The following is a 144,179-nucleotide window of genomic DNA, read 5'->3' as shown; positions in this document are numbered from 1 at the left end:
TATTCTTATATATATATATTTTAGAGGAATTTTAAAATTGTGTTGTGACATCCAACAAAAAGGGTGTTATTGTCACTATAGTAGTTCAAATGTTACTCAAGAACATATTTATTAATTAATATTTGCAGGTACTCACAAATTTTTAAGTACCCCCAGATGGAAGGATCGCAGCCGATACTGTATGTCCAATATCTGCCGTGACCTCTCCATCTCTGACCACTAATGCATCCCCCCCATAGGGCTGCTATGCAATGGGATTTACCAAGCTTTGTCTTTGTCCTGGCCACTAATGCAATCTGAAGACAGTGCTAGCATACTGTATAACAGCAAGTTCAGTATACAATTTGAGTGACATTTGCTTTTTTAAATTGAAGGACTATTATTGTCACATTTTATACACTTTTAAATCTGGACATGTTTAGCATCATGCGACAGTATCTAAAACTATGCATGTGAAAATACAATATTTAGTTCCAAAATATTAAATTGTAATCTATATATGTAAATCTAAATAATCAAATCCATATGATTTAAAATACTTTGAGTGGCTGAATATTCTGGAAATGACATAGTTCTCTCAAGGCATTCAGAACTATTAACCTGTACATACCTATATCAGTGCCAAGTTTTCTGGATATTGGCAAATGGGTGAACTACAAACTATCTGTGTGCCCCAGGAGGATCAGATTGATACTGAAAGATTGCTTTAGGGCATGCCTCAAAATCTAGGCAGCAAAACCACTTCTCTCTGCCTCTGTGAGCGGTCATCTGCTGTTTGCAGAAATATGCAATAATTTGGACAATTACCTTACTAATTGGAATGCATGGAGTATGAATGATGCATCTGCTGCATGAATAAAGTCTTGCTATGCAAGCAGATGATGGTTGTGCTGTACCATTTCATAACTGGTAGGACTTTAACCAGATACAGCTGTGATTTTAGTTGCGTTTATCATGAGTTACAGTATGATGTGGTATATATATATATATATATATATATATATATATATTTATTTTAAATGCTTGTTCCATTTCCAGGAGCACCGAGAGGGGGTGACGGGTACTGATTATCTGGGCCTGCTGGAGGAACCTGGGCAGACAAGATGGGCAGAGTGGTTATAATCTGCCATCAAATTCTATGTTTATATATTTCTATGGTGGGTTCCTGACTCAGCCGCTGAGAGGGACATATGTCTCCCTTTGCATCGCGTTGCACGCTATTTTTTGCAGCAGCGTGGAAATGCCGGCTACAGCACAGCAACTTGACCCCCTCGCTGCACAATCTCATGGATTTTTGTATACACCCATGTGTGACTGTGAACACAAATCAATTAGTCCAGAGGTACCGTAAGTACAGTGTATACTGGACAGGTTGGATATGTGATCCCGGCTGTTGGGATGCTGGTGGTCACATGACCGACACTGGCATCCCAACAATGACAATGCAGACAGGGGACGGGTTAATTATTTTACCCCTCCCCTGACCCCTAACCCTAGCCCGTCTGGGGTGGCAGCTATGGCTACGATCCGGAGGGGGCCGGAAAGACTCCGAGAGTGGGGGCTAAGGCTAAGACTCGGTGGTTGGTGGCTCTAGTGCCCAAGTCGAACACACACCCTACCCCCTCGACCCCCTAACAGTCCCCCCGCTACTTAGCTCCGGGATGTCGGCGGTCGTTCTTCCGGCCCCGGAATTTGGAGTGGTGTCAGGTTTCCACGTCGGTCACATGACCAGCGGCATCCCGACTGCCGGGATGAAAACGGCATCCCTACTGGACTTGTGGCTGAAATTGTAGTATTAACCCCTATAAGTTTTGCACAAAAAACCTTTTCACATATAAGTCTTTCACACACTGTTGCCTGTTGCTAAACAAGTACCGATTGAAAACATAATTAAAAAATTGATAATATTCCTTTAATTAAATAAAGTAGATGTGGTCCATAACTGGAACCATAATCTCTAGACTATATTTCTGCAAATAACACTCAGATTACATGTGCACCATAGAAGGTTGCCCTATAAAACAAGCAAGGTCTACACAATACGCAAAAATGAACATAAACAGACTAATTTCAAACCACAATATTAAGTTACAAACCAACCTTCAGCTTTGATTATTTTTAAATGATCAGTTCACAACATGCATCTACATTTCAGTTTTACTGTGTTTTTAATGAGCATAACACCTAGACACCACAAAATGTAGTTTTGTTACCACACGTTGCGAAATGTTCTAAAATAATTCTGAAGTAAGTACAGTAGGTACAAAAGCACTAAATATTTACAGTCCACTCAGTATTCATTCTCCATTTTTACATTATGTTCTTTTTTTTTTTATAATTCCCACTCTGGTCTTTTTGTATTTTCTCTTTTTATAGTTTTACTATTTGTGTATTCATGAATGTGTTATATGAAAATAAAAGTGTATATAAAAGTCAGCAGTCTGCCTTTATTACACAGTCAATGATAGAATCATGAACGCATCTCGTCATTGAAGAGCTGTAAAGGCACATTTCATTGAAAGGTTATTCCCATAGATATAAAATGAGAAAACTGTTCCTACAATGCACTGTATATTAACTTAACACCATAAGTGCTGGGATGCAGTATAATGAGCCGCGTGGCCTTTACTGAAGGGGACAAAAATCCAATATTAGTCAAATGTAACATTTTATATTTTTATTTTATGTGTGAAATATTAGATGGTCCTAGGCACAAGGGACGTATAAGGAGGTATGGCATTTGAAAAGTATTGCATTGGGAAAAGTAAGTATTAACACTAAACATATGGCTAGTTTAGAGTAAAGTAAAAAGACAATTAAAGTGGAATTAAAAACAAAAAGTATTAACTATCTTTATACAGTTACAGGGACAATCATTAAGGTTTTGAAATGTAGTCATTGGCTACACAAAGTGTATGTTGTCTGCTTAATAAATAATCATTATAATGTAGTCGTGTTGTGGGCTTCGCCTATAGGGACTAGTAACACAATAGTGGCAAAAGGAATTCTTATACATGGGGGTATATTTACTAAGGTCCCGATTTTGACCGAGATGCCGTTTTTTCTTCAAAGTGTCATCTCGGTCATTTACTAAACTCAAATCTCGGCAGTGATGAGGGCATTCGTATTTTTTTTGAAGTCCAACAAAAAAAATACGAATGAATACACCATCGGTCAAAACGCGGCTGTTTAAGTATGAATCTCGGTCATTTACTAAGAAGTGCAAAGCAAAAAAAAAAAAAACACTGCCGTGAAAAAATACAACTCGTAAAAAAGTGCTAAAAAAAAACAGACCTGCTTTTTTGAGCCGTGATTGGATAGGCATGCACGGATCCATGAGATCCGTGCATGTATATCAGTGGGAAGGGGTGGGAAAGTGTTAATTTTTAGAAAAAAAATTGCGTGGGGTCCCCCCTCCTAAGCATAACCAGCCTCGGGCTCTTTGAGCCGATCCTGGTTGCAGAAATATGGGAAAGAAAATGACAGGGGTTCCCCCATATTTAAGCAACCAGCATCGGGCTCTGCGCCTGGTCCTGGTTCCAAAAATACGGGGGACAAAAAGCGTAGGGGTCCCCCGTATTTTTAAAACCAGCACCGGGCTCCACTAGCTGGACAGATAATGCCACAGCCGGGGGTCACTTTTATACCGTGCCCTGCGGCCGTGGCATCAAATATCCAACTAGTCACCCCTGGCCGGGGTACCCTGGGGGAGTGGGAACCCCTTCAATCAAGGGGTCCCCCCCCCCAGCCACCCAAGGGCCAGGGGTGAAGCCCGAGGCTGTCCCCCCCCATCCAATGGGCTGCGGATGGGGGGCTGATAGCCTTTGTTGATAGTTATGAATATTGTTTTTAGTAGCAGTACTACAAGTCCCAGCAAGCCTCCCCCGCAAGCTGGTACTTGGAGAACCATAAGTACCAGCATGCGGCGGAAAAACTTGGCCGCTGGTACCTGTAGAACTACTACTAAAAAAATACCCCAAAAATGACAAGACACACACACCTTGAAAGTAAAGTTTTAATACATCCATCCACACAAACATACATACATACTTACCTTATGTTCACACGCAGGTCGGTCCTCTTGTCCAGTAGAATCCATGGGGTACCTGTTGAAAAAATTATACTCACAAAATCCAGTGTAGATCGGTCCTCTTCAAATCCATTTGTAATCCACGTACTTGAGAAAATAAAAAAACGGAGTCCAGACCACGAACTGAAAGGGGCCCCATGTTTTCACATGGGACCCCTTTCCCCGAATGCCAGAAACCCACTCTGACTTCTGTCTAAGTGGGTTTCTTCAGCCAATCAGGGAGCGCCACGTTGTAGCACCCTCCTGATCGGCTGTGTGCTCCTGCTGTACTGACTGACAGGCGGCACACGGCAGTGTTACAATGTAGCGCCTATGCGCTCCATTGTAACCAATGGTGGGAACTTTCTGCTCAGCGGTGAGGTCACTTTCGGTCAACCGCTGAGCAGAAAGTTCCCACCATTGGTTACAATGGAGCGCATAGGCGCTACATTGTAACACTGCCGTGTGCCGCCTGTCATACAGTACAGGAGCACACAGCCGATCAGGAGGGTGCTACAACGTGGCGCTCCCTGATTGGCTGAAGAAACCCACTTAGACAGAAGTCAGAGTGGGTTTCTGGCATTCGGGGAAAGGGGTCCCATGTGAAAACATGGGGCCCCTTTCAGTTCGTGGTCGGGACTCCGTTTTTTTATTTTCTCAAGTACGTGGATTACAAATGGATTTGAAGAGGACCGATCTACACTGGATTTTGTGAGTATAATTTTTTCAACAGGTACCCCATGGATTCTACTGGACAAGAGGACCGACCTGCGTGTGAACATAAGGTAAGTATGTATGTATGTATGTTTGTGTGGATGGATGTAATAAAACTTTACTTTCAAGGTGTGTGTGTATTGTCTTTTTTGGGGTATTTTTTTAGTAGTAGTACTACAGGTACCAGCGAGCCCGTTTTTCCGCCGCATGCTGGTACTTGTGGTTCTCCAAGTACCAGCATGTGGGGGAGGCTTGCTGGGCCTTGTAGTACTGCTACTAAAAACAATATCTTACACTTTTACAAAAAGGCTATCAGCCCCCCATCCGCAGCCCATTGGATGGGGGGGACAGCCTCGGGCTTCACCCCTGGCCCTTGGGTGGCTGGGGGGGGGACCCCTTGATTGAAGGGGTCCCCACTCCCCCAGGGTACCCCGGCCAGGGGTGACTAGTTGGATATTTGATGCCACGGCCGCAGGGCACTGTATAAAAGTGACCCCCGGCTGTGGCATTATCTGTCCAGCTAGTGGAGCCCGGTGCTGGTTTTAAAAATACGGGGGACCCCTACGCTTTTTGTCCCCCGTATTTTTGGAACCAGGACCAGGCGCAGAGCCCGATGCTGGTTGCTTAAATATGGGGGAACCCCTGTCATTTTTCCCCCCATATTTCTGCAACCAGGATCGGCTCAAAGAGCCCGAGGCTGGTTATGCTTAGGAGGGGGGACCCCACGCCATTTTTTTTTACAGTTTTACAGTGCTTATTTAAAAAAAAAAAGAACCCCAGCACGGATCACACAGACCCGGCCGAGATTCATTTAGAAAAAGTTGGCAGTGTTTTGCTAATCACTGCCGTAAAAAAACAAAAAAAAAAACACGAATGACATCGACATCGGAAAACCCGAAAATGCAGAATACGGCAGCTTAGTAAATTAGTCGTAATAAATTCAAAAAGTTGCAGTTTTACACTTTCGATGTCATTCGTAATTATTCTCCCACCAAATCGGGAGAATTACGAATATTAGTAAATATACCCCAAGGTTCAGCCAAAGCTCTGGCTGCCTCTAGTGTCTATGGGAAATCGCTACACTTTAAATAACATGAAGCTGATAGATATATTTTTCAGTGGAACATTGAGGGGTGTAAGGAATTGCAGTGGAAATAGATTATTACCACTCCTGTTTTGTAAAAGAAAAAAATGATAACAGCCAATAGATTACATATCACAACTTTCTAAGACTTTGTGGACTGTTTCTGGACATTTGGTAATGCTGTACAGAGACGTAACTAGACTTTTTGGTGCCTTGTGCCAGAAAGAGAATTTGCGCCCCCCGTCCTTTTTTACCAGCAGGGACATAAGGCACATGACCTCATGAGGAAGGGGCATGACAAAATTTGGACACAAATCCTCTTTTTTCGGGGGGGAAGTTTTATTGGTCGATTTACAGTAATACACAATGTCAGTGTGGTTCAATAGCATAAAAAAACAACATGATACAACAAGGAACATAACAAAGTAACAATATGAAAATCAAATGAGTAAATCTTTTTTTGTTTTTTTTAAGTGAGACGACAGAAATAGAACAAGAGAAGAAAGAGTCCTCTAGGTCTACGGTGTGGCCAACCAGCCTAGGGGAGTGGGAGAGCAGGGAGAACAAGGACAGGAGGAGACAAAATTGAGGGCAAAAGGGGAAATAGATAGAAGAGGAGGGGGGGTCCGAGTGGTGGGGTCCGGGCAACCAACACAAAAATAAGGGTGCGAAGCATATTTAGCTACAGAATGGGGAGGGGGCATTTTGAGAAATGAGCCAGGGTGCCCAGACCTTATCGAACGCCCTGGGGGAATGTCTAATGACACTGGTCATATATTCCATCTTATAAACGTACCAAATATAAGCGACAACGGATTGTAGGGATGGTGGGGAGGGCAACCTCCAGGCCTTTGCAATTTGACATGTCGTGGCAGTAGCCACATGACGTAATAACTTATTCTGATGTTTAGTTAAAGTCGGGAGGTCTAAAGGCAGTAGAAAGTATTTAGGGCCCAAGGGGATTGGGGCAGAGAATAGGAGCGAAAGAAGATGGACTACTTCCTTCCATAAAGGTATGAGTTTCGGGCAAGTCCACCAAATATGCATGTACGTCCCCTCAGAAGCGCAACCCCTCCAGCAGCCGTCTGTAACATCAGGGTACATCGCCTACAAACGAGAGGGTACGTAGTACCAACGATATAACAGTTTGTACACATTTTCCTTTATCCTAACACAGATAGAGCTAGAGGACGCATTACTCCATATTTCACCCCACTCCTCCTCATCCAAAGTGACACCCAGGTCCCTCTCCCAGGCCAATTCTCTGTGATCTCTGGGAGTAGCAGAGCCCTGCAGTAGCAAAGCATAGAGATCTGATATAAGACCTTTCGTAGAAGAGCGTCGCAAACATATATTTTCAAGAGTGGTGAGAGGCCTAGAGGAGAGAGTGGTATGAACCCCGGAGTGAAAGTGTCTAAGTTGGAGGTAGCGAAAAAATTCACTATGGGGGAGAGAGTATTGTGTCTGAATTTGGCTAAACGTAGGAAAGGGTGTACTAGAGGTAATGTCGTTAAGAAAGGCAACGTTTCCCTGTTTCCAGAGTGAGAAAGCAGAGTTAATCATTCCCGGAGGGAAGGCAGGGTTATGGAACAGGGGTATAAGGGGGGATGGGTTAGGGGCCAAATGATGTTTCCTCACAACAAGGTCCCAAATGTATAAGGAACGGGCCACCACTGGGTGAGATGAGGTGGCACGAGGGCGGGCAGCTCTCGGAAGCCACAAAAGAGAAGAAAGTGTGGAGAGTCCCAACTCGCCAGCTTCGATAGCTATCCATACCTTGTCCGCCCCCGAGCCACACCACTGAACACAGGATGCCATCTGAGCTGCATGATAATAGTATTTAAAATTGGGTATGCCTAAGCCTCCACCCCAGGAAGGCCGTTGTAACAGCAAAAGTTTAATTCTAGGGTGTTTATTGGCCCAGACAAAACGGGAAGTTTGATGCTGCAGGAATTTAAAGACATAGGGGGGGACATAGATCGGGAGCGTCTGGAAAAGATAAATAAGTCTCGGAAGAATATTTATCTTTACAGAGTTGGCACGTCCAATCCATGAAATGAAGTAGTAGGACCAAGTTTTGGAGAACCGAGCGGATCCGATCCAAAAGACGTGAAAAGTTCGCTTGAAAGAGTTGGTGGTGTCTGTGGGTTAAGTAAATACCAAGATATTTGAGTTTTCGGTTATGCCAGGAAATTGGGAATATTGATTCAAGTTGTGACCTAGACGCAGGAGTAATATAAAAGTCGAGTACTTCTGTTTTAGTGGCGTTAATCTTATATCCGAGTGTTGCGAGTAGAGGTCAATCTCAGAGAGGAGAGGGGAGAGTGACGATGTCGGGTTTGAAAGAGAAACTAATACATCGTCAGCATAAAGTGCAATTTTGTGTTCTGTGTGGTCGACTTGAATCCCTGTAATAGTTGAGTTAAGACGAACCCTGGCCGCTAAAGGCTTCATGACGAGAGCAAAAATCAAGGGCGAGAGCGGACACCCTTGTCTGGTACCATTAAGTATCTCAGAACATGAAGATGCAACCCCATTGACAAAGCCCCGCGCGAAGGAGTTGCGATACAATGCCGAGACACCATCATAAAACTTACCCGAAAAGCCCATGCGTTGGAGAACAGAGAAAGCGAAAGGCCACGAAATGCGATCAAACGCCTTCTCCGCATCCAGGGCTAGTAACAGGGAAGAGGACTTTTGTTGATGGATAGAATGGGTAATATCAATGGCCCTTCAGGTGTTATCGGAGGCCTGTTGGCCTGGGATAAATCCTACCTGGTCGGGATGTACGAGTTCAGAGAGGAGGGAGGCTAAAATTTTAGCATAAATTTTCAAATCGACGTTGAGCAATGAGATGGGCCTGTAATTGCCGCACTCGGTGGTGTCTCTGTCAGGCTTAGGGATCACCACAATATCAGCTTGAGTAGTTGCCGGAGCAAAGGATGCGCCCCCCAAAATCTGGTTAAAGAGGGAGGTAAGGTGAGGGGCTAATACTTTGGCAAAGTGTTTATAATAGTGTGCCGTGAAACCGTCAGGTCCGGGGGCGGCTGAGGACCGCATGGATTTCATGGCCGTTATCGTCTCCTCTACTGAGATATCCTGACTCACTGTGTCTAATTGAGCCGCGGAGATGCTTGGTAGGCGGGTCGAGGACAGGTAAGAACGTAACCTCTCCGGATCTGTCGGGGTCGGCAGGTTATAAAGAGAGCTATAGTAATCTCTAAATTCTTCAACCATTAATTTAGGGTCGTAAGTAAGTTCACCCAGAGTCTGGGAATATAGTTTGTCGATTGCGCCATTCGCCCGTTTATGTCGCAATTTATTCGCCAGCAGGGAATCTGATTTGTCTGCCTTGTCGTAGAATTTCTGATTTAACTTTTGCAAAATGAGAGCCGCACGACGGGACAAAAGTTGGCCTTGTAAATTAGTGATTTGCGCAAGTAAAGCGGGGCAGGAATTTAGTTTATGCTGGGTGGTTAGGGTAGCTATTTGAGATTCTAACGAGTGTATCTCCTGTGTCGCCTTCTTGCGGAGCGAAGAGGTCCGTGCCATAAGGAGACCCCTCAAGGTGGCCTTATGAGCCTCCCAAATTATACTAGCAGAGACATCAGGCGTGGTATTTTCAGTAAAATATTGTTCTATCGCCATTTGTATGTCTGTTGAGACTGACGGGTTAAGCAGCAGGGATTCATCGAATCGCCATTTGCGAACAGCGTGGGCGGAGTGGTATAGGTCCAAGAGAACATAAACGCTGGAATGGTCAGTCCAAGTGAAAGGGGTTATACCCGCATCAGTAATTCTAGAGGCAATGGAGGACGAAACGTGTAACATATCGATCCGGGTGTAGTGCCGGTGCGGAGCTGAGTAGTGGGTATAGTCTCTGGCTACAGAGTGGCGGAGACGCCACGAGTCTCGTAGATCATGAAACTTAAGGAAGGTTGCAAGCGTGTGTGCAGCTCTAGAGGCAAGAGGGGGACCAGTCCTATCTAAGATAGGGTCAAGAACAGTGTTAAAGTCCCCACCCAATACAATGTGGCCCTGTGCAACCTTGCCAATGTGACGGAAAAGGGAGTGGAAGAACTGAGGTTGATCCTGGTTAGGAGCATACACCGAAATAAGTGTCAGGACTTCAGAACGGAGGGTACCAACAACCATCAAGTACCGACCATCTGGATCCGCCACAGTTTTGCTATGTGTAAATGGAATGTGATGATTAATTAAAATTGCTACCCCCCCCCCCCCCCCGTTTTTTACAATCCGCCGAAGCAAAGAAAGTTTGTGTAAATTGCCTACCGCGGAGTTGCGTGTGGGAGCCCGTAAGGTGAGTTTCTTGAAGAAAAACTACGTCAGCTTTCTCACGTCTACAGGCGCCCAAGAACACTGTCCGTTTTTTGGGGGAGTTAAGGCCATTTACATTAACGGATAATATCTTTAGGGGCATCTTAACCTGGGTAACAACATCTCATTGAGAGCCAAAGAAAAGGTGGTACAAAAACAGAGGCCTCCCGGATCCCGACAACCCATAAAAAAATAAAGGCAAGTGGAGTGGATACCCAGAACCCACCACAAGGGGAGAAAAGGGAAAAGGAAAAGAAGGCCACAGAAGGAAAGTAAAGAACAAGAAGAGAGGAAAGAAAGCCCATTCGGGCAGAAACCCTGTAGCGATGGGGCCTGTAACAAGACCGCCAAACAAAAGAAAAATATAGTCGATAACTTAATCAAAACAGGGAGCATGGGGGTAGTGGCACGAACAACCATATCAGGCTGTGCGGCCTGACCGAGAACAGAGTGGCCTAGGCCAAATAAATCATACATCACAAAGATAAAACCTGTGTCAGGAAGGGAAGGACGGGGAGAGGGGGGGGGGGAAAGAGGGGGGGAGAATCGGGAAGGAAGGAGAGGGAAGGGGAACTTCAAAGGGAATAATATAGCAACAGCATATGGTCCATACAGTAGGTTAAGCATCATCGGACCAAACCGCAAAACGACCGGTCATCTTGCAACCATAGACATGAGGGCAGAATATACTATAGAGACATAACAAACGGAACATCTAAAGAACTAACATAGAAAGTGCGTGAAATAAACTAAGGGGGTCCGCGGAGCAGGGACCAGGTCAACCAGCACCGCGAGGGACCCGCAGTACCCAAAGAAACAGTTTAAATTGAGTACAGAACATTAAGGGCATAATATCAAATCAACATATATAAAGAGACAAAGGGGGTCCAGAGAACTAGGGACAGTCAGTCCAGTCAGGGGGGGACCTCCAGCAAACTGATGCAATGGCACAGTGAAACCTATAGAATAAAAGGGGGCAGGCAATCAGGGGGGAGCATCATCTTCACCCCTATTAAGAGACACTCTCGTCCAGTACGGCTGAGGTGGACGGGGCCGTTGAGACTTCGGCGAAGCAGACGGGTCGACAGATGAGGACGATAATTCCAGTAGAAGATCAAGCTTGCGAAGCAGTTCCTGCCCTTGTGCCAGGGTCTTGAATGCATGATTGGTGCCGTTAAAAGAAAGCTGCAACTGAAAGGAGAATCCCCAACGATATCGAATCTGGCGTTGGCGCAAAATTCTAGTAATCGGTTGGAGGTCCCGTCGTTTCTGAATGGTCGAGGGAGCCAGGTCTTGGTAGATCTGCAATTGCATGCCCTGGAAGGCTATATCAGAGGAATCCCGAAGGCAGCAATTATTTTTTCCTTCGAGCGATAATAATGGAGGCGGGCTATGATGTCCCGAGGGGGCTGTGATGTTGAGGGTTTGGCCCGTAGGGCCCTGTGTGCCCTATAGAAGAGGCAGTCATCATCAGACAAGTCTGGGACCAAATGCTGGAAAAGGTCTTTCAAGAAGGAGGGCAACGTAGAACTCTGGACTGATTCCGACACATTACGTATGCGCAGGTTATTGCGTCGGGATCGATTCTCTTGGTCCTCTTGGTGTTCCTTCAGGGTCTCAACTTCAGCATGGAGCCTCGAGAGCTCGTGGTCTAGACGCTGTTGCGAGCGACATAAGTCGTCCGTCTTCGTCTCCAAAGCATCTGTGCGATTTCCAAGCGAGGCGATCTCCATTTTGAAATCCGCAACAGCTTTGGACAGTTCTTGTTTAAAGGCTGTTTGCACGCCGTCCAAAAGGCCAGACATCACTGCCTGTATTTGAGGGTCAATACCCATCTCCGAAGAACGCGGTGATGATGGAGACTCCGGGGATTGCACCATGTTCTGGGGGCCCTTAGCCTTGCTGTTGAAGAAGTTTGCGTAGGCCTGGGGAGCTTTCTTGTTCCTTTGTGACATAACACCGGGAAGGGAGAGGTCTATCTTCTCCAGTAAAGTTGAAATACTGAGGGGGAAGGAGCGGTGGAGTAGAGAGCGGGAAATGACACAGGTGGGTTATGAGGCGGTCAGGCCGACCATGGGGTATTATTCATCCGGAGACCATCGCAGCCGCGAGGGGCCCCAGGGCCAGATTGTATAGGTAGCTAAGACGATGAAGGTGCAATGTCGATGCAGTGAGCTAGAAAAGCCACAGGAGGGAGCTCCAACATTAATTCCAGCCTAGAGGTTACCATTAACATCACCTATATGCCTTGCCATCCAGGTAATGCTGCTCCCGACGTTCCCAGAAGGCCCTCTGGTCTGGGAGGTAAATTAAGGTCCCGGTCTGGGGAGCACCCGCAAGCCGCAATCCGGAGGGGCTCCGAAAGGTGCACCCCGATTCTACGGCTATTGCTGGGGTACACTAGGGGAGTCAGGGGGGACCGGGGATCAGCACAAAATAAATAAATAAAGCAGTCGCACAGAGGGGTTATAATGTAAGGTTTTAAAGCTTCTAGTTGCAGGAGCTCACACAGCGTGTGTTTGCTCCCTTCAGTAGCTAGGCCAAGCCCCCTCACAACAATGCCCCTTAATCTTATAAAAGGGTAAAGCTTACTGTGGCTGAGAATAGGGGTGGATCAGCTGAGGGGAATAGCAGCCCTAGAGCCACTAGATAGGGGCTGATGTTGTCTGCTATTCAGTGTGCCCTTCTAGTGTTGCCTGCTATCTGCAGCCTGCAGTGCCCACAATAAAGATGGCCGCCACAGCGTCTGCTTCTGGGTCTCTGCAGCCTGCAGTGCCCACAATAAATATGGCCACCGCAGCGTCCTCTTCTTGGCCTCTCCACAGACCCCAAGTCACCCACTGGCTCCAGGTAGCTCCCACACACAGAGCGAGGGCCAGCGTGAACCGCCGCACCCAGGTAGAAGCCTCTGCGCTTCCCGGCTCTCTCTATCCCGGATCTCCACAGCAAACTGCGGAGACGTCAGACACCGCTCCGGCCGCTCCCGACACCACAGTCCCCGGCTCGACAGGGGAGGGCAGGCCGCAACCCGCAGGAGCCCGAAAACGGGCTCCCCGATTCCGCTGACCCGCCCAAACACCGCAGCGGTTCCTCCACAGGGTAGAGGGGTAGTGTAGGGGCGATAGGGAGGGCCTCCAGTAGGTATAAATCCTGGTGTAGGCATTGAAAGTACGGAGCTCTCACTGCGGGCACCCTCTCACTATGGCGTCCAGGCCATGCCCCCGGACACAAATCCTCTTTATACAATATTCATGCGCTTAACTTGAGAGTTTGGAGTTGTTCAGTTACAATAACCTTTATTAAATAACACATTTCAGTATACTGCTATACCCAGGATTCAAACCCATAACCTGTTGCATTCCAGTCAAAAATCCTACTCATTGAACTATTTGATCCTGCATAGAAACTATGATATTTCTAACTATATGAAACTATTGCAACTGAGCAGATCTATGTAGTATGCAGCCACACATACAATCCCTTGCAGCCACAAACTACATAGATCTGCTCAGCTGCAATGCTGATAATTTTTTTCACAAAGTACAAAGTGAGCTTCAAATAGTTGAAATTCTCTAGTTTTAGAATTCTCTAGCTTTCTATGTAAGGGCAGATCGCTCAATGAATAGAGTGTCTGACTGCAATGCCACAGGAAATGGGTTAAAATCCTGGTTATGTCCTGGTTATGTCAGTATCTTGAATGTAATAAAGGACAGTGTGACTGAAGAACAAAGAGCTCTCAAGTTAAGTTCATGAATGTTGTATAGATAGTTGCGACAGAAGGGGTAGGGGAAAGAGACAGGGGCAGTCAGGAGATTCTGGTCTTCAAAAAGGGGGGAAGTAATTGAGACAGATAATTGACATGTGCTGCCAACAGAGCCCCCTACCCTGCAGCGCTATATGCAGGAGCACACTCCACACATACCTAGTAACGGCCCTGATGCTGTAATGTCTATGTCACAGATTTACAGCAGCAGACAACTTATGTATGTGACATACAGCACATAAATACAATAACCATGGCCCTCATTCCGAGTTGTTCGCTCGCTAGCTGCTTTTAGCAGCATTGCACACGCTAGGCCGCCGCCTACTGGGAGTGTATCTTAGCTTAGCAGAATAGCGGACGAAAGATTAGCAGAATTGCTACTAAATAATTCCTTGCAGTTTCTGAGTAGCTCCAGACCTACTCCTACATTGCGATCAGCTCGTTCCGTTTAGTTCCTGCTTTGACGTCACAAACACGCCCTGCGTTCGGCCAGCCACTCCCCCATTTCTCCAGACACTCCTGCGTTTTTCCCTGACACGCCTGTGTTTTTTAGCACACTCCCGGAAAACGCTCAGTTACCACCCAGAAACGCCCCTTTCCTGTCAATCATTCACCGATCAGCAGTGCGACTGAAAATCGTCATTCGAACACCAGCAAAACTGCTAAGTTTTTAGTTAAATAACTAAGCGCATGCGCCCTGCATGCCTTGCGCATGCGCAATTAGCAACAAATCGCAGCATAGCGAAAATCGGCAACGAGCGAACAACTCGGAATTAACTATTATTAACATAAATGCAATAAACATGGTTGGCTGACAGAAAGACATTTAGACTGACGGGAGTGAAACCCTGAAGCATTTGGGAATGTGTATGAGTGAAATAGGGTACACTACTAAACTAAGTTGGCCAATAGGGTATCAAGGCGGGGAAGGGTTTTGAGTTAGGGATTCTATATTAAGGACTGTCCCACTGACTTCAGCCTCTTCTTCTAGACATCCTCTCCACCATTATTTTTGTTTATTGGTTGCAGGAGTGTGCGTCTGATGAGAAATAATGCCTTGCTGACAGCAGTATGCTCTGCTTCTCAGAAGGGCATTGGCTGGCTTAGACTATATACAGAGGTCAGAGATATCACTATACCAGATGGGTCATCCACTAAGCATGATAAGAGGGAGTAAGTGCAAACCAAATATTAGCAACATTTGGGCTGGAATGCTAGGTCTCACAGTGGTGGTCTGATCCGCTTGCATTGTACTTACCACCATATGAGTTATAATTATATTGTTAGCAATTAATTGGTGAGTAAATGTAATGCCAGTTCTTGTTGTCCATGTGATTATTTATTAGACTTTTCTTACAATGTCTAGTAGTCCATTGGGGCAGACTAGATGGGCCAAGTGGTTCTTATCTGCCGTCAAATTCTATGTTTCTATGTTTCTATGCCGCTAACAGATTCATAAATACAGTTAAGTATAATAAGACATACTTGATATAGTCATTATGAGCTAGCAATTACAGGTTATAGGGCTAGATGCATCATCCCTTGGAAAGTGATAAAATGGAGAATTAAAAAGTGCCAGCCAATCAGGTCGTAACTGCCATGTCACAGGCTGTGTTTAAAAAATGTCAGTTAGGACCTGATTGGCTGGTACTTTGTCACTCTCCATTTTATCACTTTCCAAGCGATGATGCATCTAGCCCAGCCTATATGTGTTAGCAGCATGAGGGAACAAGCTGCAATAGATGGTGTCAGGGTTATACAAGGTAGACACATATGAGACACAGGGTATACTATGTGAGGTACAGTAGTAAAATGTACATTAGGGGGAAAGAGACAGAAGTGCTAAAGTACACATGTGGATGTTGTGGACTAGGGAAGAAGAGGGAATGTATAGCAGTGATGGGGATCCTTTGGCACTCCATCTGTTGTTGAACTACACATCCCAGCATGCCCTGCTACAGATTTAGCAGGCCAAATAGCAAAACTGTAGCAGGGCATGCTGGGATGTGTAGTTCAGCAACAGTTGGAGTGCCAAAGGTTCCCCATCACTCCTATAGAGTCTAGGAGAAGGCAGGGTATGAAAGCATGAAGAGGTAGGCTTTGAAGTAACATCTGAAGTATTTAATGTTGTGGGAGAATCTACTGGGTCCAGCAAGGAGTCACATAGGTGGGGATCAGTGTGGGTGAGGGCAATAGCGAGTCAGTGATGACAATGTGTAAGTACCATGTGGATTAGATCATTCTTGCGGTTGAACTACAAGGAAAGAAGTAAAGATGTTTAACTCTTCACAGGGCTATCACCAACTTGTAGCCAATGAGGACAGACATTCTGTCTTATCTAATGGCTACAATAGTAACATCATGACAATGCATATGTGGATTGCTCTTTTATATAATATAAAGGTAATACGTCCAACTATTTCTACAGCACTTGAGACAGTGATGTGCAACAGATGGCCCAGGAGTTTCATGCAGTTCTGTCCTCAGTCTGGTCATGTGACGTCCTCACTTTGAGCAAGTCTCTACAGTGTTAGTGGTTCTGTCAGTGACCATAAAGGTTGCTGTGAGGACATGTTTTGATCATAATGTCAACCACAATTCACACAATCTCAGATTATGCTGTAGTACAGATTTAATTACCTGGTACTGGGGTGTGTGGTCACTGGTAGGGACGTAGCTCTTGCCCATCACAGACTCTTATGCTGGCCATACACTAGTTTGATATCATGTACGAATACACAAAATCGACCTATCATTCGACCCATCACATGCACTTCATGCATGTTAATGGGTGCGAATACAATGTGATGCGCGGGCACGCAGGTTCCATGTTGCATCAGCTGATCATATGTGCTGCACATATAATCAGCCAATCCCGGCCCCTGGCAATTGCAGAGGTACGATAGATTGTACGGTGCAAAAACACCGTACAATCTGTTGCATGCCCAGCGGCTGGCGGGGGAGGGGGGTCATTAGTATGGTTCGCATCTAGTGCAAGTCGTACTAATGTAGGCCAGTGTAAAGCTAAAAAGTGTACAATGCACAGAGGGGGCATGGTCATGGAATCATGGGGTCATGGTTATACATCCCCCGTACTCTCCAGCCAGGGTAACTAGTACCCCATCCTACCCTTGGTGCCTCTGGCTGTGCAAGCATGTGCTTTATATCCTATTGTATGGCAGAAATATTTATTGTTATCAATAGGAATTATTACATGGCAACTGTGCTTTCTAACACTGCATATTGGGGGGGGGGGGGGGGGGGAGAGAGCCCCGATGCTGTATCCTGCTTGATATAACAGCTATTTCCTGAATTATCCCCAATTTAAGCTCTCTTAAGATAGAAATAAACAGTCTCATAAATTATAGTAAATAAATAATTGTTTCTTCATTCCTTTACTAATTATCCAAGTTTGGAGGAATATATTTATTCCGAAGTGGCATTAGTTAGCGAGCTCATAGTGATTTTGCACTCACTTTCACCACTTTGATAAATATATTTACTAGTATTACAAATACCATGAGCTAATATTTCACCGGCACAGAGACTGAAAGATACAAATGAAAGTGGAGGGAGAACATTCACTTGGACTATCGCTTTAGCTTTTTGCACATGTGAACAAATTCCTGCACGTCCAGCTCAAGAGGCGATTAGCGACATGGAGCTATGAGGCATTCAGTCATTTACCATTCTGGCTCCAGTTTTCATTCATCACAAGCCTTGATTCACTGCCCGCCATCCACACGGCTGCCGGTTTAGGCCATGCAGTCATCAGTCTTTTTAAATGGAACGAGTAGCTTTATTTTGAAAAACTTTAGTTTACTGATGTTTTGTTTTATTTTACATTTACATTGGAGGTCCACATTCATCCATCAGTAGCATTCATCCGTCAGTAGGACGTCATCGGTGTCTCTGTAGTTTTGTCATGTTGAAAGGTGTAAGGGCTTTCTCTTCATTCAACCTTCCATGGTTGCGATGACTATGGCCCTCATTCCGAGTTGTTCGCTCGCAAGGCGAATGTAGCAGAGTTACACACGCTAAGCCGCCGCCTACTGGGAGTGAATCTTAGCTTCTTAAAATTGCGACCGACGTACGCGCAATATTGCGATTACAAACGAGTTAGCAGTTTCTGAGTAGCTTCAGACTTACTCTGCCTGTGCGATCAGTTCAGTGCTTTTCGTTCCTGGCTGACGTCATAAACACACCCAGCGTTCGCCCAGGCACTCCCACCGTTTCTCCGGCCACTCCTGCGTTTTTTCCGGAAACGGTAGCGTTTCCAGCCACACGCCCCTAAAACGCCGTGCATCCGCCCAGTAACACCCATTTCCTGTCAATCACAATGCGAACGTCGGAGCGATGAAAATGCCGTGAGTAAACTTACTTTCATCATAGTAAAGTTACTTGGCGCAGTCGCAGTGCGAACATTGCGCATGCGCACTAAGAGAATTCTCACTGCGATGCGATGAAAATCTCCGAGCGAACAACTCGGAATGAGGGCCTATATACGGGATGCGATTATGTGACCGGCGATCAGGAGACCGCCAGTCACATTACCGATCCCAAACACTGAATAGCCCGCCGGTCGGCATGCCGACCAACAGGGACTATTCCCACTCCTGGGTGTCCACGACACCCATTGAGTGGGAACAGAACCTGTGGCAAACACAGCGAGCCCGCAAGGAGCTTTGTTGCGCTCGCCCACCCCCCTCCCCGCCGGACATCTAAAAGCCGGTCACACGAACCCTATATACTCTTATAAGTACAGTAGATATTATAACATGTTACAAAGTTTGATTTTGTAACTTTTGATGAAGTTTATGCATAGTTTATCTTTTTCATTATTTGTTTTTGGATGAGGTCATGGAATATTTAAGGGCTTAACCCACTGAGAATCATAAACAGTGTAGGGCAATATTACTTAGCTACGCTGCTCACCAGCCACATACAAAATACTGTATATTGTCTGGACTTACTTTGGATTGGATTGTGTTTTAGGAAGATATATCTATCACTGATAGAACTGGAGTGGATGCAGCATCATTGTGTTCCGCCAGTTTTGTATATGCTGGAATTTATGGTGATACATGATGAAACAATACCGTACACTAAGTGGATAGTTACAAGCAGGGCCGCTATCAGGGGGCTGCTGGGGGCACAGCTGTCCTGGGCCCAGCCCCTCTGACAGAGAGAGGAGGGCCCGGGATGCTCATGCAGCCACCTGCCTGCCCGCCACCATCCCTGCCGTTCTGCGGTCGTCCCCGCTGTCCTGGCGCTGTTCTCCGACCCTCCAGCAGTTCGGTATTGAAAACTTCCCTCCCAAAATGGCCACCGCCACAGAGGAGACGGTTATTCAAGATACTAGGGGAGCCCTCTAGTATTTTGAATAACTGTCTCCTCTGAGGTGACAGCCATTTTGGGAGGGACGTTTTCAATACAGCTGCAGGAGGACAGAGGAGAGCAGCAGAACGGCGGGGATTGAGGTGGGCAGGCAGCAGCATCCCGGACCCTCCCGACAGCGGCACATGTATGCCTTTATGCATGCATGTGTAGTATATAATACACACACAGACACACACACACACGTTAACTGGTGCAATTCTAAAGCTGACACCTCCACAGTGGGGGGGGGGGGGGGGTGCCTGCCTATTTTGTCAGTCCCGGGCCCTGCAATTTCTGATGGCAGCCCTGGTTACAAGACTACAGCAAATACAGACACTGCATCTTTACACCACACAGCAGGTGCCTAAATGCAGCCAATGGCCAACATGCCCAGCTCGCAATGTCACATTATACCCATGTGCTATTAATCCCATATTGTTTACATTATGCTCACATAGGGTGGGTCTTGTATTGTGAAACCCGTTATCACTGAAATCTACCTATCCACCCCAGATTTGTCAAAATCGGTACTTGTCTGTGTCACTGAATGTTTTTCTGTCATTTCCTCTTGGATGTCTTCTTGCCACCTCAAACTTAATATTTCCACTGGCCAATAGTAGTTACCAGCCTTAAATCTCTATCACTGTTGATAACTTGACAATCAACCCTACCCCACAAGCTTGCTGTCTAGGTGTCATCTTTGACTCTGAACTGTCCTTTGCTCCCCACATTCAATTTGTCTCTAAATCATGTTACATATGTCTCAAAAACATATCCAAAATATGACCTTATCTTACACAAAACACTGCTAAAATTCTAGTCCATGTTCTCATTTTCACCTGGATTGATTATTGCAATAGTCTTCTTACTGGTCTTCCCCCCCAAAAAGAGAATATTTGGATAATCCCAAGGCACGGCAAGGTGAAGTGTTATATAGGTGTTTATTAAAAATAAGGTTCAAAATATTATTGGTGTATATATTGTAAATACCAAATTGCTTTCTAACAATTATTTAAAATGCCCACTCTAATATATATTGTAGATGCCTGCATATCTTATTACCATGTGCCATGAATGTGCGCAATACATCGCAAAACACTGCATCCCATAAGAGAAAACAATACACCCACACATTATCTGAGTTCCAAAGCTCATTGATGTATATATTTGTTATTAAAAGGATATCTATTCAGTATATCACAATATACAGTATACATATAGTTACATGGTTACAATTCATACAGTAAGCAGTTAATACATAGTTACAGGCCAGCGATACAATTACCATATCTTTCTCATATAAATTCGTCCTTCCATATCACTCTTTCCCTCTCTGTAAATAAATACAGGAACTGGGCAGGCAGTACCTCCATCATCGTCTGGGACAAAACAGCAACTCACTCCTGTGTGTCTCTGTAATGTGTTATCTAGTTTGGGGGAGGGAACTTTCTCATTCATGATGAGTCACTGGTCTGTTCGTATGCTAAACAGGTTCAGCCTTGAAGACATCAAAAGTGGCTGGCCTGAGTTTCCTGTCCACCACCTGTTTGGAAATGTCTATTGTCCTACTAAGAGTGATTTTTAGCTTTCATACATTTAATCATAAATACTTGTTGCAATGTCCTACAACTTAATAACAAGTATCAAATGAATCTACACATTAATCTGCTTGCTTTAATTCCAAATACTATGCTGGAGGAAGAGAGATGCAGATGTGGATCTGCATCTCTCTTCCTCCAGCATAGTATTAGAAGCCTCAGCATGATAGCACCTCTTGAAATCTTTAGTATTAGGGTGTGCAGTCCAGGCCCCCCTTTTTCCTCTATATTTGTGTATATATTGTACACTGGAAGGCAAGGCTTCCTTCCTCTGGTATTGGCACCCCTCCCATTTACCCTCAGGTGTTTTAATTAGCTAGGTTCCTGCATTTCAGATCACACATTGAAATGGCACTATTTAGAGGTAAGTCCTGTATAAATTTATATAATGTGATAGTATTAGGAATGTTAGGGACCCATGTTATGAAGTCACCTGGCCGCGGTACATGGGCCTGCATATTTGCGCAAATGTGTGCTAAGAACTTCAATTATACTCCATTTTAATTGTGAGAGTTTATTTAAATTATTTTTACTATCAGTGTTCTTAGTGCTAAAGGAGTGTGCATCTGCATCTCTCTTCCTCCAGCATAGTATTAGAAGCCTCAGCATGATAGCACCTCTTGAAATCTTTAGTATTAGGGTGTGCAGTCCATGCCCCCCCTTTTTCCTTAAATACCAAATACGACAGGTCTATCTTGCTTCGTTCAAATAATACACATACATGACATTACTCCATTATATAATTTTAAATCATTATGATGTCTGGCGCTTGATATTATTATAATTATGTGCTGTATGAAATAAGTGTCGAATCCATCTCTGTGGCATGTCCGTGTAAATGCGTGTGTTACCATATATTGCTGTGCTCGCTGCGCGTATTTGCAAGCATAGCGACTTATATGTGTGGAGTCTGTATGTTCTTTCTATGTAATATTTTTGACTTCAACAGTATATATATATATATATACAGTATATATATATATATATATATATATATAGGGATAGTTTAAGAATAAATGGATATCATATACAGTAATATAGGTGCCAGTGTGCTCCTGTGGCACCCTGGAAAGTGGTGTGTGTGTCCCTTTAAGAGCTTACTTACAGTGTCTGCAGCAGTGAAGGTGGTCTGAATGCTGATTGTGGATTGGACAAAAAAGTCTTGGAGCAGAGGATCCTTGTGGGAAGAAGAAGGAGGAGTCGAGGAGAAGTAGTTGGAGATGCTGGACACGCTGAGTGCGGAGCGGGATCTGAGTAACGGATGCAAACTACATGTTCACACTGGGTGGTGAGAGCAACACTGTAGAACAGAAGCAGCGGGATGCTACCGGGAAGCAAAGAGCCGGGTGAGCGAGTATAGGACGTCGCAGACAGAGTCTGGACACCGCCAGGCCTATTGAATGGTGCGGACGCAATGGCCATCTTGTGCAGTGAGGAACCGCTGAAACAGGTCCAGCCAGCGACCAACTCTAATACAGACGTTATGAGTGAGCAAACCAAGTACCAGGCCCAAGGATACAATTTGACACATGCTGCACAGTGTAAAGGGAGCAGGCAGTGTTACAGCCTTTACAGCGCAACATCCTACAGATCAAACCCTGTTGCAGTATAGCTACAGTAAGACAATTACTCCATGCTTAAGTACTGTTGGAAGATATATCAGTGATCGTGGAAGAGAAAAAGACTGAGGGGGTGATTCAGCTCTGATTGCTGCTGTGCGTTTTCACACAGCGGGCAATCAGGTCATAACTGCGCATGTATATGCACCGCAATGCTCACGCACGTCAGACAACAACAAAGGGCATCGCCAGTCAGCGACAGGATCGTGCGGAAAGACCGATCGCACGGCTGTTCGCAAGGTGATTGACAGGAGGAGGATGTTCATGGGTGGTAACTGACGGTTTATTGGGAGTGTCAGTCAGGGAAAATGAAGGTGTGCCCAAGTGTTTTCTGGGAGGGTGTGTGACGTCAGCTCCGGCCCTCATCAGCCTGTTCTCATTGCACTGTAGGAGTAAGTCCTGGGCTGCGCAGAGACTGCACACAGTGGATTTTTGCAGCTCGGAGTACACATTGGATCGCACACTTGCACAGTGAATTTACACTCCCCCTAGGGGCAGCAAGTATCTGAAAGCAGGATAGCAAAATTAGCAGCCCAGCGATCAGGTCTGAATCACCCTCTAAGTCATTTATACAAGTGAAAGTGAGTTACTTTATCTGGAAGAGACTTGAGTTTATTTGGAACACTACAAATAAAGAGACACTACACTTCCTTCGCTAGCTACATCCTTTTATAAAAAAGACTGAGTTACAGTGGCATTCTGACTAACTTCACATGTGCCATTCCCCCATTGCAAAACTATGGCACCATAGGATTTAAAGAGAGCTCCAACGTTATTTGCCAGTAAAGATTATTACAACTTGGTAAGGGAAAGCTAGGAATTTAGCAACTGTTATTGTGAAATTGTACGTTTCATTACCACATAATAGTTTGTGATTGTAATACGCAAATATACGCGATTTGATTGATTTTCTTTTGTATTTGTGAATGATCCAATGTGATGTGAACTGTAGCCAATTGTTATCACTTTATCTTCTTTTTATGCTCTATTCTTCTTGTGATTATCTAATATTTTTGCCAAGTAACAAATCATCATCGTCAATCCAGAGTTCATTGCAGCTCAATAAAAAGACATCCTGTTGGAAATACTAACTCACTTCTGTTTCGTATCAATCTCTCCTACTTCTCTGATCAAGGTACTACAAAACAAGGTAGGGGAAGAACATTTCAAAGTGAAAGGTCTGTCACATAGCTATCAAACACCTGTGATACCTCTCTCAACCACTTAGATATACCCACCAACCCCGTGGTGTTACACTACCATCACGCATCCGGGGAAGAGACGCTAGTACACCACAGCAACAGACAGGTTGAAGAGAAGGTAACCCGTTCATTACCACTATCACACCACAAAACTCCAGCAACACACACCTCCACCCAGGGTCGGATTAAGGGACAAATCGGCCTGGGACTGAAAATGTTCTGCAGCCAGATCAAACATCATCAGGAAAATGGCCACGCATGTGCATTTGTGATTAGTAGGTGGATGCCATATTTCCAGAGACCTGTGCATGAGCAGTAGACTCTGGCACAATGCCAGAATCTGCTGTGCTGAGGAAAGGAAGGGGCCTGCACGTAGTTTCCACATGGACCGCCTCCTCTGTTAATCTGCCCCTGGGAGGAGCTGAGACAGTGCTGTGCGGGTTTCTATTATCAGGGGTTAAAGTGGAGGGGAATGAGGGGGAACTGAGTTCCACCACCTGTAATTGTAGGGGAACTACCCGTATATACTCGAGTATAAGTTGACCCGAATATAAGCCGAGGCACCTAATTGTACCACAAATCCTGGGAAAACTTATTGACTTGAGTATAAGCCTAGGGTGGGAAATGCAGCTCTAGCCGTACACAGCCCTCATAGTGCCAGATATGCCCTCATACTGCCAGATATGCCCCCACAGTGCCAGATATGCCCTCATGCTGCCAGATATACCCCACAGTGCCAGATATGCCCTCATGCTGCCAGATATGCCCCACAATGCCAGATGTGCCAGATATGCCCTCATGCTGCCAGATATGCCCCACAGTGCCAGATGTGCCAGATATGCCCTCATGCTGCCAGATATGCCCCACAATGCCAGATGTGCCAGATATGCCCCACAGTGCCAGATATGCCCTAATGCTTCCAGCTATGCCCCACAGGGCCAGATGTGCCAGATATACCCTCATGCTGCCAGATATGCCCCACAGTGCCAGAGGTGCCAGATATGCCCTCATGCTTCCAGCTATGCCCCACAGTGTCAGATGTGCCAGATATGCCTTCATGCTGCCAGATATGCCCCACAGTGCCAGATATGCCCCACAGTGCCAGTTACATAGGCGTGTGCAGACACTGACAGGCGGGTGCCGCTCCGGACTTCCCCCCCTCCACGGCATTATAGTGTTCTCTCACCTCCCCTGTCCTGGATATAGACTGCTTACCTGGGCCGCCCAGGTAAGCAGTCTATTTCCAGGACAGGGGAGGTACGAGAACACTATAATGCCGTGGATGGGGGGAAGTCCGGAGCGGTACCTGCCTGTCATTGTCTGCGCACGCCTATGGCCAGTTACTTACCCTCCGTTGCTCCCGCGCTGTCTTCTAAAGGAGGGACACGGAGGGCACAGCGCGCGGCTCTTCTGTGTCCCTCCTGCGTCTCTGGCGGCAGCGGCGTGTGTGTGTTAAAGGAAGTGCAGGTTCGTGCACTTCCTTTAACACACACACGCCGCCGGAGACGCAGGAGGGACACAGGAGAGCCGTGCGCTGTGCCCTCCGTGTCCCTGCTAAATACTGACTCGAGTATAAGCAGAAGTGGCTTTTTCAGCACAAAAAAAGTGCTGAAAAAGTCGGCTTATACTCGAGTATATACGGTAGTTCCACCTTCTCCATTGCCCTGCACAGTAATTCCAACAGAAAACTTGACCCATCACCTACATCAATAGATGATGCAGGCGGTGCTAGTGTTACTGATGAGCTGCTGATACCTCCCCCTTCCTCAGGTCCTGGTGGCTCCATGGTCCTCCTCCATTTACAGCTCACCCTTCCTGATACTCACACACACTGTGTCTGTTGGACAGTATTCATCCCCTCCTCAGGTCCCAGTGGCTTCCTTTTCCGGCACGAAGTATGTGATTTCATGCTGTCACCGCTGCTGAAGTGAAGAGGAGCCATGAAGAGGAGCAGGCTCTGTGCATCTTGAAGACAAGATGAGAGGGAGCTGGAGGAAAAGAGAGATGGGGAAGCTGCTGGAGGGATACAGGGCATAGAGCCGCTGGAGGGACACAGGCGGTGAGCTGCTGGAGTGACAAAGGCAGAGATAAGGGGCACTACTATGGGCATTATGTGTATAAGCGGCACTACTGTGGTCATTATGTGTAAGGGGCACTACTATTGTGGGCATTATGTGTAAGGGGCACTATTACTGTGAGCATTCTGTATATAAGCGGCACTACTACTGTGGGCATTTTGTGTATAAGTGGCACTACTGTGGTCATTATGTGTAAGGGACACTATAACTGTGGGCATTATGTGTAAGGGACACTATAACTGTAGGCATTATGTGTAAGGTGCACTATTTCTGTAGGAATTGTGTATAAGGGGCACTACTGTGGGCATTATGTGTACAAGAGGCACTACTGTGGTCATTATGTGTAAGGGTCATTAATATTGTGGGCATTATGTGTAAGGTACACTAGTACTGTGGGCATTCTGTGTATAAGTGGCACTACTGTGGTCATTATGTGTAAGAAGCACTATAACTGTGGGCATTATGTGTAAGGGGCACTATTTCTGTGGAAATTGTGTATAAGGGGCACTACTGTGGGCATTGTATAGAAGGGGCATTACGATGTGGCATAACATGCATGGAGTGTACCACTGTGTAGAGCAGTGTGAATAAAGGGCACTACTGAGTGACGTAACCTGAATAAGGGGCATTACTACAGTTATGTGGTGTAATATGAATCAGGGGCACTACATGCAGTGTAATGTGAATAAGATTGTGCTACTGTGTGGTGCAATTTGAATTGAGGGTACTATTGTGTGACCACGCTGCATCTTCGTGAGATCAATGTCCCTTTATAAAGTATGGGAAGTGGGGCACTAATTATAGTTTGCAGGGGGGGTGCTGAAAACACTAAGACTGGCCCTGGCTCCGCTTAATGCAAGGGAAAGGGGGGAGGGTAGGTGGCTGGGTAAATGAGTTCCACCATCTCTCCAGGACCACTTTAAGCCTTGTGTATCTATTATGGTCCTTTGGGTGAGTTACGCTTTACCGGCGTTGGAATGCCTGCAGTTAAAATACAGACGAGGCATCCCCGATAGTGAGAATCCTGCGCAGCTAAAAACAGCTAAAATCACAGAATTTGTTTTTGTTTATTTGTTCCTACAGTTTTATTAACCTCAATAAAATTTATTTCCACTCATTTCCAGTCTATTCTGAACACCTCACACCTCACAATATTGTTTATAGGCCAAAAGGTTGCACCGAGGGAGTTGGATGGCTAAACTAAACCCACACAAGTGGGCGGCACAAACACGTGGCCCATCTAGGAGTGGCACTTCAGTAGCAGACAGGATGGCAGTTTTAAAAATTAGACCCCAAAGAGCACATTATGCAAAGAGAAAAAAGAGGTGCAAGATGGAATTGTCCTTGGGGCACCCTTATGTTGTTTAAACAGGACATACACAGTTTAATAAAACCATCATTTCAGAGACAGGTGGTATCACCTGGAAAAAGCTTGCCAATTTCTCCGAATCATAGCTAGCTTAAAACAAACCACCTCCATATTTGATGACTTTTCACATTATGAGAAGAGGAAAGAGGAAGAGGACAGTGTCAAGAAGGTGATTACAAATTAGAGAAGCACACGCAATCAGTAACAACACACAGGCTTTCACCTCCACTCCTATCTTGGTGTAGAGCAGAAAGGACCTTAACCAAGCAAATGTATAATTACCACATTACTAGACAAACTGAAAAACTAGTGGCCAAAGCCGTCGAATTTGTACCCCCTTCTCCATTTTCAGGGATTACGATAATCTTGGATTTACTGCTGGGATGCAAATAAACTGGTGTATATCACAGGATCAAGATTGGATATTTTCCCTTCCACTGAGTCTGGAGACTTATTTTGTGAAAATCTCGTGGGTTTCTTTTTTTCATTTTTTTATTGCATTTTTATTTACATATTTTGTGGCAGATGCCTTATTTTAATTTTTCACAGCTCCCAGTTACACGCATATGAACATACCTGTGTCCCAGTTACACGCATGTGAGCATACCTGTGTGTCTTGTTTATTTTATTCATATTTTATTTTTAAATAAAGCAGCCCCTTAGATGTTTAAGCAGCACCTCATGAGCCCCCACAGCAGCCCTGGATCGGGTAAGTTGAGTTCGGGTGGGTTCGGTACAGTACTAAACAGGACTGTGCAGTAAATGTTTTGCTATACGGTCCCAGCCCTAGTGGGTAAATTGAGTTTGGGTGGGTTCGTTACAGTACTAAGCAGGACTGTGCGTGATTTTTTTGTTATTCAGCCCCTGCCCTAGTGGAGCTTACCACTCTACAGTCCAAACACATTTCATACTACAAGTAGGACTGTGGGAGGAAGCAATGCTAACCTCTGTGCCACCAGCATGCCTCAGCCTGACAAGCCAGACAGCCTCCTGGCTGTAAGCCACCATGAGACCATATTGGGTCCTTATTCAGTAACTGTTTGTGCATCACAGAGCTCCTGGCCCATCTAGTGCTGCAGTGCAATGGAAAGCTAAGATTTCATTTTGCATGCAAGATCACTGAAACTCCGTTCTAACACCGCAAGGTCTTGCGATAACTCTACGCAGCACTTACATTGTACAATTATTAAGGAGGAAACATTTACACAATAAAGGAAAAGAACAACAAATGCGCATCTTGTAAATAATCCCGAAATGTGGAACATTAATACATCAAAATTAAGGTTGACTAATTGGAGCCGTTAATTTGAGTCCCTAACATGAAATAATTAAGAATAACCTCTAACTAATGCTGGGTACACAGTGCACACTAGAATATGGGGTATATTCAATTAAAATCGAAAGCTGCCGTCTGTCGAAAAGACGACAGTTTTCGACTTTTTAAGGTCGAATCGTTATTCGACCTATTCAATATATCCCAAAATGTTGTCGAAAAGCTAGTGGATCGGCGGAATAGCTGCCGATCCACGTGCTTGTGTCGAAAACGGGGCCAAAACCGATAGGTTTGGCCCCCTTTTTGACCATCTCAGTCCGAGACATAAAAAAAGGTCAGACTGAGATGAGGGATTAGAGCAGGAGAGGGGGCGGGGGGGGGGGGGGCGGGAAGGGAGCCGCAGGGAGACGGAGGGACAGCCGCGGGCATATACAGGAGATCAGCGCTACAGTACCGCTGCAGCAGGATGTCACACAGCCGCGCCGCTCACAGCAGCTTCCACCCGGCTCCAGCAAGTGAGGTCCCGCTTGCTGAAGCCGGGTGGACACTGCCGTGAGGTCGGTCGGCTGTGTGACATCATGCTGCAGCGCTACTGTAGCGCTGATCTCTTCCGTATGCCGGTGGCTGTCCCCGCTGGTCTCCCCGCGGCTTCCCCCTCCCCCCCTCTCCTCCTCTGGGTCCCTCATCTCAATTCGTCTTGAAAAAGTCGAATTGAGATGAGATTTGAATAGGGGTTGTCTGATCCATTCCGACAAATGCATGTCGGAATGGATCCGATGCTAATTGAATATACCCATATATCTACTAAAGATGAGCAGGTTCAGACAGGGCACAGCTGGAATTATATGGCAGACATACAGACATAGGTGTGTTTGGAAAATCTTGATTTCTCCGGCAGTTGCCACAGAAAATGAAGTAGGAGATGTTGGGGGTCATTCCGAGTTGTTCGCTCGTTGACGATTTTCGCAACGGAGCGATTAAGGCAAAAATGCGCATGCGCATGATACGCAGTGCGCATGCGCTAAGTATTATAGCACAAAACTTAGTAGATTTACTCACGTCCGAACAAACAATTTTCATCGTTGTAGTGATCAGAGTGTGATTGACAGGAAGTGGGTGTTTCTGGGCGGAAACTGACCGTTTTCTGGTAGTGTGCGGAAAAACGCAGGCGTGCCAGGATAAAACGCGGGAGTGTCTGGAGAAACGGGGGAGTGGCTGGCCGAACGCAGGGCGTGTTTGTGACGTCAAACCAGGAACGAAACGGCCTGAGCTAATCGCAATGTAGGAGTAGGTCTCGAGCTACTAAGAAACTGCTAAGAATTTTCTATTCGCAATTCTGCTAATCTTTCGTTCGCAATTCTGCTAAGCTAAGGTACACTCCCAGAGGGTGGCGGCCTAGCGTGTGCAATGCTGCTAAAATCTGCTAGCGAGCGAACAACTCGGAATGACCCCTGTTGCCGTGTCACGTTCTGCTAGATTATGATTCTGTTTCTTCTGACTGACTTTGGCCACAAATGTGGTCTGTCCCCATTTTGTACTCAGAGTTGTATGTTAATTGGAAAACACTTAGTCAACCTTGGGATTTCCATTTCCACCTTTGCAGCTATATGTTTTCACAAATCTCGTTGTGATGTTGAAGCTTGTTTCATATTTTGCTCTAGGCTGCAGTTTAAATTTAGGATCAAGTACAGCAGCACCACTGGAATTATACGGCAGCGCCTCTGGACTTATACAGCAGATAGGCAGCACCCCTGGATTTATACAGCAGCTAGGCAACATCCCTGGACTTATACAGCATAGGCAGCACCTCAGGAGAATTACACAGCACAGTAGACAGGCAGCAGCACCCCTGGACTTAAATGGTAGTGGGGCAGCACCCCTGGACTGATAGGGCAGAGTGACAGCACCCAGGACAGCACAGGACTGCAGCACCCCTGTACAGCACAGGACAGTGCCCCTTTATTTTTACAGCACATAGGACAGTACCCCTTTATTTTTATAGCACACAGGACAGTGCCACAGTGCCCCTTTATTTTTACAGCACACAGGACAGTGCCCCTTTATATTTACAGCACACAGGACAGTGCCACAGCGCCCCTTTATTTTTACAGCACATAGGACAGCACCACAGTGCCCCTTTATTTTTACAGCACACAGGACAGCTCCACAGCGCCACTTAATTTTTACAGCACATAGGACAGCACCACAGCGACCCTTTATTTTTAAAGCACACAGGACAGTGTCCCTTTATTTTTACAGCACACAGACAGCACCCCTCACAGGACAGCACCCCTGTACAGCACAGGACAGCACAAGATGACAGCACCCCTGTACAGCACAGGACAGCACCTCTAACAGCACAGGACAGCACCCCTGTACAGTTCAGGACAGCACAGAACAGCAGCACCCCTGTAAAGCACCCTTAACAGCACCCCTGTACTGCACCCCTAACAGCATAGGAAACCACAGGACAGCACCCTAGAACAGTACACCAGTACAGCACATAGGACAGTGCCTTTATTTTTACAGCACACAGGCAGCGCCCCTAACAGGACAGCACCCCAGGACAGCACCCCTGTATAGCACAGGACAGCACAAGACAACAGCACCCCTGTACAGCACAGGACAGCACTTCTAACAGCACAGGACAGCACCCCTGTACAGTACAGGACAGCACAGAACAGCAGCACCCCTGTAAAGCACCCCTAACAGCATAGGACACCACAGGACAGCAGCACCCCTGTAGAGCACCCCTATTGGCACAGGACAGCACCCCAGAACAGCACAGGACAGCAGCACCCCTGTAGAGCACCCCTAAACAACCCGACGCCAGCACCCACAGAGAGACAAAGGTCTGTCTCCCTCACTCCCCAAGTCCGGAGTGAAAATGGCAGCGACACACGGCTCCTTATAAGGAATCCAAAACCCACGAGAATCCGGCAGCGGGATGATAACGTTTTGTGTAGAGATGAGCGGGTTCGGTTTCTCTGAATCCGAACCCGCCAGAACTTCATGTTTTTTTTTCACGGGTCCGAGCGACTCGGATCTTCCCGCCTTGCTCGGTTAACCCGAGCGCGCCCGAACGTCATCATGACGCTGTCGGATTCTCGCGAGGCTCGGATTCTATCGCGAGACTCGGATTCTATATAAGGAGCCGCGCGTCGCCGCCATTTTCACACGTGCATTGAGATTGATAGGGAGAGGACGTGGCTGGCGTCCTCTCCATTTAGATTATAAGAGACTGAGAGAGATTTACTGGAGCTGACTAGGAGGAGTACTGTTACTGTAGAAGTGTAGAGACTGAGTGGAGAGAGTTTACTAGTGAGGACAGTGCAGTTTACTTTATAATCCGTTCTCTGCCTGAAAAAAGCGATACACAGCACACAGTGACTCAGTCACATACCATATCTGTGTGCACTGCTCAGGCTCAGGCCAGTGTGCTGCATCATCTATTATCTATATATAATATTATATATATCTGTCTGACTGCTCAGCTCACACAGCTTATAATTGTGGGGGAGACTGGGGAGCACTACTGCAGTGCCAGTTATAGGTTATAGCAGGAGCCAGGAGTACATAATATATTATATAGTGAGTGACCACCAGACACACAGTGCAGTTTATTTAATATATCCGTTCTCTGCCTGAAAAAAGCGATACACACAGTGACTCAGTCAGTCACATACCATATCTGTGTGCACTGCTCAGGCTCAGGCCAGTGTGCTGCATCATCTATTATCTATATATAATATTATATATATCTGTCTGACTGCTCAGCTCACACAGCTTATAATTGTGGGGGAGACTGGGGAGCACTACTGCAGTGCCAGTTATAGGTTATAGCAGGAGCCAGGAGTACATAATATATTATATAGTGAGTGACCACCAGACACACAGTGCAGTTTATTTAATATATCCGTTCTCTGCCTGAAAAAAGCGATACACACAGTGACTCAGTCAGTCACATACCATATCTGTGTGCACTGCTCAGGCTCAGGCCAGTGTGCTGCATCATCTATATATATTATATATCTGTCTGACTGCTCAGCTCACACAGCTTATAATTGTGGGGGAGACTGGGGAGCACTACTGCAGTGCCAGTTATAGGTTATAGCAGGAGCCAGGAGTACATATTATATTAAAATTAAACAGTGCACACTTTTGCTGCAGGAGTGCCACTGCCAGTGTGACTGACCAGTGACCTGACCACACTGACCACCAGTATAGTTAGTAGTATACTTATATTGTGATTGCCTGAAAAAGTTAAACACTCGTCGTGTGACTTCACTTGTGTGTTTTTTTTTTTTTTATTCTATAAAAATAAAACTCATTCTGCTGACAGACAGTGTCCAGCAGGTCCGTCATTATATAATATATAATATATACCTGTCCGGCTGCAGTAGTGATATATATATATTTTTTATATCATTTATCATCCAGTCGCAGCAGACACAGTACGGTAGTTCACGGCTGTGGCTACCTCTGTGTCTCTGCACTCGGCAGGCAGTCCGTCCATAATTGTAATACCACCTAACCGTGGATTTTTTTCATTCTTCTTTATACATACATAGTTACATAGACATCTTCTCTTTATCAACCAGTCTATATTAGCTGCAGACACAGTACAGTACGGTAGTTCACGGCTGTGGCTACCTCTGTGTCTGCACTCGGCAGGCAGTCCGTCCATAATTGTATACCACCTAACCGTGGTTTTTTTTCATTCTTCTTTATACATACATAGTTACATAGACATCTTCTCTTTATCAACCAGTCTATATTAGCTGCAGACACAGTACAGTACGGTAGTTCACGGCTGTGGCTACCTCTGTGTCTGCACTCGGCAGGCAGTCCGTCCATAATTGTATACCACCTAACCGTGGATTTTTTTCAGTCTTCTTTATACATACATAGTTACATAGACATCTTCTCTTTATCAACCAGTCTATATTAGCTGCAGACACAGTACAGTACGGTAGTTCACGGCTGTGGCTACCTCTGTGTCTGCAGTCGGCAGGCAGTCCATAATTGTATACTAGTATCCATCTCCATTGTTTACCTGAGGTGCCTTTTAGTTGTGCCTATTAAAATATGGAGAACAAAAATGTTGAGGTTCCAAAATTAGGGAAAGATCAAGATCCACTTCCACCTCGTGCTGAAGCTGCTGCCACTAGTCATGGCCGAGACGATGAAATGCCAGCAACGTCGTCTGCCAAGGCCGATGCGCAATGTCATAGTACAGAGCATGTCAAATCCAAAACACCAAATATCAGAAAAAAAAGGACTCCAAAACCTAAAATAAAATTGTCGGAGGAGAAGCGTAAACTTGCCAATATGCCATTTACCACACGGAGTGGCAAGGAACGGCTGAGGCCCTGGCCTATGTTCATGGCTAGTGGTTCAGCTTCACATGAGGATGGAAGCACTCAGCCTCTCGCTAGAAAAATGAAAAGACTCAAGCTGGCAAAAGCAGCACAGCAAAGAACTGTGCATTCTTCGAAATCCCAAATCCACAAGGAGAGTCCAATTGTGTCGGTTGCGATGCCTGACCTTCCCAACACTGGACGTGAAGAGCATGCGCCTTCCACCATTTGCACGCCCCCTGCAAGTGCTGGAAGGAGCACCCGCAGTCCAGTTCCTGATAGTCAGATTGAAGATGTCAGTGTTGAAGTACACCAGGATGAGGAGGATATGGGTGTTGCTGGCGCTGGGGAGGAAATTGACCAGGAGGATTCTGATGGTGAGGTGGTTTGTTTAAGTCAGGCACCCGGGGAGACACCTGTTGTCCGTGGGAGGAATATGGCCGTTGACATGCCAGGTGAAAATACCAAAAAAATCAGCTCTTCGGTGTGGAGGTATTTCACCAGAAATGCGGACAACAGGTGTCAAGCCGTGTGTTCCCTTTGTCAAGCTGTAATAAGTAGGGGTAAGGACGTTAACCACCTCGGAACATCCTCCCTTATACGTCACCTGCAGCGCATTCATAATAAGTCAGTGACAAGTTCAAAAACTTTGGGTGACAGCGGAAGCAGTCCACTGACCAGTAAATCCCTTCCTCTTGTAACCAAGCTCACGCAAACCACCCCACCAACTCCCTCAGTGTCAATTTCCTCCTTCCCCAGGAATGCCAATAGTCCTGCAGGCCATGTCACTGGCAATTCTGACGAGTCCTCTCCTGCCTGGGATTCCTCCGATGCATCCTTGCGTGTAACGCCTACTGCTGCTGGCGCTGCTGTTGTTGCCGCTGGGAGTCGATGGTCATCCCAGAGGGGAAGTCGTAAGCCCACTTGTACTACTTCCAGTAAGCAATTGACTGTTCAACAGTCCTTTGCGAGGAAGATGAAATATCACAGCAGTCATCCTACTGCAAAGCGGATAACTGAGGCCTTGGCATCCTGGGTGGTGAGAAACGTGGTTCCGGTATCCATCATTACTGCAGAGCCAACTAGAGACTTGTTGGAGGTACTGTGTCCCCGGTACCAAATACCATCTAGGTTCCATTTCTCTAGGCAGGCGATACCGAAAATGTACACAGACCTCAGAAAAAGAGTCACCAGTGTCCTAAAAAATGCAGCTGTACCCAATGTCCACTTAACCACGGACATGTGGACAAGTGGAGCAGGGCAGGGTCAGGACTATATGACTGTGACAGCCCACTGGGTAGATGTATGGACTCCCGCCGCAAGAACAGCAGCGGCGGCACCAGTAGCAGCATCTCGCAAACGCCAACTCTTTCCTAGGCAGGCTACGCTTTGTATCACCGGTTTCCAGAATACGCACACAGCTGAAAACCTCTTACGGCAACTGAGGAAGATCATCGCGGAATGGCTTACCCCAATTGGACTCTCCTGTGGATTTGTGGCATCGGACAACGCCAGCAATATTGTGTGTGCATTAAATATGGGCAAATTCCAGCACGTCCCATGTTTTGCACATACCTTGAATTTGGTGGTGCAGAATTTTTTAAAAAACGACAGGGGCGTGCAAGAGATGCTGTCGGTGGCCAGAAAAATTGCGGGACACTTTCGGCGTACAGGCACCACGTACAGAAGACTGGAGCACCACCAAAAACTACTGAACCTGCCCTGCCATCATCTGAAGCAAGAAGTGGTAACGAGGTGGAATTCAACCCTCTATATGCTTCAGAGGTTGGAGGAGCAGCAAAAGGCCATTCAAGCCTATACAATTGAGCACGATATAGGAGGTGGAATGCACCTGTCTCAAGTGCAGTGGAGAATGATTTCAACGTTGTGCAAGGTTCTGATGCCCTTTGAACTTGCCACACGTGAAGTCAGTTCAGACACTGCCAGCCTGAGTCAGGTCATTCCCCTCATCAGGCTTTTGCAGAAGAAGCTGGAGGCATTGAAGAAGGAGCTAAAAGGGAGCGATTCCGCTAGGCATGTGGGACTTGTGGATGCAGCCCTTAATTCGCTTAACAAGGATTCACGGGTGGTCAATCTGTTGAAATCAGAGCACTACATTTTGGCCACCGTGCTCGATCCTAGATTTAAAGCCTACCTTGGATCTCTCTTTCCGGCAGACACAAGTCTGCTGGGGTTGAAAGACCTGCTGGTGACAAAATTGTCAAGTCAAGCGGAACGCGACCTGTCAACATCTCCTCCTTCACATTCTCCCGCAACTGGGGGTGCGAGGAAAAGGCTCAGAATTCCGAGCCCACCCGCTGGCGGTGATGCAGGGCAGTCTGGAGCGACTGCTGATGCTGACATCTGGTCCGGACTGAAGGACCTGACAACGATTACGGACATGTCGTCTACTGTCACTGCATATGATTCTCTCAACATTGATAGAATGGTGGAGGATTATATGAGTGACCGCATCCAAGTAGGCACGTCACACAGTCCGTACTTATACTGGCAGGAAAAAGAGGCAATTTGGAGGCCCTTGCACAAACTGGCTTTATTCTACCTAAGTTGCCCTCCCACAAGTGTGTACTCCGAAAGAGTGTTTAGTGCCGCCGCTCACCTTGTCAGCAATCGGCGTACGAGGTTACATCCAGAAAATGTGGAGAAGATGATGTTCATTAAAATGAATTATAATCAATTCCTCCGCGGAGACATTGACCAGCAGCAATTGCCTCCACAAAGTACACAGGGAGCTGAGATGGTGGATTCCAGTGGGGACGAATTGATAATCTGTGAGGAGGGGGATGTACACGGTGATATATCGGAGGGTGAAGATGAGGTGGACATCTTGCCTCTGTAGAGCCAGTTTGTGCAAGGAGAGATTAATTGCTTCTTTTTTGGGGGGGGTCCAAACCAACCCGTCATATCAGTCACAGTCGTGTGGCAGACCCTGTCACTGAAATGATGGGTTGGTTAAAGTGTGCATGTCCTGTTTTGTTTATACAACATAAGGGTGGGTGGGAGGGCCCAAGGACAATTCCATCTTGCACCTCTTTTTTCTTTTCTTTTTCTTTGCATCATGTGCTGATTGGGGAGGGTTTTTTGGAAGGGACATCCTGCGTGACACTGCAGTGCCACTCCTAGATGGGCCCGGTGTTTGTGTCGGCCACTAGGGTCGCTAATCTTACTCACACAGTCAGCTACCTCATTGCGCCTCTTTTTTTCTTTGCGTCATGTGCTGTTTGGGGAGGGTTTTTTGGAAGGGACATCCTGCGTGACACTGCAGTGCCACTCCTAGATGGGCCCGGTGTTTGTGTCGGCCACTAGGGTCGCTAATCTTACTCACACAGCTACCTCATTGCGCCTCTTTTTTTCTTTGCGTCATGTGCTGTTTGGGGAGGGTTTTTTGGAAGGGCCATCCTGCGTGACACTGCAGTGCCACTCCTAGATGGGCCCGGTGTTTGTGTCGGCCACTAGGGTCGCTAATCTTACTCACACAGCTACCTCATTGCGCCTCTTTTTTTCTTTGCGTCATGTGCTGTTTGGGGAGGGTTTTTTGGAAGGGACATCCTGCGTGACACTGCAGTGCCACTCCTAGATGGGCCCGGTGTTTGTGTCGGCCACTAGGGTCGCTTATCTTACTCACACAGCGACCTCGGTGCAAATTTTAGGACTAAAAATAATATTGTGAGGTGTGAGGTATTCAGAATAGACTGAAAATGAGTGTAAATTATGGTTTTTGAGGTTAATAATACTTTGGGATCAAAATGACCCCCAAATTCTATGATTTAAGCTGTTTTTTAGTGTTTTTTGAAAAAAACACCCGAATCCAAAACACACCCGAATCCGACAAAAAAAATTCGGTGAGGTTTTGCCAAAACGCGTTCGAACCCAAAACACGGCCGCGGAACCGAACCCAAAACCAAAACACAAAACCCGAAAAATTTCAGGCGCTCATCTCTAGTTTTGTGTCGATCTGGGATCCGCAGAAGGCTCAGATTGTGAAGTTTGGGGGAGTTCAGATCTCTGAGATCTGAACCCGCTCATCCCAACTATGCACCTAAATCATAGTGAGCTAATGATGCATGCATAAGGGATGATTTACACAGCTATATCTGTTTTTATGTATAAAGGAGAGTTTTGTTGTGGAATGGAAAACTGAAGAAAGAGCAGCAGGATAGTAGGGAAAGAGGGATTAAGTGAACAGGAGAGAGAATAGGAGGAGAGGGGTGTGGAGGATAGGAGAGTCGGATGAGAGGGGTGTGGAGGACAAGAGAGAGGTGGAGGAGAGGGGTGAAAAGGAAAGGAGAGAGAAGAGGGAGTAGGAGGAGAGTGTTGGATGGGAGAGAATGGACAAACAAAATTATGAAGTAATTTTGGTATATAAATATATATTTTGTATCATTTAGAGACTCTAGTTAAAAAACGTAGGGGTAAATTTACTAGGGTGGGAGTTTTTTTTAGAACTGGTGATGTTGCTCATAGCAACCAATCAGATTCATTCTATTATCTTCTAGAAGCAGCTAGATAAATGTTAAGTAGAAACTTTATCCTTTGAGCTATTTCCAAAAATCTAGATCTAACTTAAAAGTTAGTTTCCTAACTTAGTCGTAAGTATTTTAGGATCTAATTTATGAAGCGTCATTTCTTTTACTGCATCCCCTACAGTGCTGGGTCGAAAACCAACTGGTTCCACCCTGATATCCTGTACCATCTGATCAAAACCAATATTCAGTACCACCCGGTTTCCTTCTATTCCATTCATCCGTGATATTCTGGCAGCAGTACTGGGAGACCCAGTCAGAGGGCTGCGACCTGCACCCCAGCCCAAACTCCCTTGCGGGAGTCCCTGGTGAAAACCACCGGCGTGTCAGGCACTGCGCATCTTCCCACTGTTTCCGCCAACTCCCCGGTACTAGCCAGTGTCTTCAATATGTATATATTTAAATAAATAAGTGAATGGATATAGCACCACTTGTGAATGATTCAATGTAGTTTAGCACAAAATTAAGTAATAAAACAATATAGGGCACTATTATATTTCTAGGGCATCAGCTGACCCCAAAATAATATAGTGATGGTAGGTTGCTTAGTTAAAATTATAAAAACATAGAGAGGGGTATTAGCGACCACTGGTATCCCACCATAAAAAATATAGAAAATGAATCTGTGTCTTTAAAAAGAGACCATGGGGGTCATTCCGAGTTGTTCGCTCGGTAAAAATCTTCGCATCGCAGCGATTTTCCGCTTAATGCGCATGCGCAATGTCCGCACTGCGACTGCGCCAAGTAAATTTGCTATGCAGTTAGGATTTTTACTCACGGCTTTTTCATCATTCTGGTGATCGTAATGTGATTGACAGGAAATGGGTGTTACTGGGCGGAAACAGGCCGTTTTATGGGCGTGTGGGAAAAAACGCTACCGTTTCCGAAAAAAACGCAGGAGTGGCCGGAGAAAAGGGGGAGTGTCTGGGCGAACGCTGGGTGTGTTTGTGACGTCAAACCAGGAACGACAAGCACTGAAATGATCGCAGATGCCGAGTAAGTCTGGAGCTACTCAGAAACTGCTACGAGGTGTGTAATCGCAATATTGCGATTACATCGTTCGCTATTTTAAGATGCTAAGATTCACTCCCAGTAGGCGGCGGCTTAGCATGAGCAAATCTGCTAAAATCCGCTTGCGAGCGAACAACTCGGAATGACCCCCCATAAAAATATTTGAGTTTAAAAAAAACTGGAGATCACAATTTAAAAAAATGTACATACTATTAAAAAGAGGTAATTATAGCAGCACAAATTCAGAAAAAGCCTCATATTATATCAGAAGCCAGAGGTCAGTTCGGGCAACCCAACACATTTCATCAATCAGACTTCATCAAGAGGTCCTAGTGTGGGGACAGACAACATATTTATACCACGGATAATCAACTAATGAATATAATGGGCATGACCTCACTTCCTGTTAGTCAGAAATGTTACTGACGATTACATTAAGATATTATACGCTTTTCAGTATTTTCCTCATCAATCCACCTCATAAATATAACATTTAAAAAAATACAACTAAGATCCAAAACATATAGTATAAAAAATTCATACATGAAGGGATTTCTTGTCCCCGCGCCGACCGCATCACTTTTGCCCTGCTTCCGATATCCTTTTGGAAATACTGCGCATGTGAAAGTTCTCCAGCACTTCTCATAGCTGCTGGAACGCATATAGGGCCTTATTCAGGTTGGATAGCAAATCGCGATCTAACCGGAATTTTTTTGTTAGCACGGCAGGCGCATGCACAGGGCCTGCCCTGTGCATGCGCCCGCATTTACTGCAGGTGACCTGCAGTAAATGCGAATGTCTTAGCCCGTCAATCAGCCAGAGGCAGTCGGGGATGGCAACGCTCCGCTTCCAAGGCGGAGACGGAGCATTGCAGGGGCGGTGGCAGGGAAACGGGAGCAGCGGCTCCCAAATGAGGGGCATGGCACGGGCGTGATCGGGGGGATGCATGACGTCACATGCAGCCGCTCCTATCAAAAAGATAGCAGTTGCCCTCCTGCCGTCGCAGCCAGGCTGCATCAGCAGGAGGCTTCCCTACTTTCTAAATACTGTTCATCTTGCAAGTTTTATTAATTTGCATATATATATATATATATATATATATATACACAATACATAGTAGCATATCCTTCCCCACCTGTGGCTCAGGTGTATGCGGCAAAGGAAAAAGGGCGGCACTCCAAGGTCTTTGTTAAAGCTTGTATTCAAATCATGGTGGAAAAAGTACAAACGTGTTCATGGCAATAAAAGAGACATGGCAGGCTTACGACGTTTCAAGGCATCAAAGCCTTTTCCTCAGGTAAGAATACCCATGTGCAGTGAAAACATAAAAGAGCCAAAACCAAAGCATGAAGCACTCACCTTTTAAGAAGTGTGCAGGAGCGGGTGTTCCCGGCGTCTGTGTCCGGGACTTCCGGGTACGTCACACGGGCGGCGCATGGATGACGTATCCGTTGCTAAGCAACAGTTGCGCTGACAGACGCCGGGGAGACCCGGCAGTGAACTGTGGAGAGATTGAAACATGTGTAATAGGGCATGCAAGAAACATGCTATGACACCCAAAAGCGGGCGATTAGTGTGTGAAAGTTAAAAGATTTAAGAACATCAATAAAAGTTAAAAATTACTTATAGTAAGCTGAAGAATAGCCAATGTAAAGAACAAAGCCCGAACCTTACCATAGCATCATGGAAAAATCAATAAAGATGACATATGGTTAAATGAGGTAATGAACTAGGTATTGTTCAAAAGAGTATATGGTATATTGGTGGGCTGAAACATAGTTGCTGGGTTTTAAATTGGATCCCAAACAGTTACATCACATCAAAGAAGGAGGTGGGAACAGCAGGGAGAGAGGAAAGGGAAAATAGAGACGGATGGAAGGGAAGGGGGGAGGAGAGGTAAAAAGGGGAAGGGGGGGAAGGAAAGGAAAAGGGGGGGGGGGGGCTGGGGAAGCAAAACAAAATCCGAAACTGGAACAGAAGCGCCTGATGTAATGGCAGATATTAGAGAAATACATTCCAAGTAAATTTTTCATTCAGTCCTCTGGGTGACAGTGTATCAAGTAAAAAGATCCATTTAGATTCAGATTTAGATAATGCTGTGTGTCGATCACCACCTCTCACTGGGCTCGGGATGTGATCAATGATCTTATACCGCAAACTAGATAACGGGTGGCCCTTTTGTTTAAAATGGCGTGCTACCGGTTGGTCTACCGGTTTGCCGTCAAGTGATGCTTTGATGGCCGATCGATGTAACGCCATCCTATCCCTGAGGTTTCTGATAGTCTGTCCCACATACAACAAACCACATGGGCAGATGATGATGTACACAATAAATTATGTCGTGCACGTCAATACGTGCCTAATTTTATATTGCTGACCAGTATGTGGATTATTGAAGTTATGACCAGTTTCTAAATATTTGCATGTGGTACAGGATGCGCACCGATAGCACCCTGGTTTTTTAACTTGTGTGGAAGGAGCATGTGGGATTGAAGTGATGTTGGTTTTCACCAAGAAGTCCCTTAGATTGGGTCCCCTCTTGTAGCTAGGCATCAGAGTGGTGCTTTTGAAGCAAGGCAATTCTTTGTCACCCGACACAATGGGCCACAGACCTTTGGTAGCACGTGGAATAACTTTGCTGGCAGTCGTAAACCGGGTTACAAAGGGAATCCGTGATTGCAGCGATTGTCGAGGTATTTTATAGAGCAGCTGTTTTCTAGGAATTTTGAGTAGTTCATCCCTAGAGTGCATGAGGTCCCGTAATCTGTAGCCTCTATGGGCAAACTTGTGGATCATCTGGTCCAGCGTTGCTAATAGGGTGGCTTGATCACTCAAAACACGTGCTGCCCTGAGCATTTGCGATCTGGGTAACCCACGTATTAGTGCAGGAGGATGGCAGGTGCTGTGATGCAGCAGCGTGTTGCGGTCTGTAGGCTTTGAAAAAAGCTTGGTGTGTATACGATTCTCCTTAATCTCAATAGTGACGTCCAAATAATTGATACTTGTGGTGCTCATCTGATACGTAAATTTAATAGGTGAATCAACTGTATTTATGTACTCTATGAGAGTGATTAATTCCTTCTCTGTTCCAGACCAAAGGATCAGCAGATCGTCTATATACCGTGTATATAGCACTATTTTATTCACTATCTCAGAGGATGAAAAGAAAAAAACGTCTTCCTGCTGGAACATATATACATTGGCGAACGATGGGGCCACTGAGGACCCCATCGCACACCCGGTGGTCTGAATAAAATACTGACCATTGTGCATGAAATAATTTTGTGTTAATGTTTTTGACAACAGCAAAAGGAACAGAGGGATGGGAATGGCATCGAAGTGATGTCGAAACAGGAACAGTTCCATGGCTGCTAAGCCACTGTCGTGAGGGATCACCGTATAAAAAATTTTGACGTCTAGAGTACATAACACCGTGTTGGTCGGTACTGTTTTGATGATGTTCAATTTATTAAGAAGTTGTGTAGTGTCTTTAAGGAACGTAGGTTGTTCCATAATATATGGCTGAATCAACTGGTCAAGAAACTGTGAAATTGGTTGAAGGAGTGACCTCCTTGCTGAAATAATGGGTCGGGGGGGAGGATCCACCGGATTTTTGTGAAGTTTGGGAATTGTGTATAGCACCGGAGTGATGGGGAAATCGGTAATTAAGGAGTTATAGATTTTTTTTATCAAAGTGTCCTGCAAGGTGAGCTTCCAAGAGGACGTTATCCAGGTCACGTTTGAATCCCGCCGTGGGATTCTGAGATAACTGTTGATAAGTGGAATGATCTTGGAGAAGCAGATCAATATTGGAGATATACTGTGTGGAGTCCTGAATAACGATGCCTCCGCCCTTATCGGCGGGGTGAAAGATGACATCCTGATATTGTGACAAATCCCGTAAGGCTTTTTGTTCAGCTCGAGTCAAGTTGGTATGAACTGTAGGTTGAGCTGCATGGAATTTCGTGACTGATGTGTCCAGCAGACGGTTGAATGTTTTTAATGAAGCATTCGATGAGGTGGGATCAAAGGACGTTTTTTTATGCATCGATGGTACTTTGTGAAAAGTTGATACATTGTCACGTTGATGTTGGAAAAATTCTTTGGTTTTTAAAGATCTATGTAGCCCATATAGATCTATCTTCCAATCCAGTTCCCGATGGGAATAGGTGGGTACAAAGGATAATCCTTTGTTCAAGACATTTAATTCTGTGGTGGAAAAGTTGCGGGATGACAAATTAAACGTTACTTCCTCCCTTTGTTGATGGGAGGCTTGGAAGATCCTTTGGTTTTGGCCCCCACGTCGCGTTCTTCCCTGTCGCGCATGTCGACTTTTGAACGTGTGGCCCTGGCTAAAGGGACCGTCCATGCTGTCTGAGGATCTTCTGAATCGGTGACCAAAAAATCACTGTCGCTGTTGGACTGCGAACGGTTCCTCCTAGATGGTGGATTCCTATCTTTCCAGGTAATACGGGATCTGGAACGGAATGATGGATCAGTTCCATTCAGCCACCGGTACACCCTCTGATCTCCATAGTCGCATTGTACCATAACTAATTTTTTTTGTTTAAATTTTAAAAGGTCTTGTCTGTATGTATTGCACTGTTGGTCCAGCCGGTCCCATTGTGCTTGGAGCCTTTTATCGTCCAATTGGGTTTTAAATTTTAAAGTGGCTGCCGCAAGTTTAGACCTGGTATCAGATAGTATAGTATGTGCCTCTTCGATCACCAGCAGCATCAGATCTGAGCTGCACTTGTTGAGTATAGATACCCATTTTCGGCAAAAGTCCACGCTGTTGCGGCCAATAGTTGGCATATTTTTTATTCTAAAGCCGCATGGTATCATTTTTGCACGGAACTAGTCCGATAGTGATGTTCCATGTAGGAGGTAATCGGTCTCTTTGTTGTAATTTGAGAAGTGTCTGGAAGATCTCATCAGTAGAAGATGGTTCAGGTTGGACGCTGAGGTCTTCGCCAAAAAGGATCTGGTTAGCTTGATCTTCATTGTAACTAAGTGTCTCTGCCAAGTGTTGTTTGAGGTCGATGAATGACAGAGCACATGGTGACGTGTGAAGGGATCCAAAAAGCCCAGGACCGCTATGGATGGAACTTCAGCTGAAGTAACGGTGATGTGGACTCACAAATTGGTTTGGCAAAAATAGTAAGCAAATAAATATACTGACACAAAAAATTCAAAGATACAGTTACCCAGCCTGTGGTGTAACCTAGGTGCCTTGATACATAGGGAAAATGGCCAATTCTCAATAGAATACTGGTGAAAACATCCGGCACTCAATGTAAAAAAGTAAATGCCTGGGTGCCCTCCTGGAAATCATACAGTAGCATATCCTTCCCCACCTGTGGCTCAGGTGTATGCGGCAAAGGAAAAAAGGCGGCACTCCAAGGTCTTTGTTAAAGCTTGTATTCAACTCATGGTGGAAAAAGTACAAACGTGTTCATGGCAATAAAAGAGACATGGCAGGCTTACGACGTTTCAAGGCATCAAAGCCTTTTCCTCAGGTAAGAAAACCCATGTGAAGTGAAAACAGCCAAAGGCAGTCGGGGACGGCAACGCTCCGCTTCCAAGGCGGAGACGGAGCATTGCAGGGGCGGTGGCAGGGAAACGGGAGCAGCGGCTCCCAAATGAGGGGCATGGCACGGGCGTGATCGGGGGGGCTGCATGACGTCACACGCAGCCGCTCCGATCAAAAAGATAGCAGTGGCCCTCCTGCCGTCGCAGCCAGGCTGCATCGGCAGGAGGCTTCCCTACTTTCTAAATACTGTTCATCTTGCAAGTTTTGTCAATTTGCTTTTATATATATATATATATATATATATATATATATATATATATAAGCAATTGTGTTGATTTAGTTAATGAATTTTACAGCTGCAAAATATGACGCAAAGGCGTTCCAACCCTTAATCAGCCACATAGGGTTAAGCATCACCGGGAGGGGTTAGGTTTAGTTATGATGGTGGGAGGGTTAGGGTTAGACTGCAGAAAGGGGGGTTAGTTTTAGGCACTAAGGGGGAGGTTAGGGTTTGACTGCGGTAAAGGAGGGTTAGGGGGTATGGGCAGGTAGAATATTTACCTCACCCCTGTCGGGATCGTGACCATCGGGATGCCGGTGTCAGTATTGTGACCACCGGCATCCCGTCTGCCAGGTTCACATAGCGATCCCAGACCATAGACTGTCAGCCTCAATGTCTCCCTAAATATATAAAAGTATAAAAACAACATAATTTTGTGAGGAAAATAGAAATGCAATTTTAATACTTATGATTTATGGTCGACAGTTTGGCCAGCTAGGGCTGGTCATCATTATGCTGTCATGATGCTGGGCCTATTCCTATGTGGAGGCCTGGAGCTTTAACTCCATCCGCCCCATTGGTGATCTGGCCCTGCCTCCGCCGGGGGATAGCTACCATCTGACTGGGATTAGGGCAATTTTCTGAATGCCAGCCCTCCCAAGTAATCTACCTACAGATTACTAACTGTATCACAAGGAGCACGCTACCTTCAGTCTCAGGCTCTCAGTTTTATTCTGTGCACCTAATGTCAACTACTCGTACTATAACATTCTACCTATACTAAAAGACTGGGTACTATCACAAAAGGAATGGGTCAGCTCTGCATGCCATTTTAATGCTATTCTAAGGCTATATCAATGCTATATTAATGTATTTATCTATGGTATTGAATGGTACATGTTTTAATCTACATTACTGTATATGATATCTATGTATTTTTAAACTATCCCTATATATGTACTCCCATAATATTTTTACCTGTATTTTTAATAAACACCTATATAACACTTCACCTTGCTGCACGCTGGGTTTATCCACATATACACTGGAATTCTAAGAACACGATCAGAGGTTCCATCTAAACCCAAGGCTGCACAAACTAAACACTATATCATCCAACACCCTAATTAGGGAATGAAGGACGCCACATTCAAAATGATCAAAAAAAGACTCTCACCACTACAATCCACTAATGCAGCTGCAAGGCTAATCTTCCTCACTATACGTTCATCATCTGCTCTTTCAGTCCCTCCATTGGCTGCTTGTATTCTACCTTATTCAATATAAAATGTTTACTTATATACAGTATAAGGCTATTAACCAAACTACACCAACATACATTTCTTCACTTATCTCAAAATATATCCCAACTTGGCCTCTCCGCTCTGTGCAAAATCTGAGTCCACACGCATTACTCACTCTCATTCACGATTGCAGGACTTCCTTCTGGTTGCACCTACTCTGTGGAATGTCCTCCCACACACAATAAGACTCTCCTCTAGTCTTCAAACCGTCAAGCGTTCCTTGAAAACTCACCTCACCTCCGCCCTCACACTGCGAATGAGCGCAATTGATCAACACATCAATGACACTTCCATGACATTCCGTGTGATCACTTGGTCACCTCCCAGTTACTGCCCATTTCATGGATAGAGTGGTCCATCAATGAAAAGATTAATCCATAAGCACTATGTCCTTGTATTGTACGAATGCCCAGTCCGGTGCATGCGCCAAAGCCGATCTCTTTCTTTGGATTACACGCAACATGTTGAAATCCCCAAGATCTGTGCAACTCAGAATCAGTCCAAATGACCTAATTTATTGCCAAATGCATTTAATAACTTAAGGATGTTTGTTGTTCTTAGCTATTGGTGGTTATACGCCATCTGTTTACTACACCTACTAGACAAATGAGAGGTGGCAGATTCTAATTGGTTGTTATGGGTTACAAACTTCATAAGTGCTCTTACCACTATATTTTTCCCTGTGGTGTCACGTATCTGAGGTGTAGACAATTAAAACTTACCCTGACATTTCTGGGTATAATACTGGGAAGAGTCCAGAGTCATTCTGAGGGCAATTTTTGACAGGTGGTCATTATCTGCCCCAGTGGAACTGGTTTCTAAAGTGACTCCTGGCTCCATATAGTGGGTGACTACAACCCAGAGTTTGGTACCGGTGACTACAACCCAAGGTTTGGTACCAGAGACACCACAAATGTAGGGGAGACAAAGAGCAGCTGAAAATGAGGGGTGGTCTGCAAAAGTGTCGCTGCTGTTGATTAACAGGTGAGGAGGGGTAGAACAGCCAGGGCCGTCATCAGGGGGGTGGTGGGGGCACAGCTGTCCCGGGCCCAGCCTCTCTGACAGAGAGAGGAGGGCCCGGGATGCTCATGCAGCCACCTGCCCACCCGCCGCCGCCCCCACCGTTCCGCGGTCATCCCCGCTGTTCTGCCGCTGTCCTACAACCCTCCAGCAGCTCTGTATTGAAAACTTCCCTCCCAAAATGGCCGCAGCCACAGAGGAGACAGTTATTCAAGATACTAGAGGAGCAGCACGTCCGATCTCCGACTCCGATCTAATGCGCACAGTACTGCGCATCGGATTGGATGTCAAACACATCCGACTTGGCCACTTTTCACACGATTTCTCGGCCCGATCCATTGGAATCGGGTGAAAAGTGGCCATATCGGACAAGGGTATGGACAGCTTTACCACGCTATAAATAATATGGCTGAATTCTTCATATAACATAAAGTAAGTTTTATTAATAAATAAAAAACATAAAACACTGAGTTCTAAAAGCTGCAACTTGTTTAAGTTCTTGATTAAAGATATTGTAAAAATAATAAAACTTTACAATGTCACAAAGAAAAGCTCTAAAATGAACTCCACTAAAATTATTTCTCTCAGTGCCTGTGGGTTAGCTTGCAGAGTTTTGCAGCCTTCTCCTTTCTATAAAAAGATTAGGAAGCATGGAAATTGTAAACTGCATTGATTTTCTAGGACATGAACCTTCCAGCAAAACGGGTTCCAAAATCTCAAACCATACGAAATATTCTTGCAATAATTTCACAGTTCTGATTTTAGTGTCATCTGCTGAGCTTCCTATGTTCTGGCAGTGAGCAGCAATGTTTTGCTACGCGGATCGAAGGAAGAAAAATAGTTTCAGGATTTTTAGTCTTACTGAACGTTTATTCTCAAAGTTTCATTTAAAAAAATTGTATGTTCTAACTTTTGAGTTATTACTGAAACAAAAAAGTTGTATAATTGTTTTTTTTTTAATGAGCTATTTGCTAAATTGATGAAGATTTGAATAAAAAGGGCACTATACTTGCCTTCATGAGTTGGAACATTTCCATCTGATGCATAATTTTTTTCACCTTTGCTGGTTTCCCTGAATTTCATATACAAATTCACTGAAATAAATAATAAATACATACATACATAAATCAGTAATAGGACAGACTGTTTTTTGTTAAAGAAAATCATTGATAACAGGTAAAAAAAAAACTGATTTATTGCTGAAAAAGTTGATCTCCAACATGCATATTTTCCCCTAGGTACACGCAGGGCCGTTTCTAGACAATTTGGGTCCCAGTGCGAGATTTCAAAATGCCCCCCCCCCCCCCATTGCTATAAAAAAAATGCGCCCCCCCCCCCATAGCTATAAAAAGAAAAAGCATGCGTGGCCTGATTGAAATGGGCGTGGTCTCATTAAAGTGGGCGTGGCCTCATCTGATATCATCACATCCACCACAGGGGGAAAAAAAAAAAATCAAAAGTCCCCATTTTACACATTACAGAAGGCAAGTGCCCCCATTTTACACAGTACGGCAGGCAAGTGTTCCCATTTTACACAGTATGGCAGACACGTGTCCCCATTTTACACAGTATGGCAGGCACGCGGCAGGCAGGTGTCCCCATTTTAAACAGTGCGGCAGGCAGGTGTCAAGTGGGAGGGGAGGGAGAGAGAGAGAGACTACTTACATAGAAGATCTTCCCGCTCTTCGGGTCGGGCCTCCTCACCTGCCTCGCGCCGGCCGCCTCCTCCTTCCAGGCTTGTCTGCTCCTCCTCCCTCTTGAGTACTCCTGCTCGGGGGGAGGGGTTTCGCAGAACGACGCGATTGCGTCGTGACATCACGATGCAAACGCATCATTTCGCAAAACTCCGCCCCCCGAGCAGGAGTGCTCGGGAAGAGGGAGGAGGGGGAGATAAGGCCACCAAAGTGCCGCGGTGGGCGCCCAGTGCGGTTGCACGGCTCGCCTGCCGCTAGAAACAGCACTGGGTACACGGGGGGTGGCAGTTAATCAGCCAAGCATGTTGGAACAGTCAGAAGTCCATCTACAGATCAGCACTTTTCAATCCAGTGTTTTGTATTTAATATTATTTATTACCCCTATAAATCCAGTAGCTGAAACCAATGAAGACGCAGCAGTTTTGAAATGCACCGCTTAGTAAATGTACCCCAAAGCCTTTGTAAATTAATTAATTCTAGAAAGCAAACCAGACTATTCAAAACAGGCACTCTACTCTTAAGTCTGACTTTGTTTAATTATGTCTAGTAGTGGAGATTGCATACAATGTAGTTGATGTATCAAGCAGTTAAAAGGGTGGAGATAAGGACCAGTGGAGAAGTTGCCTATAGCAACCAATGAGCTTCTATAATTTTATAGAGTGAATCTGATAAACGCCACTTAAGCTGATTGGTTGCTACGGGCAACTTCTCCACTCTTTTTACTGCATAAAACATCAACCACAAAAAGTCAGATGATAAAAAAAGTCACTACCGCACCCCTCGCACTCTCCCTTATTAACCCAGTCTTTCTTTAACCTGAAATAAGACTCAGAGATATGACTGGTGTAAAAGGTCACAGCTTTTAATAACTGTAATCAATAAGAAAAGCATGGGTGGTCAAGAAAGACATTCAGTTCCAGCTACAAACACCATATAACCAAACTGGCTTCTCCATGGTACGTCCAAACTGGGTTCTCCACAACACAACCTGAGTTGTGGAGAACCCATCTCCTCTTAACTGCCACAGTCTGGACCTACCCTAAGAAAGGTGGCCAGGTCCCCCTGCATAGATAATGTCAAACTTGCTTACTTCAAAGGGGAAGTGCGCACAACCTCCTCTTGAGCTACCTGTGTCCACTGAAGAACAGTGGGTTCCCACCAAGCTGGGCTTCTTCTATCAGGAAGAAAAAAACACATTAGCACAAAAAAATAAAAGATGCATAAAACTGACAAGCAATAATAAAACAACCAGAGGGAACAACAAACCAATAAGAAATAAAACAATACAAAAGAGGAGGGTGGGAGGAAATTCAAACTGTGGAAGGTACCTCCCCCAACCAAACTCACACCCTCTTGCACCCCATAGGCTACTCTACTTCTTCACCAGTAGAAACACAGACTATGCCAGAACCCCAACCCCCCCACCACCACCATCACCACCCCCACCCCCCTTCCCAATCTGGGCACTTACTGCTATCAGCCTAATAATCTAATAAACATCCGTTATCTTGAACATAGTTTTATAGTAGCAGACTTTGGAATTGATTACTGCCGATTTTCAGTGTTAAATAAATGGTATGCAGCCAGAATGTATCTGATTACATGGTCAACATTCACAATTTCCACATTAATGATGTTGAAATGGTCAAAATGTCGACACTGACAAAATGTCAACATTGGAGAAGTCAACAATGCCATTAGGCTTAGTGTTAGAGTTAGGGATTGCATGAAGGTTAGGATTAGGGTTAGCGATTGCACTAGGGTTAGCATAAAAGCTTAGGGTACAAACAGATTAAAATCGCAGTGTCGACATTACATCAACGATGAATGTTGACATGGTTAATTTTTTATGGGGGCTGCTTCATTGCCAAATTTACCAAGCTCCAGAATGCGAATCCCTGGTAGTTAACACCTTCTTCAGATGGATTTGCCCATTTTAGCCTATGTATTTGTAGGATCCCTCCCAGCAGTGGCCGCCAGCACATGCGTGGTCAGGTCTGTGTTATTGCACCCACCGCAGTTCACTATTATGATAACCATTAGGAGCTGTGAATGGATGCAGTGTGCACGCGCGAGACATCCAAACACTGAGTAGAGGGACTGGGGGCAGCCCAGCAGTTTGGGAAGCACCGGGCATGACCCCAGCATGAGAAGGTGGCATGATGCATGGCTGGGCCCCTGTACCATGAGGACATGCCCCCATATTGCTGGGCCACGCCTCTTTTTCATGTGTGTACATTTGATGAGCACACAGTGTCCCACTCTCTCCACCCTAATGTTGGGAGGTATGGTGCATTTATTCTGGCTCTGTCATTCATTGTTTGCATATATTGATCCCTGACTAGTGAAGTGCAACCATATTCATTGTAATAAAATCATGGGATCAAGGAGAAAGTTATTGTGTTGTGCAGCTGCCATATAGGCGGATTCAGCTACTTAATGAGTATCTGTTCTCTGCTGACTATATAATTTAATTATTTGCGCTCAGGACTGTGGGTTGGGAGACAACACTCACTCTTGCTAGAACTGCCATCTGTCTCTGTCTCTCTGTTACCCTTTCCCTGTCGCTCTCTCCTGTGTGACTCTTTTATCACTCTGCCGTGTGCTCTTATGCAGGTACATTGGCACATCTTTAAATATGGACACATTATTTTAGAATCAATACCCAATTTGTTTAGACTGAGTCTAATGAACACTTCATTTTTCAATATGTCAGTATTTGTCCTACCATACAGATCAACACATATGTCTTCCCAGACGTACTGGTGCCCAGTGAGAATGATGCTAGGTGGCTACCGAGTCAGGCGGCTACTTGGTCACATGTATACTTGTATTCCCAAGGCTTTACAATATGAAACGGAAGGTTAGTAGTACTACCAACAAAGGGCCTAAATCAGATCTAATCACAGCAGAATTTTTTTTTCTAATGGGCAAAACCATGTGCAGTGCAGGTGGGGCAGATGTAACATGTGCAGAGAGAGTTAGATTTGGATGGGGTGTGTTCAAACTGAAATCTAAATTGCAGTGTAAAAATAAAGTAGCTAGTATTTACCCTGCATAGAAACAAAATAACCCACCCAAATCTAACTCTCTCTGCACATGTTACATCTGCCCCAACTGCACTGCACATGGTTTTGCTCATTAGAGAAAAAATTTGCTGCTGCGATCAGGTCTGAATTAGGCACAAAGAACCCACAATAACCAAAATATTTATAGCTTCTATGTTCCATTGCAACATAATCCAAATTATGGGCTTGTGGTTCATTACCAAAAAAAAAATGCAGACCTTTAGTAGTAAAATTGTCACTTTCATGATTCCCAGATCTGATCTTTGTATGAAAAAAATCTGCAAATCACTGAAAAATATTTGTGCATATTGGTGGATTGGAGGATCAGGGGAAAAAATAGAATCTGTGGATCAGCAAAACCAGAGAATCAGTGGATCTTTTTTTTATTGCTGATATATGGTGCCTGTAGGTCCTGAAAGTGTTCCAACGGATACAAGTTACATTGCAATGTTTGACCACAGAAGTATGCTTTTTTCAAAGTGAGAGAATGGACAAGAAACAATATCCTACAGCTGTAGAGACAGTCATTTCAAGTCAAAGGATCTAGTTACAGAGGGTCCAGACATGGATGTGAGCTAACATGCTCCATACTAATAACTGAGTGTGAAATCAGCACAGGAGGTTAAAATAGCAGTTCTAAAACAACACAAGAGAAACCCAGACAGTTTGGAGACACAGTAGAATGATACTGGGAATGAGACGCAGGAGAATTCAGCAGATTTACGACACAACTTTTTTTGTATGTAAACAATATATATACCAGTAAAAGAGAAAGGTGCAATACACAACTTTAGAGCTTTGCTCATGAACTTGTACTTTCATCTTGAGACTAGTATTGACACAGCAGGAAAGTGTTAATCTATAAACTACATTTTGAATTATCTGCATTATCGTTCTAGAAAACTCTGTGCATGATATAGTGTTTTGGATTGCTATTCACTGTGAACGTTTTTCTTCTTTAGGGGGGTGTTACACATCCACTTATGGAATATCGGTAAGGATCCCACTCTTGGGAGATATCATACACTCAGTGCAGCCTGGTTCTGTACTTACTACGAGTAGGAACCTCTGCTGTAAGAATTCAGTCGAGTTTTATTAGCACAGGAGTAGAGGATGGATCTGACGCCAAGATAGGAATGACAGCCAGCTCTTGGAACAATGATTTCTGCAGCCATCCAATCAGGAGCCTGCTGACATTATTACTCAAGTGTCACTCCTTTAGTGCTCACACTTCATTAGTGAATCATTTCAGCAATGGCACCCCCCATGTGCGAGTGAAGAACAAAGGAACTTTGTTCTCTTTATGAATATTAGATGCATAGTTTCTTAGATTGTGCTTGTATTATAATCTCTTCCCATTGTTCAACTCCTTGTAGGACTGAGAATGAGATGAGATGTAGTAATTACAGCATGCACACGGGAAGAGGTGGTTCTAGCCTGCCCTTGAATCAGACCCAAAGTTTAACCATGTTTTTTCAATACTCACTCAAAACCATGACCCCAGGCCAAAATTGTGGCCACATTGCTGTATGATTGGGTTATACAGGTCACTAAGCATTTTCTATATGTAGCACTTATCTAATTATTCTTTCCCTGTAGATAAGCTTGCAAGCAGGGCCCTCCTTCCTCTCGGCCTGTACATACCCAGTCTTGTTTTATTACTGTGTTTCAAATTGTAAAGTGCAACTAAAGAAGCTGGTCCTATATAAATAAATATTAATAAATCAAATAGTTACAGAACAACTGAGTAGCCTTAAGCTGGGTACACACTACACAATTTGCCGTGCAATCACTGTACCTCTGACGCCCCTGCAAAACCACTGTTTGAGGAATTGTGTGGTTGCATCTTCCCAGCTGATATCCTGCACATGAGATGGGACGATGTATTGTATGATGCGGTGCGGAAGTGTTCTACAAGCAGGATATATTTTGTCGTCATGCGATGGATCGTGCAATGTGGATGCAGGCACGATATATCAGTGCATTGTTTCGGCAGTAGGTAGATTGTCTGATTATTCAAGTGTGTACCCACTTACAGATTGCCGAAGTCTGATACGTAAATGAGGCTACAATAAGTATCAGGCTTTTATTAGACTGATGTGACAAGCTTTTTCACTTCTTATTCACATCACTAATGCAATGAAAGTACAATGCACGGAGTACCCTGAATACTGATACTGGCATTTGATATAGGTTCTGTGTGCGACTCTTTCGCTAATCTAGGCAAAAAAACACAATAAAGTACAGCAGTCTGAGGCTTTATGCCAATTCCTATTCTACAAAAATACTCATTCTAAATCACTAAGACACTATTTACCGTAGTCATTTACCATGGGTAATTGCATTGCTGGGTGCTATCCAATTAGCCTTGTTAAGCCATCACGTGCCGTTGCTTATCAGGGATTTTGTTTCACCTGCCTCAGGCAGACGAAGCCAAGTCCTGGAAAACAGCGAAAACCTGGGTGTTCTAGTGAGAAATTTATTTTTTTATGGGCAATCCAGTTTGGAGAGCCTGTAAAAAAATATCGGTGAAACATCGGGAAAAATATGTTTTATCATGGCTAATTGGATACCCCACTATAAGTGAATTTGTTTGCAGACACAATCCAAATAAGACAAAACTACGGAAATCAATACCCATGGCAAAGTGGCAAAGTCATGCCATATGGTGCAAAAAAAACACTAGCTGTATGGCCCATACAGTACGGGGACACACCTGTATAGATGCGCTATTGCCATTAGTCTTGCGCTTTGCAAATGACCCCCTCCCCCCACAAATTTACATATGTACAGAAAAGTCTCTTAGTGCTATATCATTTGCAAATCACAATTTGGCTAGCAGAGGAGTTCATCTCGCCTGTACATTCAGTGGACAGCTCTGAACTTCTTATACCGAGTAAATCATTGTGATGGAATAACATTCAAAAATGGATTTAGTCTACTGCAACAAAAATAGCTATTTAACAGTATGCAATAGGATTGCTTGCAGGAACACATCTATAATATACGGTATACACTTCCATTGCAACTCAATCTGAAAAATCAATCACAGAGACTTATGTGTGCAATATCCGTAATGCTAATCATTATTTTAAATAGATCAGCTACACCAGAAAGTGCTAGATGACCTTTTAAATAAATATAAATCCTCTATAGGTTCAAAATTACTCTCCACTTCTTGCAGAACCTTAAATTATTATTTGCCTTGCTTCAACATTTGTAATATGTTAATAAAAAGGGGTGAGAAAAAAACATTTTCTCCAAACTTTAAGAACTATAGTTTAAAATCGGAAACGAGATACGAACTAGCAAATACAATTAATTTGATCATACCTTACATGTGACTTTGTAATAGTTTTACAGACGCCAATGATGAAGACTTTTTCGAATATGAAATAAGCCGCTCTATATTCCTGATTACCATTTTATGACTTTCTGTTGACTTTGTTCAGAGTTCTATCCAATTACTCTGTCTTCCTATTTTGCATTACACTTAATTGCATTCCAAGGTCACTTATAGCCCCAGTATCCTCTGCCAGCAATTAACATGATAGTTTGTCTACAAGGAAGACAATAGCAAGAAAACAAACTACGTGACATCTGTCTGTTGCTATAGTAACAAATCACACAATATTGGACAATGACTTTCAGAATCTTTGTCTGATCTTCTTTTCCCTCTACTAAAATACATGGGCTTGTCCAATATAAAGTGACATTTACCCTATGTCAAGCATAGTTGATTTTAATTTGAATAAATATTAATTAGTCTGGGACAAATACAAGATTTTGAAGTGATGGGTTCCAAATGACAAGTAAATGAATGAGAGCTATCAAAGAAATATTGCGGGATGTTCTTGTGCAAAGTTCTACTCTTCAGATTTGTCAAATTTAGCATTACTACAATGACAGAATCCAACCAAACAGTCAAATGACCCCACCACGCAAAATGTGATATGCAAAGCCATCCTGCTGACGCCAATAACCGGGTCACTTTGCCACCAAATTACTCTTTATGTCCCCAGAGTGAGAGACAGAGGTCCTGGCGCAGGATAGGCAGAGGGACTCCATACCTCTACCATGAAGCCCTGATTTGTTAGAAGTATGAAGAGGAAGAGATAGATAAAGAAGAAAGGAGTGAAGAGAGGAGGGGATAGAGAGAAAAGAGGGTAGGGGAAAAGAAGGTAGAGATAAAAGAGGTGAGAGAGTAAGAGACTCAGAGGAGGGACAGGCAGAAAGAGACAAAGGAAGGAAGGGGGAAAGCAATGGGGAAAGAAAGGGTAGTAGGAGGAGAGAGATGGTGGGAAGAGGGGGCGAGAGACAGACAGGGAACAGTGGAGAGGGGGAATATAGAGAAATATAGGGAGAAAGTGGGGAGGGAGATAGATAAGAGAGGGTAAGAGAGAGAGCGAGATGGGGGATGGGAAGAAAGTGGAGACAAAAGAATAGCTGCACAACATAACCATGCAGATTGATCCAGAGGCAGAAATATCATGGTGCAGGAGGTGCACCGCATTTGGGTACCTGGGGACTAATGGTCCTGCCGCTGCCCAGACCACCAATGTGTTCTTTCTAGCAGTGGCAGCAAGGGGTAGGGTGTGCAATGCAGCCAAAACTCAGCATGGTGGCCAGCCCAGGACACACAAACACACAAGGAACTAACTTCAATTACTTGGGCCCATCACAGCAGCTGCAGTTTGATTATCAGATGTCAACGGGACTAGTAGCCAATGAGATCAGGGCATGGGATGACTGGCTGCAGTGCCTGCATGTGTTGTGGTACCCTGCAGCCTATAGAGCTACCCGGAGCATCCCTATTTCCTTGTGCCAGTGGATCCACCCCTTGTCATGTCATTGTGCTGGCACATGTTTGGGGGCGGGGCCGACACAAGGCAGAAAATCTCCCTGTTTCAGCTCTGCAACTCCTCATGCAATCCAGTTAATGATGAGCACATATAAGGACAGGAAGTATTAATCTAATCACATTTTTATTATCATATCGTCTCAAAAACATTTCTTTGTTGTATTGTAACTTCATGGTTGGACAGAATAATAATTTTGATGCTGGGCCATCTTAACAGTATTGTAGACCATGGGCAAAGCAATGCACTGGGGCCTCTACATACCCATTCTGGAACTAACATAAAATAAAATCATAACATGCCGCTGCTGCAGTCCCACATCATCTCTCCTCATGCTTCCATACAATGAATGGTTGTTAGCACTTTGATTGGTAGATAGCTCCAGCCAGGGACGGATTGGCCTTTAATGTTACCGGGAAGGCTCCTGGGAGACCGAGCGCACAGCGGGGCCGATTCCCGCTCCCAGTAGCACGTCACTCACCATTATATCTGGCAGCCGCCAGCACCTATCAAGAGGCCGCAGCCTGTGGGATCACTGCCACTGCGATGATAGGCTGTCATCTCACATGACAGAGCTCCCCCAGTCACCAGTTCCCAGCAACCCCACACGGTTAGTCACTTCTCTCCTTTGGCAGAACCCCTCCCCCCCCTCCCTTCCCCACTCATGGTGTGATACAGGCATGCCCAAACTGCGGCCCTCCAGCTGTTGTGAAACTACATATCCCAGCATGCCCTGACACAGTTTTGCTGTCAGATAATGCTAAAGCTGTGTCAGGGCATGCTGGGATGTGTAGTTTCTCAACAGCTGGAGGGCCGCAATTTGGACATGCCTGGTGTAATATGATATAATTGGCCATTTAAAAAAAGATTGTGGTGGCATATCATTTCTAGGAAAAAAAATTCTAAATGATTACAAAACTTTTATCCAGGAGTGGTTACACAATGTTTAACAGTTCTACAAAAACATACTCAGATGGATCTGTTTCTTATTTTCTCTTTACCTCAGCGGTGTAATGTGACTAACAGGCGCTGCTCTGTAGTGTACTGAGACTAATGGGCGCTGCTCTGTAGTATAACGTGACTAACGGGCGCTACTCTGCAGTGTAATGTGACTAACTGCACTGCTCTGCAGTGTAATGTGAATGATGCTACTCTGCAGTGTAATGTGATTAATGAACGCTGCTGTGCAGTGTAATGCGAATAACGGACGCTGCTGTGCAGTGTAATGTGATTAACGGACGCTACTGTGTGGTGTAATGTAACTAACGGGCACTGCTCTGTGGTGTAATGTGAATAACAGATGCTACTGCGCAGCGTAATCTGACTAATGGATGCTGCTGTGCGGTGTAATGTGAATAACGGATGCTGCTGTGTGGTGTAATGTTACTAACGGGCACTGTTCTGCAGTGTAATGTGACTAACAGATGCTACTTTGCAGTATAATGTGACTAATAGATGCTACTGCACAGTTTAATGTGAGTAACAGACGCTGCTGTGCGGTATAATGTCACTAATGGATGCTGCTGTGCAGTGAAAATGTGAATAATGGATGCTGCTGTGTGGTGTAATGTGACTAACGGGCACTGTTCTGCGGTGTAATGTGACTAACAGATGCTACTTTGAAGTATAATGTGACTAATAGATGCTACTGCACAGTTTAATGTGAGTAACAGACGCTGCTGTGCGGTATAATGTCACTAATGGATGCTGCTGTGCAGTGAAATGTGAATAATGGATGCTGCTGTGTGGTGTAATGTGACTAACGGGCACTGTTCTGCAGTGTAATGTGACTAACAGATAGTGATGTGCACCGGAAATTTTTCGGGTTTTGTGTTTTGGTTTTGGGTTCGGTTCCGCGGCCGTGTTTTTGGTTCTAACGCGTTTTGGCAAAACCTCACCGAATTTTTTTTGTCGGATTCGGGTGTGTTTTGGATTCGGGTGTTTTTTTCAAAAAGCTTTTTCAACAGCTTAAATCATTGAATTTGGAGGTCATTTTGATCCCATAGTATTATTCACCTCAATTACCATAATTTCCACTAATTTCCAGTCTATTCTGAACACCTCACACCTCACAATATTATTTTTAGTCCTAAAATTTGCACCGAGGTCGCTGAATGGCTAGGCTAAGCGACACAAGTGGCCGACACAAACACCTGGCCCATCTAGGAGTGGCACTGCAGTGTCACGCAGGATGGCCCTTCCAAAAAATACTCCCCAAACAGCACATGACGCAAAGAAAAAAAGAGGCGCAATGAGGTAGCTGTGTGAGTAAGCTAAGCGACCCTAGTGGCCGACACAAACACCTCGCCCATCTAGGAGTGGCACTGCAGTGTCACGCAGGATGGCCCTTCCAAAAAATACTCCCCAAACAGCACATGACACAAAGAAGAAAAAAAAGAGGCGCAATGAGGTAGCTGTGTGAGTAAGCTAAGCGACCCTAGTGGCCGACACAAACACCTGGCCCATCTAGGAGTGGCACTGCAGTGTCACGCAGGATGGCCCTTCCAAAAAATACTCCCCAAACAGCACATGACGCAAAGAAGAAAAAAAAGAGGCTCAATGAGGTAGCTGTGTGAGTAAGCTAAGCGACCCTAGTGGCCGACACAAACACCTGGCCCATCTAGGAGTGGCACTGCAGTGTCACGCAGGATGGCCCTTCCAAAAAATACTCCCCAAACAGCACATGACGCAAAGAAAAAAAGAGGCGCACTTGCAGGGGGGCGTGCAAATGGTGGAAGGCTCAAGCTCTTCCCGTCCTGTGTTGGGAAGGTCAGGCATCGCAACCGACACAATTGGACTCTCCTTTGGGATTTGTGATTTCGAAGAACGCACAGTTCTTTGCTGTGCTTTTGCCGCAAGTCTTTTCTTTTTTCTAGCGAGAGGATGAGTGCTTCCATCCTCATGTGAAGCTGAACCACTAGCCATGAACATAGGCCAGGGCCTCAGCCGTTCCTTGCCACTCCGTGTCGTAAATGGCATATTGGCAAGTTTACGCTTCTCCTCAGATGCTTTTAATTTTTATTTTTGGGTAATTTTTTTACTGATCTTTTGTGTTTTGGATTTTACATGCTCTGTACTATGACATTGGGCATCGGCCTTGGCAGACGACGTTGATGGCATTTCATCATCTCGGCCATGACTAGTGACAGCAGCTTCAGCACGAGGTGGAAGTGGATCTTGATCTTCCCTATTTTTTTAACCTCCACATTTTTGTTCTCCATATTTTGCGCACAACTAAAAGCTACCACAGGTATACAATGTAGATGGATGGATAGTATAGTAATACTTATACTTATGGACGACGAGTGCACTGACGACACAGAGGTAGGTACAGCCGTGGCCTACCGTACTGCTGCTTATATATATATAATATACTGTATAACGGACCAGGTGGACACTGTCAGCAGACTGCTAAACTAGTATGAAGAAAGAAAAAAAAAACACCACAGGTATACAATGTAGATGGATGGATAGTATAGTATTACTTATACTTATGTACGACGAGTGCACTGACGACACAGAGGTAGGTACAGCCGTGGCCTACCGTACTGCTGCTTATATATATATAATATACTGTATAACGGACCTGGTGGACACTGTCAGCAGACTGTTAAACTAGTATGAAGAAAGAAAAAAAAAACACCACAGGTATACAATGTAGATGGATGGATAGTATAGTATTACTTATACTTATGGACGACGAGTGCACTGACGACACAGAGGTAGGTACAGCCGTGGCCTACCGTACTGCTGCTTATATATATATAATATACTGTATAACGGACCTGGTGGACACTGTCAGCAGACTGCTAAACTAGTATGAAGAAAGAAAAAAAAAACACCACAGGTATACAATGTAGATGGATGGATAGTATAGTATTACTTATACTTATGTACGACGAGTGCACTGACGACACAGAGGTAGGTACAGCCGTGGCCTACCGTACTGCTGCTTATATATATATAATATACTGTATAACGGACCTGGTGGACACTGTCAGCAGACTGTTAAACTAGTATGAAGAAAGAAAAAAAAAACACCACAGGTATACAATGTAGATGGATGGATAGTATAGTATTACTTATACTTATGGACGACGAGTGCACTGACGACACAGAGGTAGGTACAGCCGTGGCCTACCGTACTGCTGCTTATATATATATAATATACTGTATAACGGACCTGGTGGACACTGTCAGCAGACTGCTAAACTAGTATGAAGAAAGAAAAAAAAAACACCACAGGTATACAATGTAGATGGATGGATAGTATAGTATTACTTATACTTATGTACGACGAGTGCACTGACGACACAGAGGTAGGTACAGCCGTGGCCTACCGTACTGCTGCTTATATATATATAATATACTGTATAACGGACCTGGTGGACACTGTCAGCAGACTGTTAAACTAGTATGAAGAAAGAAAAAAAAAACACCACAGGTATACAATGTAGATGGATGGATAGTATAGTATTACTTATACTTATGGACGACGAGTGCACTGACGACACAGAGGTAGGTACAGCCGTGGCCTACCGTACTGCTGCTTATATATATATAATATACTGTATAACGGACCTGGTGGACACTGTCAGCAGACTGCTAAACTAGTATGAAGAAAGAAAAAAAAAACACCACAGGTGTACAATGTAGATGGATGGATAGTATAGTATTACTTCTACTTATGGACGACGAGTGCACTGACGACACAGAGGTAGGTACAGCCATGGCCTACCGTACTGCTGCTTATATATATATAATATACTGTATAACGGACCTGGTGGACACTGTCAACAGACTGCTAAACTAGTATGAAGAAAGAAAAAAAAAACACCACAGGTATACAATGTAGATGGATGGATAGTATAGTATTACTTATACTTATGGACGACGAGTGCGCTGACGACACAGAGGTAGGTACAGCCGTGGCCTACCGTACTGCTGCTTATATATATAATATACTGTATAACGGACCTGGTGGACACTGTCAACAGACTGCTAAACTAGTATGAAGAAAGAAAAAAAAAACACCACAGGTATACAATGTAGATGGATGGATAGTATAGTATTACTTATACTTATGGACGACGAGTGCGCTGACGACACAGAGGTAGGTACAGCCGTGGCCTACCGTACTGCTGCTTATATATATATAATATACTGTATAACGGACCTGGTGGACACTGTCAGCAGACTGCTAAACTAATATGAAGAAAGAAAAAAAAACACCACAGGTGTACAATGTAGATGGATGGATAATATAGTATTACTTATACTTATGGACGACGAGTGCACTGATGACACAGAGGTAGGTACAGCCGTGGCCTACCGTACTGCTGCTTATATATATATAATATACTGTATAACGGACCTGGTGGACACTGTCAGCAGACTGCTAAACTAGTATGAAGAAAGAAAAAAAAAACACCACAGGTGTACAATGTAGATGGATGGATAGTATAGTATTACTTATACTTATGGACGACGAGTGCACTGACGACATAGAGGTAGGTACAGCCGTGGCCTACCGTACTGCTGCTTATATATATATAATATACTGTATAACGGACCTGGTGGACACTGTCAGCAGACTGCTAAACTAGTATGAAGAAAGAAAAAAAAAAACCACCACAGGTATACAATGTAGATGGATGGATAGTATAGTATTACTTATACTTATGGACGACGAGTGCACTGACGACACAGAGGTAGGTACAGCCGTGGCCTACCGTACTGCTGCTTATATATATATAATATACTGTATAACGGACCTGGTGGACACTGTCAGCAGACTGCTAAACTAGTATGAAGAAAGAAAAGAAAAAACACCACAGGTATACAATGTAGATGGATGGATAGTATAGTATTACTTATACTTATGGACGACAAGTGCACTGATGACACAGAGGTAGGTACAGCCGTGGCCTACCGTACTGCTGCTTATATATATATAATATACTGTATAACGGACCTGGTGGACACTGTCAGCAGACTGCTAAACAAACTAGCATGAAGAAAGAAAAGAAAAACACCACAGTGTATTTCAGGCAGACAAACGTATACTGGACTGGTGGTCACTGTCAGCAAAACTGTGCACTGTACTCCTGCTATAACTGCTCCCCAGTCCCCACAATTAGGCAGTGTGAGCAGAGCAGTGCACTCAGCACAGATATATCATGCAGCAGTGCAGCACACTGAGTGAGCACAGCCACAGATATGGTGGATCGTTTTTTTCAGGCAGAGAAACAAAGGATTAAAATCACTGGTGGTATAATCAAAACCCTGCACTGTACTCCCTAACAGCTGCTCCCCGTCCCCAATCCTCCCCACAATTATAACAATGTCACTCTTAGACTTAGTCTTTTCTATTACGGAGAGGACGCCAGCCACGTCCTCTCCCTATCAATCTCAATGCACGTGTGAAAATGGCGGCGACGCGCGGCTCCTTATATAGAATCCGAGTCTCGCGAGAATCCGACAGCGGGATGATGACGTTCGGGCGCGCTCGGGTTAACCGAGCAAGGCGGGAGGATCCGAGTCGCTCGGACCCGTGTAAAAAAAAGGTGAAGTTCGGGCGGGTCGGATTCCGAGGATCCGAACCCGCTCATCACTACTAACAGATGCTACTCTGCAGTATAATGTGACTAATAGATGCTACTGCACAGTTTAATGTGAGTAACAGACGCTGCTGTGCGGTATAATGTCACTAATGGATGCTGCTGTGCAGTGAAATGTGAATAATGGATGCTGCTGTGTGGTGTAATGTGACTAACGGACGCTGCTGTGCGGTGTAATGTAACTAACGAGCACTGCTCTGTGGTGTAGTGTGAATAACAGATGCTACTGCGCAGCGTAATCTGATTAATGGATGCTGCTGTGCGGTGTAATGTGAATAACGGATGCTGGTGTGTGGTGTAATGTGACTAACGGATGCTGCTGTGTGGTTAAATGTGAATAACGGGTGCTGCTGTGTGGTGTAATGTGAATAACGGACGCTACATACATTTACAGTGCAGTTCATGCACATGAAAGAATTTATTAATTTCTAACTACATCCAGGGCACAGTAACAGTGCTGCCCCTAGGTCCCTTTCGCGACGGCACTGCTCGCACCCCATATATATGGCCCTGTGTACTGACTCCACCTTCTTTGGTGTTGGCTACACCAACTTTTGATTTGGTGTCACCACTTTTAGTTCCTAATCCGCTCCTTGCATTCACTGTCTGGCTGCAGGCTGGAAGGCAGGTAGAGAATGATGCCAAAGAATCCCGCCCCTGCTCAGAGGCCCCTAGAATTGTGGGGCCCTGGGCAACTGCCCAGTGTGCCTATAAGTCAAGATGGCCCTGCACACATGGAATTATCAGCCCCCGAATCGCACAGAGTAATGATGTGAGGATCTTGTGGCACTAGTGCAGTAAGACTGTGGTGTTGTACATAAAAAAAAAAAAATCCATACATCCAACTTGTTTAGTTTGACAATTTCACTGCAATGTGTAATTTCTTTCACATGGAATCCAGTCACTCTTTGTGCAGTGATTCTATTCCTGATCTGTACCTCAATTGCACAAGCCATCTGAAAATCTCACCTCCCAGCTCCATAGCGTGACATCTTTCTCCAGATAGCATCAACATGACATGAGCAAATGACAATATCCAGCTACGCTGCATTACAAGGAAAACAGATTGACGTAAACATTTCTAAGAATGTGAATGTTTTGTTTTAAAATGCAAGACATGTTTATAGGCTTTCTCTAATTAATTAATCAAACCCGTTAAGAAGTTATAGTCGCCTATAATAATGCTTTTGAGGACTACCATACTCACTCTGGAAAATAGTAAATTCACATAATTAAGAATATATAAATTGAAATACACATCAAATGCAATTTGCCTAGTCACTATTTTAAGCAAAACTGTGTTCATTAATATTGCCTGCAATGAATATGCCGAGGTGCACACAGCACATCATTTAATTTATGGTGTATGCCGGCCTGTCTGCCAGGCACCAGGGTAAGGAATGAATCATTTGCTCAGAAGCTGGCACAGAAGGTATAAAGCATGTCTGTGCTGCTATGCCACCTCCCTCCACTTCTACCTCAACAGCCGAAGGTCATATGCAGTTCAGAATCTTGTGTGTGACATTCCCAATTATACTGATTCAGTGTCAGAAATTGGAGAATCGCTGCTATGTATTCAGATTTAAAGATGCAGTAGCCCCCAAACCACACGGGAGTGGTTCAGTGACGCACCCCTGTCATTTTTAATATTTGTTTATTGACAGGAGAGATAATTGGATACCAAGCGCTATAAAATAAAGGCTGCCCTAATATCTTCCTTATCCAAGATTAGAGCTGCGTGTGCCGTGGCAGATTCACTAATGCACTCAGCGTTATGGGAAGTACTGCTAATATCTTCAGATCTTCTTATGATCTCTATATACTTCTACTTTCATCTATGTTCCTCTTTCCCCACCTTTACTTCCCCCTTTCACTCCCTGCCTTTCCATTTTTCTTTACTTTTTTCTTTTTCTTTTTTTCTGCTACTCTTGTTTGTTTTCTTTTCTTTCTTTTAAATCTCCCATTTCTCTCAAAGGGAGACATATATAAAACTTTCTATAAATGGCAAGTGGAGATGTTTGACAAAGCAATCAATCAGATTATAGCTCATTTATTTAGTACATTTAATAAAATGATAGCTAGTTTCTGATTATGGGCCACACCACCATTCATCCTGTATGGAACTTCTTTTTCAACATTACATTTTAATAAGTATTTGAAAAAAAGAGGGCTACAGAAAATAGAAAGGGATACTAGTGGGGGGAGGGTAGGATAGGGGAGACAGGTCAACAACAGGCATCAAAAAACAAAACAGAGAGGTTACAATATAAATAATTCAAACATCAGGGTCCTTAGTTGGGGGTTCATTCAGATTAAAACGGGGCGGACTCAGCAGAATAGAGTTAGCAGTAGTGCTACTCTTACCTTCCATGTCATATAAGTGCCATGGAAACCATTTTATGATAGTATAAGAGGAAGTTGTGGAATACAGGACCTCTCAGGTCTACATTTCACAATGGAATTACATTTTGGATACAAATGGGGAGGAGATTTCCAATTCTGAGCTATAGTGGCTCTAGCATATACTAAAATGTGCCAGAGAACATAACTCATAGATTTGGGAGCCGTAATAGGATACCGATGCAGAAGGGCTAAAGAGGGATCTGGAGTTAAAGAGAGGCCTAAAACATCCTGAATAAGGGTATACACCTCTGTCCAAAAGAGGCGTATTACAGGACAGTCCCAAAAAATATGAAAGAAGTTACCTTCTAAATGGCAGAGACGCCAACAGAGTTTGGAGATCGCAAGCCAGATCTTGTGTAATTTAGAGGATGTCATATAAAGTCTATTTAATAGTTTAACAGCATACATACACACACAGTATACATACACACAGCATACATACATGAATCTGGTAAGCTTCTCTTTACAAACACTACCATCACCGCCCCTATACTCAATGATCGGCTGGCCCTAACCAATTATAACACACTACAACCCTTCATCTGCCTAGCAGCAGATGACTGTTTCAACCAATAACAAAAATTCAAGGCTCTTATATAGATCTGTGCCTAAGCAGTCCTCTCCTTATCTAAGTATCCTAGAGCAAAAAGAAAGTGTGTTGTTTGGAACAGGAGATGGACTGTGATAGCAACAGGTTCCCGCTGCTTACCCTTGACACAGAAGAGTGTTATGCGATGATGACTTCTGACTCATAGTCTATGAAACTCTGGCACAGAAGGATAGGTCACCTTGGATATGACAGCGTGCAGAAACTTCTTAGCAGGATGGTTAAAGGTATATCTGTGAATGGAACAGAAGAGCCAAAATATGAAAGCTGTATAACATGCAAGCAAAGCTGATGGCCATTCTCGAAATCAGCAAGCAGAGCTAAGGCAGCCCTGGAACTGGTGCATACAGATGTGTGTGGTCCGATGGAAAGTAAATCGATACTTCATAATATTCATTGATGATTTCATGAAAATGACACACATTTATTTAATCAAAGAAAAGAGTAAAGTGATGAAAAAGATTGTACACTACAAGAAATCAGTTGAGACTCAAACTAGTTACAAATGAAAGGTCTTGAGGTATGACAATGGAGGGCAGTACGGATGGTGTAATGGTTAGCGTTACTGCCTCACAGCACTGAGGTCATGGGTTCGATTTCCAGCATGGCCCTAACTGTGCGGAGTTTGTATATTCTCCCCGTACTTGCGTGGGTTTCCTCCGGGTGCTCCGGTTTCCTCCCTATAATCCCAAAAATATACTGGCAGGTTAATTGGCTCCCAACAAAATTAACCCTAACGTGAATGTATCTGTACATGTGGTAGGGAATATAGATTGTAAGCTCCACTGGGGCAGGGACTGATGTGAATGGCCAAATTTTCTCTGTAAATCGCTGCGGAATATGTGTGCGCTATATAAATAACTGGTAATAAATAAATAAATACTATATCTAAACAAAGATGTGAAAATCTTCCAAAAGAAGCGTGGCATTGAACATCAGTTGACCACTGTATACACTCCAGAGCAGAACGTGAGCGTGCAAATTGTACAATAGTACAGAAAGCTAAAACTGCTAAATAAAATGTTTTTGGGTGGAAGCAGTTTCCCTAAAGAACAAGATACCAATAGAGGTGTGGTCTTGAAGAAAGCCAAGTATAAAACATCTCAGAGTTTTTGAGTGTATTGCATATTTACACATCCCAAAGAAAGGTAATCTGGATCCCAAATCAATCAAATCAAGAGATGTTATATTCCAAGAAACTGCACAACTTAAAACAAGGCTGGAATTGGATTTGCAGAGCAGGCATGTGTTATTGGATATATGAGCAATTTGAAGACATATTTAAACTAGAAGCTATAAACGTGGACATTCAACCACAGAAAATAACTTATGCAAGAATTTCTGTGATTGATTAGCAATAGCGTACACAAAAATAATTATTTGCAAAGTGAATGACAAATAGTCAGCATTCGGGGGAGGTATCGAGGGGAGACTAGAAAAATGCTGACATGTTGGGACCTTTTTCTGGGCGTTCCCTAGTCTGCCACTGTGAATTTATTTGCAACTGGAGAGGCCACGGCATCTTAGGAAAGAAGCTCAGTCTGAGACAACTAGGGTTACTCAGAGGTCCGATGGTGGGACTGATGTGCGTCTGAGGTTCCACCTTATGTGATACCACTTTCAGACAATCAAAATTTCCCGGGTTATTGCACGCGAACGTGTATCAACCCGGGATTTTGCTTAGTCTGAAAGGGTCTTAAAGCAATATCCTGGGTCAAGCGTCCCAGAATTTCATCTAGATATGTGCACCGGAAATTTTTCGGATTTTGTGTTTTGGTTTTGGATTCGGTTCCGCGGCCGTGTTTTGGATTCGGACATGTTTTGGCAAAACCTTCCTGAAAATGTTTAGTCGGATTCGGGTGTGTTTTGGATTCGGGTGTTTTTTTTACAAAAAACCCTCAAAAACAGCTTAAATCATAGAATTTGGGGGTAATTTTGATCCCATAGTATTATTAACCTCAATAACCACAATTTCCACTCATTTCCAGTCTATTCTGAACACCTCACACCTCACAATATTATTTTTAGTCCTAAAATTTGCACCAAGGTCGCTGGATGACTAAGCTAAGCGACCCAAGTGGCCGGCACAAACACCTGGCCCATCTAGGAGTGGCACTGCAGTGTCAGACAGGATGGCACTTAAAAAAATTAGCCCCAAACATCACATGATGCAAAGATAAATAAATAAAAAAAGAGGTGCAAGATGGAATTGTCCTTGGGCCCTCCCACCCACCCTTATGTTGTATAAACAGGACATGCACACTTTAACAAACCTATAATTTCAGCGACAGGGTCTTCCACACGACTGTGGCTGAAATGACTGGTTGGTTTGGGCCCCCACAAAAAAAGAAGCAATCAATCTCTCCTTGCACAAACTGGCTCTACAGAGGCAAGATGTCCACCTCCTCCTCATCCTCCGATTCATCACCCTTTTCACTGTGTACATCCCCCTCCTCACAGAGTATTAATTCGTCCCCACTGGAATCCACCATCTCAGGTCCCTGTGTACTTTCTGGAGGCAATTGCTGGTGAATGTCTCCACGGAGGAATTGATTATAATTCATTTTGATGAACATCATCTTCTCCACATTTTGTGGAAGTAACCTCCTACGCCGATCGCTGACAAGGTGAGCGGCTGCACTAAACACTCTTTCGGAGTACACACTGGAGGGGGGGCAACTTAGGTAAAATAAAGCCAGTTTGTGCAAGGGCCTCCAAATTGCCTCTTTCCTGCCAGTATACGTACGGACTGTCTGACGTGCCTACGTGGATGCTGTCACTCATATAATCCTCCACCATTCTTTCAATGGTGACAGAATCATATGCAGTGTCAGCAGACGACATGTCAGTAATCGTTGGCAGGTCCTTCAGTCCGGACCAGAAGTAAGCACTTGCTCCTGACTGCCCTGCATCACCGCCAGTGTGTGATTTTGGAAATCTGATCCTTTTCCTGGCAGCTCCAGTGGCAGGAGAAAATGAAGTAGGAGCTGTTTTGCTTGACTTGACAAGTGTCTCACAAGCAGGTCTTTGCACCTCTGAAGACTTGTGTCTGCCGGAAAGAGAGATACAACGTAGGTTTTAAACCTAGGATCGAGCACGGTGGACAAAATGTAGTGCTCTGATTTCAACAGATTGACCACCTGTGAATCCTGGTTAAGTGAATGAAGGGCTCCATCCACAAGTCCCAAATGCCTATAGGAATCGCTCCATTTTAGCTCCTCCTTCAATCTCTCCAGCTGCTTCTGCAAAAGCCTGATGAGGGGAATGACCTGACTCAGGCTGGCAGTGTTTGAACTGACTTAACGTGTGGAAAGTTCAAAGGGTTGCAGAACCTTGCACAACGTTGAAATCATTCTCCACTGCGCTTGAGTCAGGTGCATTCCCCCTCCTTTACCTATATCGTAGGCAGATGTATAGGCTTGAATGGCCTTTTGCTGCTCCTCCATCCACTGAAGCATATAGAGGGTTGAATTCCACCTCGTTACCACCTCTTGCTTCAGATGATGGCAGGGCAGGTTCAGGACTGTTTGCTGGTGCTCCAGTCTTCGGCACGCGGTGGCTGAATGCCGAAAGTGGCCCGCAATTCTTCGGGCCACCGACAGCATCTCTTGCACGCCCCTGTCGTTTTTTAAATAATTCTGCACCACCAAATTCAATGTATGTGCAAAACATGGGACGTGCTGGAATTTGCCCAGATGTAATGCACGCACAATATTGGTGGCGTTGTCCAATGTCACAAATCCCCAGGAGAGTCCAATTGGGGTAAGCCATTCTGCGATGATGTTCCTCAGTTTCTATAAGAGGTTGTCAGCTGTGTGCCTCTTATGGAAAGCGGTGATACAAAGCGTAGCCTGCCTAGGAACGAGTTGGCGTTTGCGAGATGCTGCTACTGGTGCCGCCGCTGCTGTTCTTGCTGCGGGAGGCAATACATCTACCCAGTGGGCTGTCACAGTCATATAGTCCTGAGTCTGCCCTGCTCCACTTGTCCACATGTCCGTGGTTAAGTGGACATTGGGTACAACTGCATATTTTAGGACACTGGTGACTCTTTTTCTGCCGTCTGTGTACATTTTCGGTATCGCCTGCCTTTTGAAATGGAACCTAGATGGTATTTGGTACCGGGGATACAGTACCTCAATCAAGTCTCTAGTTCCCTGGGAATTAACGGTGGATACCGGAAACACGTTTCTCACCATCCAGGCTGCCAAGGCCTGAGTTATCCGCTTTGCAGCAGGATGACTGCTGTGATATTTCATCTTCCTCGCAAAGGACTGTTGGACAGTCAATTGCTTACTGGAAGTAGTACAAGTGGTCTTCCGACTTCCCCTCTGGGATGACGATCGACTCCCAGCAGCAACAACAGCAGCGCCAGCAGCAGTAGGCGTTACACTCAAGGATACATCGGAGGAATCCCAGGCAGGAGAGGACTCGTCAGACATGACAGTGACATGGCCTGCAGGACTATTGGCTTTCCTGTGTAAGGAGGAAATTGACACTGAGGGAGTTGGTGGTGTGGTTTGCAGGAGCTTGGTTACAAGAGGAAGGGATGTAATGGTCAGTGGACTGCTTCCGCTGTCACCCAAAGTTTTTGAACTTGTCACTGACTTATGATGAATGCGGTCCAGGTGACGTATAAGGGAGGATGTTCCGAGGTGGTTAACGTCCTTACCCCTACTTATTACAGCTTGACAAAGGCAACACACGGCTTGACACCAGTTGTCCGCATTTCTGTTGAAATAATTCCACACCGAAGAGGTGATTTTTTTGGTATTTTGACCAGGCATGTCAATGGCCATATTCGTCCCACGAACAACAGGTGTCTCCCCGGGTGCCTGACTTAAACAAACCACCTCACCATCAGAATCCTCCTTGTCAATTTCCTCCCCAGCGCCAGCAACACCCATATCCTCATCCTGGTGTACTTCAACAGTGACATCTTCAATTTGAATATCAGGAACTGGACTGCGGGTGCTCCTTCCAGCACTTGCAGAGGGTGTGCAAATGGTGGAAGGCGCAACCTCTTCCCGTCCAGTGTTGGGAAGGTCAGGCATCGCAACCGACACAATTGGACTCTCCTTGGGGATTTGTGATTTAGAAGAACGTACAGTTCTTTGCTGTGCTTTTGCCATCTTAACTCTTTTAAGTTTTCTAGCAGGAGGATGAGTGCTTCCATCCTCAGGTGAAGCTGAACCACTAGCCTTGAACATAGGCCAGGGCCTCAGCCGTTCCTTGCCACTCCGTGTCGTAAATGGCACTTTGGCAAGTTTACGCTTCTCCTCAGACGATTTTGATTTAGATATTTGGGTCATTTTACTGAGCTTTATTTTTTTGGATTTTACATGCTCTCTGCTATGACATTGGGCATCGGCCTTGGCAGACGACGTTGATGGCATTTCATCGTCTCGGCCATGACTAGTGGCAGCAGCTTCAGCACGAGGTGGAAGTGGATCTTGATCTTTCCCTATTTTACCCTCCACATTTTTGTTCTCCATTTTTTAATGTGTGGAATTATATGCCAGTAATATATCAATAGCAATGGCATACTACTATATATACTGCGCACAACTGAAATGCACAACAGGTATGGATGGATAGTATACTTGACGACACAGAGGTAGGTAGAGCAGTGGCCTACTGTACCGTACTGCTATATAGTATATACTGGTGGTCAGCAAACTGTGCAAAACTGAAATGCACCACAGGTATGGATGGATAGTATACTTGACGACACAGAGGTAGGTAGAGCAGTGGCCTACTGTACCGTACTGCTATATAATATATACTGGTGGTCAGCAAACTGTGCAAAACTAAAATGCACCACAAGTATGGATAGATAGTATACTTGACGACACAGAGGTAGGTAGAGCAGTGGCCTACTGTACCGTACTGCTATATATTATATACTGGTGGACAGCAAACTGTGCAAAACTGAAATGCACCACAGGTAAGGATGGATAGTATACTTGACGACACAGAGGTAGGTAGAGCAGTGGCCTACTGTACCGTACTGCTATATAATATATACTGGTGGTCAGCAAACTGTGCAAAACTAAAATGCACCACAAGTATGGATGGATAGTATACTTGACGACACAGAGGTAGGTAGAGCAGTGGCCTACTGTACCGTACTGCTATATATTATATACTGGTGGAAAGCAAACTGTGCAAAACTGAAATGCACCACAGGTAAGGATGGATAGTATACTTGACGACACAGAGGTAGGTAGAGCAGTGGCCTACTGTACCGTACTGCTATATAGTATATACTGGTGGTCAGCAAACTGTGCAAAACTGAAATGCACCACAGGTATGGATGGATAGTATACTTGACGACACAGAGGTAGGTAGAGCAGTGGCCTACTGTACCGTACTGCTATATAATATATACTGGTGGTCAGCAAACTGTGCAAAACTAAAATGCACCACAAGTATGGATAGATAGTATACTTGACGACACAGAGGTAGGTAGAGCAGTGGCCTACTGTACCGTACTGCTATATATTATATACTGGTGGACAGCAAACTGTGCAAAACTGAAATGCACCACAGGTAAGGATGGATAGTATACTTGACGACACAGAGGTAGGTAGAGCAGTGGCCTACTGTACCGTACTGCTATATAATATATACTGGTGGTCAGCAAACAGTGCAAAACTAAAATGCACCACAAGTATGGATGGATAGTATACTTGACGACACAGAGGTAGGTAGAGCAGTGGCCTACTGTACCGTACTGCTATATATTATATACTGGTGGAAAGCAAACTGTGCAAAACTGAAATGCACCACAGGTAAGGATGGATAGTATACTTGACGACACAGAGGTAGGTAGAGCAGTGGCTTTCTGTACCGTACAGCTATATAGTATATACTGGTGGTCAGCAAACTGTGCAAAACTGAAATGCACCACAGGTATGGATGGATAGTATACTTGACAACACAGAGGTAGGTAGAGCAGTGGTCTACTGTACCGTACTGCTATATATTATATACTGGTGGACAGCAAACTGTGCAAAACTGAAATGCACCACAGGTATGGATGGATAGTATACTTGACGACACAGAGGTAGGTAGAGCAGTGGCCTACTGTATCGTACTGCTATATAGTATATACTGGTGGTCAGCAAACTGTGCAAAACTGAAATGCACCACAGGTATGGATGGATAGTATACTTGACGACACAGAGGTAGGTAGAGCAGTGGCCTACTGTACCGTACTGCTATATAGTATATACTGGTGGTCAGCAAACTGTGCAAAACTGAAATGCACAACAGGTATGGATGGATAGTATACTTGACGACACAGAGGTAGGAAGAGCAGTGGCCTACTGTACCGTACTGCTATATATTATATACTGGTGGACAGCAAACTGTGCAAAACTGAAATGCACCACAGGTATGGATGGATAGTATACTTGACGACACAGAGGTAGGTAGAGCAGTGGCCTACTGTACCGTACTGCTACATATTATATACTGGTGGACAGCAAACTGCAAAACTGAAATGCACCACAGGTATGGATGGATAGTATACTTGACGACACAGAGGTAGGTAGAGCAGTGGCCTACTGTACCGTACTGCTATATATTATATACTGGTGGACAGCAAACTGTGCAAAACTGAAATGCACCACAGGTATGGATGGATAGTATACTTGACGACACAGAGGTAGGTAGAGCAGTGGCCTACTGTACCGTACTGCTATATAGTATATACTGGTGGTCAGAAAACTGTGCAAAACTGAAATGCACCACAGGTATGGATGGATAGTATACTTGACGACACAGAGGTAGGTAGAGCAGTGGCCTACTCTACCGTACTGCTATATATTATATACTGGTGGACAGCAAACTGTGCAAAACTGAAATGCACCACAGGTATGGATGGATAGTATACTTGACGACACAGAGGTAGGTAGAGCAGTGGCCTACTGTACCGTTCTGCTATATAGTATATACTGGTGGTCAGCAAACTGTGCAAAACTGAAATGCACCACAGGTATGTATGGATGGATAGTATACTTGACGACACAGAGGTAGGTAGAGCAGTGGCCTACTGTACCGTACTGCTATTTATTATATTCTGGTGGACAGCAAACTATGCAAAACTGAAAAGCACCACAGGTATGGATGGATAGTATACTTGAAGACACAGAGGTAGGTAGAGCAGTGGCCTGCTGTACCGTACTGCTATATATTATATACTGGTGGACAGCAAACTGTGCAAAACTGAAATGCACCACAGGTAAGGATGGATAGTATTTTTGACGACACAGAGGTAGGTAGAGCAGTGGCTATCTGTACCGTACTGCTATATAGTATATACTGGTGGTCAGCAAACTGTGCAAAACTGAAATGCACCACAGGTATGGATGGATAGTATACTTGACGACACAGAGGTAGGTAGAGCAGTCGCCTACTGTACCGTACTGCTATATAGTATATACTGGTGGTCAGAAAACTGTGCAAAACTGAAATGCACCACAGGTATGGATGGATAGTATACTTGATGACACAGAGGTAGGTAGAGCAGTGGCCTACTGTACCGTACTGCTACATATTATATACTGGTGGACAGCAAACTGTGCAAAACTGAAATGCACCACAGGTATGGATGGATAGTATACTTGACGACACAGAGGTAGGTAGAGCAGTGGCCAACTGTACCGTACTGCTATATATTATATACTGGTGGACAGCAAACTGTGCAAAACTGAAATGCACCACAGGTATGTATGGATAGTATACTTGACGACACAGAGGTAGGTAGAGCAGTGGCCTACTGTACCGTACTGCTATATAGTATATACTGGTGGTCAGAAAACTGTGCAAAACTGAAATGCACCACAGGTATGGATGAATAGTATACTTGACGACACAGAGGTAGGTAGAGCAGTGGCCTACTCTACCGTACTGCTATATATTATATACTGGTGGACAGCAAACTGTGCAAAACTGAAATGCACCACAGGTATGGATGGATAGTATACTTGACGACACAGAGGTAGGTAGAGCAGTGGCCAACTGTACCGTACTGCTATAAATTATACACTGGTGGACAGCAAACTGTGCAAAACTGAAATGCACCACAGGTATGTATGGATAGTATACTTGACGACACAGAGGTAGGTAGAGCAGTGGCCTACTGTACCGTACTGCTATATAGTATATACTGGTGGTCATAAAACTGTGCAAAACTGAAATGCACCACAGGTATGGATGGATAGTATACTTGACGACACAGAGGTAGGTAGAGCAGTGGCCTACTCTACCGTACTTCTATATATTATATACTGGTGGACAGCAAACTGTGCAAAACTGAAATGCACAACAGGTATGGATGGATAGTATACTTGATGACACAGAGGTAGGTAGAGCAGTGGCCTACTGTACCGTTCTGCTATATAGTATATACTGGTGGTCAGCAAACTGTGCAAAACTGAAATGCACCACAGGTATGTATGGATAGTATACTTGACGACACAGAGGTAGGTAGAGCAGTGGCCTACTGTACCGTACTGCTACATATTATATACTGGTGGACAGCAAACTGTGCAAAACTGAAATGCACCACAGGTATGGATGGATAGTATACTTGACGACACAGAGGTAGGTAGAGCAGTGGCCTACTGTACCGTTCTGCTATATAGTATATACTGGTGGTCAGCAAACTGTGCAAAACTGAAATGCACCATAGGTATGGATGGATAGTATACTTGACGACACAGAGTTAGGTAGAGCAGTGGCCTACTGTACCGTACTGCTATTTATTATATTCTGGTGGACAGCAAACTGTGCAAAACTGAAATGCACCACAGGTATGGATGGATAGTATACTTGACGACACAGAGGTAGGTAGAGCAGTGGCCTACTGTACCGTACTGCTATATAGTATATACTGGTGGTCAGAAAACTGTGCAAAACTGAAAGGCACCACAGGTATGGATGGATAGTATACTTGACGATACAGAGGTAGGTAGAGCAGTGGCCTACTGTACCGTACTGATATATAGTATATACTGGTGGTCAGAAAACTGTACAAAACTGAAATGCACCACAGGTATGGATGGATAGTATACTTGACGACACAGAGGTAGGTAGAGCAGTGGCCTACTGTACCGTACTGCTATATATTATATACTGGTGGACAGCAAACTGTGCAAAACTGAAATGCACCACAGGTATGGATGGATAGTATACTTGACGACACAGAGGTAGGTAGAACAGTGGCCTACTGTACCGTACTGCTATATAGTATATACAGGTCGTCAGCAAACTGTGCAAAACTGAAATGCACCACAGGTATGGATGGATAGTATACTTGACGACACAGAGGTAGGTAGAGCAGTGGCCTACTGTACCGTACTGCTACATATTATATACTGGTGGACAGCAAACTGTGCAAAACTGAAATGCACCACAGGTATGGATGGATAGTATACTTGACGACACAGAGGTAGGTAGAGCAGTGGCCTACTGTACCGTACTGCTATATATTATATACTGGTGGTCAGCAAACTGTGCAAAACTGAAATGCACCACAGGTATGGATGGATAGTATACTTGACGACACAGAGGTAGGTAGAGCAGTGGCCTTCTGTACCGTACTGCTATATAGTATATACTGGTGGTCAGCAAACTGTGCAAAACTGAAATTCACCACAGGTATGGATGGATAGTATACTTGACGACACAGAGGTAGGTAGAGCAGTGGCCTTCTGTACCGTACTGCTATATAGTATATACTGGTGGTCAGCAAACTGTGCAAAACTGAAATGCACCACAGGTATGGATGGATAGTATACTTGACGACACAGAAGTAGGTAGAGCAGTGGACTACTGTACCGTACTGCTTTATAGTATATACTGGTGGTCAGCAAACTGTGCAAAACTGAAATGCACCACAGGTATGGATAGATAGTATACTTGACTACACAGAGGTAGGTAGAGCAGTGGACTACTGTACGGTACTGCTATATATATAGTTATACTGGTGGTCAGCAAAATTCTGCACTGTCCTCCTACTATATACTACAATGCAGCACAGATATGGAGCGTTTTTCAGGCAGAGAACGTATAATACTGGTGGTCCTCACTGGTCAGCAAAACTCTGCACTGTCCTCCTACTATATAATACTGCTGGTCCCCAGTCCCCACAATAAAGCAATTAGCACACTGAGCACAGATATTTGCAGCACACTGAGCACAGTCAGATATGGAGCGTTTTTCAGGCAGAGAACGTAGATATTTGCACTTGCAGCACACTAAGCACAGATATTTGCAGCACACTGAGCACAGATATTTGCAGCACAATTTGCAGCCCACTGAACATAGAAACTGAGAGGACGCCAGCCACGTCTTCTCACGATCATCGCCAATGCACGAGTGAAAAATGGTGGCGACGCGCGGCTCCTTATATAGAATACGAATCTCGCGAGAATCCGACAGCGGGATTATGACGTTCGGGCGCGCTCGGGTTAACCGAGCAAGGCGGGAGGATCCGAGTCTGCCTCGGACCAGTGTAAAAAGGGTGAAGTTCGGGGGGGTTCGGATCCCGACGAACTGAACCCGCTCATCTTTGATTTCCACACAAGTGTAGTGATGTACTTATCCTTCCTACTCTGGTGTTTGTCCCGTCTGCAGTTCATTTGGTGCCGCCCATGTGAGGCCACTTCTAGAAATTTTTCCAGGGCCACTTTTAGTTCCCAATCTGTCCCTGGCCACCTAGCTGTATTCTGTATATGTGTGCGTGTGTGTGTATGTATATATATATATATATATATATATAATATATAGATAGATAGATAGATAGATAGATAGATAGATAGATAGATAGATAGATAGATAGATAGATAGATAGATAGATAGATAGATCGATAGATAGATCGATAGATCGATAGATAGGATGTAAATGTCTGGGCAAAAATCGCATCGAAAAAAGTGGAATAGGACAAGTACTTTGGAACGTGAGATGGTTCATATAATATAAATTAATATTTCTTCTTACTGTTTTGTCTGCACATATATTTATTTTAGGACTTGTTTGGGATGACGGCATTTGCAGCAAAGCAGAGATGTTTCTAAGGAGTGGAAAAAGAAAATACTGGCAGTCTCATTGCATTGCAGTGCCAAAACTACCAGAGACACTAGGGGCCCACGTGACCAGACGTACAAATTATAAATCACCCTGTTTAATTATTTATTGGTTTTTTTCTGTGTAACCATAAACACGCGGTAAGTAAGTTGCATGATTGCAAATTCTCACTATTTTATTACATTTAACTCCAGCTAGAGATAACAAAATTAATGTACCATCTAATTAAAGGGACACTATCATAAAAAAAAAATATGCAGATGTAAGTTTTTGTTTTAAAATAACCTATTGTAACATACAATTCACAGATATTTTATGTGATAAAATTTGGCACAGAAAAAAAAGACTAAACTTGTCCTGTGTTATTCCTGAAAGTGAATCTGCTTTTCCTGTTGTTCTCTGTCTTGTAGTCTTGGAGACAGGAGGCAGTTATGGGACAGGAGACTGCCGGTCAGAATACCGAAGCCGGAATCCCACCCACTTACAGTCCCGACAGTCAGCATGCCGACTAACAGGGACTATTCCCACTCGTGGGTGTCCACGACACCCATAGACCATAGAGTGGGAATATAACCTGTGGCAAGCACAGTTCGCCACCGGGCCCGCAGCATGGCCAGCACAGTAAGCCCACCAGGGGCTTTTTTTTCTTGCCCCCCACCCCCGTTGGGCATCTGCAAGCCGTGATACCGGTGTCGGTATGGTCTCCCTACTGCCAACACGCATCCCCAACCCTTGGGGACTTCTCTGTGTGCTACAGACCAAGGTGCCCATTTATCATTAATCGCATATGCAATGCTATCTGGGCACATTTTAGCACCCAGGATCGCATTGCAATGTGCGATTAAGAAGCACCCCCAGATACACGGACTCTGAAAGCGCTGCTGCACATGAGCAGTCCCGCTGACCGCACATGCACAGTGGCCGTTTCCGTGGATGGTACCGGGGGAACCCCCTGGAACTACATATGCAGTGAGTAGCCCATAGGCTACAACGGGCTACTGCCATCTTCAGATGGCGGTAGCTGTGGAGATCAATATCAGGAATGCATCACATTACAGACATTGCTAAATCTTTTTAGATATATGGGCCCCTTAGTGTTTTCACTAATTGACTGATAGCACTACTTATAGTCTGGGAAGTAAAGCAATATAAATGAATGGAACAAGATGTATCATAAAACTAGTGATGTGCACCGGACATTTTTCGGGTTTTGTGTTTTGGTTTTGGATTCGGTTCCGCGGCCGTGTTTTGGATTCGGACGCGTTTTGGCAAAACCTCACCGAAAAAATTTTGTCGGATTCGGGTGTTTTTTACAAAAAACCCTAAAAAACAGCTTAAATCATAGAATTTGGGGGTCATTTTGATCCCATAGTATTATTAACCTCAATAACCATAATTTCCACTCATTTCCAGTCTATTCTGAACACCTCACACCTCACAATATTATTTTTAGTCCTAAAATTTGCACCGAGGTCGCTGGATGGCTAAGCTAAGCGACACAAGTGGCCGACACAAACACCTGGCCCATCTAGGAGTGGCACTGCAGTGTCAGGCAGGATGGCACTTCAAAAAAATAGTCCCCAAACAGCACATGATGCAAAGAAAAAAAGAGGCGCACCAAGGTCGCTGTGTGACTAAGCTAAGCGACACAAGTGGCCGAAACAAACACCTGGCCCATCTAAGAGTGGCACTGCAGTGTCAGGCAGGATGGCACTTCAAAAAAATTGTCCCCAAACAGCACATGATGCAAAGAAAAATGAAAGAAAAAAGAGGTGCAAGATGGAATTGTCCTTGGGCCCTCCCACCCACCCTTATGTTGTATAAACAGGACATGCACACTTTAACGAACCCATCATTTCAGCGACAGGGTCTGCCACACGACTGTGACTGAATTGACTGGTTGGTTTGGGCCCCCACCAAAAAAAGAAGCAATCAATCTCTCCTTGCACAAACTGGCTCTACAGAGGCAAGATGTCCACCTCATCCTCATCCTCCGATTCCTCACCCCTTTCACTGTGCACATCCCCCTCCTCACAGATTATTAATTCGTCCCCACTGGAATCCACCATCTCAGGTACTTTGTGGAGGCAATTGCTGCTGGTGAATGTCTCCACGGAGGAATTGATTATAATTCATTTTGATGAACATCATCTTCTCCACATTTTCTGGAAGTAACCTCGTACGCCGATTGCTGACAAGGTGAGCTGCTGCACTAAACACTCTTTCGGAGTACACACTTGTGGGAGGGCAACTTAGGTAGAATAAAGCCAGTTTGTGCAAGGGCCTCCAAATTGCCTCTTTTTCCTGCCAGTATACGTACGGACTGTCTGACGTGCCTACTTGGATGCGGTCACTCATATAATCCTCCACCATTCTTTCAATGGTGAGAGAATCATATGAAGTGACAGTAGACGACATGTCAGTAATCGTTGGCAGGTCCTTCAGTCCGGACCAGATGTCAGCACTCGCTCCAGACTGCCCTGCATCACCACCAGCGGGTGGGCTCGGAATTCTTAGCCTTTTCCTCGCACCCCCAGTTGCGGGAGAATGTGAAGGAGGAGATGTTGACGGGTCACGTTCCGCTTGACTTGACAATTTTCTCACCAGCAGGTCTTTGAACCTCTGCAGACTTGTGTCTGCCGGAAAGAGAGATACAACGTAGGTTTTAAATCTAGGATCGAGCACGGTGGCCAAAATGTAGTGCTCTGATTTCAACAGATTGACCACCCGTGAATCCTGGTTAAGCGAATGAAGGGCTCCATCCACAAGTCCCACATGCCCAGCGGAATCGCTCTGTTTTAGCTCCTCCTTCAATGTCTCCAGCTGCTTCTGCAAAAGCCTGATGAGGGGAATGACCTGACTCAGGCTGGCAGTGTCTGAACTGACTTCACGTGTGGCAAGTTCAAAGGGTTGCAGAACCTTGCACAACGTTGAAATCATTCTCCACTGCGCTTGAGTCAGGTGCATTCCCCCTCCTTTGCCTATATCGTGGCCAGATGTATAGGCTTGAATGGCCTTTTGCTGCTCCTCCATCCTCTGAAGCATATAGAGGGTTGAATTCCACCTCGTTACCACCTCTTGCTTCAGATGATGGCAGGGCAGGTTCAGGGCTGTTTGGTGGTGCTCCAGTCTTCTGTACACGGTGGCTGAATGCCGAAAGTAGCCCGCAATTCTTCGGGCCACCGACAGCATCTCTTGCACGCCCCTGTCGTTTTTTAAATAATTCTGCACCACCAAATTCAATGTATGTGCAAAACATGGGATGTGCTGGAATTTGCCCAGATGTAATGCACGCACAATATTGCTGGCGTTGTCCGATGTCACAAATCCCCAGGAGAGTCCAATTGGGGTAAGCCATTCTGCGATGATCTTCCTCAGTTTCCGTAAGAGGTTGTCAGCTGTGTGCCTCTTCTGAAAAGCGGTGATACAAAGCGAAGCCTGCCTAGGAACGAGTTGGCATTTGCGAGATGCTGCTACTGGTGCCGCTGCTGCTGTTCTTGCTGCGGGAGGCAATACATCTACCCAGTGGGCTGTCACAGTCATATAGTCCTGAGTCTGCCCTGCTCCACTTGTCCACATATCCGTGGTTAAGTGGACATTGGGTACAACTGCATTTTTTAGGACACTGGTGACTCTTTTTCTGAGGTCTGTGTACATTTTCGGTATCGCCTGCCTAGAGAAATGGAACCTAGATGGTATTTGGTACCGGGGACACAGTACCTCAATCAAGTCTCTAGTTGCCTCTGAATTAACGGTGGATACCGGATCCACGTTTCTCACCGCCCAGGCTGCCAAGGCCTGAGTTATCTGCTTTGCAGCAGGATGACTGCTGTGATATTTCATCTTCCTCGCAAAGGACTGTTGGACAGTCAATTGCTTACTGGAAGTAGTACAGGTGGTCTTACGACTTCCCCTCTGGGATGACGATCGACTCCCAGCAGCTACAACAGCAGCAGCAGCAGTAGGCGTTACACTCAAGGATGCATAGGAGGAATCCCAGGCAGGAGAGGACTCGTCAGACTTGCCAGTGACATGGCCTGCAGGACTATTGGCTTTCCTGGGTAAGGAGGAAATTGACACTGAGGGAGTTGGTGGTGTGGTTTGCAGGAGCTTGGTTACAAGAGGAAGGGATTTAGTGGTCAGTGGACTGCTTCCGCTGTCACCCAAAGTTTTTGAACTTGTCACTGACTTATGATGAATGCTCTGCAGGTGACGTATAAGGGAGGATGTTCCGAGGTGGTTAACGTCCTTACCCCTACTTATTACAGCTTGACAAAGGCAACACACGGCTTGACACCTGTTGTCCGCATTTGTGTTGAAATAATTCCACACCGAAGAGCTGATTTTTTTTGTATTTTGACCAGGCATGTCAATGGCCATATTCCTCCCACGGACAACAGGTGTCTCCCCGGGTGCCTGACTTAAACAAACCACCTCACCATAAGAATCCTCCTTGTCAATTTCCTCCCCAGCGCCAGCAACACCAATATCCTCATCCTGGTGTACTTCAACAGTGACATCTTCAATTTGACTATCAGGAACTGGACTGCGGGTGCTCCTTCCAGCACTTGCAGGGGGCGTGCAAATGGTGGAAGGCGCAAGCTCTTCCCGTCCAGTGTTGGGAAGGTCAGGCATCGCAACCGACACAATTGGACTCTCCTTGGGGATTTGTGATTTAGAAGAACGCACAGTTCTTTGCTGTGCTTTTGCCAGCTAAAGTCTTTTAATTTTTCTAGCGAGAGGATGAGTGCTTCCATCCTCATGTGAATCTGAACCACTAGCCATGAACATAGGCCAGGGCCTCAGCCATTCCTTGCCACTCCGTGTCGTAAATGGCATATTGGCAAGTTTACGCTTCTCATCAGATGCTTTCAATTTTGATTTTTGGGTCATTTTACTGAACTTTTGTTTTTTGGATTTTACATGCTCTCTACTATGACATTGGGCATCGGTCTTGGCAGACGACGTTGATGGCATTTCATCGTATCGGCCATGACTAGTGGCAGCAGCTTCAGCATGAGGTGGAAGTGGATCTTGATCTTTCCCTATTTTAACCTCCACATTTTTGTTCTCCATTTTTTAATGTGTGGAATTATATGCCAGTATCAATAGCAATGGCCTACTACTATATATACTGCGCAAAACTGAAATGCACCACAGGTATGGATGGATAGTATACTTGACGACACAGAGGTAGGTAGAGCAGTGGCCTTCCGTACTGTACTGCTATATATACTGGTGGTCACTGTGTCAGCAAACTGCAAAACTAAAATGCACCACAGGTATAGAATCTAGATGGATAGTATACTTAATGACGACACAGAGGTAGGTACAGCAGTGGCCTTCCGTACCGTACTGCTATAAATAGTATACTGGTGGTCACTGTGTCAGCAAACTGCAAAACTAAAATGCACCACAGGTATAGAATGTAGATGGATAGTATACTTAATGACGACACAGAGGTAGGTACAGCAGTGGCCTTCCGTACCGTACTGCTATATATAGTATACTGGTGGTCACTGTGTCAGCAAACTGCAAAACTAAAATGCACCACAGGTATAGAATGTAGATGGATAGTATACTTAATGACGACACAGAGGTAGGTACAGCAGTGGCCTTCCGTACCGTACTGCTATATATAGTATACTGGTGGTCACTGTGTCAGCAAACTGCAAAACTAAAATGCACCACAGGTATAGAATGTAGATGGATAGAATACTTAATGACGACACAGAGGTAGGTACAGCAGTGGCCTTCCGTACCGTACTGCTATATATAATGGTGGTCACTGTGTCAGCAAACTGCACAACTGAAATGCACCACAGGTATAGAATGTAGATGGAATGCCGGCTTGATAATGGCATTCCAACTACCTTGCCCCTGTCGGTATTCTCATCATCAGAATACTGCGGTCGGGATTTTGACCACCGGCATCACAAGCGCTGGCATATAGAACCCAACATGTACATACATGAGCTTCAAAATCTAAAACATTTTTTGCAGTCTCTTTTTGAAAAACAAGCTGAGAAATTTAAATTATAATAACAATGCTTTAAATAATAATGATGAACTGAAACTTGGTAATACACATGCAATAAGTTGTTTCCCTACCTGAAACAATGACCGTGATGGTAGAATCCTTAATACTGTTTAAAGAGTCCTACAAGATTTCAGTTTTCCATAATAGTTTCCCAAATTTCCATAACGTCTCCAAGACCTCATCAAGCATTAAAGGAGAACATATACTGTAAACTGCCCCTCAACCACTCTTCAATATTGATTTACAATTAGATTTCCAGTTGCCCATTTGTTACTGTATCAGACAGTGGCTCCGTCTTATGTTCTAAACACGGCTATCCAGTAAATGAATGCACGATGTACTGCTATAAAGTGCACTTCAGTTACATTCTACCTTGGCTTTGCATACCTTCACATTATATATCTTTTTCCATTTAGCATCAAATTATATTTATGGATTTATATATTAATGTATTATTGTAATTTTTGGCGTGTGTGTGCCTAAATGGCATGTTATTAGTTAGTTAGGTCATAAATCCGTTTGATCATTTCTACAACTCATGTGGAAGTGGTTGTGTGAATGACAATAAAAATATAATGGACAACATATTGGTCAATGGGAAATAAATTATTAACCGCTGTTTTATGACTGTTTCCTGAACAATTACACCAGCTGCATCCTACATAAAATAGAAATGTCTATGTAACATTAGCCCCGAACATGGTTTATAACAGGGGATTATTGCGTAATTGGGAACCCTTCAACAAAAGCCTCCCTGCTTTACCTTTAAACTGCTGAAAATCCAGGAAAATCAGAGGGGATTAAGCAGAATTTAGCAAGGAGAGAAAAGCATTTTCCATAAAAATAAGAATGCATTTAACTTTGGTGACGACCCATAATTCTCCCTGGCTTCCCAATTCTCAGTTGGAAACATTCCTTGCATCCCGCAAAGCACATGTTTTAAATTAGGCGGCACAGATCAGGCTCAACGGCACGTCTATTTTAGACTACCCTACTGGAAAACATTAATTTGCTAATGGTTTTCTTTGCCTTATTAATATAAAGTAATAGAATTCACACTGGCTTCAACTAGGGAGAGTCACATTGTAGTCTATAATTTTATTCAGACCCCTATATTTTTATGCTTTAAACTAAAAATATATTTTTGTGGGCCTTGCAGCCAAAATAATCCAGAAATAAAAGTTCTTTAACATCTGAATAGATATGTTAACGGGAGTTTATAGTCATAATCAAGTGTATTGCTTTGTAGTTAAGGGTTTTTATTGTTGAAAGCGTGAGCTACTACATAGACTCCAGGGGGTATATATTTACTAAGCTCCCGATTTTGACCGTTTTTGACCGATTTGGTGTTTTTTCTTCAAAGTGTCATCTCGGGAATTTACTAAACTCAAATCTCGGCAGTGATGAGGGCATTCGTATTTTTTTAGAAGTTAAAGTTAAAAAATACGAATGTATACACCATCGGTCAAACGCGGCTGTTTAGGTATAGAACTCGGTAATTTACTATGCATTCGTATTTGAAATCTCTACCGTGAAAGTGCATTCTCGGCCGTAAAAAAAAGCGAATCGTAAAAAAAGTCTGGAAAAAAATAGACCTGCTTTTGAGAAGCGTGTTTACATGTGTTTCCAATTCTACATTAATCACACCTGCATTTTTGGTACTTTAAAAGGGAACCAAGCACATTTTTAACATCTGTCACTCTGAAATGGCTGCTGCTGTGTGTAGTACTGTTTTTTTTTTTTTTTTGGCTGTGGGATACCTGAGAGTGCTCCATCAGGCTACAATAAACCAGGGCCAGGAAACTGAACATGGTCAGCAGGTTGTCCAGGTTCCGCGAAGGCTGTGCAGGCCTCGTTTTTTTAGGGGGCGTTTAAACTTAAACGCATTGGGCGATGACCAGCTCATACAGATGTTCTGGCTACATACAAACATCATTTTCCGTCTGTATGACCTTGTCAAACTGGACCTAGACCCTGAGACAGCACGCTCTCGCTCTGTCTCAGGCCTGGACAAACTCCTGGCTGTGTTGCACTTTATGGCTACTGGCAGCTCTCACGCTGTGACTGGCGATGTAATTGCTATCTCACAGCCCACCTTTTCTAAATTTTAAAATCAGGTTAGTTAACACATATATACTCCTCTATGTCTAAGTTGTGCTTCTGTTATGTAATATAACACAGTATTGTATTTTTAACAGGTAATGACACTCACCTTATATTTTGTAATGTCCACTCAAGTTTTGGATGCTTTGTTTCCACACATAGATGCCTCTATCTGCTTCCCTACCCAGGAGTCGCAGTGGCATGCAGTCAGGGTATCTTTCTATGAGCTTGCTGGCATGCCCAATGTGCTGGGTGCCATAGATAGCACACATGTTGAGGTGAGACCACCTAGGGGCAGCCAATACATTTATACCAATAGACATCTGGCCCACTCAACTAATGTCCAGGTGGTTTGTGTTGCAAATCTAGAAATTATGAGTGTTGTGCGGGTTACCCTGGAGGCTGCCATGACTCCTTCATCCTCAGTCAGTCATCCCTCTTTGACCAATTTGAGGGCGGACAAATGCCTGATGGATGGCTGCAGGGTAGGTTCCAAATTTGTAGTGTGTATGTGTGTTAACCTCAACATCGTCATTCTGTTTCTTAATATTTACCTAAACCACATGTCCTAATGTTGGCTATATCTGTCTTTCAGGTGATGGGTGATATGGGTTCTTCTCTTGGCTTCTTACTCCATTGTCCCAACCTCATTCCCCTGCTCAACACAATTACAATAATGCACATAAGTCCACGCGGAATGTGATAGCTGTTTTGGTGTGCTGAAATCTATGTTTCGGTGTCTGTATAAGTCTGCATGACTTTTGTTGTATAGTCCCTCAAAGGTGACTAGGATTGTGTTCTGCTGCTGTTTTCTTCATAACATGTGTTTGTGTCAACATCTGCCACATGTTGAGGAGGAGGAGGATGATGTTGGTCATGAAGTAAACAGTCAGCAAGTAGAGGAGATAGAAACATCTTGCGACAGTGTAAGTACAGATGTATGGAGGCAAGTAAGCCAATAACTGATTATGCGTCATTTTACCGGTAAGTCTTAATTTATCTAACTCAACATTGGCTAACCCCAAACCTAAAATATATGGAGTTATGAAATATGTTTGTGATGCGTTTTTGTTTGATATTAGGCATGTTGTTTACGATTTGTCAATAACATTTTCATATTACACTGTCAGTCAATAACAAATTAAACATTACACATATAGCATTTGAGTAATTTATTATCTTAAACACTATAATTTTGTTGGCCACAATTCTATAAACGTTATTTATATTTGACAATACTTTATGTTTTTTTGCTGCCTTGCTCATTTCCTTGTTGTTTTTTTGGTGGCTGCAGAGGATTCTGTTGGCACATTGGGCCGTGTTCTGCGTGATCGTCTAACTGGGAAGGTAACTGGGGTCTGGCTAGGTGTGGTTGTCCCTGAGCTTGAGCCTTGTTGCTGGGCTGCCAACAAATTTATGTTTTGGCTCAGGTTGTTGAGGCTTGCTGTCAGTTGTGTTGTTGCGGCTGTGTTGTTGGCGATTATTCTGGACAGGCTTTCTGTGATTAGTTGATTGTTCTGAATTATTTGAATGAGGGCTTGTTGATGACGGTTTTGTTCGTCCATAATGCGTTGAAAGCTTCCTATCAGTTGGCTGTTGTCTGCTCTCATTTGTTCCATGGTATTGGCCACTCTGCCAAGTTGTACAATCAGTCTGCCTGAGTTTTTACTCAGTCTAGATAGATGATGTGGCAGACTGGCAAGATATTGGCTGTATTTTTGCAGACAGGCATAGTGTTGGGCCTGTTGTGTGGCCCAACTGGACCAAAAGTCTTGTCCCATTTCTGGCTGGGGTGGTGTTGGGCTCAATTGTTGGGTGGGGGTTGTTTGGGGTGGTGGAGTAATGTCAGCCAGCGTTGTTGGCTGGTTCGGATCAACTGCTTGCAGGTGTAGTGTGAAAGTTTGCTGCAAGTCAGTTTCCTGCTGGGTATCCTGAGGCATGATGTCTGGATCTGTATGGGGTTGAAGACAGCCACAATTTAGTTACTGTTGGGCTTCTGGTTTGATTGTGCTTTACGTCAACATGCATTACTTCTTAATATGCAAGTAGAAAATTATAAATAGAGTGTGCCCTAAACTTATAATTATATTGGACATTATAGTAAAAACATGTGGCTTCTTTGGTTCCCTACTCATTACAACAATCTTTAAGGTAAATGTTGGACTATGAGCTTTACTTAATGGCCAAACACGTAGAACTGTAAAAATGCAACATTCCACCCTTGACATATTATGTTTAAAGCTTCCTTTTGCCAAACAAACAGAATACATTAAATGTGTACAACAATACACTCATACATTGTTAAAGGCTGTCAGTCTTTCCCAGTAAACATTTTCAATTATAGTGAAAAAACATATGCTTAAAAATATGGTTGGCAGAAGTGGGCACACCTATTTTGCGCATATTGTTAATTTGAGATGTGTACCACGATATAATGCTTACCATGGGGTCAAATTACTAAGATTGAATTTGGATTTAAGATGGGATGTTGTCCATAGCAACCAATAACATTGCAGGGATTATATTCGAGAAGGTGCTGTATTAATGTTACGGAGAATAGGATTGGTTGCTATGGCCAACATCACATCTTAATTAGAAGTCCCATCTTAGTAACGTTATCCACATGTGTTTGCTGGTGTGGATTAGTACAAGGATGAGTGTGTGCTTTTGGGCTTTTTTTGTGTGCAAAAACACTGTGTAAAATGCATTTTTTTAAAAAAATTAAGGTTTACTCACCAGACAGCTGAGGGGATTGTGGTTCATTGCTTTGTGGACTGGCCAAAATGGCTTCTGGTGGCTGAGCCAACACAGTGGAGATGCGCCGTTGTGGTGGTGAGGATGCGGGTGTAGTTACCGCCTCAAGACGGCGTCTCTTACTACCCATCTTCTGTAGACTGGCAGACCCCTGCGAATGTCGTCTAGTGGAGTGCGGTGCGATGATGAAGTTCCTATGGGATAATATAAACAGTATAATTCTGTCTTTCTATTGGGTCTATTCATGAAGCAGTGAGAAGTGAGCCAGTGGAGAAGTTGCCCATGGCAACCAATCTGCATTGAAGTAACATTTATAATTTGCATACAATACAATTGTACGGAGCAGCTGATTGGTCGCCATGGGCAACTTCTCCACTGGCTCACTTCTCCACACTTTTAACTGCTTCATGAATAGACCCCTTTGTGTTTTCAGAATATGTGTACCCACAAAAATATTACCTGCATCGCCAGCATCCGCATCTCTTGCCAGTGTGGTTTGTGTCCTGGCTGTGCTGGCTCTCTTTCGTACTGTTGAAATATGAATTTAGACCTTATGATCATTATATTGTGAATAGATATTTACTCAAAAACCTTATTGTGATGTGGACATATGAAGAACATTATGAAAATTAAACTAAACTTTGCTTATGATTTTCTGGCTGACTTCATTGGGTGTGTATACTTTAATCATGAACCAATTACAACAACCAGTCCATACCCTAAGGTGCAGAATTAACAATATTATACAACTACAAAACCAACTGTGGGTGTTTAACACAACAAGAATAGTAGTCTGTTAGAAAAAAAAATATTTGTGACAAAAATAACTCACAACAACCAAATATATTATTTAAAAATATATATATATAATTATTCTGCGGCAATAATCACATCTTGCACACAAAGGCCTATCAACAACAACATACATCAATCATAAATACATTAAACAAAATGGATTAAACATTCATGAAAACACATGAGTCACACTTCATTTAAAGGCACACCCAAAAATTCAACAACAAAAAAACAAAAAAAAACCATTAGATGCAGCAAAAGGGACAGGACAACTGCTAACTTCACAATACAAAGGAAAATAACATAACTATTTATGCTCAAAACTACATCACCAACACATTTGAAAAATTAATCAACTTACAAACACAATTAGCTACAATACATTTCAGACATCTAAGGACAAAGCACATATGTTAAAATAATATAAATATTGTACCACAAACTCACCATCCTGCCTTGGACGATCCGAATCCCAGACATAAGTCGCACCAACCACTTCTGGCGGAATAAGGGACCGCACAGGCTCCTCCCACTCCCGATACGACGCTCTGAAGGGATGGCCACCCCCTGTTTGCCTGGCAGACTTTGCCTCCTTGGCCATCTTCGCCTTGACACGGCGCTTGATGTCGTAGAAACGCTTACGACACGTGTCCTCGGTGCTCCTCACCACACCCTCACTATTAACTGCCGCTACTACCTTCCCCCACAGAACACTCTTCCTGCATGAAGGAACCTTGGCAGCATCAGGCCCAAACAGCTGACGATTATGCCTCATCAGCTCACGCACCAATGCAACATTCTCTGCATAGCTGAATTTGACATTGCGGCCCGTCTTTGTAGTGGTGCATGGCTTCGGAGCCACAGCACCATCACTGTCACTCTCACTCGAGTCTGCGGCACCAACCTCCCCCTCCTCCTCCACCTCACTAACCTCCTCCACCTCACTAACCTCCACTCTCTCACTCACCTCCTCCCTCTCACTCACCTCCTCCACCTCACTCACCTCCTCCACCTCACTCACCTCCGCCACCTCACTCACCTCTGACTGGGACATATTCAGGACAAACAACAAATAACACTGATAAAAAAAAACACACAAGACACACTCCTCCACTACCACTACACACCACACACCAAACACACACACACACACACACACACACACACTCACAAACAATGACAATAGACTGAAAAAAAATTAACAAAGACAAAAAAGTAAACAGACTTTTAAATAACTACACAACAAGTATGACAAGACTACTTACACACACAGTACAGCACTCAGCAATCGAAAAAAACCCACCTCCAATCCACCAAATACTCCAAACTACTCACCAACACCAAACACCACTTCCTCTCACCTCTCCACTAGCTAAACCCACGAGGTTCGTTCGGTTTGGGGCGGTTTTATAGTAATGCGCACAGACACTCCTCCATCAGGAAACAAACCAATCACGGAAGAGTGACAAAAACGAAAGTTAGAAAAAAATTGAGGCCGGGAACGGAAAAACACTGCCATAACATTCAAATGACGCATTCGTAAAAAAAAAAACCAACACAGCCGCAAAAACACAAAATTGCCCGCATTCTACCTTTGAAAAACACGAATGACATCGACATCGAAAAATGAAAATAATCGAAATACGACAGCTTAGTAAATGAGGCGTAAAAAAAAACAAGTTGCAAATTCACACATTCGATGCCAATCGTGATTCATCTCCCACCAAATCGACTTAAATACGAATTTTAGTAAATATACCCCCAGTCTTCCTGTTCTCCAGAGTGGCATCATGCCCTATTCCAAGATGGCCACCGTGATCTCTACTGAGCATTTGCAGGTGCCATCTTGACTGTGTGAGACTTTGAGTGTGACTGCCTCATGATTAGCTCTCATGAGAGCCCATGTTAATACCAGCATATGAAGCTGTCCCAGCATCCCCGCACCGATGTCCATTTGCAATATACACTCACCAGCTGGTGAGCTGTATGAAACACTGCTATGCTCACCTATAGATTGTAAGCTTGCGAGCAGGGTTTTCCTACCTCTATGACTGTTTGTTATTACCCAGTTTTGCTATATCATTGTTATTTCCAATTGTAAAGCGCAAGGAATTTGCTGCGCTATATAATAAATAAATAAAGTTATGCTCCATCACCAGTATACATGTAACGGTGAGTACGAATGTACCTATCTTTAAATAAACCAATACTACTGGTTAGTAACTGGTCTGTTCATAGTTTGAGTTATCCGCTGATGTGTGGCTATATAATTCTGCAATATCAACACTTGCACAGGAAGCTATATACCCCAGCTACCTTTATAGATTGTTAGGGGTATATTCACTAATGTGCAGGTTTGTAGAAGTGGAGATGTTGCCCATAGCAACCAATCAGATTCACTTATCACTTATCTAACACCTTCTAGAAGATAATAGCTAGAACCTGATTGGCTGCTATGGTCAACATCTCCACTTTAAAAAAAACCCTGCACTTTAGTAAATATACCTCTTAGTCTCTTTTTGAGGATTACTACAATATCCCAAATCACTCCTGAGTTTGTTGTAGCGTGTTTAATGGAGATTACCTGTTTTCTACCATCTTCAATATAAAATACTTTTACTCACACACAAGGCCATTAGTCAAATTACACCAACGTACATCACTTCGCTTATCTCAAAATATCTCTCATCCCGACCTCTTCGCTCTTCACAAAATTTACGTCTCTCATCCACACTCATTATTTGCTCCCATTCACGATTGTAGGACTTTCTTTGGGCTACACCCACTTTGTGGAATGCTTTCCCAGGCACAATAAGGCTCTCCCCTAGTCTCCAAACCTTCCCCGAAAACTCACCTCTTCAGGCAAGATTATCAAATTCCAGAACCGTCAACATAACCTTCATAAGCTTTCCTATCCAATTACATCCCCACTGTACATTCCACTCATATCATCACATATTTCTCTTTCTTCACTTTCTTCACTTTCCCACTCTCCTTATGCCAGGCCAACATTGCTGTGTGACCATATCATACAGCCAAAAAGGAACCTTTGCAATCTGGTGGACCATTATGCAATAGATAGTACCTTTTCTTGTGTATCAATGCCAATTTCCCAATAGATTGTAAGCTTGTGAGCAGGGCCCTTCTACCTCTATGACTGTCTGTTATTACCCAGTTTTGTTTTCTCACTGTTGTCTACAATTGTAAAGCGCAATGAAATATGTTGTGCTACAGTATGTAAGAAACTGTTAATAATAATACTCCAATCATGAAATCTAGTTCATATTGTGAGCAAATCCATTGCTGCTTATTCTATTGCTGATTTATAGTATACTAAAACCAGGTTAATTTCAGGAGAGTGCAAGAGTACAAGGTTGTATGTCCATTTGCGGAAAGAGAAGCAGAGACGAAGATTCTGGGCAAATTGAGGTGAGAGGTGCCAAAACTAATTCCTGTGCGGTTAAAGTTACAGCCCAGTACACTGTGTACTCTACTACACTGTGAGTGGGAATGCATTTGGCACCCCGGCGGTCGGGATGATGGCGATCATGTAACTGACGCTGGAATCCTGAACGCTGGTATAATGTATCACACCCGTGAGTGGTGCTTCACTGCATCTGCAATGTGAAAGACTCAAAATTTTAAGAAAAAGACACCTCTCAGAGCGCCTCTGTCACGCCGGATGTCTTATGCTGTATGGTGTATAGAGGACACATCTGTAAACACCTATAGAAAATACCACAATAACATAAGTTAAAGATTTTTAGTCAGAATTTTTTTTAAAAACTATTTTTCAGGACGCCTATCATTTCCATTACTTTTTTTTTTTCAAGATTTGGAGACGCAGAAGGCAGAAGAATATTTAATATCTAAAGACCACAAGGGAGATGCATTTAGGTGACTGCCACAGAGATTTGTCGTTTGTTTTTATGACTATGCATTAAAATTTAGTTCTATAGATAATTGTTCGTCTCTTCTCAATAAAGCAAGACAAAAATGAAGGGACTTTAATAATAAATAAAAAAAGGCCACATGGGGGAAGTTAGCAAGGCTGATGTTTCATTGTCAAATTACATTTAGTACAAAAAAATATCTGCAAGAATTAACGGTTATTAACTTGCACAGTTGGAGCAATACAACTTGTGGAGTATTCATGATGATTTTATTGTAATGCACTTGTTTTCCGACGTGGTAAATCTAATATATATTATGGTGCTAATAGATATAATAGATTTGAATTGTTTGTTATATTAAAGATGAGCACTCCGGCTTGGAAGGAATATTCTAAATGAGCTGATGGGACTGGCCACTAATGTGGACAGATTGAAGGGCACATTGGCCCTGGAATGAAATTGTTGTAGGGTCTGTTGTGAGAAGCGGTAGAGATATGACCAGTGCTGCTGTGTTGGTGTGTAAGTGTCATGCGTGCACACCTCTACACTATCAGCCACTGGATAACAGCTTTCTCTCATGCTGTCTTGGTGATGGATCTATTTGAAATGAAGAGGACTAGGGCTGTAGTCCCATCCACACCCATTATTAATCTGGCCCTGTTGTTCCCTCCAGTCCTGCTCACACTGCACTACTACACCCTACTCACCTTCACTATCCTCCCTCCAGACAGTGCTCATCACACACTCACCTCTACTCTGACCCTTCCAGTCTATGCTCACCCCACACTCACCTCCCTCCAGTCCTTTTTCACCTTACAGCACTGCACCCTCCAATCTCACCTTGCAGTACTACATCCCTCTCTGCTCTGTCTAGTCCCGCTCACCCCACTTTACACCCACCTGTCCAGCTCAGCCTTTAGCAGTGCACCCCACTTATCACAGCTCTTTTCTCCCCAATCCCTGTTCAACCCACACTTAGCTCCACTCCCTCTAGCTCATTTGCCCTGCAGCATTACACCCAGTTCACCACCACTCCCTCATAACCAACTTACCCTCACCCATCCTGCTCCTTGTAGTCCCACTCACAATGCAGCGCTGCCCACCACTCCGATCTTTACTACTTGCCCCAGCCTCACAACCGCTGTGTACAAAGTGATAAGTCACAGTATTGAGACTTCATGGCTGATCCACTGGAGAAAGTGAGGGTTATAGGTTGGTGGGCGAGCAGCAGTGCAGAGTAAGAGGATCAGGATGTGATAGTCCCGAACACTCATCAGGTGACATGACCGGCTTCAGATGAGGTGTCTTCAGGGCAGCATATCTGGAGATGTGCTGTTTGCACTGTAAGCCCCTATTACAGTCAGTAATGTATCTCAGATGCACAGTATCAGACAGAGGGTGCCAAGAGCAAGAAACAGCCTTGTGGGGGCAACTGTTCTTGTTAGGCTCTACTCGCAGGAGAGAGAAGCTCCAGAGTCCCACTGTATAACTCTATGGGTAGGTCACTCAATAAGAAGCCAGATGGTGGTTACCATGAAAGATACTTTAATCAGAAGCTTCTAACCAGCGAGTTATCATGACAGCAACCTTCCGACCCAGGGCACAATGAGTTGCCCAATCTAACGGCCTCTACAGCTCTTTAACCAATCCATCTTTGTCTTTGTCTTCTTTTCCTCTTTGTCTTCTTTGCACCTCAAACATTGTTGTGGCCACTGACCAATTTAATTGAGGTTCAAACTAGCACATTTTTGGCCATCTCTTGTACTAATATAACTGTTTGCATTTTAAATATTTCACTCATTATCTATCTATCTATCTATCTATCTATCTATCTATCTATCTATCTATCTATCTATCTATCTATCCATTTATAAATCCCAGAACTATGAATGTATAGTGTGAGTTGCATCCAACATACAGAATGGAGCAATTATGCTTTGCATTTGGTATATATTGCAAAAGTAGGTACTTTTCCAGTGGCAAAAATTTCCAGAGACAAATCATGAAAACTAGGGATATGAATAACAGTTGTCAACAATAATACTGGTCACTTGCACACAAGGAATGAGTGACATAACTAAATACACTGTATATCATGACCAATATTCATGAGGCCAGTATAATATTCATGATGCATGGATTTCCAGTGAATTGATATGCTACATTCCCATGAATATTGAATAATTCCATGAATATTGAATCTAGAAAAACTGGCTCCAATAAGTTTTATAATGTGGTGTTCATTCCTAGCATGCCATTTGAGAAACTTTTGCTGCATATTTTCACATATCATAAAACCCTATACATCATACTAAGTATTAGGGGAGAATTCAATTACCCACACAGTTTTATCCTTCCACCAAAGCTGAATGACTACATCTGTATACTGTATACAGCAGATAAAATAATATTAATTACAAAATCATATTGCTGAATGCCCCTTGCTTTCATGGGAATGCTATGGTAGGTATTGAGCTTACCATTAACCCACTGAAGGTACTGTATATAAGTGTAGCATCTCTTTTATTGAAAGCTTAGAGCGCATCTTCACACCAGCGGCAGATCAGTGGTATACAGTATGTGTACCGAGTAGTGTTGCTACTGACAATGTATGTAGTGATTAAACGCAAAGCCATCTCTAAATCATTGCATTGAAAGAATTTAACTGTGGTGGAAGGCACAGAGCATGTCATGAATTCATCAGCAGTGCTTTACAAGTGGTCAGCATGAATTAATCTCCTTTTATTGAAAGCTGAAAGTGTGTCTTTATGATATAGGAACCATAAAATTACATGTTCCTATTAGAGATGAGCAGGTTCGGTTTTACTCGGATTTACCCAAATCTCCTTATTGGCTATCGGACGTCACGTGTTTTGGTTAGCCACTAAGAAAAATCCAGAAAATAAGTAACGGCGATAATTCTGGCGTAAAGAACCCGCTCATCTCTAGTTCCTATGTATAATCTACCAATGTATATTCTGTATTATTATTATTATTATTAACAGTTTCTTATACAGCACAGCAAATTCTATTGCGCTGTACAATTGTAGACAACAGTGAGAAAACAAAACTGGGTAATAACAGACAGTCATAGAGGTAGGAGGGCCCTGCTCGCAAGCTTACAATCTATTGGGAAATAGGCATTGATACACAAGCATAGGTGCTATCTATTGCATCATGGTCCACCAGATTGCAAAGGTTCTTTTTTGGCTGTATGATATGGTCACACAGCAAAGTTGGCCTGACATAAGGAGAATGAGAAAGTGAAGAAAATAAAGAAAGAGAAAATATGTGAGGATATGAGTGGAATGTACAGTGGGGATGTAATCAGATAGGAAAGCTTATAAAGGTTATGTTGATGGTTCTGGAATTTGATAATCTTGTTTGAAGAGGTGGATTTTCAGGGAATGCTTGAAGGTTTGGAGACTAGAGAGCCTCATTGTGCCTGGGAGAGCATTCCACAGAGTGGGTGTAGCCCAAAGAAAGTCCTTAGGTTTTTTTTGTATTAAATACATTTAATCTAGCATATTCTCTGTGTTTCTTGTTGAACTTGTGAGCCATTGAGGTCAATGCTACATACCTATGTGTAACTGTAGGGCAGATGTATTAAGTCTGGAGAAGTGATAAAGCAGTGGTAAAGAAGTGATAAGTGGAAGGTGACAGCACTCCAGCCAATTATTACAGGTTCGAAAAATGACAGGAGCTGATTGGCTGATGCATTATCACTGCTTTATCACTTCTCCATGCTTAATACATTTGCTCCTAAGTGTGAAATATTAATATTTGTGTGGAGAACATAAATATTCCCTTAAAATATTTTGTGGTGACAGAATACATAGTATATGTATCCTAAGTGACCAAAGTGTGCACAGTCATGACCAAGCTGTCCTAGGTTGCAGTATCTTAGTGCAGGCTGGATTCAGAACAGTCTTTATACCACAAAAATTCCATTGTATGCAGTATGTTTATTGATTAGCGTCATGTTGAGAAAGCAGCAAGTGACAATGTGTGTAGTGATTAGCAGCAACGCAATCTCTCTACATACTGTACAGCAGCAGATGGCAACACCACCTGTGCAATATTATTAAAAAGATCATTTTTGTGAATACACAATACTGTTGCGACTGTTTACACTGTAGTAGTGTACATGATTGGCCCGTCTGTGAGGGATCTCTGTCCACTGCTAAAGTATTGTATTCAGTACTGTAGTTTTCATCAGTGGAGCTTTCGCCAACCAGTGATTAAGCTGTGTATTTCATGCGGTGGATTCTCTTGCACCTTAGCACGTCTATTTACATACTGCGACTAGGACTCCTGAATGGCGCAACCAGAGCAAAGATGTACGAGGACACATCTGTAGACACCAGAATAATTGAGTCATGTATATTGAACAATATTTAATTTTGTGAAGGTCATTTATCCATATTTTAACAGGCAACAGTATTTTTATGATTAACACCAACACACAACAAAGTTTTAAAATGTGCTTTTAGTAAATATAATACAATAAATATCATCAGTCATACAGGTATGTGTGCCCCATCTATTGGCCAGATAAGAGGATCTTCAGAAGACATTCAGTGTCAACGGTATCAGGTGGTGAATAAACCATATGAGAGAGAGAATGCAGGCCTAAACACAGAGGAGAGTGAGTGTCAGCTATGGTGTTTTCCTGTATATCGCTGTTGACTGTATTTCCTATCTGCAATCCAGTAAATGTGACATGGTCTGGAACTGGTTCTCTCTACTATTACTATGGCTAGCATCATCTTACATCTATTTATTGTACTTTGAAGATTATATGTCATCTCTCAGCCCAAATGACAAATTTTGGTCAAGCCTTTCTGCAGAGAGTAACTGTTCTGTTCTCCATTAATAGCATACTTGCCGATATTGCTGCCCCCTCTTCCGGGAGGTAGCAGCCTGGTCGGCGAACAGGTGGGCGTGTCCGGTAGTGACCTGGGCATGGTGGGATAAAATACGTCATTGTGCTCAACCCCCTGCTATCCAGTGCCGAGGAAACAGGCGCTGGAGAGTGGGGGGTGGAGCTATGATGACGCGATTCAGCGCAAATCGCGTCATCGGGTCCCCCTCGGACCGCCCACTGGTGCTCCGTTGTGGGCGGCCAAGGGGGGGGGTGCAGGAGCAGCGGTGGGTGTGGGACACTTGCCTACCTTTCCGGGGGGTCGGGAGCGCCACCCGATTTTCGGGAGCCTCCCGCCCATTCTGGGAGGGTAGGCAAGTATGATTAATAGACATGTGCAGAATATAATTATCCACAAACACTTTCCTTTGTATACCTTCCACACAAAAAAAGGACATCTTGTGGTATCACAACAGTAGTGGATTGGCCATAGGGCTCATCAGCATGATTCCCGGGTGACTTTTTGTTTCTTTTTGAGATATTGCCCCACTTCTTGAATGATAAGCAGCCAATGACTGTAACAGGTAGTGTCTAATATAGTGATCAATCAAACAGGCCATGGGTATATTTTTCTATTTTTCCAGCTTCTGCTTTTATCATAGAAAAAAAATAGTATTTCCATTACTATTACTGTTCAGTATCTGCCAACCTATGTTATTACACATATGACAAACCTAATCATGTGTGGTATCCTTGTGCAGTAGGTGGTTATAGTCCAGCAGCCAGGGATAAATGACCCCTTTCCAGACCTCGCAGAACAGTTTCTGGCATAAAATCTGTAGTGTTATTTGGAGGAAACGCTATGTGGGGGATTTCTGTGAGTTAGACATTGAAGGGGGATTGCTGTGAGGTGGATATTGATGGGGGTGCTGTGAGGTGGACACTGAAGGGAGGACTGATGTGAGGTGGACATTGAGTGGGGAAGTACTGTGAGGTAAACAATGCAGGTACTGGGGGAATGCTAGGAGGTGGACATTGATATGGGGTGCTGTGAAGTGGACACTGAAGGGAGGAGTGCTGTGAGGTTGGCACTGAAAGGGGATTGCTGTGAGGTGGATATTAATGGGGGGTGCTGTGAGGTGGACACTAAAGGGATGGGTGCTGTGAGGTGGACATTGAGTGGGGAAGCACTGTGAGAGGTGAACATTGAAGGTTCTGGGGGAATGCTGGGAGGTGGACAATAGAGGGCCGGGGCAGGAGGTTCTGTGAGGTAGTTATTGGGCTCGATTCAATTTAGCATGGATTGAATAGCGCCAGGAATTAGCTACAAGTTGCCAACTAGCCTCTGTCTCCACTACCCAATCAGAGGGAGAAGACCTGCTACACAATGTGACTCAGTGCACTGATGGCACCAATTCCATCACTCGGTGGGCAGCAGCTCCTGGCAAAGGGCTGGCACTCTGCCTTGCACATACCCAAACCAGCACCAACAGGACAGTTCCCACACCCAACTGGGAGCAGGTAACAGACCTAGAGAGTCATGAGGACTGGGCCCAGGGGTTCTGAACAGTAGGAGGGCTCAGGGGGTATTAGATAGAGTAGCGGTGGTAGCCAGACACATCAGCCACAAACCTCTCTCAGCATGGCAGCACTGATTGTGTCATCTGACTGTGATATATTTTTTACACATTACGGTTTCCATTAAATATCGCTAAATAGGAGTGCTGTGGTTTTTTCCCGATTAGTCGGGTTGACTACCTATACACAGCTGACACATATTGCTGATTGAACGATCTCCTTCTCAGCTCCTGAGGTTTCTTTGTTATTCCACTTTTAGTTCCCAGTCCGCTCCTGTTATTCTATAACAACATTCAATATATTCCATAAGTACCAGTCATTTAATTTCATTCGAAGTTATTTACCCATGTAGATACTTTCCCCACTAGTTTTAATACTCTTGCTTTATGTAACAAACTGTTCTAGAGCACTGTTCCAAACACGTTATGTATGTCATCTATCAAAATATATATTAAAAGTTAAAAATCCAGCTCCATAAGAGGCACAAGATAAAATAAATAAATATTAGCCAGAAAGACTTTATGCCACATTGGCGAAACGTTGATGGATCCTATTTTGATGAAGAAGAGAATGCAAACAATGGGGCAGATGTATTAACCTGGAGAAGGAATAATCCCACCATGGCCCTAACTGTGTGGAGTTTGTATATTCTCCCCATACTTGCGTGGGTTTCCTCCAGGTACTCCGGTTTCCTCCCACAATCCAAAAATATACTGGTAGGTTAATTGGATCCCAACAAAATTAACCATAGTGTGAATGTGTGTGTGCGTGTACATGTGGTAGGGAAAATAGATCGTAAGCTCCACTGGGACAGGGACTGATGTAAATGGCCAAATATTCTCTGCAAAGCGTTGCGGAATATGTGTGCGATATATAAGTAACTGGTAGTAATAATAATAATAATAATAATAAAGAAGTGATAAGTGCAAGGTGATAATGCACCAGCCAGTCAGCTCCTAACTGTCATTTTTCAAATCCGTATGATTGGCTGGTGCATTATCACCTTGCGCTTATCACTTCTTTATCCCTTCTCCAGGCTTAGGCCCTCATTCCGAGTTGATCGCTCGCTAGCTGCTTTTAGCAGCATTCACACGCTAGGCCGCCACCCTCTGGGAGTGTATCTTAGCTTAGCAGAATAGCGAATGAAAGATTAGCAGAACTGCTACTAAATAATTTGCTGCAGTTTCTGAGTAGCTCCAGACCTACTCCTAGACTGCGATCACCTCAGTCCGTTTAGTTCCTGGTTTGATGTCACAAACACGCCCTGCGTTCGGCCAGCCACTCCCCCGTTTCTCCAGCCACTCCTGCGTTTTTACCTGGCACGCCTGCGTTTTTTAGCACACTTCCTGAAAATGGCCAGTTTCCGCCCAGAAATACCCACTTCCTGTCAATCACACTACGATCACTCGAGCGATGAAAAAACGTAGCTCGACCTTGTGTAAATCTACAAAGTTTTGTGTGAAAGTACTTAGCGCATGCGCGCTGCGTACCATGCACATGCGCATTTTTGCCGTTTTTTTACTTAATCGGTGCACTGCGAAAATCGGCAGCGAGCGATCATCTCGGAATGACCACCTTAGTACATCTGCCCCCATGACTTTTTCTATTCCCATCAACATTTTATAAATCTCATGGGAAGACGCAAAGTCACCTTCTTAACTTGTTGCAGGCTTCCTACTAACAAACATTCTATTGTCTTACTAAATTTGTTTTTAATTATGTCACAAACTCCTAAATGCTCCAACAGTTCACCAGCTCCAAAGGGCCAAAAGGCAAACATATAACAGACTTTGCAGAGTTTTTTTGAGAAATTTTTTTTTTATTATGATTGAATAGCAGACATTTCTGGGTTGGAACAAGTAGCGTGTAGATACCCTGTACGTTTGGATAAATGGGAGTCTACAGCTATGAACTGTGGCTCATAAAAAAAACAGCTCAAATGCTACTTCAAAAATGGAAGCAATATTTTTACCTTTATTTTTAAGGCAAAATCAGAATTATTTTGTCATAATATCTTTACTGCATTGTGTTTCACCTAGTATTCCCTTGCATGCTGAAGGTAATGATATGTTTTTAGTATGCCCATAAATTCTTTAAATTGACTTATCCTTATATCCTGTTTCCTGAACTTAACAAGAGCTTCTGCATCATTAGCAAACACATCATCTGCAGTAAGATCAGAACCAGTCAGTCTGACATTATTTCATTTTGATTTGAGGTATTCCAGATGCGATTTCCGCTGTGTATTCCTGCAAGCATAATGCTTGCGAGCACTTCGTCAGTCTTTCAGTGAGCGCAGGGATAAACAGGTTGATTTGTTTTATCCATGTGGTGGCAGGTCACAGGCAGAGCTGGGGGTGAAAAGCGCCCATCTGGTTGGCCTAATCAGTGGTCCATACACATGGAATTGTGGTGGTCTGCTCATAATAACAGAAGTGTCCATCTAAAATCTCATTATCACGTTTGGTATTAACTAGCAATTCATCTGCCATCAAAGTACAATAAATAGGGGCATTCACAGTAGGTGGCCTTCTAAACTGTTCCATTGTGTTTGATCATTCCAAATTAAATCTACACAGGGATTTAAAGCACCATTTGATGTAAACGACTGTCAGTGAACACAAGAAGTCACTTAATCTAGGCAAGTCTAACGTGCAGGGCTTCAACCTTTGGACAATAATTTATGGATTTAGATTTGCCCTCCAGAAATTTTTACTACCTGTACATCTTTCAGGAATTCTTCACTTATTCCCTAAGCAGAGGTCAAAGCAATGTATCCCCGGCGCAGATACTCAACAGCAACAAAAGAAAACCGCTCTATGTAGATAATATGGCTTTTGCGACACGAAAACTGTTAAATACATCACTGTAGATTCTTCTATAGATAGTGACTCAAGTGCATGCTATGACTTCCTGCTACTGGATGTCTGAGACCACAATTGACTGAGACTTCTTTTGGTCACTAACCAATGACAAGCAGCCAGAGTGGGAAACTGCTTGTGATTGGCTGAACAGCTAATAAGACTCTCAGTTATTCCAGGTCACAGACATTGAGTGGTGGGAGTTACAGCAGCCTTAATGTATTTGTTTTGTCCTGCATTGGATCACAAAAACAGAAGAATTCCCCATTGATTTACTAAGACGTTAGAACAAAGGAAGAAGGCTTCATTTTATATTAAAGTGGTGATCAACCTTTGGCGAGTGCTATTCGTTATTCAATAAAACTTTTCAAACGACTGTGTAAACTATTTACTTCTTTATATAGGTTTGATGTAGTGTAGGGGTCTTAGAGAATGTGGTTACTCCATACAGTTGAGATCAGCCGAGGTTGTCTAGCGTTTATGGTACTGTAGTTAAGGATTAGCCTTTCATTTAGGAGTGGGCATGCTGCTTATTTATTAATTCAGGTTTAGCAGCCTATTTATCAAAAATGTTGTTGCGTTCATAAGAACTGACTTTTTGTCTGGATCTATCAATATTTGCTGAGCATTACTCCGCTGACATAGTAAAAGCTCCATTCCCTATTACGCTGTACAGAACATGCATGGGTGTTCAGCACTTACATGGGACTGTACAGGTAAATAGAAGTGTATTAATGCTTAGGTTTATATCTGGGCGGTCAAAGCACCATGTGTCACCAAACTTAGGAGGTTATTCATTAACCCCATTCCCAGCACCAATATACAGGGAACACCTCTGCTTGATTGACAGGCAGAGGAGTTTGCGGGACGGGCATCGACGGAGCATTGCGGGACTGGCATGAGTAAAATGGGGACGGGGTGGCAGCATTTTCCGGGCAGCTGGTGACATCACACGCAGCTGCTCCGATGAGAAAATAAGATTTTACTTACCGATAAATCTATTTCTCATAGTCCGTAGTGGATGCTGGGGACTCCGTCAGGACCATGGGGAATAGCGGCTCCGCAGGAGACAGGGCACAAAAGCAAGCTTTTAGGATCACATGGTGTGTACTGGCTCCTCCCCCTATGACCCTCCTCCAAGCCTCAGTTAGGTACTGTGCCCGGACGAGCGTACACAATAAGGAAGGATCTTGAATCCCGGGTAAGACTCATACCAGCCACACCAATCACACCGTACAACTTGTGATTTGAACCCAGTTAACAGTATGATAACAATGAAGTAGCCTCTAAAAAAGATGGCTCACAACAATAATAACCCGATTTTTTTGTAACAATAACTATGTACAAGTAATGCAGACAATCCGCACTTGGGATGGGCGCCCAGCATCCACTACGGACTATGAGAAATAGATTTATCGGTAAGTAAAATCTTATTTTCTCTAACGTCCTAGTGGATGCTGGGGACTCCGTCAGGACCATGGGGATTATACCAAAGCTCCCAAACGGGCGGGAGAGTGCGGATGACTCTGCAGCACCGAATGAGAGAACTCCAGGTCCTCCTCAGCCAGGGTATCAAATTTGTAGAATTTAGCAAACGTGTTTGCCCCTGACCAAGTAGCTGCTCGGCAAAGTTGTAAAGCCGAGACCCCTCGGGCAGCCGCCCAAGATGAGCCCACCTTCCTTGTGGAATGGGCATTTACAGATTTTGGCTGTGGCAGGCCTGCCACAGAATGTGCAAGCTGAATTGTACTACAAATCCAACGAGCAATAGTCTGCTTAGAAGCAGGAGCACCCAGCTTTTTGGGTGCCTACAATATAAACAGCAAGTCAGACTTTCTGACTCCAGCCGTCCTGGAATTATATATATATATATATATTTTCAGGGCCCTGACAACGTCTAGCAACTTGGAGTCCTCCAAGTCCCTAGTAGCCGCAGGCACCACAATAGGTTGTTTCAGGTGAAACGCTGACACCACCTTAGGAAGAAACTGGGGACGAGTCCGCAGTTCTGCCCTGTCCGAATGGAAAATGAAATATGGGCTTTTGTAAGACAAAGCCGCCAATTTTGACAATCGCCTGGCCGAGGCCAGGGCCAACAGCATGGTCACTTTCCATGTGAGATATTTCAAATCCACAGATTTGAGTGGTTCAAACCAATATGATTTGAGGAATCCCAACACTACGTTGAGATCCCACGGTGCCACTGGAGGCACACAAGGGCTGTATATGCAATACTCCCTTGACAAACGTCTGGACTTCAGGAACTGAAGCCAATTCTTTCTGGAAGAAAATCTATAGGGCCGAAACTTGAACCTTAATGGACCCCAATTTGAGGCTCATAGACACTCCTGTTTGCAGGAAGTGCAGAAATCGACCTAGTTGAAATTTTTTCGTGGGGCCTTCCTGGCCTCACCCACGCAACATATTTTTACCACATGTGGTGATAACGTTGTGCGGTCACCTCCTTCCTGGCTTTGACCAGGGTAGGTATGACCTCTTCCGGAATGCCTTTTCCCTTAGGATCCGGCGTTCAAACCGCCATGCCGTCAAACGCAGTCGCGGTAAGTCTTGGAACAGACAAGGTCCCTGCTGGAGCAGGTCCTTTCTTAAAGGCCGATGCCACGGTTCCTCGTGGAACAGACATGGTACTTGCTGAAAGCAAATCCCTTCTTAGCTCCCGAGGCCATTAGTCCTCTGTGAGCATCTCTTGAAGTTCCGGTTACCAAGTTCCTCTTGGCCAATCCGGAGCCACGAGTATAGTTCTTACTCCTCTATGTCTTATAATTCTCAATACCTTGGTTATGAGAAGCAGAGGAGGGAACACATACACCGACTGTTACACCCACGGTGTTACCAGGACGTCCACAGCTATCGCCTGAAGGTCTCGTGACCTGGCGCAATACCTGTCCCATTTTTTGTTCGGGCGGGACGCCATCATGTCCACCTTTGGTCTTTCCCAACGGTTCACAATCATGCGGAAAACTTCCCGATGAAGTTCCCACTCTCCCGGGTGGAGGTCGTGCCTGCTGAGGAAGTCTGCTTCCCAGTCGTCCACTCCCGGAATGAACACTGCTGACAGTGCTATCACATGATTTTCCGCCTAGCGAAAAATCCTTGCAGTTTTGCCACTGCCCTCCTGCTTCTTGTGCCGCCCTTTCTGTTTACGTGGGCGACTGCCGTGATGTTATCCCACTGGATCAATACCGGCTGACCTTGAAGCAGAGGTCTTGCTAAGCTTAGAGCATTATAAATTTGCTCTTAGCTCCAGTATATTTATGTGGAGAGAATTCTCCAGACTTGATCACACTCCTTGTGTGACTGCTCCCCAGCCTCTCAGGCTGGCCTCCGTGGTCACGAGCATCCAATCCTGAATGCCGAATCTGCGGCCCTCTAGAAGATGAGCACTCTGTAATCACCACAGGAGAGACACCCTTGTCCTTGGATATAGGGTTATCCGCTGATGCATCTGAAGATGCGATCCGGACCATTTGTCCAGCAGATCCCACTGAAGAGTTCTTGCGTGAAATCTGCCGAATGGAAGCGCTTCGTAATAAGCCACCATTTTTACCAGGACTCTTGTGCAATGATGCACTGACACTTTTCCTGGTTTTAGGAGGATCCCGATTAGCTCGGATAACTCCCTGGCTTTCTCCTCTGGGAGAAACACCTTTTCCTGGACTGTGTCCAGAATCATCCCTAGGACCAGCAGACGTGTCGTCGGAACAACTGCGGTTTTGGAATATTTAGAATCCACCCGTGCTGTCGTAGAACTACTTGAGATAGTGCTACTCCGACCTCCAACTGTTCTCTGGACCTTGTTCTTATCAGGAGGTCGTCCATTTTCTTTGAAGACGAATCCTCCTTTCGGTCATTACCTTGGTAAGGACCCGGGGTGCCTTGGACAATCCAACGGCATCGTCTTGAAACTGATAGTGACAGTTCTGTACCACGAACCTGAGGTACCCTTGGTGAGAAAAGGCAAATTTTGGGACATGGAGGTAAGCATCCCTGATGTCCCGGGACACCATATAGTCCCCTTGTTCTTTGCTATCACTGCTCTGAGTGACTCCATCTGGATTTGAACCCTTGTAAGTGTTCAAATTTTTCAGATTTAGAATAGGTCTCACCTAGCCTTCAATACCACCATATAGTGTGGAGTAATACCCCTTTCCTTGTTGTCGGAGGGGTAATTTTATTATCACCTGCTGGGAATACAGCTTGTGAATTGTTTTCAATACTGCCTCCCTGTCGGAGGGAGACATTGGTACAGCAGACTACAGGAACCTGCGAGGGGGGAAACCTCTCGACATTCCAATCTGTACCCCTTGGATACTACTTGTAGGATCCAGGGGTCCTGTACGGTCCCAGCGTCATGCTGAGAACTTGGTAGAAGCGGTGGAGGGCTTCTGTTCCTGGGAATGGGCTGCCTGCTGCAGTCTTCTTCCCTTTCCTCTATCCCTGGGCAGATATGACTCTTATAGGGACGAAAGGACTGAGGCTGAAAAGACGGTGTCTTTTTCTGCAGAGATGTGACTTAGAGTAAAAAACTGTGGATTTTCCAGCAGTTGCCCTGGCCACCAGGTCCCATGGACCGACCCCAAATAACTCCTCCCCTTTATACGGCAATACATCTTTGTGCCGTTTGGAATCTGCATCACCTGACCACTGTCGTGTCCATAAACATCTTCTTGCAGATATGGACATCGCATTTACTCTTGATGCCAGAGTGCAAATATCCCTCTGCGCATCTCGCATATATAGAAATGCATCCTTTAAATGCTCTATAGTCAATAAAATACTGTCCCTGTCAAAGGTATCAATATTTTTAGTCAGGGAATCCGACCAAGCCACCTCAGCTCTGCACATCCAGGCTGAGGCGATCGCTGGTCGCAGTATAACACCAGCATGTGTGTGTATACTTTTTAGGATATTTTTCAGCCTCCTATCAGCTGGCTCCTTAAGTACGGCCCTATCCGTAGATGGTACCGCTATTCTGATAAGCGTGTGAGCGCCTTATCCACCCTGAGGGGTGTTTCCCACCGCGCCTTAACTTTTGGCGGGAAAGGGTATACCGCCAATAATTTTCTATCGGGGGAAAACCCACGCATCATCACACACTTCATTTAATTTATCTGATTCAGGAAAAACTACAGGTAGTTTTTTCACCTCACACATAATACCCTTTTTTGTGGTACTTGGAGTATCAGAAATATGTAACACCTCCTTCATTGCCCTTAACGTGTGGCCCTAAAAGAAAATACGTTTGTGTCTTCACCGTCGACCCTGAAATCAGTGTCCGTGTCTGGGTCTGTGTCGACCGACTGAGGTAAATGGGCATTTTACAGCCCCTGACGGTGTTTGAGACGCCTGGACAGATACTAATTTGTTCGCCGGCCCTCTCATGTCGTCAACCGGCTTGCAGCGTGTTGACATTGTCACGTAATTTCCATAAATAAGCCATCCATTCCGGTGTCGACTCCCTAGAGAGTGACATCACCATTACAGGCAATTTGCTCCGCCTCCTCACCAATATTTTCCTCATACATGTCGACACACACGTACCGACATACAGCACACACATAGGGAATGCTCTGATAGAGGACAGGACCCACTAGCCCTTTGGGGAGACAGAGGGAGAGTTTGCCAGCACACACCAAAACGCTATAATTATCCAGGGACAACCTTTATATAAGTGTTCCTCCCTTATAGCATTTTAATATATATACATATCGCCAAATCAGTGCCCCCCCTCTCTGTTTTAACCCTGTTTCTGTAGTGCAGTGCAGGGGAGAGCATGGGAGCCTTCCCACCAGCCTTTCTGTGAGGGAAAATGGCGCTGTGTGCTGAGGAGAATAGGCCCCGCCCCCTTTTCGGCGGGCTTCTTCTCCGGAGTTTTAGATATCTGGCAGGGGTTAAATACATCCATATAGCCTCAAGGGCTATATGTGATGTATTTTTCGCCATACAGGTATTATACATTGCTGCCCAGGGCGCCCCCCTCCAGCGCCCTGCACCCTCCGTGACCGCTGTGTGAAGTGTGCTGACAACAATGGCGCACAGCTGCAGTGCTGTGCGCTACCTGATGAAGACTGAGAGTCTTCTGCCGCCTGGTTCCGGACCTCTTCATCTTCAGCGTCTGCAAGGGGGGTCGGCGGCGCGGCTCCGGGACGAACCCCAGGGCGAGCCCTGTGTTCCGACTCCCTCTGGAGCTATGTCCAGTAGCCTAAGAATCCAATCCATCCTGCACGCAGGTGAGTTGAAAATCTCTCCCCTAAGTCCCTCGATGCAGTGAGCCTGTTGCCAGCAGGACTCACTGAAAATAAAGAACCTAAAAACTTTTTCTAAGTAACTCTTTAAGAGAGCCACCTAGATTGCACCCTTCTCGGCCGGGCACAAAAACCTAACTGAGGCTTGGAGGAGGGTCATAGGGGGAGGAGCCAGTACACACCATGTGATCCTAAAAGCTTGCTTTTGTGCCCTGTCTCCTGCGGAGCCGCTATTCCCCATGGTCCTGACGGAGTCCCCAGCATCCACTAGGACGTTAGAGAAAATGGCAGTTGACTGCATGCATATGCAATCTAGCTGCGGCTGCAGAGGGTCAGCCACAGTTAAATTGTGGTCGCAGCCGCTGGGCAGGCCATTCTGCATGCTGGGCGGGCTTGCCCTGCGATGGGCGGACCGCAGCATGCGAAAAAAAGAATTGCAGATTTTGCTTTTTAGCAGAATCTGCAATCCGTACTGAAATAACTCCCTTGCGATTGCCCCAGTGACCCAGACTGCACAAACCAGATAATCAGAGTTAGATTAAGGCTTTAGGGGGCCCAGGTTATTTAAGACAGCGGGGCCCCAAGGTCTAAAATTGCCCAGAAGTACATAGCCCCAGTGTCCCTCCTTCATCCAGCTCTGGGTATGGCGACTTCCACTATAGAAAGATCGAGGCGGGACTCTCCAGTCCGACTAGATTAGTAGGTACCTAGTTGCCTCTCTATTACATCGGAGTACGAAGTCCTATGAGTGCCGCCTCAATACCTTCCATCTTGCAAAAGTGGTTAGGAAGGTACCCGGGCAATACCAATAGCTATAAGTATATATAAAACATATGACCAAGAATAAAATTAAAAATACAGCCAGCCTTACATTTTTTGTTATGCTTCTCTTGATCTCTCCTCCAAAGAAGAAAACAGCCACAGCCTACAGGGATCCACTCTTTGCCAAGGATCCCTCCTCCTTCTTCAGTGTAGCCTGCGGCGCGCCAATGACTGAGCCGCAGGCTAGGTGAGCTGGACAGCAATTGGACAGCTGAGCCGCTGCTCAGCTGCTCTGACTGTACAGCTCTACTATGAAGCGGATGTTCGAGAGCGGGAAGCTGGGACTCAGGAGCATAGCACCGCAGATCGGATTGGTAAGAGATCCGATCTGCGGTGTGCCCTTTTAGATAGGGGGGCCCGGGGTATTTACCCCCAGGGGCCCCCCTCCTCTTAATCCGGCTCTGCAGATGACGACACAGTGGAACTGAATGCAGAACGCAAAATTTTATCTCAATGCCGTTGAACTATATGATGCTAGAAAATAAAGCTATATGCTTTGCCTTATGTTTTAACTATATTTAGTTTAGTCAACGTGTTGCTCAGTGTAGCTTGAGTGTCCAAAAACAATTAAAGAGGTGTTATAGATGTGAAAATGAAAACTGTACTGACTGGAAACATAAAATACATTCAAAAAATATAAAAAAAGGTGCTAAAAATAACACAGACACCGCTCAATGGCTGCGTGATTACACGGGGATCCACTTCCCATCATGCATGGCTCATGTGAGCAGTAAGTAACTGTATGTAACGTACTGTACAGTTGTTTATAATAACTACTGCTCATTGCAGGATGTAAACATTCATGTAGAACAAATGTTTTGGCTGTGCCTTCAAGAAGCATGCATAAGCTACTGACTTTTATAAACTGATTCATCTCAATCTATGTAAAATAGTCCACAGCTAAAAAATTTGCAGATATTCTGTACAAGATTATTAAAGGTATTAATGTATAATCATTTATATTAAAACATACATTTTCAGATTTAAATGTAATTTAATTTAAACCAAATTAGTAGGTAGGCATTGGATGAGGGCTCCAATAGAGATGAGCAACATTTTCCAAACTACTCTGTGAAATAATGACCTCATTTAATAGCCAAAAACGTGCATGTTCTGCTGTTGAAATTTGGCTACAATTGTTTCCGGTTCCGCAGTGTGGAAAAGCATTCTGGAGAAGGATTTTTTGCGCACTCCGGTTTTTTTTTACATGCTCAGTTATTACACGCTCCGGAGCCGAGCATAAGCAACTATGGGCAATGCTGAGTCATATTAAACTCAGTTGCATGTCAATGGGGGTAACTGGTTGGTAACTAGATAGGAAATACATACATGCCTTTAAAAAGAGCCAAATAATTTATATGTCATCTGCAACTGCCACCAAACATTACGTATTCACGGGTCTCTCTCATTGCTTCCTCCCTCAGTATTTCTCACTGTCCCTCCATATCTGACTGCACTCCATAGCTCTGGCGGCCCCCTCACTTCATAGCTCTCACTGCCCTTTCCCACAATACCGTAGCTGTAACTGCCATATACTGTACATAGCTGTCTCTGGGCTGATGCATAAACAGCAAAATGCAGTTAAACCACCAAAAAATTAAATTTTCTGAGGTTTCACTCCACCCCATATAATTTTCCAGAGCTTGGCACCGATAGACAACACACTTAATAAAAGCCTATGCGAGAAGCTTCTCACTGCATTGAACCCTCAGAGTGACTACCCACAGCTTGTGCATCCCCAGTAGGACTCCCAGGTCATAAACCCAGAAGTTCTCATATAGCAAAGAACAGAGCATTTCGGGAGAACTGTCCTTTACAATTTTACTTGCAATTGTACAAGCATACAACTTTACTAAACACTATGTTTCCTCTAGTCTGACCACAGGCCAGGGCTGTAGGGGTGAGTGCTTCTTGACATCTTCTCAGATCGAGGCTGTAGGGGTGGGTGCTTCTTGACATCTTCTCAGATCGCGGCTGTAGGGGTGGGTGCTTCTTGACATCTTCTCAGATTGAGGCTGTAGGGGTGGGTGCTTCTTGACATCTATGTAGATCGAGGCTGTAGGGGTGGGTGCTTCTTGACATCTTCCCAGATCGAGGTTGTTGGGGTGGGTGCAGCATGACATCTCCACAGATCGAGGCTGTGAGGGTGGGTGCAACATGACATATCCTCAAATCGAGGCTGTGAGGGTGGGTGCTACTTGAGGTCTCTTCTGATCAAGGCTATGGGGGTTTGTGCTGCTTGACTTCTTCCCAGATCGCTCAGATAGCAGTCCAAAGAATCGCGTTAAATAGATGTTGAAAAAAAAATCAGAAAATCGGTAGGGGGCGTGGGGAAATCATGAGCCCTAGTGCTCCCACCCTTCCCAAGCGGGTGCACATCATGTGCACTGCTAATGATAATGGCTATGATACCAAGTGTATTGATAGAGGTGGCACAGTCCCATAGATGCATTCAAGCTCTGCATACAGGTAACTATCGATCCACAGGTCCATCCGCAGGTTATCAGCATGATGCGATCACATACTGAATTATTAATGCCCATTGCGCACCCCCAGCTGCCATACTGCGATCACATCTCACTTATGCAAACTCCTCTGCCTGATTGACAGGGGCGCCGACATGGCGTTGTGGGGTCGGTGACACAGCGTTGGGTGGGCATGTCATTGGAAATGGGGGCGGGTTCAGGGCAGCCACGTGACTTCACATGCGGCCACTGCGACATGGAAAATGGCGGCTCTGCGCTTGCCTTCGCAGCCAGGCTGCGGGGGCAGGGGGCTTCCACAATTCAGCAATGCGATCACAATTGCATTGCGAACACATCGCTGCCGGGTATTTGCATGCTGGGCGGCCTTGAGCATGCGCTCGCAGCCAGTTACAGTTTTGCTAAATAGCAACACTGCAACTGAAGCTGAATAAGGTCCTTACTTTGGTCAAATATGCACTTTTTCTCATCTTCATTTAATGTTTTCTCCCAGTTATAGTTTGCAACATATTGTAGAAAGTCAGCGCATACCTATGCCTTAGAAAAATATCAATTTGAATTACCGTTGGGTACACACCTGGACGACGGGCAATCAGGCAAATGGTTGGGCCACATTCCCTTTGGCCTGGACCATGTCCAATTGCCCGTACACACCAGGAAGAATTAATGATCACTGTTCCGTCTTTCATTAATATACACCGGGTTGCAGATGTTGCATGTGACGTGCGGGAGTGCGCTACTGCGGGTGCAGACTGCATGATGTAGACGATTTGTCATGCTGATACGGGAAATCATCCGGACATCGTGCTAGCATGTACCCACCCTTATAAATGCTATGTGGAAGGGAATTCTGATGAATGATGCTGCAAAATCAGCTACTGCTAAGTTCCCTATGTGTGTGGCTGAGCAGCATTTTCCTAAAGCGCTCTTTAAAACCTGTCCTGGCAGAAGCTGGTGAAGCAAGCTATACAGCTTTCATCCAGGTGAATAATAGGCTATCTTTCCCCTCTTTATATTTGATGTTGGTAGGTTTAAAGCAAGTAAAAATTAAACAGACACATCAAGCAATTCAGCTGACTTATTGCATTACTGAGAAAGGCACTGAAATGAGACTTTACTAGGCTATAAAAATAAATGGCTTGTGTGTGTGTGAGAATATTCTTGACACGTGGCTGTTATTGTCTTTCTCCTTATAGGGTATGTTTGACAATATGCCAGCGGATAATACAAACGGTCAAAACATTAAATACGATCATATTGAACTTATGAAGTAAGAAGGTGTGGGGGTTACGCAAGGCCACCACCTTCCTCACCACTGCTCTGCATTTACCTTGATGTAGATAAATATCCACTCCAATGCTTTGTCTGATATAGACATTATCACTGGAATCATTTCATGTGAAAACATGTTATAGAGCAAAAGAGATTTTACTTAATGTATACAGTGACCATAGTTAAATGTTCTATGCTCTCTTGATTCCGCTGGTTCAACAGGCAGACAGTGTCGGACTGGGGCATAGGGGAATGCAATGATAGGGGCCCATACTTAGGGGTGTGGCCAGCCTACAAATGGGGTGTGGTCTCCATAGAGGCTTGAAATACACAATAGTTTAGTGCAGTGTAATGCAACTGTCAAAGTCGAAAAATATTGTAATGCATGCCTAACGTACTAACCCCATGCACATGCCCGCTGCGCGTGCGCTCGCTCTGCCGTGCGTGCGCATATCCGCAATTTGCGTAACGGAGCTTTACACGGCCATGCGCCTTAGCGCGTGGTATGCGCATTTACGGTAGAGTTTGTGAGCGCATAGAGGGTTATTAGAACATTACATATTTAACCCAAATAGTGTACATTGTAGATATAGTTCCCCTAGACCATGTCAGCGAGTATTATTAATTTAAACAGTTCCTGGACAGAGAGATTCGCCTTTGCATGATAGGAAGGGTCAGATAAAGGTTGGAAGGTGATGTCTAGTATCCAGCTGTAGGGTATTTTGAGGGTAACAGTCCGGTGTTGGTTAGAGAAAGATCGCTTGTTCCTGCGTATAGTTATGTACAAAAGTAGAATATGAACATTAACTGTATTTACTGTATTTTATGTATGCGGCGGGAATCCAGAGGATACCACCCACAAGAGCAGTTGGGAAAAGACATCGCCCACCCTTTCAAATCCACCTATGACCTTTTCTGTAATGTAGAAGACACATCCCTGTGTCCAATGGACAATGAGATTACAGTGACCATTGTATTGTGTATGCATGTTGTGTATAAAAAGACCATTGTTGCCTGGCCGGTCAGAAGACTCTGAACGCTATCTGTATGACCAGCGGAGGACCGACTCGGGTTGCGCTTGCGAACATTCTCACGTATGTACTTTCTCTGTAGCCATTATTCTGTTTAGATTTACTTGTTAGCCTGTAGTGTATGATTTGTATTGTTTTTACCTTTGGAATTAATCCACTGAGGCCTTAGAACCCTGTGGTTGCAACTACAAATCAGTGTTGTGTTTTCACTTTCCTGCATGGGCTTTAAAGTAGATTTATCTGTATAAGGTGTATAGCATTGATAAGGTGTACGCACTGCGGGTACTTTGTATCGCTAGCGCTACTTAAGGTTTAAAGGTATTACATCATTGCAGTACTTTGCTGCTAAAGGTTTAAAGTATAAGCGTATCATTACATTGTATCATTAACAAGGTTTAAAGGTTAACCATTGTGTGTGCGCACGCTGAGCGTACTCTGTACACTCAGCGCGGCGTGGGTACGCCAAGTATGTACCACGTGCGGGACTCTGTACGCAAATAGCGTACAAAGTGCGTAGCACGTGTATTCAGTCTAGCGGCCATAGCGGCTCCACGGTAATAGTGTATCTAGAGGTATAGCTGTGCGGTCTAAGGTAATATCGACATTATCACAACATATCTACCATGTATAATACAAGTGCACAGTCTGGAACCTGATCCTTAGAGGAAGGAGTGGGCCCTCAGGCAGTGGGGCCTACCGGTGGTTTCCCTGGTACCCCTGTGGGCCAATCCGACCCTGCAGGCAGACAAGCTGGACAAACTCAGAAGAGGCATGTAACATAGTAACATAGCGGCCATAGCGGCTCCACGGTAATAGTGTATCTAGAGGTATAGCTGTGCGGTCTAAGGTAATATCGACATTATCAATTGGGAGCTCGTCCGGTTCCTTCTCATACCCGCAGCCTAGCAGAGTTTTCGCAGACTTTATCTATCAGCAAAGGGCGGAAGGGTATCCCCTGTAAACCTTCTCTTGGTCGGGGGATACAATAAGTGCTGATTAGATAAGCGTCCGCCCTGCATGGTTTGAAGGGATGCTGGAGGGATCCTTAAGGTAAGAACGCAAAAGCTATTTTTAAAATCTGTACATTTCTGTTTTGGCGCCAAATGCGCACGCAACACACGCACACACTGGTATTTTGTACTTTGCATATCTGCTCGCACTATTGCCATAATTACTGATTACTAGATTCATTTTGACCTGTACTGAGAAAATTTGTTGCTATTTAGTTAAAATATAGTGTAAATAGTTAAAGAAGTAAGTGTAAGACGCACACGCAGCCTGGCATAGTTGTAAAGGTTTATACAGTAGAAACTGTGTGTGTGTTAAGTAAGTGATTATAGTTAAATATCGCTTACATTTATAGAAGTGTGGGATTTGTAGTACTGCGGACGTACGGCCTTTGTACACGTGTCTCGGACAACGTTCGGGACTGCGTACGCAACGTAAAGGCCTACACACGTGGCGTGTTTACGCAACGTGCGTACAGGTACGCCCACTAAATACAAATCACACAATAGCATTGTTTCAGTTTAGGCGATACGGTAGCCACGCGATAATAGCACAAATTTGTTCAGTTTCCAATATTTAGTTTAAAAGAACCTTCTCTTACTGTGTCACCTCTGGGACTAAGGCTGTTTTATCTGAATGAAAGTTAATTTTCTGTACAGAAAAACCAAAGTGTATATGAGTGAACGAGCGTGAGTGTGCTAACAATAAAGGTTTTGTGGACCCAGGGAATTCGGGATCCCGTAGGAGACCACATCAGGTGAGTGGACACTTGGTGGCGTGGGAGTGGGTTGCTCACGTTAACATTGATTAGAGTACAAAGGAGCAATTAGTATAACAGCAGACTAAGAGGTCAGCGAAGTCAGAAAACCGCTGACAAAGTCACGCGAAGCTCTGAATATCGTGGCCTAAAAGGTATAGAGAGCGCAGCCCCGGGGGTTAGCGTATTACCCATATAGTCCTGTTCTGAAAAGCTCCGGCTGAGGTTTCGCAGCCTGAAAAAACGATTCCATTGGTCGTACAGCGGATAAGTAACAGTTACTTATACGCCGTGCGATTGTACCGCGCGTTAGTGTGTGCAATATTTAGTTCTACGTGATACCCTTTACGACATTTGCGTAAAATCGCGGGATCATAGACGCTAATTGTAGCACACGCAACGTGATTTGTGTAACAGTTTTTTTATTTTAAGGGAGTTTCGCTGGTCACTCAGGAAATCTCCAACGACCAATATTTACTGGGAAGGGTAAGTCACTCCCACACACTCTCAGTAAATAGAGGTTACACAGGGCCCTAGGTTGGGTACGACCGACGCTGACGACAGTGTTTAGGTGTATTAGCCAAAGTGGGCGTGAGTGGGTGAGAGCGCTCTGAGAACTTTCACCGTTGCCTTACCACTGAGTATTTTGTTTTTTTGTAGGAATTAGCTGAGAAGGCAATACCTGCAAAACAATGGGGGCCAGTTGCTCAATTAAGGGACGATCAACCAGGGTTCAGGTTGATATTCCGCGGCCCAAAGGGTCGGCGAGGTACATAATGTGTGAGAAATATGGATCACACGCAGAGGTTTTATGCAATGAATGGGAACGTATGACTGCGGAAGATAGGGAACCATTCCCTAAGGTAGGCAGTTTTAGTCCAGAGGTGTTGCAAAATTTAAGGAGAAGGATATGTCTAATAAAATCCAGAAAACAAAGGATTAGACATACAGATTGTTTACATTTATGGCAACAGGAGGGTGATATGCAAAGGGGATTAGCTCAAACAGCTGGTTCCAACCCTAGCAGGAAACTGATAGCAACTGCACCAAGACCACCGTACATTACAGGAGAGAAAGTGGCTACAGAGAATGGCATACTAATATATGATAAGAGTGAACTTGATAAATGTATTAATGCTAACCCGTGCAAGTTGTATCCCTTCTTAAACTTCCCTCAGGACTGCGACCAAGAAGATGAGCCCAGCACGATATCGGCACTCTCTCTAGCAGCCACCATACAAGACACGCAAGTGGCAGGGCCGGCCCGAGCTTAATTTTTTTGGTAAGCGAATTTAGAATTTAGCGCCCCTTGATGGGATCAAATTTTAAAAGAGGTGTGGTCTCACAAGGAAGGGGCGTGACCACATAATAGTACCCCCAGGGGTCCAGGGAGATTGTCAGTGACAGAGAGAAAGTGCGTGACTGGGTGGCAGAGGTGATGGAGATAGTGGGTGACTGAGGAGGCTGGGGTCACAGGGAGATAGTGGGTGCCATGTGCCCACAGTGCTAGATATGCCCCCACAGTGCCAGATACAGATATGCCCCTACAGTGCCATGTGCCCACAGTGCCATATATGCCCCCACAGTGCCAGATATGACCCCACAGTGCCAGATACAGATATGCCCCCACAGTGCCATGTGCCCACAGTGCCAGATATGCCCCCACAGTGCCACATACAGATATGCCCCCACAGTGCCAGATACAGATATGCCCCCACAGTGCCAGATATGACCCCACAGTGCCAGATACAGATATGCCCTCAGTGCCATGTGCGCACAGTGCCAGATATGCCCACACAGTGCCAGATATGACCCCACAGTGCCACATATGACCCCACAGTGACAGATACAGATATGCCCCCACAGTGCCATGTGCCCAAAGTGCTAGATGTGCCCCCACAGTGCCAGATAGGACCCCACAGTGCCACACATGACCCCACAGTGCCAGTTAGATATGCCCCCACAGTGCCATGTGCCCACAGTGCCACATATGACCCCACAGTGCCAGATACAGATATGCCCCCACAGTGCCACATAGGACCCCACAGTGCCACATACAGTTATAGATATGCCCCCACATTCCCATGTGCACGCAGTGCTAGATATGCCCCCACAGTGCCAGATATGCCCACACAGTGCCACATATGACCCCACAAAGCCAGATACAGATATGCCCCCACATTGCCATGTGCCCACAGTGCCACATATGACCCCACAGTGCCACATACAGATATGCCCCCACAGTGCCACATATGACCCCACAGTGCCAGCCAGATACAAATATGCCCCCACATTGCCATGTGCTCAAAGTGCTAATTATGCCCTCACAGTACCACATAGCACCCCACAGTGCCACACATGACCCCACAGTGCCAGATAGATATGCCCCCACAGTGCCATGTGCCCACAGTGCCACATATGACCCCACAGTGCCACATACAGATATGCCCCCACAGTGCCACATAGGACCCCACAGTGCCACATACAGATATAGATATGCCCCCACATTCCCATGTGCACGCAGTGCTATATATGCCCCCACAGTGCCAGATATGCCCACACAGTGCCAGATATGCCCACACAGTGCCAGATATGACCTCACAAAGCCAGATACAGATATGCCCCCACATTGCCATGTGCCCACAGTGCCACATATGACCCCACAGTGCCACATACAGATATGTCCCCACAGTGCCACACATGACCCCACAGTGCCAGATAGATATGCCCCCACAGTGCCACATATGACCCACAGTGCCAGCCAGATACAGATATGCCCCACATTGCCATGTGCTCAAAGTGCTAGATATGCCCTCACAGTACCACATAGCACCCCACAGTGCCACACATTACCCCACAGTGCCAGATAGATATGCCCCCACAGTGCCATGTGCCCACAGTGCCACGGATATGCCCCCACAGTGCCACATAGGACCCCACAGTGCCACATACAGATATAGATATGCCCCCGCATTGCCATGTGCTCAAAGTGCTAGATATGCCCCCACAGTGCCACACATGACCCCACAGTGCCAGACAGATATGCCCCCACAGTTATGCTCACCGCTGTGTAGAGATCACAGCGCGCGCTTCTCCTGCCTGCCGCTCTGCCCCTCAGTCTGGTCTCCGGCGGTGACGGCAGCTTGTATATCTCAAATCAGGCGCCGGTCCGCGAGCTCTGATTGGCTAACGAACCGGCGCCTGATTTGAGTTATACACTCCGCCGTCACTGCCGGAGACTAGACTGAGGGCAGGGCGGCAGGCAGGAGAAGCGCGCGCTGTGATCCAGGCTGCCGGCGCCTTCTCCCCTGTGGCGCCTTACCCGACCGCGTACCCCGCGTAACGGGCGGGCCGGGCCTGGCAAGTAGGCACGGCCCAACCAGTAAGAGCAGTAGCAAAGGCCCCTAGCGGAGGGACAGGTGAGGTCGTGTCCACAGGTAAGTACGGTACAGTACATTATGCAGAGACAATTGCACCTCACATTGTAGAAGCAACCCAGAATGATGTAATTGAACTAAATCCTGTCAGGGTGATCGCAGTCCCCAATGGGAAGACTGACGCTCAGGGAATCACTCCCGTCAGGAACATTGCTATGCATTGTCCCTGGTCCCGGACAGAATTGAGGACAATTATGTCTGAATTTCCCGATCCCAGGAAGGATCTAGCCGCATGTCAGAGGTTTATTAGAGAACTAGGTAACGCCACCGAACCCACAAACAAAGACTGGCGGACAGTGCTACGGGCATGTTTGCCCTCCAATATTGACCCTGTGAAATTCATTGCTGATTGTAAATTAGACGCAGAGGTACCTCTCACTGATGAATACACTCAGGAGAATGTACGACAGATCAATCTGCAATTAGGAGTATATTTCCCAACTGTTGTCAAGTGGAATAAAATCTTCTCCATTAGACAAAAAGAAGGTGAAGCTGCTTCTGAATATTTCCATCGAGCACTGCAGGAAATGGCTAGATACACTGGGGTCGAGGACATTAAGGAAAATGTACATCATAGGGAGGTAGCTGTGTCCGTATTAATGGACGGTTTAAAAGAAACGTTGAGAACAAGGGTACAAACCACTCAACCAAATTGGAGAGGTATCTCGGTGGCTGCATTAAGAGAGTCCGCTATTGAGCATGATCGGAACGTCATTAGGCACAGGGAGTCACAGGGGGATAAGCTGATGACAGTAAGTATAAAAGCCCTGACAACGAAGCCACATCAGCCTAAACCCCAGACCCCAGATGGTAAGTCGTATGTGGTAAAATGTTATAAATGTCAGAGGGAAGGACATCACGCACGGAACTGTAATTTTAAAGACCCACATAAGGTATATCGACCCCCTAGACCAGAACATGACTCACAGCATGACACACGTAATTGGGATCGGGAACCGCATAGGAGGAATTACGAGCCACATGCAGGGGAAACTAGGAGGTACCCACCTAGAAGGGACTGGCAGACCTCTGGAAATTCTCAGCTACCCCCCTCACATATTGTAGCTGCCAGCGCGCTGCGGGAGGGTCACAACATACAATAGGGGTTAGGCCACACCTGTAGTTTGCAGCCAGTGAAGTTGATTGCTAGCCGTGGAAATGAACCCGAGGTTACAGTTGACGTAGCTGTTAGATCACTACCTTTCCTTGTAGATACAGGGGCAGCCAGGTCAGTGTTAAATTCAATGGTAGGTATGAAAACAACAGGTAAAACAATTTCAGCAATGGGGGTAACAGGAGTAGTGCAACACTACCCTTTAAGTAAACCAGCAGAGATTACGATAGGGCCTTTTCAAACCAAGCACTCCTTTTTGCTAGCTGCATCGGCTCCGACTAATCTACTTGGGAGAGATTTATTGTGCAAGATGGGGTGTGTCATATATTGTACTACTGAGGGTGTCTTCTTAGATATACCCGAGAATCACGTTCAGGAAGTGCAGGATATGTTAGACACCCCACAAAGGTTAATGTCACACTCTGCTGTTATAGACAAGTGTCCATCCAAGGTAGAGGAAATGATCTCCCAGATACCGGAATCCCTCTGGACCAAAGATGGACAAGACACTGGATTGATGGCAAATGTAGCTCCTGTAGTAGTGCAAGTAAAAGATGGTAGGATAGCTCCAAAAATCTCACAGTATCCTCTGAAGCCAGAGGTGGAATTAGGAGTGTACCCAGTCATAGAGCGCTTGCTACAACAGGGCATCCTAGTTAGGACGTCCAGCACTGCCAATAGTCCCATCTTCCCTGTGAAAAAGAGTGGGGGGGAGGGGTTACAGGCTAGTGCAGGATCTAAGGGGGATAAACAAGATAGTGGAGAGCCAATTCCCCGTAGTGCCAAATCCAGCTGTCATCCTCATGCAAATTCCCCCTACTGCAAAGTTTTTCACTGTCATTGACCTCTGTTCTGCTTTCTTTTCGGTCCCTCTGCACCCTGACAGCCAATACTTGTTTGCATTTACATACAGAGGAGTACAGTACACCTGGACTCGCTTACCCCAAGGTTTCATTGACAGCCCAAGTATTTTCTCCCAGGCTTTGCATGACTGTTTACAATCCTTTCAACCTGAGAGCGGATCAGTATTAATACAGTATGTAGATGACTTACTGCTGTGTTCTGACTCACTCGAATCGTCCTTGAAAGACATGAAACAGCTTCTGTTTCACCTTTCTAATACGGGACACAAGGTTTCAAAGGATAAGTTACAGTTGTGCCAGACCAAGGTGAAATATTTGGGACATTGCTTGACACAAGGACTGAGACACCTCACCGCTAATAGAATACAGGCGATTCGCGACATGACTCTGCCACAAACCCAGCAACAGATCCGCACTTTCCTAGGAATGTGTGGGTATTGCCGAAACTGGATCCCAGGGTTCTCCATACTGGCTTTACCTTTGCAAGAGATGGTCTCTTCAAACAAACCAGATCGGATTTCGCACACAGATGAGTCTGAACTGGCATTTGAGAGACTCAAACAGTGCCTATCACAGGCACCTGCATTAGGTATGCCAGATTATGGGAAACCCTTTGAATTGTACGGTACAGAGAGTGCTGGGTGTGCGGCAGGTGTCCTAACCCAGAAACATGGTGATGCCAGCAGGCCGGTAGCTTACTACAGTGCACAGTTGGACACCGTAGCACGGTCTCTCCACACATGCTTGCGAAGTCTTGCAGCGATGGCTTTGCTAGTGAGTAAAAGCAAAGATGTAGTGTTGGGACACAACCTGACCATCCATACACCTCATGCAGTATCAGCCTTACTGAACTCTGCCCAAACCAGACATGTCTCATCAGCACGGTTTACAAGGTGGGAATTAGCACTAATGGCCCCTGTAAACATCACCATAAGGAGATGCAGCGCACTAAATCCTGCAACTTATCTCCCAGGTGTGCCTGGACAGGCACAAAGGGTGGAGGATGAGAGTGATGGTGAAGGAGGATTTAGTACAGACACTGATACGCATGATTGTATGGAATATCTGAACCAAACTTTCACTGCAAGACCCGACATTAGTGACAACCCACTGGAAGGCGTAGATTTTACTTTTTACACTGACGGTAGTTGCCACAGACAGACGGACTCGGGAGACTTGTGTACTGGATACGCAGTCGTAGATGACAAAGGTATCATAGAAGCTGAACCCCTGGGCCCACCGCACTCAGCACAAGTTGCTGAGCTGGTCGCCCTAACCAGAGCGTGTGAATTGGCTAAGGGTAAGTCAGCCAATATTAATACAGATTCTAGGTATGCCTTTGGAGTAGTGCATGATTTCAGGGCCCTATGGCGCCTCAGAAATTTCATGACGGCAGCTGGCACACCTGTAGCGCATGCATCCCATATAAAAAGGCTTCTAACAGCGATACAGGAACCAGACAGAGTGGCTGTTATCAAGTGCAAAGCCCACACTTACAGCCAAGACCCAGTGTCACTTGGTAACAGCCGGGCAGACGAAGCTGCTAAATCAGCAGCCAGCACCCCCATACAGACAGACATCACACAACTGATGGTATTGAATACCGTCAACACACAAAAATTAAGTGAAATGCAAAATTTGTGTTCTCCACAGGAAAAGGCAGTCTGGAGGTTAAAAGGGTATGGCCAGGAGTCCTCAGGACTCTGGACAGATGGACAGGGTAAGCCAGTAGCCCCCAGAGCATATCTTCCAAGTTTAGCTGAGGCGGCACATGGTCTGACTCATCTGGGCAAAGAGGGTATGTGTTAGCTGGTGAGAGCCTACTGGTGTGCGCCAGGATTCTCTTCTCATGCGGGTAAAAGAGCAATGACATGTCTTACCTGCTTGAGGAAGAATATTGGAAAGTCAATACCAACAGAACCATCCCATATACCGCCGACAGACGGCCCTTTTCAGGTAATACAAATTGATTTCATACAGTTGCCACCCTGCAGAAATTTAAAGTATGTGTTAGTTTGTATTGACGTGTTTTCAAATTGGGTAGAAGCGTTCCCCGCTGCCACAAATACTGCTACGTTCACTGCAAAGAAGATCGTGCAGGAATTTGTGTGCAGATATGGTATCCCTAGGATAATTGAAAGCGATAGGGGTACCCATTTTACAGGTGAAATCTTTCAGGTTATGTGCAAACTAATGGGAATTAATAGTAAGCTGCATACTCCGTACCGCCCACAGGCGAGTGCGAAAGTGGAAAGAGTAAACAGCACTATTAAGAACAAGCTGAGCAAAGTGATGGCTGAAACTGGATTGTTGTGGCCAGAAGCTTTGCCACTTGTATTGTACAGCATCAGAACCACTCCCAGGTCCCCCCTTAACCTATCACCCTTTGAGATTCTTTTTGGTCGACAACCCCATGTAATGATTGACCCCCAGGATGATTTGAAATGCAATAATGAAGTGACTGTGAAATATTTGGGTAAGATGAGCAAACAGTTGAGGAATCAAAATAGCAATCTAAAGCTGGTGATTCCTGACCTACCAAACAGTAATTGTCATGACATTGAACCTGGGGATTATGTAATGATTCGAAATTTTCTACGCTCAGGTTGCCTTATTGACCGGTGGGAAGGACCGTACCAAGTCTTACTGACCAGCACGACAGCATTGAAGGTTGCCGAGAGAGAGACTTGGGTCCACTCGGCCCACTGTAAGAAGGTCGCTGACCCAGAGAAAGCCCGTGACAAAGAGCAGAGTGTAGAGGAAATCGTATCACTGGAGTGCCTGTTCCGGGAAGGTTGAGAGGCAGGACTGTTGTCACGGCACCTGAGCACAGAGAACTACAAGACCAGAGGCGGTTGTCGCACAAAATTTCTTTTTCCTTTTTATTATTTTCTCCATCTCCCATTACCCTCCTTTCCGCCCTTCCTTGCTCCTTTTTCTCTCCCCTTAGCAAGATGGACTTACCCCAAGAGACTGCATTCCGGACTTTTCTGTTGACCCTGTTGTTGACCAGAGCAGTCTGTTTCGGTGAGAGTACCAGAGAGGTCGAGAAAGGATCTGGAATGGGTTCTGATGGCAAGGACGGATTTGTAGAATTCCAAGAGCAACACATTCACCGAGCAAAGGCGAGTATCAGAAAACGATCTGGTAGTCAAGAAACTAGGAGGCACTGTGAAGGGTTATTGGCTGAGGAAAATTGTATTTGTAGAAACTGTGAAAACATAGTTGAGGACGGGTGCATCCAGAGATGTCAGTCCAGCCTTAATATCAACATGGACCGTCATCCATTGAGTGACTATCACTCATTAGTGGGTAAGGTTTTAAACCAAACAGAATGCTGGGTGTGCTCACAAGTACCTCAAGGTCAGAGCAAGTCAGGACTAGTACTGTATCCTTTAACAATAGATGAGGTACTTGAATTAAGGGGTGGGAGACCAGTGGACAAGAAATTTAATATTTCTAGACCCCCTAGTTTGAAGCTCCACCAATATCATGTGGATAGATCCTTAGTATGTTTCAACATTTCCAATCCCCGAAAGCCGGGAAATTAGGAAGTGACATGGAATAACCAAACCATGGCATTTTCACACAGAGCCGACAGAATGCCCGTAGACACTGAACTTATACGCCAAATAGCCGACGGTGGGAGGTATTTTCAGTATAGGTATACTCTAGGAAGTAGGACCATGCGGGCTGGAGAAGTATCACCAGGGTACTGTGCGCATATCATACAGCCTGATACGTGTACTGAACAAATGAGAGAGTTAGGGATAGGATTTTTCACTTGGAAGGTTTGCAATATGGTAATGTCATATTCTGTTCCATATGTTCTCCCCGATGATGCATATTTCATATGCGGGAGGAAGGCGTATAAGTGGCTTGCCCCGAACTCAGAGGGATTGTGTTACATTGGAATAGTGTTGCCAGAAGTAATGACCATAACCCATAATAAGATGAAAGACATTCACCGCAATGCTCAAGCTCCTTACACTCACACTCACTATGAACACATCGTTAAGAGACACCTTATAGATAGGACAGAGCACGCAGCCTCTGATTTGATCCACGAATCCACCGGGATTCAATTCCTACTCACGTTAGATATCACCCGCACCGCCAGAGGAATTATAAATTTTAGGTATATTCATGCGCTAGCGAACCTGATAGATAATATCACCGAGATGTATGATGACACCTTCAGGTATACAGGGAGGGAGTTTCAAGCTTACAAAACGGAACTGATCCAGCACAGGATGGTTCTCAATTATATCACAGCGGTGACAGGCGGGTACTGTGTCACCTTAGCAACTCAGTATGGTGTAAAGTGCTGCACGTACATTACAAACAGCACTGATGACCCAACCGAGGTCATAGATCAAAAGATGGACGATATTTTGCAATTGAAGTGGGAGTTCCGGAGGAGACACAACCTTACCCTTACTGCTGTGAGTAATGAACTGACCGGCTGGTTCTCAGGTTTAGGAGAATGGGCTCAAAATTTTATCGTGAGTGTAGAAAAGTTTCTCCTTTGTATCCTGGGAGTCGTCGTAATGATTGGTTTGATATTTAGATGTGTTCGATTTTTAACGCGGCGCAAGCGCAGTACCAAAGTGATGAGTTTGAGGAGCGGGGGCATTGTTACAACAACTGATTTAATTTATGACCCATCAATAGAGACAATGTTGTGATAAGACGTGATTCCACGGTCCGTTTCTTTCACCCGTTTCTCCTTTGTTTTCCCTCAAGCAAAAATACATCCATTCGGAAGAAACTTTGATGAACTATACATCCATTCGGAAAAGACTCTTTGATGGACACACTAAAGACTTTTATGGACACTCTAAAGACTTTTATGGACATTCTAAAGACTTTTTATGGACACTCAAAAGACTTTGATTAACACTCACGGCAAAGATACACCCATCCGGACAAGATTTCAACCAACACCCAAGGACGATTGCACAAATGTTATGTGATTGTATTCGTGATACGTGTCTTATCTGCATCTCTACAACCTTCAGGTAGTGACACACATAGTCGACAGGTGATATATATACATATATTAGCATTCACATGTGTTTCCCCCCTCCATGTATCATCAACTAAATGTGCACCCCATTGGTTGGAACAAGAAGCCGAAAAGAGCTCGGTAGTGTTTGTTGGCCCACTTACAGACCCTTAATACGGGATGAGAAGGATTTAATGTATACTTCGCAATACCTCGAAGCTTATCTAGAACATGTACGGCACGATGATACATGCCCCTCAGACATGGATTTCATACATACATGCTTTTACTATCCCACTAGGCCATACATTTCCCGCCTACTCCTCTCCTCCTACCATCCATTTATTTTATAAATATTGTATTGTATATTTTTCTGTTTAATGTTTAGATAGTGGCAGTTATTGTTGACTGCCAAAGGGTGGACTGTCAAAGTAAAAAAATATTGTAATGCATGCCTAACGTACTAACCCCATGCACATGCCCGCTGGGCGTGCACTCGCTCTGCCGTGCGTGCGCATATCCGCAATTTGCGTAACGGAGATTTACACGGCCATGCGCCTTAGCGCGTGGTATGCGCATTTACGGTAGAGTTTGTGAGCGCATAGAGGGTTATTAGAACATTACATATTTAACCCAAATAGTGTACATTGTAGATATAGTTCCCCTAGACCATGTCAGCGAGTATTATTAATTTAAACAGTTCCTGAACAGAGAGATTCGCCTTTGCATGATAGGAAGGGTCAGATAAAGGTTGGAAGGTGATGTCTAGTATCCAGCTGTAGGGTATTTTGAGGGTAACAGTCCGGTGTTGGTTAGAGAAAGATTGCTTGTTCCTGCGTATAGTTATGTACAAAAGTAGAATATGAACATTAACTGTATTTACTGTATTTTATGTATGCGGCGGGAATCCAGAGGATACCACCCACAAGAGCAGTTGGGGAAAGACATCGCCCACCCTTTCAAATCCACCTATGACCTTTTCTGTAATGTAGAAGACACATCCCTGTGTCCAATGGACAATGAGATTACAGTGACCATTGTATTGTGTATGCATGTTGTGTATAAAAAGACCATTGTTGCCTGGCCGGTCAGAAGACTCTGAATGCTATCTGTATGACCAGCGGAGGACCGACTCGGGTTGCGCTTGCGAACATTCTCACGTATGTACTTTCTCTGTAGCCATTATTCTGTTTAGATTTACTTGTTAGCCTGTAGTGTATGATTTGTATTGTTTTTACCTTTTGGAATTAATCCACTGAGGCCTTAGAACCCTGTGGTTGCAACTACAAATCAGTGTTGTGTTTTCACTTTCCTGCATGAGCTTTAAAGTAGATTTATCTGTATAAGGTGTATAGCATTGATAAGGTGTACGCACTGCGGGTACTTTGTATCGCTAGCGCTACTTAAGGTTTAAAGGTATTACATCATTGCAGTACTTTGCTGCTAAAGGTTTAAAGTATAAGTGTATCATTACATTGTATCATTAACAAGGTTTAAAGGTTAACCATTGTGTGTGCGCACGCTGAGCGTACTCTGTACACTCAGCGCGGCGTGGGTACGCCAAGTATGTACCACGTGCGGGACTCTGTACGCAAATAGCGTACAAAGTGCGTAGCACGTGTATTCAGTCTAGCGGCCATAGCGGCTCCATGGTAATAGTGTATCTAGAGGTATAGCTGTGCGGTCTAAGGTAATATCGACATTATCACAACATATCTACCATGTATAATACAAGTGCACAGTCTGGAACCTGATCCTTAGAGGAAGGAGTGGGCCCTCAGGCAGTGGGGCCTACCGGTGGTTTCCCTGGTACCCCTGTGGGCCAATCCGACCCTGCAGGCAGACAAGCTGGACAAACTCAGAAGAGGCATGTAACATAGTAGCATAGTATTTGAGGTTGAATAGAGGCAAATTGCCCATCATGTTCAACCTGTTTTAAGTTGTGATGATTCTACATACTTGCTAAATAATGTTTTATGACTAGTTAGCTACTATAACTCATGTTACCCCCGGATTAACCACGTTGATATTTTAAGTATTATAACCTTAGATAGCTTTTTCATTCAGAAATGTATCCATTCCTTTTTTAAATCCAATTAGAGAGTCCGCCATTACCACCTTCCCTGGCAGGGAATTCCACATCCTGATTGCCCTAACAGTGAAGAACCCTTTCCTCCGCTGCGTTCGGAACTTTCTCTCCTCCAGTCGCAGCGGGTGCCCACGTGTCCTAAACTGTATTCTTTTAATAAATAATTCCTCTGATAACTCTTTGTGATGTCCCTTTACATATTTGAAGATATTAATAATATCTCCTCTTAGGCGCCTCTTTTCTATTGTATACATATTCAGCATAGTAAGTCTTTCCTTATAGTCCAGTCCTTCTAGGCCTTTAATCAATTTAGAAGCTCGCCTTTGAACACTTTCGAGTTTACTGATGTCTTTTTTATACAATGGTGCCCAAAACTGAACACAATATTCCAGGTGCGGACGTACCAATGCCTTATACAGCGGCATGATTACATCCGAGTCCCTTGTCTCAATTCCCCTTTTTATGCACGCTAGCACCTTACTTGCCTTCTTTACTGCGTTTTGACATTGTGTGTGGTTATTAAGCCTATTATCAATGAATACCCCCAATTCTTTTTTCAACTCTGTTTCCCCTAGGCGTTCCCCATTTAATATATAGGATGCAAGTTTGTTTTTAGTCCCAAAATTCATAACCTTGCATTTGTCTGTATTGAACCTCATTTTCCATTTAGATGCCCAGAGTTCAAGTTTAGATAGATCATTCTGCAAGGACTCCACATCCAATTCTGAACTAATTACCTTACATAGTTTAGTATCTTCTGCAAAGATTGACACTGTGCTTTCCAGGCCTATTTCTAGGTCATTGATAAATATGTTGAACAGCAGTGGTCCGAGTACGGACCCTTGTGGTATTCCACTGACTACTGGGGACCAGGTTGAGGACTTCCCGTTGACCACTACTCACTGTACCCTGCTATCCAACCAGCTGCTTATCCATGTGCAAATAGTTTTTCCTAGGCCAATCTCCTTTAATTTGATCATTAGTCTCCTGTGAGGAAATGTACCAAAGGCCTTTGCAAAATCTAGGAAGACCACATCCACTGCTTTTCCCTGGTCAAGATTATTGCTCACTTCCTCGTATAAGCTAATTAAGTTAGTCTGACATGACCTGTCCCTCACAAACCCATGCTGGTTCTTGCTAATAATCCTAGCGGACTTTAGGTACTCCTGTATGACGTCCCTTAGAATTCCTTCCAATATTTTCCCCACTATAGATGTTAAACTAACTGGTCTGTAGTTTCCTGGAAGATTTTTGGATCCCTTTTTAAATAATGGCACTACCTCAGCTATACGCCAATCCTTCGGTACCATGCCTGATCTAATTGAACTATTGAAAATCAAGTATAGGCGTCGTGCTAGTTGTGAACTAAGCTCCATAAGGTCCATCAGGACCAGGTGATTTATTAATCTTAATTTTGCTTAGTCTCTCCCGGACTACTTCTTCGCTTAAACAAGTATCTAACCATGAATCATTACTGTCACAATTGTAATGCTCTACTCCCACCATCAGTTCTTCACTGGTGAATACTGATGAAAAGAATTTGTTCAGTATTTCCGCTTTTATTTCGTTATTATTTATCAATTCAACTAATTTATCTTTTAATAGACCTATATTCTCCTTTTTTAACCTTTTACCGTTTATGTATTTAAAAAAAATTTAGGATTGGTTTTACTCTCTATAGCGATTTGCTTTTCATTTTCCATTTTAGCTGCTCTTATTGCTTTTTTGCATTTCTTATTACACTCCTTGTAATACTTGAAAGACTCCTCCTTTCCATTAGATTTAAATGCTTTGAAAGCCTGCTTTTTTTATCCATTTCTGCCTTAACCTTCTTGTTAAGCCACATCGGTTTGAGTTTAATACTCCTGCGTTTACTGCCCATGGGAATAAAGTTATGAATATTGCTATCCAGCAACCCTTTTAAAACATCCCACATTTCTGAAGTCTTCTTGTTATTAAACAGAACCTCCCACTCTATGTTGTTAAGTGCACATCTAAGCATACTGAAAATAGCCTTCCTAAAGTTAAAAGTTTTGGTGGAACCCCTGTAGCTATGTTTCCTGAAACTGATGTCGAATGTGATCATATAGTGATCACTGTTACCCAAAGTCTCCCCAACTTTAGTGCTTGATATAATGTCCACATTATTAGTAATTACTAGATCCAGGGTAGTTTTACCCCTAGTAGGATCCTCGACTAATTGAGACAAGTAGTGATCCCTAATCATATTTAAGAACCTGCTGCCCCTTGCATTAGCACATGAATCGTTACTCCAGTTTATATCCGGGTAATTAAAATCCCCAATGACAAGGATGTCCCCCAATCCTGCAGCCGTTTTGATTTGCTGCAATAGTTGTTCTTCCTCATGTATGCTAATATCCGGCTGTTTGTAACACGAGCCTATGACTAGTTTTTTTGCATCAATTCCCCCATGTGTTGGCTTGTTAAAGCAGAAGACTAGATAACTGCCATGAGGTAACTGACTGGATTCTGCCAACGGTGCGATTCAGCCAAGATCGCACAGCCACGCAACCATAGCTTGTTTTGTTTAGTAGCTCCGGCATCTATTCATAAAGCAGTGAAACGTGTGGAGAAGTAAGCCAGTGGAGAAGTTGCCTATGGCAACCAATCAGCTGCTACATATAATTTTAAAGAATGCACTTTATAAATGTTACCTCAGCACTGATTGGTTGCCATGGCCAACTTTTCCACTGGCTCAGTTCTCCACACTTTTCACTGCTTTATGAATAGACCCCCTCATTAATTTGGCTTCTTATATGAATATTTATCAAAGCTTGGCAAGAAATAAAGAGGAGAGAGATAAAGTACCAACCAATCAACTCCTGTTATTGTAAAGGCTCTCTTTGAAAAATGGCAGTTAGGAGTAGTGGCAACGAGAAGGGGGGGGGGGGGGGAGCAGGTACAAATTACTTGGGCCCAGGCTGCTGGAGAGGCCTGGAGAGGGGCCCTGAGTCCGCTACTCCCTCCCTCTGAGTATAGTAGTCTTTGCTCTCTAGTGGCCAGGGTCATCTTCCCAAATATCACTGGGAAGATGGCGCTGTCCAGGGAGGAGGGACCTGTTTCCAGATCAAGAAAGGTAGGAAGCGGATGCCCTCTCCAGTGCCCCCCTGTGTTAAAATGGCGCTGCCCCTTGAGTGCGCGGGGCCGCAATTATTTTATTATAACAATTATTTTTCATTACAGGGCATAGTAACGCCCACTTAAGACACGCCCCCCCCCCCCTTTACCAGGGCCCGGCGTGGCTCCCGACGGCCCTGGTTAGGAGCTGATTGGTTGGCTCTTTATCTCTCTCCAAGCTTTAATAAATATCTCCGCTATATCACTAATATATTAACTCCAAACATACTTATCTAGCTCTATATAAAGTGAGGTGTTTGCACATGACTCTGCATTTATTTTAAATAGCTGTAAAAAGATGAATAAATATTGGTTACTGTAAGATATTGGTTACTGTAGTGCTAAGATTCTGTAATGGCGTGTGGGGTCTGCAGTATGTACTAAGCCTTGGAGAGAGATAAAGTGGGCTGAGATAAAGTACCAGCCAATCAGCTCCTAACTGTCATGCTACAGACTGAAAGATTGGGTTGGGGCATATATTTCGGTGTGTGTGTATATATATATATATATATATATACATACATGTAGGTGTGTGTGTATATATATATGTATATATACATATATATATATATATATATATATATATATATATATATAAAAAGAAAGTTGCTGAACAAATCAGTGAAGGTGAAAAGGGGTGGAGGACAGAATAGACCATCTCGGGCACAGGGATACATGCAAAGATGGAGTCAGGATCATGAAACCAATATACAGTAAGTCATACCGAGTTGAGAAGGACAAATAGGACATTGCGCAATGGTAAAATTATGGTGAAGGCGATAGCAAGGCGTTCCGTATAACATGAATGCAGCTGGAACATTTTTATCAGGCGGAACTATGTTGACAGCCAATCGCTTCCATATCATAGCTTCTCTGAATATTAGCTATGATGGAGGAAATAGCCAGAGCAGATGATTTCTAATATTGCCCTATTGTTGCTCTAATGGCTTATGGGTATATGTCCTACGATATACTTTCTAGAAATCTGCAATTGAGCATAGTGATGTGAAAGGACCAGTTGTGGAGAGCAAGGGACAGTAATGTGAACTGCTGCACTTGTTGGATGAGTTCAAATCTTCTTCCAAAAATGAAGTAATATGGGTAACTCCAGAACATATGAATAAGATTACCTACCTCACCAAAATCTAACAAAAATTGTATCAGTTATGCCATACCTTATGCACCTTATCAGGACCAACGTAAAAGATGGGTTTTACATAAAGTGCACAGCTGATTAATCTTCAAAATATTTCCGCAAGGGCCCAACAATCCAATTTCCTGTCTTTCAAAGGATGTGTTAAAGCGCCTTCAGAATCAAAGCACGTGCTGTGTACGTGCAGACTGCATTGTAGCTGATGTTCCTCATCTCACCTTTACCACATTTGCCAAGAAGAGAGAATTATATATCTAGTGTAATACTAATGACAAGTAAATCCAGCATTGTATTTTTTTTTTTTTTGTCACACTCACAAAATAAAATTATTTGATAGAAAAGAATACACAGATTGAAACAACACTGGTTATCCCATGATGGAGACATCGGGCATTTCACAAAAATCATTGGAAATCAAATATAATCTCATAATTCTTAATATTTCAATTTTATATATTGTGTGAGCAGATTGGGGTAAGCATGTTTAGATACAACAGAATTTTGGAAGGTATACCATCCTAGACGCTAAATAAAATCGTGAACAAACAATATAGTGCAGTCACTTATTCAGAAGATTTCAGTGTTGTTCCATCTGTTGATAATTTGCTTGATTTCAACGATGCAGTACATGCAAATAAAGAAAAAATATATATAGTGTGATACAGTTTTAAGTGAACAAATATTTCTTCATGAATTACATATAGTGTAATTCTATAAGTGATAATGAATCCAATTTTAAACAAGGCGTACCCCACTTACTATGTGAATGAAGCAAATTAAGCACATCAAGGTATCTTTAATCAATGAAGTATGGCGTACCCAACTCACAATGTCACAAATGGTTTGAAGCTCATCAAGGTATCTTTTTTGTGGAATTTGGACCTTATCCTTCAACCCAAGTAGCTCCACTCCACGTGTACCCAAAATAAACATAAACAAAATTCTCCAATGTGTAGTAGAGTTTGTAAAACCGTATAAAGTATACAGAAACCATACAAACACGTACTTATAAAATTAGTGTTTGAGTTATTTTTAAGAAGAATAAGCGTACCCCACTCACACAAATGGGGTGTTTTCTATACACATCAAGGTATCTTTAGTAATCTTGTATGCAGAAGTATAAAATGCGTACCCTACTCACAGAATTAGACAAGGTTTGTAAAGGAAATAGATAGAGTGCGCTGTCAGGAAGCTGCTGGTGTATGAGGTGGTAAATCCTCAATAAAATAGATAAACAATACAGATAGTGGTCACCAGCGCTAGGTTGTATGAAATAAAAATGATACTCTGATTTAAAACAAACTCAGGACGGTAGGTAATGTTGAAAAAAATATGTAATAAATGTAATAAAAGTAATATTTTTAAAAATCACAATGCCTAAAACATCATAGTTAAAAGTTTAATGATCATATAAAGTGGCACATCCACATATACCCTCAATACAGGTTTGATCATACCCCGGCTAGGACTTCCTCTGGAATTAGGTCCATGAGCTTATTTTAGGAAAATTTGATGAAAGCAGTGGAGTGATGGAATGTCCCTTTTAAGCATACCAATGCAGGCGTTTCAAGCGGATAGGGAAATCTCCAATTTCTCCTCAAATGGAAGTGTCCAGGGAAATGCTGTCCAATTAGTGCCGTAAGGGTAATGAAGATGAAAAAAGTCCAGCGATGTTGAGGGTTATTTTGAGGATGTGTCCGGCAGTCTCTAACTCAACGCGTTTCGCTGGTGTTGACACCCAGCTTCCTCAGGAGTGAATGTTAGAGTGCTGTCCTTGGGCTCCTTTTTTGATAAAATTCTAGGCACCTGATAAACAATTTTTTCAACTAAAACCTGACCGTCCAAAAGTAGAAAAATAATACACTGTTCATGTTAATATTGGTCTCACATGTGTATATATTATTTTATATCTAAAAACGAGTATTAGAAAGTATTTAAAAATATATCTTTATTTTGAATATAGTTTCCTACTAGTCCGGTCATGTGACTGAAATTGGTCACATGATCCGTTTGTTATAACTGATAGGTCCTTACAGGTCAGATGGCTAGTCTGACCCAAATCGTCATTCTGCTTTGTTGGTGCGCATGCGCCAGGTGCGCACACGCCCGCACTCGCCAGGCGCGCACACGCCCGCACTCGCCACGTAAAGCCGGCGGCCCCCACCATGTCGCGAGGCGCGTGACATCGACACACGTGACTGATCACGTGATCGGAGTCACAGCGTCGCTCCATGGCAACAGGCCGCACTGAACATAGCGAGCACGGACCGCACACGGCTCGCGCACGCGCACCAACCCGGCGGCAGCAACCAATTCAAATAGATAAAGCAACTGTAAACATATAAACATATAATAATGGGACTACCAAACTATGATGTATACTGATGATCATTTAATTGAAGCACAAGCTATAGATGCATTCATGTTAATCAGTAATATTGAAAACATGCAATAATGTTCAAAGTCATTTACTTGTGAAATTACACACTTGTCTTTGAAGAATGTTATTAGTAATACATTAATACCTACAGGTGGTGATAAACTACTCATTATTATGAGTGACATAAAAAAAGAGAGAGAAGGGGCAATGAGAGAACAGTTCTGAAAGGGTAAAGGACATAAAAACAAATGAGAATCATTATTTGTATACTGACACGATATAAATAGGGAGGAACAAAGGATAAGGGAAGAGAATGCATTTTATAATATTTAAACTACAGAATTGAGTTCTATTGTCTCATTGAGTCCGTCAGGGTGTAATGAGTTACATTTCAACATCCAGTAGACCTCCCTATTGCATAATTTTCTAAACCGATCGCCACCTCTCACTGTGGGTGCGATATATTCTAAGCACACAATGGAAAGGCTACTGGGGTCATTAGAATGCATATCATTAAAGTGTCGAGAGACACTATGTGTAGTACAATTCTTCAATATATTGCGACGATGTTCCATAAACCTCGTGTGAAGTGATCTTGTAGTTCTTCCTACATAACATAGGTTACAGCCACATTTCAGAAGGTAGATTACAAATTTTGAGTCGCAGTTCGTAAAAGATTGTAATATATATTCCTCATTATTAGATGGTAACTGTACGGATGTCGTTTTTCTTGGCATGTAAGAACACATAGTACACCTTGTTTTACCGCATCTGTAAAAACCAGGCGGTCTCTGTATGAGCCAACTTTGATTAGGAGTTTTAACATTTATTTTATTCATTCTTAGATGGCTCGGTGCTAGAATAGTTTTTAGTGTTTTGTTTTTCTTATAAATCACTAATGCATTACTTGGTAATAATTTTCCAAGGATGTTGTCCTGTCTAAGAACTTTGTAATTACGAGTAATGATAGCTTTAATTTGTCCCGAGCATCTATTGTATTTTCTAATAAAAGCGCACTGTCTATCCTCTATTACTTTTTGTTTTTGATTTTGATGGTCCTGAGGGAATTTTTGGCCCTTTTGCTTAGTCAGAAGGTCATTTCTATCCATACCAGAGACTTCTTTTAGGGCTTGTGCCAGCATAGTTTCAGGATACTCCCTCCTTCTAAATGACTCAATCATAGTGTTGGCTTGTGTATAGAAAGTTTCGATTTCTGTACAATTACGTCTCAACCTCATTAGTTGTCCCTTTGGGATGTTACGTTTCCAGGGAGCATAATGGGCACTTTTGTAATGCAAATATGAATTGGTATTCACTGGTTTAATATAATTAGAAGTAATTATTCTGTCATTTACTGCTCTAAGGGTCACATCCAAGAAGTCAACACCTTCCTGACTATAAGTGGAAGTGAAAGATAAATTGTAGTGATTAGAATTAAGGGTAGATACAAAGGAAGAAGCCGAAGAAAAATCCCCATCCCAAATAATAAAAAGGTCATCTATATAACGGCCATAGAAAACCAGGTTCGCGTCCCAGCCGCCGCGCCACACATGGCGATCCTCAAAATCACCCATGTATAGGTTGGCATAACTGGGCGCGAACCTGGTCCCCATGGCCGTTCCCATTACCTGTAAATAATAAACATCAAGGAAAAGAAAGTAATTGTGATGAAGAATGAAAGAAATACAATCCAGTAAGAATTCACTGTGTTCCACACTGAGGTCTCCATCCAAGGAAAGACGTTCACGTATGGAATCAATACCTTTGGAGTGGGGAATATGTGTATACAAAGCTTGGACATCAAGTGTCAAAAATGCATAACTTGATTTCCAGGGGATATTTTGAATTTTATTAAGAAAGTCCGTCGTGTCCCTCAGATGTGACCTCAGTGTGGAAACTCGTGACTGAAGGAAGGAATCAATGTAATATGATAGATTAGATGTAAGTGAATCTATGCCAGAAATTATAGGTCGCCCGGGAGGTGATGTAAGTGATTTGTGAATTTTTGGAAGAAAATAAAAAGTGGGTGTGACCGGAAATGAGGGGAGCAAGAATCTATGTTCCTCCTTGGATATGACCCCTGAACTGACAGCAGAATCCAAAAGAACACGAAGTTCTTGTGTAAAGGACTGAGTAGGGTTATTTTTAAGTGTTGAATAAAACTGAGTATTGTGCAGTTGTCTGTGTGCCTCATTAATGTAATCGTCTTGGTTCATTATAACTAATCCCCCCCCCCCTTATCTGCTTCCTTGATGGTAATAGTAGTATCTTGAGTGAGTCGTTTAAGAGCCTTTTTCTCTTGTCGTGATAGATTGGACTGGTGATGAGTAGATTTATGTTGTTTCACAACCAGTTCCTTAAAATCTTCTAAGGTCATTTTATAAAAGGACTCAATGCTGCTACTCTTTGCTGAAATAGGGAAGAACTCAGATTTTAGTTTGAACGAATGATTGGATTCCTGTATATTATAAATCTTCTTATAAGTTAAGGTTTTATCTTGTTCAACGTGATTTTGTTCCCAGAGTTCTTCGAGGGTGGAAAGCATGATATCATCATTTGAATCTAACAGTATAGGTAGAGATTAGTCTCCATGGCGTTCGAGATTTCTTTTGGCGAAGTATCTCTTACGACATAGAGCACGCACATAACGGTTTAATTCAACATAGAGATCGAAAATGTTGGGTTCGTCTGTTGGCGAGAACTTTAAGCCTTTCTCTAACAGGGATATTTCTGATTGACTTAAAGCTGATTGACTTAAAGTTCTGTTAGACAGGTTAAAGATATTTCTTTTACATTTCTCGCCAGCTTGGAACCGAACTATACCCTTCTTGGATTTTTTCTGTTCATGCTTTCCTCCTCTCTTACCTCGGGGCTTAAATCTCTGCCTCTTTTTGGAGTGTCTCTCTGATGGTAATAGGGGACTTTGATCTTTGGGCGTGCCCCTAAAAAATCCCTGGTATTAGTATACTGGGTCTGAGTATCTATAGGAACCTCCTCTCTATGTTCCCCCCTTCCTTTATGTGGTTGTGGAGAGAGGGTGTGCTCATTGACATGGTTAGAGTAATCCCTCCTATCTCCTCTCCTTGCTCTTTGGTCCTCATTGTAATGAGGGGAGTCTCTATACCTATTTCTATTGTATGGTCTAACTTTAGACCAATCTCTCTCTCTAGGCGGTAATGGTTGTTCCCTAGTTCTTTTTTGTTGTTTCTCTGTATCTTTCTTGTAAGAACGTACCACATCATTCTCATAATCAGTTAAGTCACGCCTAAACTTTTTTTGTTTTTGTTCCATAATATTCCGTTCATATCTAATGACCTTATCATTAACTATCTTGTCTCTCTCATTGAAACTGTCCTCTCTGTTGAATTTTTCCATTGACTTTTTCAAAACATCAATTTCTTTTTCAATACTATGAACTTTAGCAGATCTATATCTTACAATCAATTTCATTAGTGCAAGTGAACAATCATCTAGAAGTCTATCCCATTCCATTTGGTATTCTTTGTTATCATGAAAGATAGATGATTTAAACAGACGGAGGCCTCTCGGTACCATTTTTTTGTCAACATATTGTTGTAAATTGGCACTATGTAGCCAATTTCTAGATTCGGCTTTCAAGAGGTCCTCTAGTTTGTGAAAATCCTGTATCATATCAGATCTGTCAGACACCGATCCTTCAGTTCTAGGTACATCCATGTGAGACCAATATGCTTGTCTTCTATCATTACGTTCACTTATATTAGTAAAACAACTCATGACTGCAGCACTACAAGTTACCAAAAAACAGATGCGTATAAAGGAAATAGATAGAGTGCGCTGTCAGGAAGCTGATGGTGTATGAGGTGGTAAATCCTCAATAAAATAGATAAACAATACAGATAGTGGTCACCAGCGCTAGGTTGTATGAAATAAAAATGATACTCTGATTTAAAACAAACTCAGGACGGTAGGTAATGTTGAAAGAAATATGTAATAAATTTAATAAAAGTAATATTTTTAAAAATCACAATGCCTAAAACATCATAGTTAAAAGTTAAATGATCATATAAAGTGGCACATCCACATATACCCTCAATACAGGTTTGATCATACCCCGGCTAGGACTTCCTCTGGAATTAGGTCCATGAGCTTATTTTAGGAGAATTTGATGAAAGCAGTGGAGTGATGGAATGTCCCTTTTAAGCATACCAATGCAGGCGTTTCAAGCGGATAGGGAAATCTCCAATTTCTCCTCAAATGGAAGTGTCCAGGGAAATGCTGTCCAATTAGTGCCGTAAGGGTAATGAAGATGAAAAAAGTCCAGCGATGTTGAGGGTTATTTTGAGGATGTGTCCGGCAGTCTCTAACTCAACGCGTTTCGCTGGTGTTGACACTCAGCTTCCTCAGGAGTGAATGTTAGAGTGCTGTCCTTGGGCTCCTTATAAACCCTGGGCAATTTGATAAAATTCTAGGCACCTGATAAACAATTTTTTCAACTAAAACCTGACCGTCCAAAAGTAGAAAAATAATACACTGTTCATGTTAATATTGGTCTCACATGTGTATATATTATTTTATATCTAAAAACGAGTATTAGAAAGTATTTAAAAATATATCTTTATTTTGAATATAGTTTCCTACTAGTCCGGTCATGTGACTGAAATTGGTCACATGATCCGTTTGTTATAACTGATAGGTCCTTACAGGTCAGATGGCTAGTCTGACCCAAATCGTCATTCTGCTTTGTTGGTGCGCATGCGCCAGGCGCGCACACGCCCGCACTCGCCAGGCGCGCACACGCCCGCACTCGCCATGTAAAGCCGGCGGCCCCCACCATGTCGCGAGGCGCGTGACATCGATACACGTGACTGATCACGTGATCGGAGTCACAGCGTCGCTCCATGGCAACAGGCCGCACTGAACATAGCGAGCACGGACCGCACACGGCTCGCGCACGCGCACCAACCCAGCGGCAGCAACCAATTCAAATAGATAAAGCAACTGTAAACATATAAACATATAATAATGGGTCTACCAAACTATGATGTATACTGATGATCATTTAATTGAAGCACAAGCTATAGATGCATTCATGTTAATCAGTAATATTGAAAACATGCAATAATGTTCAAAGTCATTTACTTGTGAAATTACACACTTGTCTTTGAAGAATGTTATTAGTAATACATTAATACTTACAGGTGGTGATAAACTACTCATTATTATGAGTGACATAAAAAAAGAGAGAGAAGGGGCAATGAGAGAACAGTTCTGAAAGGGTAAAGGACATAAAAACAAATGAGAATCATTATTTGTATACTGACACGATATAAATAGGGAGGAACAAAGGATAAGGGAAGAGAATGCATTTTATAATATTTAAACTACAGAATTGAGTTCTATTGTCTCATTGAGTCCGTCAGGGTGTAATGAGTTACATTTCAACATCCAGTAGACCTCCCTATTGCATAATTTTCTAAACCGATCGCCACCTCTCACTGTGGGTGAAATATATTCTAAGCACACAATGGAAAGGCTACTGGGGTCATTAGAATGCATATCATTAAAGTGTCGAGAGACACTATGTGTAGTACAATTCTTCAATATATTGCGACGATGTTCCATAAACCTCGTGTGAAGTGATCTTGTAGTTCTTCCTACATAACATAGGTTACAGCCACATTTCAGAAGGTAGATTACAAATTTTGAGTCGCAGTTCGTAAAAGATTGTAATATATATTCTTCATTATTAGATGGTAACTGTACGGATGTCGTTTTTCTTGGCATGTAAGAACACATAGTACACCTTGTTTTACCGCATCTGTAAAAACCAGGCGGTCTCTGTATGAGCCAACTTTGATTAGGAGTTTTAACATTTATTTTATTCATTCTTAGATGGCTCGGTGCTAGAATAGTTTTTAGTGTTTTGTTTTTCTTATAAATCACTAATGCATTACTTGGTAATAATTTTCCAAGGATGTTGACCTGTCTAAGAACTTTGTAATTACGAGTAATGATAGCTTTAATTTGTCCCGAGCATCTATTGTATTTGCTAATAAAAGCGCACTGTCTATCCTCTATTACTTTTTGTTTTTGATTTTGATGGTCCTGAGGGAATTTTTGGCCCTTTTGCTTAGTCAGAAGGTCATTTCTATCCATACCAGAGACTTCTTTTAGGGCTTGTGCCAGCATAGTTTCAGGATACTCCCTCCTTCTAAATGACTCAATCATAGTGTTGGCTTGTGTATAGAAAGTTTCGATTTCTGTACAATTACGTCTCAACCTCATTAGTTGTCCCTTTGGGATGTTACGTTTCCAGGGAGCATAATGGGCACTTTTGTAATGCAAATATGAATTGGTATTCACTGGTTTAATATAATTAGAAGTAATTATTCTGTCATTTACTGCTCTAAGGGTCACATCCAAGAAGTCAACACCTTCCTGACTATAAGTGGAAGTGAAAGATAAATTGTAGTGATTAGAATTAAGGGTAGATACAAAGGAAGAAGCCGAAGAAAAATCCCCGTCCCAAATAATAAAAAGGTCATCTATATAACGGCCATAGAAAACCAGGTTCGCGTCCCAGCCGCCGCGCCACACATGGCGATCCTCAAAATCACCCATGTATAGGTTGGCATAACTGGGCGCGAACCTGGTCCCCATGGCCGTTCCCATTACCTGTAAATAATAAACATCAAGGGAAAGAAAGTAATTGTGATGAAGAATGAAAGAAATACAGTCCAGTAAGAATTCACTGTGTTCCACACTGAGGTCTCCATCCAAGGAAAGACGTTCACGTATGGAATCAATACCTTTGGAGTGGGGAATATGTGTATACAAAGCTTGGACATCAAGTGTCAAAAATGCATAACTTGATTTCCAGGGGATATTTTGAATTTCATTAAGAAAGTCCGTCGTGTCCCTCAGATGTGACCTCAGTGTGGAAACTCGTGACTGAAGGAAGGAATCAATGTAATATGATAGATTAGATGTAAGTGAATCTATGCCAGAAATTATAGGTCGCCCGGGAGGTGATGTAAGTGATTTGTGAATTTTTGGAAGAAAATAAAAAGTGGGTGTGACCGGAAATGAGGGGAGCAAGAATCTATGTTCCTCCTTGGATATGACCCCTGAACTGACAGCAGAATCCAAAAGAACACGAAGTTCTTGTGTAAAGGACTGAGTAGGGTTATTTTTAAGTGTTGAATAAAACTGAGTATTGTGCAGTTGTCTGTGTGCCTCATTAATGTAATCGTCTTGGTTCATTATAACTAATCCCCCCCCCCTTATCTGCTTCCTTGATGGTAATAGTAGTATCTTGAGTGAGTCGTTTAAGAGCCTTTTTCTCTTGTCGTGATAGATTGGACTGGTGATGAGTAGATTTATGTTGTTTCACAACCAGTTCCTTAAAATCTTCTAAGGTCATTTTATAAAAGGACTCAATGCTGCTACTCTTTGCTGAAATAGGGAAGAACTCAGATTTTAGTTTGAACGAATGATTGGATTCCTGTATATTATAAATCTTCTTATAAGTTAAGGTTTTATCTTGTTCAACGTGATTTTGTTCCCAGAGTTCTTCGAGGGTGGAAAGCATGATATCATCATTTG

Source organism: Pseudophryne corroboree, chromosome 7, assembly GCF_028390025.1.
Source record: "Pseudophryne corroboree isolate aPseCor3 chromosome 7, aPseCor3.hap2, whole genome shotgun sequence".
Lineage (NCBI taxonomy): Eukaryota > Metazoa > Chordata > Amphibia > Anura > Myobatrachidae > Pseudophryne > Pseudophryne corroboree.
The sequence above is the reverse complement of the archived record's forward strand: the minus strand, read 5'-3'. Positions refer to the sequence as shown.